At 37.3% G+C, this 144,179-nt stretch overlaps 10 protein-coding genes, 1 non-coding gene and 1 pseudogene across 18 annotated transcripts in view; 3 read left to right on the forward strand and 9 right to left on the reverse strand.

The window, feature by feature from the left end:
- The window catches only part of LOC126788521 (nuclear transcription factor Y subunit A-1), a 5,459-nt gene extending 1,850 nt beyond the window's left edge, over positions 1–3,609 (reverse strand). The window contains exons 1-4 of one of the 2 annotated variants that reach the window (XM_050514520.1): positions 3,478–3,609; positions 2,640–2,923; positions 2,457–2,512; positions 2,251–2,322 (exon numbers count right to left, since the gene is read on the reverse strand). In XM_050514520.1, the coding sequence (XP_050370477.1) occupies positions 2,251–2,322; positions 2,457–2,512; positions 2,640–2,904 (393 nt within the window). In that variant the 5' untranslated portion in view covers positions 2,905–2,923; positions 3,478–3,609. Of the gene's footprint in view, positions 1–2,250; positions 2,323–2,456; positions 2,564–2,639; positions 2,924–3,477 lie in introns of both variants that reach the window. The other variant, XM_050514519.1, reaches the window with a different exon arrangement.
- An 18,890-nt stretch (positions 3,610–22,499) lies between these two features.
- Positions 22,500–22,904, reverse strand: LOC126787261 (cyclin-dependent protein kinase inhibitor SMR9). Its single transcript, XM_050513174.1, has one exon. The coding sequence runs from the start codon at positions 22,902–22,904 to the stop codon at positions 22,500–22,502; it is 405 nt and encodes a 134-aa protein (XP_050369131.1).
- A 3,435-nt stretch (positions 22,905–26,339) lies between these two features.
- On the reverse strand, positions 26,340–31,979 carry LOC126786191 (elongation factor Ts, mitochondrial-like). Its single transcript, XM_050511943.1, is given in 9 exon segments — positions 26,340–26,899; positions 27,135–27,223; positions 27,683–27,808; positions 29,730–29,914; positions 30,104–30,278; positions 30,828–30,917; positions 31,121–31,293; positions 31,380–31,662; positions 31,864–31,979. Coding segments are annotated over 8 exon segments (1,167 nt in total). The 5' UTR covers positions 31,864–31,979; the 3' UTR covers positions 26,340–26,853.
- A 17,420-nt stretch (positions 31,980–49,399) lies between these two features.
- Positions 49,400–51,714, forward strand: LOC126785972 (uncharacterized). Of its 2 annotated transcripts, none has more exons than XM_050511666.1 (2): positions 49,400–49,498; positions 50,720–51,714. In XM_050511666.1, exons 1-2 carry the CDS (start codon positions 49,485–49,487, stop codon positions 51,483–51,485), a joined length of 780 nt encoding a protein of 259 aa, XP_050367623.1. In that variant the 5' UTR covers positions 49,400–49,484; the 3' UTR covers positions 51,486–51,714. The 2 variants fall into 2 exon arrangements, with proteins under 2 accessions (XP_050367623.1, XP_050367622.1); XM_050511665.1 differs by lacking the exon at positions 49,400–49,498 and adding an exon at positions 49,680–49,720.
- Positions 51,715–52,002: 288 nt separating this feature from the next.
- LOC126785973 (DNA-directed RNA polymerases II and V subunit 8A-like) lies at positions 52,003–55,562 on the reverse strand. Of its 2 annotated transcripts, XM_050511668.1 has the most exons (5): positions 55,457–55,562; positions 53,990–54,091; positions 53,737–53,894; positions 52,776–52,867; positions 52,003–52,390 (listed from the first exon to the last, which is right to left on the reverse strand). In XM_050511668.1, the coding sequence occupies exons 2-5, from the start codon at positions 54,060–54,062 to the stop codon at positions 52,279–52,281; spliced, it is 435 nt and encodes a 144-aa protein (XP_050367625.1). In that variant the 5' UTR covers positions 54,063–54,091; positions 55,457–55,562; the 3' UTR covers positions 52,003–52,278. The 2 variants fall into 2 exon arrangements, with proteins under 2 accessions (XP_050367625.1, XP_050367626.1); XM_050511669.1 differs by lacking the exon at positions 55,457–55,562 and having other exon boundaries at positions 53,990–54,136.
- Positions 55,563–61,330: 5,768 nt separating this feature from the next.
- On the reverse strand, positions 61,331–66,692 carry LOC126787262 (uncharacterized). The gene is made up of 8 exons (XM_050513175.1): positions 65,894–66,692; positions 64,943–65,299; positions 64,509–64,579; positions 64,194–64,439; positions 63,174–63,989; positions 62,193–63,071; positions 61,632–62,057; positions 61,331–61,438 (listed from the first exon to the last, which is right to left on the reverse strand). Exons 1-8 carry the CDS (start codon positions 66,690–66,692, stop codon positions 61,331–61,333), a joined length of 3,702 nt encoding a protein of 1,233 aa, XP_050369132.1.
- A 4,418-nt stretch (positions 66,693–71,110) lies between these two features.
- Positions 71,111–74,993, forward strand: LOC126788438 (chaperonin-like RbcX protein 2, chloroplastic). Its single transcript, XM_050514431.1, has 5 exons — positions 71,111–71,662; positions 72,747–72,838; positions 74,131–74,188; positions 74,497–74,562; positions 74,682–74,993. Exons 1-5 carry the CDS (start codon positions 71,342–71,344, stop codon positions 74,802–74,804), a joined length of 660 nt encoding a protein of 219 aa, XP_050370388.1. The 5' UTR covers positions 71,111–71,341; the 3' UTR covers positions 74,805–74,993.
- A 7,555-nt stretch (positions 74,994–82,548) lies between these two features.
- LOC126785881 (elongator complex protein 4-like) lies at positions 82,549–87,649 on the forward strand. Of its 4 annotated transcripts, none has more exons than XM_050511550.1 (10): positions 82,557–82,668; positions 83,213–83,227; positions 84,897–85,106; positions 85,201–85,427; positions 85,512–85,584; positions 85,681–85,837; positions 86,365–86,440; positions 86,605–86,764; positions 86,846–86,937; positions 87,272–87,649. In XM_050511550.1, the coding sequence occupies exons 3-10, from the start codon at positions 84,974–84,976 to the stop codon at positions 87,437–87,439; spliced, it is 1,086 nt and encodes a 361-aa protein (XP_050367507.1). In that variant the 5' UTR covers positions 82,557–82,668; positions 83,213–83,227; positions 84,897–84,973; the 3' UTR covers positions 87,440–87,649. The 4 variants fall into 4 exon arrangements, with proteins under 4 accessions (XP_050367505.1, XP_050367507.1, XP_050367504.1 ...); XM_050511547.1 differs by having other exon boundaries at positions 86,362–86,440; positions 87,272–87,648; XM_050511548.1 differs by lacking the exon at positions 83,213–83,227 and having other exon boundaries at positions 82,549–82,668; positions 86,362–86,440; positions 87,272–87,648.
- Positions 87,650–87,837: 188 nt separating this feature from the next.
- Positions 87,838–89,491, reverse strand: LOC126787263 (probable mannitol dehydrogenase; annotated as a pseudogene).
- Positions 89,492–113,172: 23,681 nt separating this feature from the next.
- On the reverse strand, positions 113,173–122,941 carry LOC126786084 (uncharacterized). The gene is made up of 9 exons (XM_050511795.1): positions 122,524–122,941; positions 121,415–122,134; positions 120,528–120,623; positions 120,359–120,442; positions 118,721–118,955; positions 118,445–118,605; positions 114,477–114,755; positions 114,264–114,392; positions 113,173–113,879 (listed from the first exon to the last, which is right to left on the reverse strand). The coding sequence occupies exons 1-8, from the start codon at positions 122,911–122,913 to the stop codon at positions 114,336–114,338; spliced, it is 2,022 nt and encodes a 673-aa protein (XP_050367752.1). The 5' UTR covers positions 122,914–122,941; the 3' UTR covers positions 113,173–113,879; positions 114,264–114,335.
- Positions 122,942–126,354: 3,413 nt separating this feature from the next.
- On the reverse strand, positions 126,355–131,983 carry LOC126786623 (protein DETOXIFICATION 42). Of its 2 annotated transcripts, none has more exons than XM_050512500.1 (14): positions 131,835–131,983; positions 131,252–131,429; positions 130,471–130,592; positions 129,079–129,288; positions 128,765–128,955; positions 128,495–128,630; positions 128,294–128,390; positions 128,085–128,185; positions 127,765–127,928; positions 127,317–127,388; positions 127,113–127,229; positions 126,919–127,014; positions 126,549–126,670; positions 126,355–126,467 (listed from the first exon to the last, which is right to left on the reverse strand). In XM_050512500.1, the coding sequence occupies exons 2-14, from the start codon at positions 131,323–131,325 to the stop codon at positions 126,422–126,424; spliced, it is 1,548 nt and encodes a 515-aa protein (XP_050368457.1). In that variant the 5' UTR covers positions 131,326–131,429; positions 131,835–131,983; the 3' UTR covers positions 126,355–126,421. The 2 variants fall into 2 exon arrangements, with proteins under 2 accessions (XP_050368457.1, XP_050368456.1); XM_050512499.1 differs by lacking the exon at positions 131,835–131,983 and adding an exon at positions 131,594–131,714.
- A 5,461-nt stretch (positions 131,984–137,444) lies between these two features.
- Positions 137,445–137,551, reverse strand: LOC126789694 (small nucleolar RNA R71). Its single transcript, XR_007671607.1, has one exon. It is a non-coding gene; the product is annotated as a small nucleolar RNA R71 (small nucleolar RNA).
- Between the last annotated feature and the right edge of the window lie 6,628 nt (positions 137,552–144,179).

Genomic DNA, 144,179 nt, shown 5'->3' on the forward strand with positions numbered 1-144,179 from the left:
ATCATTACTAATTACTGCTACTATTACTATACCCACCACAAAATGATCTAGCACAAGGGAATAGTATCGCCCAAGACTTCTGATAGTGGAACCTTACGTTTTTTACAAAGGTAGAGAAAATGAAAAGAAAAGTAAAAGCAAAGAACACTCACGGTTCTAGCAAGGACGGCACAGAACATCAAACAGAAAAAGATATAAAAGGGGCCAAGCTTATCGACAACAATAATGTCATTCATATATGTTCTGATTTGATTGGTAACAGGGTGGCTTCAATGCTTTATTCATATGCTTCACTAAAAATTACTACAGATATCAAGTTTCTCATTAAAACACACAAAAGGACTTCTCTATTCATTAATTTCCATGAAACTCCTTGAAAATAGACATAGATTGCAAGACCCACCGGTGTCCTTCCCCTCTTTTTTTTTTTTTTTGTTTTGTTCTTGAGATGTCAGATCTCTCACTCAATGTGTTCTTGATAACTCTAAATGAAGTGTTCCAAGTTTTTATACTTATATTGGCCATGCTTCCCCTTTCATGGGATCTCTTTAGGCCCAAACGATCTCATTTTTTACATTCGGGGAGACAATGATATATTGCCGCACCACCTCCTCCATCATTATAATTGATTAATAAGACATAACTACTCAATATGTTGTATTATTAACAATAATAATAGAACTTCAACTCTGAAAAGCAAGGAGAAGACATCTAGGATGGGAAATACGGACTCTATAATGGTATTTACGCACCATATGGACTTCCTGGATTAATAATGATCTTGAATGGTAGATGTCTGAGGGAATAAAATGATTAGATACCAGGTTCAGCAAACTCAAGTTTTAAAGGACGAACACACACATAACACTTCGGTTTAGGAATCACTCCCACGTTTCTCACCTTAACCTAGGCTTCTCACCTTAGTCTAGGCTTCACACCCAGAACACTTTGTTTTAGGAATCTCTCCTAGATTTCTCACCTTAATCTAGGCTTCTCGCTGATCCCATCACAGGACAACTCAGAAAATCAAAATTAATTCTTATTCAACAAAACATGCTTTAGCCATTCTGCTCTTACATATATTCATACCAGAGTTTATAGCCAACATTAACTAGCACCAACTGAAACAACAATTTGAAACGACACAACACAGAAACTTGAAAGGACACAAAGGTTATAGAGTTCTAGAATCAGGCTCAGTTTTCCCTCCAAAGAAATTAATCCCTTTGGAAAGGGAAAGACTAGGAGCTTTCTTACATCCAATTCCTTTGTTGAAAAACCTTAACAGGTTTAGCCATGTTATCATCATAAAACTAAAACCTACAAATTTATATATATTTTTTAATCAAAATAAATCCCGCAAAGTTGTCATTGCAGATTCTGTGTTTATCAATGCAAGGAAAAATACTGTGAGTAACCACTCCTGCAGAAAATAAGATAATCTATAATACCATTTCACAATAAAGATTGCAACCAAAAGAATATTCCCATGAAGTCCTAACTCTCCCTCAGTATGGAATTTTCCAAAGGGTAGAGAGCTATGCGTCTGCAAAGATCCAGAAATCCAAAGAAAAAAGACTCCGAACCATACAATAAGAAAGCTATGAAGTTATAATTGATAGGCAAAATAACGTCTACCATCAACAACAACAAAAAAATTGACGAAGATAAAAGTGAGAAATAACTAAGAAGTACTGAGATAAATGGATCTAAAACATGTATTGAAAAATCCATCAGATAATCAGTCGGATCAAAAACACGTCAATGACTTCTTAAAGAAAAACTATGAGGAATAGCATATCTAATAAATGCTCAGCTATTTTTTAAAGTTGGTAAACACAGAACTTACAAACAGCCCATATACACAGACTGTTTCATATATTATGAAACAAACAAACTACTAACATCTATCAACCGGCTCTAAATTAGATCATTCCTCCCATCTACCCATTCTGAATATATCGTCCCAAAAAACGATGACAGAATTTCTATCAACCAAAAGAATCCATATAAAGCTCAATTGCCACTCCAACCATTCCCCACCATAAGACAACTGTGTGACAGAACAATGAAACTAATTCAAATCCAAATCTTTGTCTTCCATTAGATGGTGAATTGAGAGATGTATAAAACAATACAAATTGATGCATATATATCAGTTTCAAAAACTAGTTCATTACTTGTGGATACATACATTCCCATATTGCAAATGAGAATCTACCATAAATAAAGATGATATCGATTACATACCAAGGGCTGATGTCCATAAGCCGCCATCATTCCTGCATAATATGGATCCTGGTAAGGATTTGAGGCACAAGCCTGAAAAAGAAATGCAAGAAAATTAGAACTACAAAAATATATGTGCATACATTCTAAACATACAAGCATATACTATGAGCCATCAGTACACTAGGTAGGAGGCAAATCAGAGTTAATACATCTAGGAGACTTACGATAGAGTGACCAATAAGTTCAAGCTGTGGTGGCTGAGCAACGCCGTCATCATGCACTGTAGGAACAGAGGACGAACCAAGATGCAAATCCTGGTTTTTATTTCCATCTGGAATTGAAAACAAGATTGTTGTAACTAAATCCTTCTAAATGCAAGGTGAACCAACAGACAATGAAATTGCTACCTGACTGAGATGTCATTTGTGACTCTTTCGTGTTATCATCATCCTCATTTGATCCATCATCAGAAACAGATTTATATTCACTGGATTCTGAATGACTTTTTTGGCGCTCAAAAGAAGATGAATTGGAAACATTTCTCCCTGTCACAGTTGGGGAGGTGGGGTTATACCCAACTGTGCGCCACCAAGGTTCCGAAGAAACAGTGGGTGGTGGAATGGTATGATGATCAGCAGGTATTCGGTTTTCAGATTCAACATTTGGCTGCATGCCTCAAATTTCCAAGGTTCTGTACACAAGAAACATTATTACGGACTCAGTAAATACAAATAGGGGAAACATAAAATCCCTCTAGGTAATTTACAAGTACATAAAAACAGTATTCCAAGTCATTACAAGTACATTCAGCCACAGAGACAACCATAGAGGGTAAGGAGATAACCAAAGTACCAAAATATGGAAAAAGAAGTTTAAAAGAAAAAACAAAATTTTAATACATCATCAAGGACACTTGGTTAATAATTTAGCTTCAAGCAATCAACCAATCAATCAATTAAGCTAAATCAATATGGCCAACCTCTCTAATATGGTTAATCCCTCAATCAAGTATAGAACTCAAGAATCAAACAATGACACAACCCAAACATAAAGCTCAACTGGGTGTGAAGAATTCTCAATATCGAAACCAACAAAACCCAAATCAAGCACAAACAATCCAAAACACACCCTAATCGACAGCATGCAATAACCCAATTCGAACCAAATCAAACCCCCCCCCCCCAATTCTCAAAAACCCTAGACAAAATTAACCAACCGAATATAAATTCAAATTATAAAACTCACCGAGCTAGAGGAGAAGAAAAAGAAAGCCAATTAGAAAGCAGAGAACCCTAGAATTTGGGGAAGATTCTCTCTATTCCTTCACAACAATCTCGTCTGCAATTCCATACAATCTCTCAGTGTAGCTAACTGTACTGTACTGTACTATTAATCCGCAAAGGGCCTTCTGCTTTCGTCACCCACCGCGGGCCCCACTCGATTGTTCTGGAGAGTTTCTAATCCGCCACGTGGGGATGCTGCGAACCGGGAACCGGTTGGGCCGGGCTGGGGATTCGGGGAGGTGGAACTGGTTAGAGCAGGTTCCCGGTTGTAAAGTGACGCGGCATAGAGGAGGTTGGGGTCCACATGGGGTGAGGTTAGCCACGTGATTGGCACGCTTGATGGGGGAACGCGTGGCGAGGCTAGTAGGGCCCAGATTGCAGATGCAGTGCGGTAAGAGTAGCCACGTTTGCTAGTTAAAATGGATTAATTGACGTTTTCTCGTAGGAGTGTGAAACAAACCAAGTAGGTGTCTCTCCGAATTGCGATGGAGTAGTAGGTCAAAAGCCAACAAGCAATAAAAATAAAAAATAAAAAATATTAATGTTCACACCAAAAATGAAAATTTGGCTGTAACAAAAAAAAATGAAAATTTGGCGGTACTGTGTGCGATAAAATATTTCTCAAAACACAAAAAGTGAAAATTTATAAGTATTTTCAACTTTATAAGAGTAAAACCACCTTACTAAATTAGAGTAAAACCCTTTTTAAAAAATAAGTACAAATTAAAACAACTTATATTCAAGGAGATTTTATTAAAATTAAAAAGTAAAAATAACCTACGACTCAAAAACGAAAGAACATGACTCAAAACTAACTAAAAAAAAGCAGCATACGAGCGAACGCACCTCACGCGCTTCTCTCAAAATTCTCGTTCCTGATCTTTCTTCGTGTTTAGCCATCGTTGAATTTCACGTTTTCCGGCTCCGATTGCTTTCTGATCTTCTCTGGTGGCACCTCCAGTCTTCACCTTCTCCGCCCTCCTAATGGGAAGTGGCGGAGACTCAGATCCTTCTTTACTTCATCACAAGCGCACTAAATCTGGTGGGGATATTAGTTCTAACCTTCAAGCTCTACAAATGGAGGAGGCAGACCTCGTAATTCTGGCAGTGTCAACCCTCAGTTGTCATATGCTAGCACTCTCAAAAACCCTGTTGATCGCTATCGGCAAACTATGACAGAGGATTTTGAATTTACTTATACGGATTGCTCTTACTCTCAAGGTAAGCATGACCTCAATGTCTCTTTCTTTGATAAGGTTCATAATAAGCTAGATTTTGACTGGCGTTGTGTTGTGAATGTCAAACTTATGGGGAAACTTAATTCAACCAATTCCTATGACTTTATGTTGTGTGAGCTTCGAAGAAAATGGCAAGTTAAGGGAGGTTTGCAACTTATTGATCTTCCTAATGATTTATATATTGTGAAATTTAACTTGGAAGAAGATATGAATTATGCTTTGTGTGAAGGGCCATGGATTTTAGCTGGACAAACTCTTGTGGTTAGGAAGTGGAAACCTGAATTTGATCCTTATGGGTTAGGATATTTGGGTTACCTATGAAATTTTTCAAAAAGTTCACTCTGAAGAAAATTGAAAAAATTTCTTGGTAATGTGATCAAGGTTGATAAGGTAACTGTGGGACAATCTAGAGGCCAGTTTGCTAGAATCTGTGTTGAAGTTGATCTAAATAAACTATTTCACCATTTTGTTGAAGTTGAATCTATTGCTTATAATGTCATTTATGAGGGGATTTCTCTTATTTGCTACTAATTCTAATAATGTTCAGTCTGTGAATGTTATGCATGGTGTGGATGATGTTGTCATGGTTTCAAATAATGATTTAAAAAGGACTAGTGTTGTTGTTAAGGATGATATGGGTCCATGGATGCATGTGTCTTATAGAAACATGAAGAAAAGTGGTGATGACAAGTGGTACATGGACTAGTGTTGTTGCAACAAAAAAGTCTAGTGTTGTTGTTAAGGATGATATGGGTCCATGGATGCATGTGTCTTATAGAAACAAGAAGAAAAGTGGTGATGACAAGTGGTCCATGGACTTGTGTTGTTGCAAGATGAACATCTGAATGATTCTGAAACTCTTGAAAGGACCATTGTGAATAATATTAATCATACTCCTCTTGTAGTGAAGTTTTGGAAAAAAAATTCAAGAGAAACAAAACAAGACTATTAGCCATGTGAAGACCAATAAGAATGCTATGCACACCTCAACTCCTAGTAACCATTTTTCCGTTGTGAATATTCATGCTGCAAAAGGCAATGCCTCAGTATTTGCTAAGACTTCTAGAATCCCAATGAGAGATGTTTCAGATTCCAAAAGCAATAATGGGTCTAGATTTGACTTATCTTATAACAGGAAATCCAAGGGCTCCAATGCTATGCCTAAACAACATAATCATGTTTCTAAAATGTTGTCTTTTGAAAATGTGAATTCAAATATGCTTGGAGATGGTATTTTTGCTATATTTGGTTTCACTCCTCCTGATGAGTCTCAATCTACTTCTGGTATGAATTCTCTGACCAACCTTGACAGTGATTCTTATGTTGATCAAGTTTTTGATGATGATGGCAAATTGCATGTTGAGGATAATTCAACCTCTCCATTTGGTGACAATATGAATGATGATTAATTAGTTTTCCAGCCTCTCTCCCTCTTTATTTTTCTAATGATTAAAGTCATCTTTTGGAATGCTAAAGGTGCAGGAAGTGAGAACTTTAGAAATGTTGTTGCAGATTTAGTGAAACTTAATTCTGTTGATATTTTGGCTATCTGTGAGCCTAGTGTCCCTTTTAATAAGGCTTGGAAGGCTTTGCAGAACATTGGTTTTAATGATTAAGAATAGTTGAGGCTAGGGGTTTTTCTGGTGACCTTTGGTTAGTTTGGAATAAAGATAAAGTTCAGGTTGATTACATAGATGATAATTTTCAATATATTTTTGTTAAAATTACTTTGCCTAGAAAGAAACCATGGATGCTCGATGTGGTTTATGCTAGTCCGAACCACACTTCTAAAGCTTCTCTATGGAGATATTTTGATCATCTTATCTCCAAATATGGTTTTCCTTGGATTTTGATCGATGATTTAAATGAATTAATTGATGATGCCAATAAAATGGAGGGCCTCTCACTAGTAGGTTCGGTGGATTAAGAGACTGGAGAAATCGAAATGCTATGATTGATATGGGCTTTCAATTGTTTCACTTGGAGCAACAACATGGTTAAATAGAGACTGGATAAAGCCTTTTGTAATTGTTCTTGGAGGGAATTATTCAGTGAAGCTTTCATTAAGCATCTTCCTAAAACTAGATCAGACCATTGTTCTATTCTGTTGCAACTTTACTCTAACAATTTTGTTAACAAAGATGCTTTTCCTTTTCGATTTCAGGCGATGTGGCTATACCATGAGAAATATTCTGATTTTGTCTCTAGCACATGGAATAATTTGAATGGTGATTTTCCTTCTAAGATTAAAGGTATGTCTAATGCTCTCTCTGCTTGGAAGAAGGATAGTTTTGGACATTTTTTTCAGAAAAAAAGGAAAATTCTTGCAAGGATTAGTGGTATCCCAAAAGCTTGTGATATAGGCAATAACCATTTTCTCATCAATCTAGAAGCTGAGCTTATTCATGAATATGAGTAGATATTGAATCAAGAGTGTCTTTTTTAGAAACAGAAATATAGAGATAAATGGATTGAAGGAGGGGCAGAAACACTAAACTTTTCCCTATGACTACTTTGGTTAGAAGGAGAAGAAACAAGATTGAAGGAGAAGAAACACTAATATTATAGACATGAAGATGATTGCTATTCATTTTTTCACTCAGCTCTTCTCTGTGTAGAAATATGTTGATAACATGTTTATCATTCCTTGGTTATTCCCCGTGATTGATCAGTCCACTATGGCTAACCTGTGCAAACCTGTTACTCTTCTTGATGTTAAAGTTGCCTTATTTGCTATTGGTGGTCTCAAAGCTCCTAGATTTGATGGTTTTCCTGCCATTTTCTTTCAACTTCACTGGCAGTTGTACTCTTGTGAAATTTTCAATGTGGTTAAGGAGGCTTTCTCTTCATTCTCTATTCCTCCTGGCCTAAACCACACCATCATTGCTCTTCTTCCAAAAATTGAGGGTCCTCAACACATGGTGAATTTAAGACCAATCAGTTTATGTACAACCATCTATAAGATCATTTCGAAGATAATTGTGGCCAAGATCAAACCTCTCATGCAGAAGCTCATACGTCCCAATCACATTAGCTATGTTCCTGGTCATATTTCTGATAACATTATGATTGCTCAAGAGACGCTCTTCAAATTTAAAAAATATGGTGGCAAAAGGTTTCTTTGCCTGGAAAGTGGATCTTTCTACGACCTATGATAGGATGATCTGGTCTTTTATTGAGCAGTTGTTGTATGAGATCAAAATTTCAACTGAGTTAGTGAGATTGATTATGAGTTGCATCTCTTATACTAGCTTTCAAATTTCTTTCAATGGTGAACTTACTAATTCTTTCAAAGCTCATAGAGGCATAAGACATGATGACCCTCTTTCTCCATATATTTTTGTCTTATGTATGGAAAACCTTTCTCAAATGATCAATGCAGTGGAAATGGGGGATTGGAGGGTAGTGGGTGCCTCTCAATCTAGTCCTAAGGTTTCTCATTTGTTTTTTTTTTTTTGCGGATGATCTTATGTTTTTTGCTAAAGCTTCTGTTCAACAGGCTACCATGTGGAAATGGTGCATGAATGCCTTTTGTTCTCTCTTAGGCCAAGCTGTAAGTTTTGAAAAATCTCTGATTTTCTGCTCTTCCAATACTTGTAAGAGTTTAGCTTCTATAATCAGTAGAGTTTATGGTTCCCCTAATGATTTAGGCAAGTATTTCAATATACTTCTCATTCACACCAGAGTGAACAAGCATACTTATAATACCATTTTTGATAGAATTCAAAATACATTATCTAGTTGGAAGATTCAGATGATAATAATGGCTGGTAAATTAACTTTAGTGCAATCCGTCACTTCTTCCATTCCTATTTATCCTATGCAGACTACAAAATTTCTTGTAAGCTTGTGTGAAAAAATTGATCAATTAACGGGAATTTTCATTTGGGTTGATTCTAATGAGAGGAAGAAGGTTCCCTTGGTTAATTGTGATACTGTATGCCAACCCAAAGCTAATAGGGGATTGGGATTAAGAAAACTGATGAAATGAATCAGTCCATGCTAGCCAAAGCCAGTTGGAGATTGTTTCGGAATGATTCTGGTTTGTGGGCTTTCATTTATTCTGAGAAGTATGTGAAAAAGAGTTATATCACTGATAATGTGTATTCTATTCCCTCTAACTGTTCTAATACTTGGAGAGACATTGTTCATGGTGTTGATTTAATGAGGAAAAATATGATATGGAGAGTTGGAAATGGTAGGAAAATTAAGTTTTAGTATGAATATTGGGTTTTGCCTTCTGCTCTTATTGATCTTGCTCTCCCTGCTGCTGTAATTAATGAGAATCCTGTCATTTGTGATTTTTAGTGTGATTTTGGATGGAATTTGGAGTTACTCAATTATGTGGTGCCTATGGAGATTGTCATCAGATTATTAATGTTCCTACATGGTTTGATGAAAATAGCAGTGATTAATTGATTTGGAATGCTACTTCTAATAGGTATTTTACTATCAAATCAGCTTATAATTCTTTGTATGATGTTGCTGAAAATCTGAATCATTTATGGAAGTGTAAATGGAAGCTGAATTGCCCTCCCAAACTTAAGATTTTCATATGGAGTGCCCTCCATAAAAAAATCCTTACCAATGAGCAAAGAGTGAGAAGAAAGATGACTACTAATGCTTATTGTCCTATCTGCAATTGCAATGATGAGACCCTCCTGCACTTGTTGAGAGATTGCCCCAGGTCTAGAAACATATGGAATTTAATCACTCAGTGAGGATCCATTCTCAATTCCTTCACTCTTGACTGGAATGGTTGGGTTCATGTTCAGTTGTACTACCACACTATGGTAAAAAACAATATTCAATGGTGCAACCTATTTGTCTTTGTTTGCTGGTACATTTGGAAATAGAGGAATAAGTCCATTTTTTATCCAAATTTTATCATGCATGCTGCCCTTGATTCTATCATTTAGAGTTATGATGAGGAGTGGATTGCTGCTCAAAATAAAGCTAAGATTGATAATATGTTTAGTTACAACATGCTTTTTCAGTCTACACCCCCTGCATATTGCTTTAAGTTGAATATTGATGACACTCGTAGTTGTTGCTCATGGAAAATTGGTGTTGGAGGTGTCTTGAGATATCAGTTTGGGAATTGGGTTCAGGGCTTTCAAATGAATCTTGGCATGGTAAAATCGTGGATGCAGAGGCTTGGGGTTTGTTCTATGGTCTCAAACTTATATCCAAACATTATAATGGTAATGTGGAAATTGAATCAGATTTTCCTGTCTTAATTTAACTCATGCAGAAAGACAATTCTTGTATGCACCCTTTTGGTTCTCTTCTTGCTAGTTGTGCCTATATGATCTCCAAAATGCAGAACAACAAGCTTACTCATACCTTCAGGGAGTGCAACATGGTTGGAGATGCCTTGGGTTTAATTGTCTTTGAATACCCTCATGTTCATGCTACTCAGGCCTATCTTGATAACATAGCTGGTGTTACGAGAGTTATAAGGAATGGTGTTTGCGCCAACCATAGGTTTGCTTGTTCTTTTTGTTTGGACCTTTTAGGTCCCAGTTATAACAAAAAAAAAGAACGTTAAAAACTCGATATGAGAGTTAAAGACACAATCGTATACCCACCGTGTTAACACCTCCCCCAAAACGGGATGATTCCCGGTCAAATATCCTATGATTCTTGTTGCCGGACCAGTGACCGACAACCTGATGACGATGGGTGCCATGCCAGCTAGCGAGGTAGCTACATCTTTGATTTGAACCTGGCCATTAACACCGCCTAAGGCGGCTCACTTGAACAGTAAATGCATCTTGTGTTGGTCCACATTCCCACATTGAAGGGAGAGTCCATCACTTCTCCCAATACGCCTATAAAAGGCCCACATAAATCACTTAAAAAGGGTAACGTATTCCTAAGTCCTTAATCTCTGAGTTTGAATTATCTCCAAGATTACTAACTTAAGCTTCAGAGAGTCAAAGGTCGGCGCACCGCTGGTCCTTTGACTCTACAGGTGTTGTGTGCAGGTCTCACTAAGCTGACACATTGGAATACAAAGCTACGAGAAGTTGGGTCCCCCGAATTCAGCTCCCGTAACATTTGGTGCTAGAAGGAGGTTCCTGGTCAGCACGATTTCTTCCAAGCTGAACGACAGATGGTCATCCTTAACAAAAATCTGTCTCCCCGCCGATCCCCTCCCCCAAAGGCAGACACCTTGCTTTCGCTAAGGCTGTTCCTTGATTCAGAACCCATAACTGGAAGTCCGTCATGAGTCCAATTCACTGACCCTAGGGCGACACTGGAGATGGCACTCTAGGATGTTGCGAGGCTCAATGCGGAAAAAGAAGAGGAACGTCGGGCCACCCAGACCACTCTGGCACGGGTGGCCGAACTTGAGAAGGAACAACAACTCCTCCAGGCTGCTCTGGAAAGCCGAATTGGGACTGGCAAAGCTGTGGAAACAGTGCGACAATGGTTTCTCACCCTGACGTCGCGGATTCCGCTCGCAATGAAAACCCTTGAGGCGCCACTACGGTTGGGGCCACAATGCAGGATGAAGCAGTTCACCAAACCATTGCTCTCGACATTTTTGGACAGGTCGCCGCCACCTACCCAGTATGTGATGGACTTGGACCCGGAGGATCCCTGGGTAAATCAGAACCACCAGGAGGCCCTGGTGGAGCCTCAACCAAAGCAGGAACTCCAAACTAGACTCTTGCTGCAAATGAACGACACCTTGGAGTGTTTGACTACTAGGACCCGAAACGTGTCTCGTCTGTTCCATGGGGGGGGGTATGGAGGCAGTGTCGGCCCGTTCACTCCGCAAGTACAGGTGGAACGACGCTTGTTAGGGGACAAGTCGCTTAAGGTCACCAAGTATAACGGGCGTTCCGACCTGTACACTCACCTGGAAAATTTCTAGTCGATACAGGAAAGTACACACTACACAGACGTCCAATCGTGACATGCCTTCCAAGAGACACTCACAGACGAGGCCCTGAGCTGGTTTCTCAGCCTACCCCCAGGTTTAGTAGACTGTTTCACTCAGCTTACGGAGAAGTTTTTTAGCCGTTTTATCCTACAAGTCAATGTGCAGCATGACACTAACTCCCTGTTCAGAATACAACAACGGAGAGATGAAAGTCTCTGGGACTTCTTGTCTTGATGGCATATGTTAGATCATAATTCTCATATATGATCATGCCCTAAAATATGGAATTTACTTATTCTGTGTGCTTAATTTAATTTATAGTAATTCATTTCCATGTTTTGTAGAATATCAATAAGAGAAAATGTGAAATTCTGTCAATTTTTCGAGCACCACTACTTTTAGCGGCACTATTATGGCGAAGCACCACCACTTTTAGTGGTGCCATGCATTTTCTGGCTAATTTTATGGAGGAGCAAGGAAAGACCAACACATTGTTCTAACAACTAGATCTCATTTTTTTAGTTGAGATTTAACTATACAACTTTTCTCTCTTTCTCACAAAATCATAGCTCCCTATTGTCCAAAAATCTACACCTATATTATGTAAAAATCTGATTTGATTTTGGGTGTAATCATCACCTCTAGGTCCATTACCTAGTCATCCATTCAATTCCTCCTTTATCACTCACTTCTTCCATAACCACCTACTTTCTCATTTATTACTCACTTCTTCCATAACCAACCACCCCACTCACTACACCATTATCTCTCACTTTTCTCTACTTTTTTCACCAACATTCTTCTCTACAAAAATCTCTATTACCACCACCACAAATGAAGAAAAGGAAGGAAGAGATGAAGAGAACATTTCCATCTACCTATCTCATTTTAAAAACACCAAGTTTCATCAGCTCATCATCCACTATTTTTCATACACCATCATCAAGCAGGAGGAAGAAGAGGAGTCTATCATCATTTGAGGATCTCTATCATCCCCACCTTCATCACCACCATGTCAAGACCTCCATGAATTCATCTGAGATTTACTAGTCACATCTCTACTCTCTTTTTACTTTGATGTTCATAACATGTTGAAGCTTGTGTATTTGGTTATGAGTGAGTAGTTAGTTTGTTGGGGCTAGGGTGAAAGCCCTAACCAATCTTGTATGACATTGATATAAATATTTTGTTTGATGCACTTTTCATTAGCATTCTAATATGCTAGTTTAAAAGTTGAACATTCATGCTTAAACTTAATCAATTTGGGTATGATTGTTTACCATGACATGATGAATGATTAAGGCTTGATTAACCATAGTTGTTTGAAGCATGATAGCATATCATATGTGCATGTTAGAGTTGTGAACTACAATCACTTAGAGATAAACATGGTTGGTTTGCATGATTTCTTCATCTCCAAACTTTATGCACTTAGAGTAATGCATTTGATACTTAACTGGATTCATATGCATGACTTAAGTAGTTAAGTACTACACCCGAGAGAGGTTGCTTGATACCAACAAAAGAGATTGTCCCTTGTCATATTTGAGAGGGATACAAGGAGAGAAATTGGCTAGTTAGAGTGGCATCATTCAATTTAATAGCATCATTATTTATAAGAGAAGCTAGAGGTGGAAACATTAAGTCTTAACTCTCATCCATTTCATCACATCTAGTTTAGCATAGCCTAGTTTATATTTTAAGTGGTCATTAAGTTTTTAGAAGTAACTCCACATTTGAAACAAAAGCAACGAACTCTAGAAGCTAGGGCTTTGGACACGAATACTATTCCGTTCTCCGCGGAAACCCGCCTTACTATCTTGCATATATCCACAATGAATTTGGGTTCACTTGTGAGCCTTGATTTGTGACTTTTACATTTGCATATTCTTCTAGCATCCCTTAGGTTCTCCTAGCTAGAGAGGGTTTTTCCAGTCCCTTGGGTATGACATCCCCTACTCACAATCCCACTACACTATAGCTTGACCCTTATACTTGAGAGTGACCTTTGAGTCGACAGCAAATTGCACAGTGCGGTGCCATGATCTAGATTATGTTATTGCCGATGCAGTATTTCGATAGGCAATCAAGCCAGAGACATTTCTCCATCAACGAACACACTCCGGGGACGTATGAGGAGTTGATTAAAGTAGCAACGCGGTGGGCACAGGCTGAGTACCGTACTTATGGAACGGGTACGTCAACGCAGGCTGTAAATCAGTCTGCTTGGGACAGGTTAGACCCACACTAAGGTACAAATGGACAAAGCTCCTAGGATGGGAACAAGCACGACAAGCGCTGAGACCGCCGAGATAACCGAAGTCGTACTGACCTGTATCCGACCAAGAATTACAAGTCCCCGGCAGGGTACATGCAGGCGGACCCCCCTCGTAAAGGTGGCAAATGGGTCTAAAAGCCCGAGCATGTTATTGTAATGGGCTGGGCTGAGATTTTGGCCCATGGGCCTGGCCCGAGCCCGTTATAACCCAGTACGGCCCGGGCACCATAAATTTATGGGTCGGCCCGTTAACCACATAATTTTATATTATTTATATAAATATTTGAACTATTATCATTATTAGACTTGAATAAGAGACCTTTTAAATTAAAATATCTTGATTATTTCATTATTTTTACTACAATATTTCACAAATATTATCAAAGTAGTAAAAAAAACGTCATTGTTTTGAGATACGTAACGTTTTAGAAATAAGATTATGAAAAATGTTGTAATATTTTATTTATTTTACTATTCTCAATAGTTATATAAAATAAATATTCTAAATACATAATAATTTTTATTTTAATTATGTCATATAACGCTAATGGGTCGGGACGAGTTTAATATTTAAGCAAATGGGCATGCTCGATCTCGGCACGATAAATAAATGGACTGGCTCGATCACGGCAGTGACACGGTTTTGGCCCGCTTAAAATGAGCCGAGCCAGGCTGGGCCAGCCCGTTTTCCACCTCTATCCCTCCCCCCCCCCCCCCCCCCCGACACGAGGTTTCCACAAATCTCACCATGTCCTATGTTGAGATATATGAGCGCTACAAGGACCTCATACCGCAGCCTTAGAGGCGGAAGTATGATAAGAGGCCAATCCGGACCAACACCGAGAAGCATTGTGCTTACCACGCCAACTCGGGGCAGAACACATATGTTTGTTACATGCTGAGGTCCGCCATTGAAGAGTTGATCCGAGCGGGGAAGTTGAACTAGTACCATACTCCGAGGACTGATGAAAATGTCATACAAGTTTATGGAGAGATTGCAACTTTGGGTGAGGCGGGGGGGGGGGGGGGGGGGGGGGGCGATGTGGCCACCGCCTCACGAGCCTGCGAAGTGCCAACATACCTTTGAACTCTTTGATCTCCGCCAGGGTATCAAGACCACACTGGCCCCTGGGACATGATCCAATTTTCCAACCAAGAGACGGTCGTCCGGGTCTCTTAAAATGACATTTTGTTGATAATCGTGCAGGTGGATCACTATTCGTGCCGAATGACCCTGGTTGATGCAGGGGCGACCATAAGTGTCATGTTTCCCAAAAGGCCCTGGTGGATCACTTCTCCCAATGCGCCTATAAAATGCCCACATAGATCACTTAAAAAAGGTAACGTATTCCTAAGTCCTCAATCTTTGAGTTTAAGTTATCCCCCGGATTACTAACTTAATTAAGCTTCGGAGAGTCAAACGTCAGCGCACCGCTTGTCCTTTGACTTCACACGTGTTGTGATCAGATCCCACTGAGCTGACATATCGGAATACAAAGCTACGAAAAGTTGGGTCCCCCGGATTCAGCTCCTGTAACACACCAAGATGTAGGGATGTCACCTTCCAATAGGGTCCTCTTGCAAGCACTAGGAGACTACCCTCAACGTGCCTCGGAATTAGGTGGTTTTCATCATCACTTCACTCACCACCTAAGAGCTCAGGGTCATTGGTGTCGAGGCCTCACCACTAGCTAGAGCCGCGCCTCTAGATGCACTACCCCATAGGATTTCGGCTATCATAAGGGCGAACCCTCCTCTTCAGAGGCGTCATTGTCTTCTTCACTACCTAAGCCACCATCAACAGTAATAAAAGTGTATAACTCGTTAAGGTTGAGGATTAAAGGTACCATGGCTAGCCTTGGAGATTTACAATCATCATGCTTATCCTCATCCCTTCCCGTCTGGACACCAAATCTTTGTCAGCAATGACAAGTGTCGAAATTTCTCTAAGCTACACCATTTTTATTCTCTTCAGGAAAAAAAAGGCTATTGAGGGTACCGACGCCAAATAGAGGGTGACGCATTGCCTATGAACAACATCACAGGGGAAGCCAACACTAATGACTCTAAGGGTGCCGCCATAAGGTAGCTTCCAATTTAGGGTGTTAAACCACCATGTGTTTATCTTTCCACAATCTCTGTAGTGACTTAGGACCCTTTTGAACCTAGAGTCCACCTTGATCACGTCTACGAGAGAAATCCTAATCCTTTGATCAAACCGAACTGGGTCATTCAGAGTTAACACTTGATAAACTCGCCCCACACCTCAATTAAAACTCAACATGGTGAACATATCTTAGCGAAGTCCAATGTAACAACCATGATGTCGGAGAACCCTCTATGGTCATCGGTCTTTGAAGCTCAATGGTCCTTCATTCTTCACCCTCTACACATCCCCATTAGCTGCTACCTCCACTAGCACCAATACTCTCCGCATGTTTCGCATAACATAGTTTGCCCACAGGATAGTGATGAGAGGCCACATATCCCTTCTCAGGACTAGGTGTCTCCCAAGTTCATTGGTTCTTCTTGCATCCTTAAAGATAACTCGGATGCAAGAAGCAACAAAGGTCATAGACATTGCCATCAAAAACATTGCACACTTTTTTTTTTCTTCTCAAACCGTAGAAATAATGTTAGGGTTCTAAACCCTAAACAGGAGAAACTACTAATAAACTAAAGAAATGTAGATTATCAATTCTTCATTGATAGCCTCTCAAGGGCAACAATTACATTACTTAAAGCAAAATAGAGAGTTGATACTACCATGTGGTCTAGAATAGGTGTGGGTTTCTTAACAAAACTAAGGGTGTTTGCTAATAAATGACTTGTTACAGAGAAAGAGAGAGAGTCGTGGTTAGCATCTAGACATGATTATAATCAAGGAGCAAACGGTATGGAAATCTATTGGGACTTTTAATAAATGAGATATTAGTTATATTTGTAAAACTTCGGGGATATGACTCATGAGAGAGAATATTTTATTTAAAAATATTAATTTATTTGCTAATTACCACAGATTGAAAATGTAGATTTGAGAATAAGAGAATAAGTTGTACGGTACCACCCGTGCTAATTGGGCACTTTTGCCTTGGATCGATCAGACCCACCCTACTAGTTACCAATTAAGTGGCCTCATTATCCCTCTCATTCAAAGCCCAACCAAAATAGTAAAATGAGCACATCGTCAGACACGACCATGAGGAGGCTATTGCTACATTTAGCAATCACGGTCAACTGGTTGGAGGCTATTGCTAAATGGTGAAAGGACCTGCAAATCAAAGAGGAGATAGGCATAGTGTCAAGGGTTTTAGGGCAGCAAACGATTTTTATATCACGACCAAGTATTGACGAATTAAGTTTCTATTTTACTAATTTCCTTTTTCGTTCAAGATCACACATGCGCTTAGACTAATGTTCGTATTGACGAATCTTGTGAAAACGCTACATCCTCTCAGGTTGGAGGAATACATTAGGATTTTACTATAATCAGTGTCGGCGGAATTCAAACCTGCATAGAGGTTTTACACACAGAGATTCTTACAAATTCAATCACTAATGGTGGTTTTCATTTTAATCAAATTATTATTGTAATATTGTCATTTCACAAATGATATCAAAAAGAATCTCTAGATCATACAAGGCTCTTGAATTGTTTAATTTAGCATTATTGCTTTTAAGCCCGCTGAATGGCTGGTCGTCCCGGCAATGTTTGTAGCCTTTTAATATGTATCTCTTTGAACTCAAAAGCATGGGATCCTCTTTAATCAATAGAACAAACAAGAAATTTAACAGACAAAGGTGATATCAGTGACCTCCATCAAAAGAAAATCATGTCTAGTTCTTTTACATTTTTCCCAGAATTCGTTGTACCTGCATATCTAGATATTAAAAAAAGAGAGGAGAAAATTAGAAATAAACCCGATTTTGAAGTCCCCTTTTAAAACTAAACACATACCCTATTTTTCTTTTGATTTAGATCCAATTCATATGTATAATAAGCATTAATTATTGTTATTTTTATTCTCTTTTTTTGTCTTCACTTTTGCCCTTCAAATTGACTAAATCAAAATTTGGTATTTTCTCAATTTCAACATAAGTTTGAATTTTGAATACTAAACCAAAATTTAGCTCAATTTAAATGCATCATAATCAATTACATTATGAATTTCTTGATTTTGTACCTTAAGTGTGTGTGTGTAGGTAATTTGATTACAGATAAAATTTCAGATTGTACCTAAAATTTAAAGTCTCATTTTATCTGAATCATGAGAAGAAACTTTTACTTGCTTCAAATAAATTAGGGGAAGAAGACAAGCATCGATAATTTTTCTTACATGTGACTCAACGACTGATTGATAATCTGAGAACTACTCTGAAAGAAAAGAAAAGGTTGGAGAAGTGAAATAAATGACTCAAATGAGAGTAAGAGTTTTGCATATTCACTTTTAAACTCATATTTGATGTTTTTTTACATGCACGAATGATATCTGATTATAAAGTACAAAGTGATCTTATTTTTTGTTAATTTTTCTCTTCTTTTTAGGTATATCATTATGATCGAGTGAGTGTTTTACTCATAGTTATTTGCATTTCTAATTTACCTATTATGTAGGTCTTGAGTAATATAGCCTTCAAATTAAAAGCATATGTATAATGTAGTGACAAACTCTAATGAAGAGGTATAATAAAATATTGAAGTCTAATACATAGGATCCAAACGAAAAGAAATATAAAAATAAATTTCCTACACACCAAATGATTTTCAAAACTTCAAGTTAACTACAAAAAGTATCTAATTAGATATCTTATGTATATAGCCAAAAACTACATATATATATATATATATATATCTTCTATAAATCGAAATTCATTTTCACCTAACTCTTTCATAAGTTTTATTAAAAAGTTCCATGTTTTTCTCAATAATTATGAAATTGATTGAAATAAAATGGTTAGTATTATAGAATAATTCATAATTAAGGTAATTAAGACATAAAGTCAAGTAAGAACAACATAAATTAAGACTAGGGATTACAAATTTGTAATCAAAATATTAATGTAGTGAGCTTAATTTATGAAATTTGGCACATAATTTGCAACAAGGAGTGGACAAAAAGCTATAATTAAGCGATTTAGAAATATTTGATTGTTATTTGTGTCAGTGGTAAGGAAAGTAAATTTGATCAAAAAAGCAGGTTTGGTTTCTTATATCAAATAATTTCTTTTGGGTGTGGTTATTGTCATCCTACAGTCTATTTTGTTCACCTCATATTCTCTTTACACCCTAATTTTATTTTTTTCCTTCCCATTTACTTTGTTCACCCCGTTTCAATACATAATATACCATTTTTCAATGATACTTTGTTGACCCCCTACATAATTTTTTTAAACTTTGAACTTACTTTGTTCACCCATTTGCCATTTTTTTTTAATTTCATATTTATTTTAATAATCATTCCTAAGAAAAGATCATAAGCTATTGACTTCGGTCTTGGTGTCTTATACCAGACGAATGAAGCTAACCCGTAAAGTACCCATTCATTATCGGTTAATCATTCAATTAAATCGTAAAACAACAAAACAATTTAAAGCTCTAAACAAGACCTCACAACAAAAAGAGACATGTGACATATTACACATGTATAAGTTGAACTTAATGTCAGACCTGCTAAGTAGACGTATTGGTGATATTGGTAGAACATTATTATTATTATGGAGAAGAATGAGAATTGTAGAAGATGAATCAATCCTCACGGGAGTTATAACGGTTAAAAAGAAATTTAATTTAATTTAATCTTTAGCTTTATGCAAAATAAAAGATAGTGTAAAAAAAGAAATTGTAATTTTTAACAACTTATTATCCTTTAGGATAATTTTATATCAGGTAATTTTGATATTTCAATAATTCAAACATTTATGGGATAAACAGAATAGATTATCGGGTGGAAATAGCCGCACTCTTTCTTTTTTTATTTTTTATTCAATCTAAATTGAAAGAGTTGTGGAGGTTGGTTTATTTTTAAATGGGTGTTGATTTTTTGGTGTATAATGTATTACAAAAAAACCCAAAAACAAGAAGCTAAAAGAAGCATTGCATATATATCTCCTCTTTGTGAAACAAGAGTGGCAACCTCGGATTCTAGAAAAGTTGGGCAAGAACAAATTCACTTTTGCTTATAAAAGCCTTAAGTCAGTGTTTAATTGGATTTGATTTGAAAAAGAAGTTCTTCAATCACTTTAACTTAATCTCCATGAGAGGAGAGAGTACATCAATCCATATGCTGCAGTAGTTTCCCCATATAAATATGCACTAAATCACACTCTTTGGGGCCATATCTATAATTTTGTTTCCTCATTCCAATGCCCCGCCTTTGGATCTCTGTCACACCCACACGTCCTACTATATAGTTCCATTTTTTACTGTTTAGATGTGAGGTAAAATACAAAAATACATGCATTAGTTAATTTGATCACACCAGAGGGGCCTCGTGATCTCTATCTCAAACAGATCACATATAATAATACTCGCATATATCACATTATTTTAGTTTCTGTTAGGATATACACAAAATGGTTCGCGGATTAACTAACCTCCAAATTGATCATATATCTGTCTCTTGTTCGGTTAGTCAATTAGTGAAAGAGGGCACACCGTTTATTGTGACATTTTGGTAAACAGTTTGATCCCTTCAAAAATCCAAATGAGTGAGAGAAGTGAACGCAAATTGAAATTCTTATCATATAAGTTCTCATGAAAATAAATGATGTCAAACTCAGGACCTCTCAAATTATTCAGGGTGCGTGGCATAATATTATTGATACAAGGACGTCACATATTGTGTCGAAAGTAATAAAAGAACCAAACGATCGCGAATACGAGTTTGTCAAGCAATCGAGTGTTCATCATGATGTGCAATGTGGAAGAGAGAACAAGTCCTTCCTTACAATTGACCATAAGGATAAATGTACAATCTCATTGAAGTAGAGACTTGAAAGAAAGTGACCAAGTCTGAAATGATGAGGAATTCTTTAGATTATGTAAATGTGGAAAAGAAAAAGATCAGCGCGCAGAACCTGCACGAGTCGCTTCATTGGATTCTCTGTTCTAAAAGGAAAATGCCTGGCTCAACTCAGACACTCAAACACACTCATTATATATATCTGACAACATGATCTCACCCAATATTCAATATTGTACGTTCTTCGTTCGATCATATCGATCATAAATTATAAGAACAATATAAACACCCCACTGCAACTACTACAGACTCTTTTGTGTTCTTATTAGGAAATAATATATGGATATGCAGAAGCTTAGTAACTTAGAAACGGTGAAAAGTGAAAGATGAAAGGACCAGGAAAGGTGAATATATATTGAAAGAACTAGGGAACTCTAAGTCTCTAACTGTGTCCGGCCTTCTATGCTGGCCAACAATATTAGCAGCCAGTGTACACTGGTATTCTACTATAGCCATGGCATGCATCTCAGCTTTATTGCAGTTCAGTACAGACCGAAGAGAATATATTGGACGGAATTGATGAAGATGCAGTTGCTTGGGTCTTTTAATGGGTCTGGTTTCCATCATCGTACTAATTTGAAGGTGGAACCCCCAACAAAATAATGTAGTTGTACAACATCTAGCTTGCTTAATTAATTTCATGCAGTGTTCTTTCTCTCATTTGCTTAGAGATAGAAAACTACTTTAGTACTGTATGGATTGTGCTAAATTTTTCATATGATTAAGTACTAAGTAGTTAGTGATGTCTTATGTTATGTGGATATAGTCCCACACATGTCCAAGATGTCGATCTTATGGTCATTTTAGCGCTGTCCCGAGAACAAATGAGTACAGAGTTATTCAAAGACTGTACCATTTTGTTGCATTGAATTCACTATTATGTGATGAGTAGAGAGATACCGACATATAAAATTTGAAAATCTAACTGATCAATCCATTTTTTGGAACTACTAAATGATTAGTGGTCGATAATTTGTTCCCGTAATCATCAATTTGCATCTATAATCTTATATCATGGAAATTTGTTCTCAAATTCGAAAATATAAAATCTGAAAATCTTACATAAACATGTAAGTCATAAACTTGCAACATATAATCATTGAGAGGAAGAGTTTACACACAAGAGAAGTCCTTTCTTCTCTCAAGTTGACTTAAAATTACCAAAGCTGATGACTGATTGATTCCAAGATAGCTAAAAACAACACTAAACAAAAACCCACCCAAATATTACACTGCACTCACTAAACCCCAAAGGTCAGTAATACATATTTTAAAAGGCTAAGTCTTAATTAGTTGGACAGCCCCAGCTAATTTGATTACTAATTAGTATACTATACCCTAGCTAGAAATTCAAAATGCAACTAACATAATTGGCCAATGAAAAAAGCAAACCCAATAATTGCTTTCTTCTGCTGAGGCCATCCCCACTCAAAATCTCATCCCACACTATCTTCAAAGGTGAAGAAGATACATATATGAAAGAAAAAAGGACAGACTAAACTAAACTAAAAGATTCTAATTGATCATCATACATATATCCAGCTCTTAAGTTTAAACTGAAATACCGCGATTTGCGTAGTAGAAGAAGAGCTCCAGGTCCGGTGGAGCAAAGAACGCGATCGGAGATCTCCGAAACAAGCAATTTGAACTCACTCTTTGCTTCTTGGGTGCTGGTGGACATGACACAATCTGGGGTATTCGAAATCTCTGAGCTTTAGGTGTGGAGCAAGGGCTAGAAGTTGCAGAGGCATCAGCAGAGTCGAACTCTATGCTTTCGGTCTTCGAAAACCCACCAGAGATCAAGGAGGAGGACTTGGAAGGTGAGCTCGGAGGAGGAGGGGGCTTCTTCTGAATCTTTTGCTTTGGCTTGACAGCTACTGGCTTCTTGAGAATAGTTCTTCTTGCCCTTTTAGCTGTTTTAAGCATGCTTGCTCTTGTTCTTGCAGAGGGAGGCATGGATTTATTTATGTTTGGATAGTTGGAATTTGTGGAAGTGGAGATGAAGATGAGAGGAAATTTACAAGAGAATTGGGGGTGGAGGAATGGAACTTTACCAAAGAAGAAAAACTAATTTAAACCGATATTGGATGCTTTCTAAAGCTGAGAGTAGATATGACTGAAAAGTAAGTAGGAAAAAAGCTAAATGATCGAATCAACATTAAACAACCCTTTGGAAACAAAGCCCTTTTCAAACTTACACAACTACAGTACTAATTAAGAAACCACACTACACCGGGAGAGAGAGAGAGAGAGAGAGAGAGAGAGAGAGAGAGAGAGAGCAAGAAACATCAAAATTATCAAGAAACTTGAAGAACGCAGGCAATTTTGCTCAACAAAGAACAGAGTGATTCAGTACGTGAAAAAACAAGAGGAAGGATCGGACTAAGAAAACCAATGGAAGGGGAAAGAGGTAAAATCCACTTGAACCTGAAAAGCCCTATATAAACCCTAAAGAAGTGAAGAGAAGAGAAGAGAAGAGAGAGTAGAGAGAGGAGAAGAGGCGGGATGTAATTATTATGTGGCTCGTAGGGTTTATAATGATCATCAAAGGTAATTCGGGGAGGCTGACCGCTGCCCGAAGCAATATGGCCAAAGTGAATAAGAGGAGCCCGCTGCCCTTAATTAAAATAGCTAAATTAAAGTACGTGATTATGATCTTTAAATGACATCATTTGAGGTATTAGTCTGTGTGAAGACTAATTTTAGAACTTCGTTACGAGAAATTTTTCAGTGTTATTGTAGATTTGTAGTACTACATGATAATAACTAGTAGTTTATCATTTCAATCACAATTTGACATGGGAGATTTAATTAAAAAATTTATATTTAAACTATTTTGTCAAATGCTATTTTAAGTTTTTTTTAGAACCCTACACCATATATTCTAATACCCTAAATCCTAAACTCTAAAACCTACACTTTAAACCCTAAACCTTAAACCCTAAACTTTAAACTCTAAACCCGAAATCTTAGTTTAAAATCATCAATACTCATGAAGGTTATTTAACAAATAATAAAAATATGTTAAATTATAATTTTAGTGTAATAAATTCACGTGTCGAAATATAATAGATAATGATGATCACTAAGCATTGCAATGTAATATTACGGTAGCATATAAAAATTTCTCCTTAATTACCTCTAATTATCTAAAGATTAATGAATCGAGCTCTATCGTAACATTGAAAACTAAAGATATCTCTTAATTGATCGTATTTGACATCTTCATATAGTTGCTAAGACACACACATGTGACTAGTTCATGAAAATACAATAATTAGACTAAGATGTGTGAAGAAGTTGTGGTAAATATATGAACATGATACAAATTTGTATGACACTGCACGTTGTTTCAAAATTGATATATAGAATCAAAACTGAATTTGTGTCGAAATTGATAGAATTAAATTTTCAGACATCCATAGTGTACTTTGCTCATCAAGGCCAAACTAACGCATTACTCACACCATAATTACATATGACCAATATTTGTGCGTCTTGAATGAATTCTTAACTTATTTTGAAAGGTTTCTTCTCATAGCGATAAAACTCGAAGAAATTACTACTCACTTTGTCACCCAAATATTCCTCGAGGAGATTTCTACTTACTGTATCTAGAATTTTTCCTTTTCGCAATGTTCCATTCGTTTCCATCTCGATGGCATTTGTCAATTAATTAGGCTGGTGCAATGCAATGCATCACACTTTGCACCTCACGTTTTACCTCATCTTGTGCAATGATAAAGATTTAGTATCATTAAAAGAAGGTTGAGTTATGAGCCCCTGAAACAGAGAAATACATCAAAGAGATTCAAAAATACCATAAATTACATAGATTAAAATAACATGGGCAGAATGGCCATCTACCCGAGGAACAGTTAATTGTTAAGATTCTATCCATTATAATAGTTGTATGTAAATTATCATCTTTTCATAGTTATCTAAGTTGGTGAATTAGAGAGCAAGAGGATTGGAAAGGGTCACTCACTGCGACTTCTCTGCAACCACATTTCTTTAATCACTAGGGACATAGTTTTGAGATTTGATTCATGCATGGTTGATTCCCTTCATGTTCCCTTCCTCTTCTTTTATTTACAGTTTTTCTGGAGACAAGTTCAGTGCTTCTCAGGGTATCCTATTGAACCGAGGAATTCTTTACTTCAACACGTGTCCCAGGTACCAGGCAGCACCCATTATTCGACACAAATCATTAAAAGTACAATCAGATTGTTTTCTTTGGGATACGCCTGTGAACATTAGTCGATGGAATTTCATCATCTCAAGTCATTGTAACTTCAGTTTGAAGTGATTGATTTTGTGAACAAAGGTCTTACCTGTGTTTGCTATGTTTGTTTCGATGAAGTCGGACTATACACGTTCGATGATTCTACGATTTAACAAGTATACACTTCAATCTTCGGATTAGAAACACAAGATATGTTTGGATTGCCATTAGGACTTGATCCTTGTGTAATGGGTGTGGAGGGTTGATGTAAAGCCTACAATGCTTTGTTATTTGTTAAATGGGATTAGATCTAGCTCTGTTTATGGCAATCAAGAGGGTTGACTTGGGTAAAAAGTAACAAAGCAAAAGCTTAGAAAAAGCTACTGATTAAACAAAACAAGGTTTTCACCAAAATTAGCATTCCAAAGTAATATATCTAATGTCAACGAGTTTCACCATGCACATGAGATCGCTCAAAGAGGATAAAAAAATTTCACTTCACCTCTTGGCGTAATTGTGGCGGGTTGCACATGAATGCCGTACAGAGACTTGAAAGATGGTGACTAGAGTATGGAAATCACCATAGTCGATCTCGAGGTTCCCAATCACTCATTATATAACTAACTGCATCTCAGGTTTAGTGTTTCAAAACCCTGAACCCTACACCAATTGGATTAAATCATAATAGTTCTAGTAAGGAAAAAGCATGCGAGACCAACCAAGAAGGCTACGAATTAACCTACTAGCAGAAGAGAATTCAGCAAGCCATTTTACTCTAGATAAGCATATCATATTTCATGTACTGTAATAAACTAATTCTGTAACATGTGTAAACCATTTTAGAAAGAAAGCATAAGAAAACTACTATGTGCGTGCCCAACTCATATATGGCTGAAGTATGAGTCAGTACAGGGTAAGCATTCCCAGCAAGGTTAACTTAAGTTTCAAATGTGTAACTGTGTAAGACTTGGCTTTGATAAGGGGCAAATTTGTAGTCTTACAGTTACTCAAAACTCATATATGGCATATTAACGTCTTGAATTACTAGTAAGATGGCATGCCACAAATTCATGTTTGGCGAAAGTGACCAGTTTCTTGCAAAAGTAGAATCTAGTTCTGAGGAAAGCAAGATAATTTGTTCGTACACATTTGAAAGATAACCTGAAACAAAAACTTCATCGATCACTAAACTGTAACATTTATGCTATGCCTCACTCAACAAATAAGCCTTCATTGATTTTCAACTATGTGTAAGATGCCCAAAATTGTTACAAATATAGCGAAAAGTATCCAATGATGAACAAAGCATCTAGCAGTTAGCTTTGAAATATATAAATGAGGCACTTGACACTTGATACCCAAGCTTACAAACCATACCTATGAAATGGCACTGGCTTCACACATAGGAAACAGGTGATACTGATGGTCTGATGCCGAAGAACATGGACATTACTACTCCATGTTTGTTGACAGAAATCCCTGTGATAACAATACTGTTCATAGTCTCAAAACATGAAGACATGAAAATTCCAGCAACAAAATGGTAACAACCATCGAACAGTAAGCGAGCAGTGAGCATAAAGGGAAATTCATGATGACTATCAACGGACCCTCGCTCGCCACTTCCAGCAAATTCTGCATATAGTAGATTCATTCTGTAGATTCAGGGGCACAAATTCTTCACACAGCCTTGGCCAAATTTTCAGATGTACCAGATGCTTCTAGCCTGCCAAATTTTCACTTGGTCATTATCATACCATCAGAAACAAGAACCTTGAAAAGAGATTTATAGTCGTAGAACATCAACCTTTAGTATAGTTGAACAAGAATGAAAACCAACTAAAATTTCAAGACAATCAGAATTACCTATATTTGTGTGTGTGTGTGAATTTAGTACCTAGTATATAGCATTGTTAAATCACACAAACACAGGAAAACATTAACAAGTAAGGAATTTCTACCTTTGAATTCCTTCTCCAACTTGCATCCTGAAAAAGCTCTTAATCTTCACTGTTGATCCAACTTCCTTAGATAACTTATCTAAAAGTGTCTGTAAGATACATTTGTAACACAATAGTCAACAAGTACACCACAGTCTTAAATGGTACCATCTTTTCTAGAGCAAGCCAACTTATAAACAATGTCAAGCAAATTAAGGTACTTGTACAAAGTACTAGTAGTACTTTTTTTTTATTGAAGTACTAGTAGTACTTTATACTAAAAAGAACAAAATATTTACATATACAACATTATTATAACCGTTTGGAAAATTGTATGGTATAATTGTATGAATATGAATCCCACTTACTGAACAGGAAGTTGTTATTCAGATTTATGTCACATGAAAACGGACACCTAGTGAGGTATTGGGGAAATCATTCTTCTAACTTTTGCAAATCAAGTATTACATTGGTGCTGTTAGTAGAATACTCTTTTTCCTTATTCTGTGTGTTGAAACACGTTAGCTTCATTTGTTATTTTATCTATTCTATATGATAAAGAATTTTACCTTTACATTTACAGAATCGTCCACAATAAACATCTGCTCCATCAGAACAACTTCTTCATAGTATTTACGCAAGCGACCTTCTACTATTTTGTCTATGGCCATCTGAGATTTTCCCGTACTTTCAGCCTGAGATCAACAGGAAACAAAAGGAGAAGGTGTTATCACTGGCATGTAGGTTTTTATTTTTATTTTTTATAAGAAGTGGGTACACACGATTGCAAGCAGCCACTATATTTCAATTTTGTAAACAAATAAAAGACCTTAACTTTATCATTGGCATCACCTCATCAATGACACATGATAAAAAATTTAGCTGAAAGTGAAGTAAACCAAAAGAAAAACATGCACATTCTGTCCTCAAATCAATTTTGTCATTCAATCCAGCACATCAATTGTCCCATTAAATTATCATCTTTAATGATTTGAAATTCATTTTTCTTTTCTAGATTTTATCCTGTTTCATGTGATGAACTGCGCCTCTTCACTTTTGGTTCTTTTACAATAAGGGCTTCTGCTTGAGTTGGTAGGTATCACCTAGTATACATCAAATCCAGGGGGGAAAAATCAAGATCCTTCCAGGTAAGATATGTGGAAGTGTATAGCAGGAGAGTTGAGACATGTGAGTTAGAAGGGAGTTTCAGATTGTGGCCAGATGGGTTTGGTAGTGTTCCATCACTTCCATGTCTTTAGATATGTCTGTAGAAATCAGATCACAAATGTTATCACAATTAAGAGTTACATTTCCCTCCTTCCAATGAAGATTAGGTCTTGGAATGTTGGAGACTGCAGGCCTATAAGCTTGGTGCCAGCCTTTGAAAAACTTTGGCTGTAAAGTGGAGCTTTTGGTGTTTAAGATCGTTTTTGAAAAGGCATATGACCGTGTGAGTGAAACTATCTTTTTGGTGTTTAAGGAGGGTTTGGCGCAAGGTGGCAAGATGTTCTGGGGGTTTCTTCAGGTCTGCCAATTTACCATCATCAGTGGTGACCTAGACAAAAATTTGTACTCGTGTCAAGGTTATCATTTGTCAATTTTCATGTTCAGTACAAGTTGTACTTCTGAGTAGGTTGGTATTGTGTGCAAGGGAGGCAACTAATCAAAGTGATGATAAAATTGGGAGTGAAGGGGTGGAAGTAGCACATTACCAATTTGAGACTAACACTACCCTTTTGTATGCCATGACGACAAGAGATAATGGAAGCTATTAGGTGTGTGTCATGAGTAAGCTTGGGAGTACTGAGGCTTGTCAAAATCAATTGTAAATTTGCAGTTATGGTTTACAAAGTATTTGGGGTTTTCATTCGAAAGCAATCCAAGGCTACCAGTTTCTTGAACCTGGTGGTAGGAATGGTTAACGAGAGGCTAAAAGGCCGGAAGGACATGTAGTTCTGAAGAGGCTGACTTACCTTGATTTTAGGTTGTATTGAAAGCATGTATTCTATCAAGAACAGTTATGTAGTTATGTTTACCATGTATTATCATTCGATCTGATGAAGCCTTCACAGTTTCCTTGTTTGTTCTTCTTTAGCCAAGTGGATAATACTCAGGGAGGCAAGAGGTTGACTGGACAACTCCATTAGAGAGGACTCATAAAAGTTACTTGCTGAAAAAAAAAAAAAGAAGGCCAGAACCCTTTGGAATTGTGGTCTGGATGGTTTGGATAAAAAAGAATCAAAAGATTATTTGACACCTATGGTGGGGCAAAGAGGGAAGACCTGTGGGAGAGTCAAGTTCTGGGCATCCTTATGTCTACTACTTCTAGGGATTTTAAGGACACCATTCTTGGGGCTTAAGCAGAAATTTACAAAAAAAAATGTATATGTTGTGTCTATATTTACATATGCATATTAGCAAGCTGTGCAATCTCCTAATGACTCCTACAAACTAATCAGCAGTTTCACTGCAAAGAGGCTCATTAAACTTAAGTCCTGGAAAATAATAAAACATGTAATTAGGTGAAATTATACTAGTTTTACCAATCACAGTCATTTCATGTTTAAAATAGAGTTGACAGCTGAGTGTGGTAGAACACATGATAATACCAAGTACCTGAGACTTGAGAATTTCGCGTTCACTCTCTAAAGCATCAGAAGAAACAAGTTCCTTTGTTAAGAATAAAGGCTTTGCTGCCACCACATGCATTGCCATTTCTGATCCGATCTGCTGTATGGCATCCAACTGAGCATTCTTGTCCTCCACTTCAAGTGCTACAATTCCAGCAATGCGACCCAAACCTGTAGTTAGATTAAACAGATGATGAAGACCGATTTAAAAAAATTGTTTCAACTCAGATATTTTCATCCAGTATCTGTGACTTTGCAACATATGATCAAGATGGCATCTGAATACATTGCACGGTGCACCTCTTTTGAATTCAAGGGCACTATCTTCCATGAAAGGAATAGGTGGGTTAAGTCATGTACCTGGTTGGGGACTTGCATGAAGGTATGTGGAAACAACACAGTGTGAAGCAGTAGACATCACAAATCCCCTTCTGAGCTTAATATATTCACCCATTACTGCAGCCACTTCTGTAATTGCATTCTGAACAGTTGTTTCTCAACTAATCTTTGGATGTTCAAGATTAAACTTCAAGTCCTGATAATGATTTAATAGCTGAATATTAACTCTGCAGCAAACCAAATTCTGATTCAGGTTTTAAAAGGCCTTGGCAATCTAATGAGATCAATATATAGGCTTACTACTCAATTTACCAATATATTTTACCATGGTAGAATCACCAAGGTCTCATATTTCAGTTATTCCATTTATTTGCAACAATAGAGTGTGATTGCTACAGATATCTTTATATATATAGAATTGGGAGTAGAGCTAGCCCATTATTATCAACTTCTGATACAACCTGCAGTTAAATTACTTATATATTCATTTATCGTGATACTTTACCAGCATGCCAAATTCACCAAGCAGAAACATTGTATATCTGATTCATGCCAAAAGTATCAAGAGGGATAATATGCTCTCAGTTCGCGTGTTAATCATTACAAGTCTTACTATTAAGGACTTAGTGCCGTAAGGTTCTTGAAAAACATATATCATGTTGGTGCATAATGCAATCATAAGTAGACTAGGATATCTGGAGAACAAAATTAATACAAAATTAGGGAAAACTTCAGACTGTCTTACCTCTAAATATTCAGAGGCAATGGGACAGATTCCAGAAACGTCTTGAGAAGAGCCTTCAACCAGCAAAGCTTGCTTTGCCAAAGCTAAGGCCTAGAAGAAGAAACAAAATAAAAAAAAAGTCTGATCTTCAATACCTTCAAAAAGAAAATCACAAGGCATTAACCTAAGATACTAATCTGAAAAACATTAATGGGTAAACAAAAATTAATTGCTTCTACAAAACCCGCTAAGAATAAAAACTAACAAATTTGAACTCCAAAATATTGGGAGAAACTGTTATCAATTTCACTAACCAAGAATTGGAAGATTTCATTTCTAGCAACAAAATCAGTCTCACAGTTGAGTTCAATAAGAGCAGCCTTGCTCTCATTCTGAGCTAGCGCAAGCAATCCCTCAGAAGCCAATCTTGACGACTTCTTTGATGCCAAAACCACCCCTCTTCTCCTCAATTCCTTAAGTGCATCCTCTGCATTTCACGAAACAAATCAAGCTTTCAAGATTCAACAAAAACTTCACTTAAATCAAAAAAGGAATTAGAGAAGATACACACACCAATATCCCAGTTGCAATCAACGAGAGCCGCCTTGACATCTTTGATAGGAGCGCTTGTTCTCTGCCTCAGTTGCTTTATGAGACTCATAGGATCACAAGCTTCCAAACTGAACCTCCTAAGAAACACAGCAGACCCAAATTGGGTACTGGGAACTCTTTTACTCGAAACACAGCTAGAAAAGCCACGCCCATTAGCAGCATTAGCTGTAGCTGAGCATCTATGAACCACCCTGCACCTCAGTATCGAACCAAGACAATGTTTGGCACCTCCTCCAAAACCCATCTCAACCCACAATTATTTTGTTTCATAGGAGTTAAAATATGTCAGAACAACAAAGATGGGTGTACAAATGAAGTGCTTATCAAAACAGCAAAACCATAACACAACGTTTTTATAAGGAATAAGGATTCATATGAACGAAGCAGAGACTATAATATGAATCGAATCAAACAAGAACATGATCAGATAGGCTGACTTGAAAACCTTAAATTGATTATCCGAGTCTGGTTCCCCGGAATTGACCCCTACCACCAATCTCTTCCCTGTATTCAGTTTGTCACTCTGCTTACGTCTGACTCTTTACTCTTCGGTGTTTTACTGGTTTTTCTATCACTAATACGGCGTCGTCACGTTATCTTTCCACTGTCTTTTACGTTTTCACCCTTCTAGGGGATCAACCCTAGGTGTTTTTTTTTTTTTTTGCTTTGAAAAGAAAATGGCACCTGGATCTCTATAATTTCAACAACAACAAAATTCATTTTTTTTAAAAAATTGAAATTATAGAGATTCAAGAGCCATTTTGAGAGATAAAAAAAAAACGGTTTTAAAATCATGTAAATTCAGATCAAATGCCAATATGCCAAAGACCAATCACACCACCGAAAAAGCAATCTAGTAGATGAACAATTAGAGACTCAAAACAATCATTCTTGCTCATTACATACGAACTCATCAATTGACATATTGCAAACCTAATACAAGCTGAGATAACTTACTCCCTAAGCCGCAATACCTTTATATTCTCATCTATCGAAAACAATATGGACAACTTAGAATGATACTACCCCAATTCATACTTGACTTGGAAGACAAACAAAAACCAAATTAAAATAGCTAACTCCAATCCTTCTTACAATGTTACCTTGTTTGCTTCCATTTTGTGTTTCCATGGACTTATCCGATGCCCAAGAGGCTAGGGGAACCCTGTTTCTTCATAGCTCTCCCTTCCAAGACTGGGACCTCCACCAACTTGCTCGGCTCAAACTCTTTGGGGATGTATGTCAAACTAGGTTGCTTTCCATCCTTACAACGTCTCCATATATGTCGCGGATCCCTCCACAAGCATCCGTACAAGTGACATGAACCTATCAATCTAAGGTGCAACAAGCTGCCCACATCCTATCTTAGCAAACGGCTAAAAGAACCCACAAAGTTTACAGCTTAGGGTCAGCAACCTATTCACCTAGGGCCACATCAGTCAAATCCACACTCGATTGACCAACCTAGAAGCCCTATTTTTATAATATTTGTTTTCCCCCAGCCGACCCATTTACCAACCAGTCCAGTCGCGTGCGCTTCAACTTCCACTAGCTTATAGATGGTCAGACCATCAGACGATCCAACTTTAATCTCGTCCGCCTCTAACGATGGGACATTTTTCCAGGCCCCAAAGTCTTATATTAGGAACAAACTGACTGTAGACCCACGAACCTAGTCGCACCCTATGATTGTTTCTCCACGTCGACCACTAGCATCTCCAACTCGAGGTTGTCCAACCAATCAACCTCTAGTACTAAAAGCTCCACAACCTACTCATTATCCACCATTGACGAAACCCCTCATTCAACTCCATCAAAGCTTTGTCACAACCATCAGCCCCACGACCAAGGAACTAACAAGCCTGAGATAGTTAACTCCTTGATCTTCTCAAAAGTGTAACACAGTTTCACCAATAAATCTGAATGCAATGGCAGATTATAGTGATTTAAATAAGTCCACTGCCTTACATCATGAACCTTTGATTTTCAGCACCACCTCATTCCGTTGAAAAGCAATGAAAACAGATTTGATGAACTACCCCCAACATGTTTCGTTTGATTCAAAACCTTCAAAATTTAAATTCTTCATTAGGCCCTGGAGGCATCGGATCACTAACCACAATTCTAGAAAATTTAGCGAGTTGTTGCCAAATCTCAACTATATTATATATGCCTAAAGCAGTGTTGCGCTGTTAAAGAACCAGAAACTAAGATGATGAAAATTTGTACTCCTACCTAAGAATCAGAAGACAAAAACCTCAGCATCGTCCTCATAATTGAACCTGTATTATGCTCTTCAATGACAACACACTCAGCACCACAACCACAAAGTACGTACGCCATCAACATCTACTTCACTGATAGCCACACAAGAAAGCATCATCAATTTAAACTTCTCCTCAGTCGTCATTGAGTGATTAAACAAGGTGACAAAAGATGAATTTTTTTTCTTGCTCTTAAGTCTTAATAATAGTATTGAAGTACAAAATTAATTTGATTTTAAAAGCCATAAACTACTTACAGGACCATAGTTCGGCTAATTAATCCTACAATTTTTGAATTAATTAGAACCTGTGGATATTTTTAGGGAAGATATATATAGAACACAATTTAAATATTTAGGTGGAAATATCTTTGCATTTATTCAAGTTCTTCATTTGAATAACAATTTGTGGAAGTTAATAAGAATACAATTCAAGTTTGTTGTGCTTGATGCTTTCCTTTTGTGTGGCAGTTTGTCCTTAAGATGTTGTTATTAAACTCATGAGACTTCGGTTGTCATTTGACAAGTGAAAGACAACATCAGAGTAGCTGTGCAGATTTTGAGATATTTACCTTTCATACCTTGGGATTCTCATTGGAAATTTTCGATATGTTGCAAATATTTTCATATATAATGAGTAATTTTAATTCGACTAAAAACTCGAGAAAAATATGACCATATGGAGATTTGAACCTTATTTTGATATACAAAAACAAAACACCTAAGTCATTCCTGTTGGAAAACAACTTGATAATTAAATACTTATTTTTCTAAAAAATCAGTATCTTTTAGTCAATCTTTATTAATATCTTGTTAAGGGAAAACACATTATGTGCATTCGTCAATGTAATATCTTGAGATGTGATTAAGTGATTAGTATTCAATAGTTATTGTATAATGTTTAGTCATTATTGTCATCATAATGTATGATGTAATTACCATTGTAATACGTTCCCTATATGAAGGGATTATGCAATTAAATGGGTAGACCAATTCCATATTTTCTACAACATATTTGATACTATTTGAAATATCCGTCGAAATATCAATTTTTCTATCCTAATAACTTCTCGATACTCGATATTTTAGTGATTGCTTCATATGTATTCATCTTTCTTTTTTTGGCCCAACATTATATATTTCTTATGGGAGGTTCTATATTTGAACGCCCATTTTATCTTAGTATTAGATTTCAATCATTAAACTCATATGGATTAGCTCAGTTCTCGTTTAACTGTATAACATTTTAATAGTTGTGAAGTAATTTCTTTCCACACAAATCATCAATCTATTAACGGATATGGCCGATGAAAAAAATGAATACAGTTGGCCAACTTTGTTAGTTGATCTTTGTATTTTCTGGAAATTAACATACTTTGCATTAGGTCTCATAGACTCATATGCACAAACACTCATTGACATCACATCCATATAGTATTAAATCACACGAACGAATCTCCTCATGCGTTCACCTTCATGTGAATACGTTTTTAAATAACTTTTTATATTCTTATAGCAACTTATTCAAACTTGCAGATGACACGGTGGAAACAAAAGTCTCATGTATTTGCTACAAAATAGACACCTATGATTGTGTCTTTCAATATGATATTTACCAGATGAACCCTAAAGATATGTTTGTTGATTTCTAAAAATCCAAATATCAGACCCAATGCATTTTTCGAGCCCGATTCATATTTATACGTTAAATACACTCGTAATCATCAAGCCATGCACATGGACCCAAGCCACATTCATGCAGTTGGGGCTTACCATAATGGGTGTGGTGTGGAAGGTAACGAAAATGTATGAGGCTTGTTATTAGGTTTAGACACGTCGGTAATTTTACGCTTGGGACCATAATTCATGCTCGATGGTCTAAATCTTATTACGGGTAAAGAAGAAGAGAAAAGCCCAGACCCAAATCCTTCATAACCAATTAAAAAGCAAAGCCCACATAAAATCTCATATATAAAGCATATTCCCAGCATCAAAATCAGATATTCTTACAAATCTGTCCCAGCAGCAGATTTTAACTCAAACATGTCTCAGCAGCAGATTTTCTGCCATGAAATCTGCAAAGATGTTTCATAACCTCTAGATAAAATCTAATAGACAAAGATTCATTATCAAGTCTGATACATGCTTTTTAACCAAGTCATGCCTTTATCCAATAGTCTAAGCACCAAACCAAGATTCTTTTAGCTGCTGAGACAGTTTATAAATACCTTATGATATTCTAAATTGAAAGGGGAGCCAGACAGAGGGGAGAGACAGAGGATGGGTGAGCTAGGAAGCTCTCTAGCATACTTATTCTTTCCATGCTCCGTCTCCCTTAGCTTTCCATCATTTCCAAATCACCTCAGTCCCAAATCCCCTCTTTCACAAGCCAAAACCTCCTTAGCACCATTGTTATGATATATTCTTCTGAAACTCATGTTTTTTTCAGCTCCCACGCCACACACTTTTTGTCAAGCCCTTTATTGACATCAATATGGTTCCTATACTAACTGCAATACAAGCCATGCCAGGCCACTGCCATGAATAATGAATAGAGGAGCTGCTAAGACGGACACAACAACAAGCTTCCTAGGACTTCTGTGAGGCTTGCTGGGCCTAGTCTTCGCTAACTCAGACAAGGGGTGATTATTTTTAGGGTCGGCCATGCTAATATCACTGTCATACAACCTCGACAAAACCCCTCTCATATTTGGCAACTTCATTGGGGACTAGGCTATGTTTCTGTCAGCTTTCTTACCAGCAGCATTGTTTTCTCCAAAAAAAATTTCATGCTCACCTTTATACTACTCATGCTTCACCACTCATGCTTGACCTCTAAAAATATGAAGCTACCTCATCTAGAGGCTTCAACAAAACCAAGCATGCTGCCACAAATAACCTCATCTCCGGTAGATGCATTTCTTAAAGCTTTGAACCTTATACATGGGCAGGCCAAGATCCCAGCAGCTATGTTCTTCGTTAGTTAACCTATGTCAAGCTGTTCTCTCATCTTTACAATCACTACTGAGAGAAGTTTATATACCACCTGCAAGCATAACAACTATTAGCATCACAAAATTCTCTTGCTTTTGCTCAACCACTTTTCAAGCATTTCAGCCATTTTTCATTAACCTTACCAGCAACATGGAAGACATAATATCAGTTTTTATTTGTGCTTATAGCAGGCCTAAATAAGCTCATATACTAGATCGCAAAGCTTCACTCTTCTATAAAAGTGATTTCAAGCACATGCAACAATACTTGGGGGCTTTGTTATGATGCAATTTAATTTTATAGCAGTGATCTGTGCTTCCAAAAAAAAAATGCTCTAGCTTCATAGAAGAATTTTCTTGTACCATCCATGTTTTTTTTTCTGTCACCAGATTAATCAATGTGTGCAGTGAGGTAAGACAACAACAAATCTAGCTCAAAAAGATGCACAAGCTTAGTATTCTTCACTTTTGAGACTCAGATTTAGTTTTATGCCCTTTACCCTCTTGTGAGCCACTTATTCACTATAGACAAGCATATATGTGAAATGATGCTTTGTTTTTCTCTTCATAAGCCAAGATCTAGCTGTTGAAAATTAAAGAAGCCACATTTTCCACTTTCTCTCATAATTTGAGACTTCTTATTTCCTAAACCTTATATCCCTTTACTCAAATCATATTCTTACTAGCTTGAACCTTTTTACCTAAATATTATTACTTGATTATAGCAGCAAGCTTCTCCTTGCTGAAACAATCACTATTAAGACCTATTTATTAATACCCCTGCCCTGCAAACATTTCAACATCGACTCAGCATATTATCTTATTGTTGTCCCACTTTTAAGTATTTCAAACCTATTTGATATACCCTTCCACTAAATCTTACCAAGCAGCCAACTCAAGCATTTTCACATCAATTATCATAAGTGCAAGCTCAGCACACTTTTCAAGTGATATTCATTGCCAGAAACATGCTAATCAAGGTACTGCACTTGGGGCTAACAATTTGATTTATGTCATTACCTTTACCACCAGCTCATCCATCCCAATTTTTTTAATCTCATACTCATGCATCAAGCTGATCCACCTGAGAACTAAAAAATAAAAGATCCACATCAGGCAAGGCAATTGGTCTTACATACCGTAACCAGTAGCAAATTTTACCAATGCAAAATCTAAATTTCCATAACACCACAATCGATTCCTTTCTCGAAAATCAGTTCAGGCTACCATTCCATATCCAACACCAAAGCCAATCAGCAACAAGAGACTTTTTGAAGAACCATTATTTAGATCACTAATAGATCTCAATGCAAGCATATTCATATCAGGCTCACACATGCTAAGATTACAATCTTAATTTGACAATTAGCCTTTCAAGCATACAAAAGAACAACTTCAAGCACAATTCATGCATGAAGACGGAAGCAACCAAGTAAATTCAACTAAGCATCATGCCACTCAAGCAATGCCCCAAGCAATTTAAGCATTCAAAAAGAGAAGAAAAAAAATTCACTACTGGAACCAAGCCAAGACTATACATGCCTATTCATGATTAAGTTGCTAGTCTTGCAAGTCATCACTCATCCCATGCTAAAACGAGACACAAGAATACAAGCCCTCGTATCCCAAGTATTCAAAAGTTCCAAGCTACACCGAAATTTTAATAACATGCAAAGGAAAGATAGGATAAACTCATATACTAGAGGTTCTGACATGCTTGATAAGACGTTACAAAGTCTCTTAAAATACTAAGCCTAACCCTCAATTCAAGTCTATGCATCATATGTGATCATGGAATTCATTTCATGTTTACTGCTGTTACTGTTTGTATCAGTATATCAACTTCTTTGCGGCTGCAACATCAGTAGTTAGACCCATTTTACTGTCCGGAATAAAGGTGATGTTCAAATATCTCCACAAAGGAAGTGAAATTGAGCTTAATCTTATTTATGCAATGGATAGGGTCCATCAAGTTCAGATAAATGGAGCAAGCAAAGTATTACTCAATCAAGAAGCATTTATTCAAGTTCCAAGCCTTTATGTGCTACTGATTAGTTTCAGACAATCAAGTATATGATCCTCATACCCAAATTTTATACCATCATGCCTTCAATACCTAACCTCATCACCAAATACTTTAAAACCAAGCATCAAGTGACATCCCTATATTCCTCCCATTATTGTTTATCCAAACAAAATCCCAATCATTTTTCATGATTCTTTGTTTTATTCACTCAATATTACCAACTAAATAGCCAAGCAAATCATTGAGCTTATACTAAAACAAAATCAGTATCAATTCATGTAGTAACTAGTAGCTACAAATCCAATGCAAATCTAACAATTCCTACCCGTGCCAAGCTAGGGGTTAGCCGACAAGTAATTCAATTAGATCCAAGCTTCTCTATTATGTAACCAAGCAAAAAATCATGACGTCGTGAGCACATTACATCAATGTTCATGCATATCTACAATATTGTTTTGTTGCCGTGCTACATGCAAATTATTGGTTTTACTTGAATGAATGTGAACTTGAGGGCTTGGTGAAGGACAATTCATCATGAGAAGCACATGCCTACGATCCATTGATTCATTGGAAAATACAAGCTATTAGTTCAAGCTACCGAGCAAACTACTGTTGGGACAGTTCTAATCATTATAGGTTGAGTTAGCCTATACAGTCATTATTACTGTATGACCTATCATTACCACTGCATGTTAAGTAATCTTTGTAAGGCACTACAAAACTCATGCTCATCCCACGATACGCTCAAGCCAAGCTCATGCTCATGCCATGCTCTCTTGTTCAAGCTAAGCTCAATCTTAAATCTCTCAAAACAATACCAAGCACATGCTCATGCCATGCTCTCTTGTTCAAGCTAAGCTCAAGCTCAAATCTCTCTAAACAATGCTAAGCTCGTGCTCATGCCATGCTCTCATGCTCAGGCCAAGCGGATCACGACCATGAGTAATATGCAGATGTTTAAACAAGCTTATGCCAAGCAAAAACATACACTTGAACGAGCTTATGTCAAGCAAAAATATATATACTAAAAATAAATTCATGCCAAGCAAAAATATTTTTAAGCATTAAACATACAAGTATCAATCATGCCAGCTCTCTTTGAGGTCGTGTGTCTAACAAAAATACAAAGGTTATTTGCTTCAATCCCTTATAATGCAAAATTTCATATGCATCGGGAACTAAGTAAGAACCATGCCAATCTAATATTTATGAGTCCACGCTTTATAATACAAATGTACTCCTAGTTGGCCATTAGTGGTACCGTGAGGACGTTACAAGTTGAAATTATCACAATAAATGCCTAAGCAAGACATTAGTATTCAAATCCAAGCAAGCAAACATCATGCAAACTTATTCCCTTACCAAGTGAATTTTCTTATGCACAATACACTAATCAAGATATATACGCATGGAAGGTCAAAGATAATTTAAACAGCTAGATTGTCAATACTGCTGTGAAAGTACTACAAGCTACTGCCGTGCCGTCGGATTGGTACCAAGGGTGTTCCCCTTACCATTATCATTATATGACAACCACATTTTGTTAAACCAACATGTTAGCCCTATTTTCAACCTTATCCATTCCAAGGTTTCTCTAAACAATCACTTGCTTTTGTGACAACTATTATGCTAGCCAGACCAAATTTTGCTTATCTTAAGAACTAAAATAAATTCCAATAACCAAATAAATCTCCCTATCAAGCAACAAATACTTTGTCCCGGTAAACAACCATCATGTCAAGCTAAGGTTAGAAAACCTGACTCATAGGCCAAGTAGATTGTAACCGATAGAGCTATGCCACGCATCTCTCTTTAGAACCTCATGTTTTAGAACATGCCCAAACAAAGCCAAGCCAAGCCAAGCAAAGATATTTCTTACAATATCAAAGTTAATCAAGCAAGATTAAGCCACACAAACCAACCAAAATCCAAGCCAAGCGGAAGAGATTAAGCAAAATTCAAATCTCAGCAGTAACATGTTCAAGCAAAGCTAAGTTTCTAAATACTACATATAACAAGCCAACCAATATCATGCTATAATATTCTTCATCATAATGGAATTCAATTGACAAAGCAATGAAAATGCAATATCCATAGTCATATATTATCAATCAATCGCTGTGATTGTTGAGTAAAATTCAAATCCTAGCAGCAAGCATAGTTTCAACCAGAAGAAAAGACTAACCCGATGCCTCAGTTCGTATTTATGATCACAAATTGAAGAATAAGGAGCAAGCATATTTAGCAAGAGGGATTCTTAGATTGATGCTCACCTAAATATTACGATAAACTACGATGTTGATTCCCATCGACCGATCAATGTCGCCCGAGCAGTAACCACTCACAGCAGCTAACTAACAATACAAGAAACCAATATTTTCTACAACACAGCAAGGTGCCAAGGATGATCCAGGCTATTATCACATCTAAAAGAGAAGAAGGAGGAAGATATAGATAACTAGTGAAAGAAATGTCTACCAAGCAGCAGAGAGGCCAACTCATTCCAACCCGAGGGAGATTCATTCCAGTTGGTCCCAACCCAGAAACTTCAAGCAAGAGAGGAAGCTATATCTCTCTTATCCAAACCATTACACACATTATACCTTAATCATCATCTCAATCATGCGATCTCATCTCTACCAAACTCACAAGCATTCAGCTCCCTTATCACGCCCCTTTTGTAAGTTTCGTTACTCATGTTAAGCATAGAAAAGAATTGTTGTTATAGTCAAGCAAATCATTGTTGTTAAAGCCAAACGAATCACCGATGTTACAGTCAAAGCGAATCATTGTTGTTACGGTCAAGTGAATTGCTGGTGTTATGGTCAAGCGAATCGTCCATGTTACGATCAAGCAAATTGTTGTTGTTACTGTCAAATTAATCATAGCAAAGTCGTTCTTGGATCATTTTCTTAATCGATTTACATTTGGCGACTCATGCTAGTGTGCTACACTCATCAAAGTTATGGGCCTAATATTTAGTATTGATTATCTGGCCCATTCTCACGTTTTCATGGCCCAAATAATCAAGGGGGCTAATGTTAATGCCTAAAAATCCAGATATTAGGCCCAATGCATTTTTCGAGCCCGATTCATATTTATACGTTAACTACGCTCGTAATCATCAAGCCATGCACGTGGACCCAAGCCACATTCATGCACTTGGGGCTTACAATAATGGGTGTGGTGTGGAAGGTAACGAAAATGTATGAGGCCCGTTATTAGGTTTAGACTCGTCGGTAATTTTGGGCTTGGGACCATAATTCATGCCCGACGGTCTAAATCTTATTACGGGTAAAGAATAAGAGAAAATCCCAGGTACAAATCCTTCATAACCAATTAAAAAGCAAAGCCCACATAAAATCTCATATATAAGCATATTCCCAACATCAAAATCAGATATTCTTACAAATCTGTTCCAGCAGCAGATTTTCTGCCATGAAATTTGCAAAGATGTTTCATAACCTCTAGACAAAATTTGATAGACAAAGATTCATTATCAAGTCTGATACTTGCTTTTTAACCAAGTCATGCCTTTACCCCATAGTCTAAGCACCAAACCAAGATTCCTTTAGCTGTTGGGACAATTTATAAATACCTTATGCTATACTAAACGAAAAGGGGAGCCAGACAGAGGGGAGAGACAGAGGATGGGTGAGCTAGGAAGCTCTCTAGGACACTTCTTCTTTCCATGCTCCATCTCCCTTAGCTTTCCATTCTTTCCAAATCAGCACAGTCCCAAATCCCTTCTTTCACAAGCCAAAACCTCCTTAGCACCATTGTTATGATATATTCTTCCGAAACTCATGCTTTTTCAGCTCCCACGCCACGCACTTCTTGTCAAGCCCTTTATTGACAATAATATGGGTCATATACTAACTGCAATACAAGCCATGCCAGGCCACTGCCGTGAATAATGGATAGAGGAGCTGCTGGGACGGACACAACAACAAGCTTCCTAAGACTTCTTTGTCTTTCGAGGCTTGTTGGGCCTAGTCTTCACTAACTGAGACAAGGGGTGATTATTTTTAGGGTCGGCCATGCAACCTAATATCATTGTCATACAACCTCGACAAAACCCCATCTTACAATGTCTATCATCAAAAGTATTGTTCTGCTCTCTAATTTAAGAAGAAGAATATCATGCTTGTAAAACGGGAGTAGATTTCATGGGGTCAATAATGTATTTCTCAATGTATCCATTTATATGAACATAATGTACATAGATTGGTTCTACATTGTACTTGTCAAAAACAATTGCCAAAAATAACAATCTTAACACTAAATCACCTGCATCTTCAACAATCATGATTTCAATAAACTTAACACGACTTCCGACTACTGTTACATAATACTTGTGCTTATGGACTGACTTGCCCAATTAGTCAACTTTATATATTTCAATAACCTTTGATTTTTCATTTCATAGATGATGGTTGCAACACCTACAACTTTATAATATTACTGACACTCTACTCCATGCATATTTAAATGTTCAAGAACTTTTTTTTGGGCGAATAACTCTTCGTATGCCCATTAACATGACACTCTTCGATCTTGATATTTTCTTGGACATTTAGGTACAATTTGTAAAAGACCATATTGGAATAGGAAGATAAACTATGAATCAATACTCTGTATCCAAGACTATACAATCAAACAAGTAATTAGTGACTAAGAATTCAACACCAAGAATGACGCCATGTTTGAATGTCAACCGAATAATAGTAGCTCATTTTTCATAGCTTTAACTTAGAAACATATTTAGAGTGTAAATAGAGTTATAGTTCTTCAACTTCTTGAAGTTCTTGTACCCTTGGTGGGAGAGTATCGGTCAAATATGAGAAAAAAATTAATAAAAGTGATCAGAGTAAAATCTACTACTATTTAATTTTCTTTTTTAATATGTAATGATAAAAGTAACAAATAATGTTAATTACCAAAACATAATTATCATTTAAACGTCTCCATTTATGCAGAGTCTTACTCTTACCCCTAGCTAACTAAGAATATACATAAGGAAAAGAGACCCAGTACTTAAAAATTATAAATAAAAACCAACTTTCATAGACTTGACACCCACTTTTACCTCATATGTTACTTAAAATCCAGCGCCCATATACCTTCTCCTTGACGATCGATCTTCATCATCTCCTGATATGTAGTCTGGGTCGTGCGAGTTCTCTTCTGAGTCAGTTTCCTTCGGGTTCACCGCCAGCGATTCTTCTTCTTCGGGGATCTCCGCCTCTTCTTCTGGAGCTGAGTCAGTATCCTTAGGGTTTGCCACTGGCGCCATTTCTTTCAGAGCTTAGAGGCGCGATGGAGACACCAACCTATCTCTTGATCACCTATAACTACCTTCCTAACAAAGTATCAGTTGCTTACCCTAATATATGTAACCTCATCCATCGTGACGCGATTCTCTTCTCCAAGCTAAAGTGGGTTATGTTTTTGTTGGACGGATATATTCTCATTTTCTAGGAGATTATTGTATCAACAACAGTTAGGTTCAGAGAGGGTGGATTGTGGTTTTATTGGATAGGGGGAATTTTATTTTTCAAGATGTTTTGGTGGTTTTGGTTGTCTGTCAACTACAACAACAGTTTTAGCATAATCATCAGGTTCTCAGATTTCCATAAGTACTTTTGCATATCATTCACAAGCTCAAACAATTCAGGATTGATTCTTGAAGCTTGCATCATAGGTGCATACTTACCTTCAACACAGAAGAAACCAACCGCATTCAAATACACCTTATTTCCCAATACACACCTATCTGTGCAGCCAATCCAAGACTTATTTCCTAATACATGCCCTTTATTCGAGTAGCCAATCAAACACCCTCGTCTTGATAGCTCAAGAAGCCCCCCAAGATAATGTTGCAGATATGTTGTTTTCCTGATTCTCAACCTAGAAATAAATTACAAAGGGGGTGTGAGGTTTTGGTTACCAACAACAACGAGGGGTTTGCTCAACTAGGTTGGGGTTTTCTAGATCCACCACAAAACGTAGTGTTCGAGGCTTTCTGAGGACTCCATCAAAAATTTACATGCTTATTTAAGAATATGACTAAGTGAGACTTGAAGTGATGGAGGTGATTGGCCACTAGAAAAGATGGATGTATGTGTTTGTTTGGGTTGGTGCATAGTGTAGGAGAGAGGGATCACAAGGAACCCACCAAGACTTAACTCCCGCTGTAACTTTTCTCATCCAAGCTAACGACTACCACAATCTCCCATATCCATACTCTATTGAGAAAATCACAATAATCGCCATGAAGAAGGCGACAAGGCATGTTCGATGACAGAGGCCGGGCCCGCTGTTAGATCCACCACAACGACAAGGCATGTTCGACCCACCACCTTTTCCCCCTGCAAAGCCATGAAAATAGGGTTTAATAAATTATCCCAATATGTTTCTAACTTGAGTCGAAACCTTCAAATTCTACATCACAACCTAGAGGCATCACATCGCTAACCACAATTCTAAAAAATTTAGTGAGTCGCTGCCAAATCCCAACTATATTATATCTATCAAAAGTATAATTACGTTTTTAAAGAACCATGAACTATTGAACTAGGATGATGAATATTCGTACTCCTTGTCTAAGAATTAGAAGACAAAGATCTCAACATCTTCCTCATAATTGAACCTCTATTATGCCCTTCAACGACAACACACTTAGCACCAGCCACAACCACAAAGTTCATACGCCCCATGGAAATCTACTTTTCTGATAGCCACACAAGCAAGTATCATTAATTATAACTTCCCCTTAGTCCTCATTGGGTGGTTAGACAGGGTGACAAACCCTATGATGCAAAATATTTTTTTTCTTGCTCTTAAGTCTTACTAATAGTATTGAAGTACAAAATTAGTTTGATTTTAAAAGGGATAAATTAATTTACCTAACCATTAATTGACATATTGTTCCAAAAATTATTAAATTAGTTTGATTCTTCATTCCATCCATAGATGATGGTCGCAACAATTATATCTTTATAATACTACTCGCACTTTATTCCATGCATATTTAAATGTTTAAGAACTTTTTTAGGCGAATAAATCTTCGTACGCCCATTAACATGACGCTCTTCGATCTTGATCTTTTCTTGGACATTTAGGCACAATTTGTACCATATCATATCACCTTTGCTAATGTGCGGTAGATATTGGAAAAGGAAGATACTCTTAAAAATAATACTCAGTATCCAAGACTATACAATAGAACAAGTAATTAGTGCCTGCAATTGAACACCATTATAATAATTTGATGATTCAACCCGATAGTACTAATTAAACGCTAAACATTTTAAACCGAACAATAGAGTGTAAAACCCTAAAATGCATCTCTGATAGTATCACAAAGAAGAAATCAGATCTCACTGTGCTATTGAAGCTCATGCTCCTTGCTGCTCATCATGGCCTGCCCAGTTTTCCAGGTTCCTGCTCCCAAATCCCATTACGATAAGGTATCCAAGAAGGTCGTCAGTTTTCGACAGAGGAATGACCTAATTTGTTTATGCTGTCTCTTGAACGTCATCCCAAGATCGTTGACAACTGAGGATCCATGAGTAAATGAGTGTGTGATCAGAGTAGAACCTACTACTATTTAAGTTTTTTTTAATGATAAAAGTAACGAATAATGGTAATTACTATTTATACACAGTCAAACTGTGCATAAGGAAAACAAAGATAATTACCCTTATAATGTCTCCATTTATGCACATTTTCACTATTATCCCTAGCTAACCGAGAATATACATCAGTCAAAATGAAATTCACCGTGACGAGATTCTCTTCTCCAAGCTGAAGTGGGTTATGATTTTATTGGACTAGTTTGGTTCGTGTTTTTTAGATCCACCACAAAACGTGGTATCTGAGGCCTTTTGGGGACTCTATAAAAATAACAAGCTTGTTTGAGAATATGACTAAGTAAGACTTGAAGTGATGGGCAGAATAAAGAAAATGACTACCTAGGTTTGTTTGGGTTGGTGCACAGTGTGGGAAAGAGAGACCGAATGAACCCACCAAAACCCAACTCATGATGTGACTTTCCACATCCTAACGACTGCCACGATCTCCCCTATCTAGACTCTATTGAGATAACCACAACAACCACCTAGAAGAAGGTGAAAAGGCATGGAAACGTGAACATTGATTCTTCCTTAGGTGCCCTGACCCAAGTTTGTTTTGGTTACCCAAGTGGTATACTTATATCTAGATTGCAGGAGGATGGAGGTAGAGATAGTTGGAGGGTATTTTTGATAAACCTCTGTACTTATTTTTTTTTAAAGATAAAAGGTCATATCATTAGATGATTGATCAAAATTAGTTGAAAACTAACAACATTGTGTAGAGAAGAAAATGTTGAAAAATTACTCTTCCCCTATACAAGCATCGTAGTGACGTAGTCCATTATAACTCATGCTGCTCACATTTGACCAAGTCTAGCACAAACTATGAAAATCTCATCTGATATGGCACATTACATCTAAATCCTCACTTGTCAAAAATATGCAATTGTGGCATAAGAAAAAATTTAGAAGGAAATAAGAAGCCTACTGCTACCTAGTTTGTACTAGACTTATAAATTAAAAAACATATTTAGAAAATAAAAACTAACTTTCGACCCTCTCGGGTTGGAGCTAGTAGCTACCTCTACTTCTTTGTCCATCTCACCAGATAAGTGAGTTTATTTTTACTTTTGTATGGACATCCTCTCTTCCTCTTACTAGGGCTAGCTTTATGTATGATCAAGCCACAAATTCCACATCTCCCTAACACCTTATCATACTTGAATTGTATGATCTTTGCCACCTCATCATCAAAAGAGAAATAGTCAAGGACGGCTTCAGCCTTGTGCAGCTAAGCTATCTGTAATTATTTTAGGCATGGAATGTGTTTTGCAGCAAGGTTGTGTTGTGGAAAGTGATTGCCTAGGTGTTGTGAGTATGTTGAATGGAGGTGGGGACTGTTTAGCTAAGGAGGGAGTTTTGGGGGAGAGGGTTCGATCTTTGCTGGCATAACATGACATTGCTACGTTAGCCCACGTGCCTAACTAGAAGTGCCAATGTAGTGGCTTATATATTAAGAGGTTTGTAACCGTTAGGGGTTGGCCCAATTTGGCTCAGGGATGTTATTAATAATGACGACCCATAATTGTATCTAGTACTCTAGTAGGAGGGAATCTGTTTTCACGATATTTCTCATGCGGTCATGCCTTATAATTCTATTTATTCTAACTCTTGACCCGCACGATGCATGTGATTTCATAACACGAGTTCAGATAAAACAATTTTCTAAAAATGTAATCCTTTTATGTGATTTTGTTTACCACGAAGAATGGTTTTAGAAATACACATTGGTTAACACATTTGTATTTTTATAAAATTATCCGTCTGTCTAGGACTCTAGGGTAAGATAACATAATGACAGATTTGTTAGTTTTTTTTATCAAAAATTTGTCAGTTCTTAATCTTGTAGTATTTAAGGCTGCTATTATTATAATAAATTGATGATTCCTGATAAAAATAATAAAGAGAATAAAAGCCTTGTAGGGTCAATTTTTTTAAATGTAAGAAACAGTGAGATATATACAGGAAATATACATAAAAAGAACCCTTCTCATATTTACTACTTATTACTAGACTCTTACCCGTGCAATGCACGTGTTAATTTATTGCACGGATTATTGTATAGATGAAAAAAAACATACTTTATTTATGTGTCATGTTCGCTTTTTTTGAATGCTTATTTGAATTTTTAAAGATATAATCTTTTTTGTGTAATTGTGTTTAATTACCAAATGTATTTTAGGCAAATACTCTTTGGTGATTTTATTGGGTGTTGGCTTTATACGGTATAACAGTAAAAATTTGGGAGTAAATTCCTTATATGGTACCTGATGTTTGGCTACTTGGACAATTTGGTACCTGATGTATGAAAACGGACAATTTGGTACCTAAAGTCCTCAAATTTAGGCCATTTTGGTACTTATGTCAATTTTGACCATATTTTCAGGGTTATTTCCGTTATCTTATCTCTACTTTACTTCATTTTTTCATAATACCTTCAAATTGCATCTAAATTATCACTAAAATTTTGATAACTCATCCACTTAGTATATGTGATGATTTACATATATAATTTTTCATAATGTAGCTATCAATCTAAATTAATTTTAATTATAAGTAATTTAAAAATATATTTTAATAAATTGCATAAAGACAATTTATTTCCTTTGCAAAAAATAATTAGGATATAATAAGTATATTAAGAAAAAAAATTATTTTTGATATGTGCGAAGTAGATGCTAAGTGGAGTAGATATATCAATTTAATTATCTCTAAATAGGCCACAATTATAAGAAGAAATGAAGAAAATGTGAATTTAATGAGTTTAGGGCTAAAATGACGAAAATAACTCTAAAAATATGATCAAAATTGATAGATGTATCAAAATAGCTTACAAATGAGAACTTCAGGTACCAAATTGTCCGTTTTCATACATCAGGTATCAAATTGTCCAAGTAGTCATACTTTAGATACCAAAAGAAGAATTAACCCAAAAATTTAGTGATGTACTGTTTATCGGCTTCTCAACTGTGCTGGCGCTGGCTCTAGGGGCTCGGCTTTGTTTATGCCTAGTCTTAGTTAATTGAGATTTACATAGGTCATAAATATATAAATAAGAAAAAAGTCGCACAGCCCAAGTTGAGACTCGGCTGTTCTTCTTCTTCACTAACCCTCGCGACAGAGAAGGCGATCCCAATATCAACCAACATGTTCTACAGAGGGTAACTCACTTTCCCTCTTTCTTTTATTTCAGATTTCCCTTCTCTATGTTATTTTGATTGACTCGTTTTGCGTTCAATCAGTCTCTCCGAATCGTTCTATTTAAATTAGATAATACCCAATAGGTGAATCTGCTCATTTGGATTGAGATTGAACAAGAGGGCTATTTTTGCAAGTGTTAGGAAACTGGAGTGCGATATGAAATTGGGGAGAGGAGTAAGATGGTAAGAGTGGAACTAGTTTAATCTGTTAACAATAAAATCATTAACATATGCCTAGTTAGTAAGGTGCTAAACTTAGGTTATTCGTGGTACGAGGTTGTATCATTATGGGTAGTCCCTATCCAGTATATATTGAATCTGACCAACAACTTCCTGTTGATTTCAAGTTGTGTTTGGAACCTCCATCCACTAACCCGCCGTTCATCAGAAGTTGTGTGGCATATTTTCACCATTTTTCTGATGCTGCTGCATTATTTTCTTGCAACCTCCCTCATAGAATATCTTGTCTTGCATAGGAGATATGGTACAAAGCTACTTGATAAATCTGTGATGGCAGAACATTGTTTTGTGAATGTTGTAAATTTTTTTTTTTTGGAGAATTTATATGCCTGAATGATGCTGATTAGATGTCTGTATCTAGAATATGATTTTTGATCAACTAATTCTTTGACAAATACACAGATGGTGGGAATCTACCAGGGAAATCTATTAGCCTGTTAAGATACAAATTTAGGATACAGAAAAGACTGTTAATATCCAAAAAATGGTGCGTCCTAGATTTTTTATCATATGAAACAGTGTTTTCATTGATACACTTGCGATATCTTAATTGATCAGAGATAAATCTGGACATATGGCTCGCCTTGATCAAGTTACTGATTGCTATCATGATTTTACAACCATATTCATGTATATTTTTGCCATTGTGTATTTGTATAACGTGTTCTTGGTTCTGTTTTAGATCATGCTTGTAACAATTAAGTGGATTATAGAAAATTTGTCATTTTATGAAAACTGAGCTGCTTTGAATTTCTGCCCGCTAGTTGCCTAGTAGAAGACGCATAGATTTCCTTGTTTGAAAAGATATATTTTTGTAGTTACTGCAAATGTAGCTGAAAATGATTATGATTTGCTAGAGTTTTTTTAAAGAGTATGGATAAGTTTCCTTCTCTTTTTCGCTCTTTCTTTGTCACTAACTGTAAGTGCATTTGCTGATGGTAGTGATGGCCGTGAAATGGGAGCAAAGCGTCAGCGGCTTGACCACCGTCTTGATCACCGAATTGACCAGGGATCTTCATTCTATGCAAATTCCCCTGGTTCAAGTTATCTGTTCAATCCAACTCCCTCTGCATTTGTTGGACAACCGCCACCTTTTCCTGTTGTCAAACTTCGTGGTCTACCATTTGATTGCACAGAAGCTGATGTTGTTGAGTTCTTCCATGGTCTTGACATTGTTGATATTCTCTTCGTGCACAAGAATAGCAAGGTCACAGGGGAAGCCTTTTGTGTTTTAGGATATCCTCTTCAGGTTGATTTTGCCCTTCAAAGGAATAGGCAGAACATGGGCAGGAGATATGTTGAGGTGTTCAGAAGTAAGAGACAGGAATATTACAGGGCAATAGCAAATGAAGTTGCCGATTCTCGTAGTGCTTCTCCTCGCAGAAACGCCCCAAGGGCTAAATCATACGATGAAGGGAAGGACTCAGCAGAACATTCAGGGGTATTGCGGTTAAGGGGATTGCCATTTTCAGCTGGCAAGGATGATATAATAGATTTTTTCAAGGATTTTGTGTTGTCAGAGGACAATATTCATTTCACAATGAATTCAGAAGGCAGGCCAACTGGGGAAGCATTTGTGGAGTTTGCAAATGCAGAAGATTCCAAAGCTTCCATGGCCAAGGATAGGATGACTCTTGGAAGTCGATATATAGAGTTGTTCCCGTCATCGCATGAGGAGTTGGATGAAGCAGTCTCAAAAGGACGGTGATTCCTTATTGAATAATTGCCTTCATTGCTCTGCTGTACTTTTTATGATGTTCTACTTAAAATATCTGGAACTTTGATGTTCTACTTAAAATATCTGGAACTTTGCTCAACTATTGTCTGTAAGGTTTTCTAGTTCCTTGAAATAGTTTCCCCTATTTTGCTTGCTCGCTTTGCTTATGTTGCTCTAAATATTGGTTGAAACATAGCGTTTTACTGACGAGTAGTCCTCCGACTTCTGTGTCTTGGTGATTCCACCTCAGTTTGCTGCTAGGTCATCTAATTATCGCCATAAAAACCAAAACCATTAGCAAAAGGACCAGTAAATGCTTTTTCCTGCCAAGTGCCCTAGGTCATGAAAGCTTCCAGTCCATATCTTGCATCCATTTTTTTAAATAAATCTTGTATCCATTTTACACAACGTAAATAGTTGTCTCATGTTCAAATATTCTCTCCTGAAACAAAGCTGATAGTATTAACTGTGCTCTGCTACCAGTTTGTATAGGAATTTTCTTGTGGAAAAACTGAGGGATCACTATCCAAAAAAATAAAATAGGAAGCGGCTGACATAACAGTGCTCATACAATACTAGAGAGCAGCTGACCTGCTTCAGAGTTTCATACAGCTGTGAATTGTCCTAGCACTGATGCATAAACAATACGACTTAAAAAAGCGAATACAGTATCCAAGCAGTAATTCAAACTCAAGGTGCAGACATGTTTATACAACACAAGGACAAGCAATGGTCATATTAGGGCAACGCTGCAGGAAAGGGGCGCATTGGACGCCATAGAGTTTTACAGCTTCCTGATGAGGAGAAACAGTCTTTGATCAAGTTCAAAGTTCTTAAATTGAGAGGCTTCCCCCTTGAGCATCATCAACAGCCCAGCAAATGAAGCATTCACCTCCCTGGAGACAGAAGAAATCAGATAAGAAAAACCATTCAGGTTTAAATCATATAAAATTTGTTTGCTGTTCATATTCATTTGGAGAAGTAATAGGAGAAAATGAATGTTGTATGGGCATTGCAAGTCCTGCAGATGGTCCACTTGTCTATGAGATTAAAAAGCTGTTTTTTTTCATTATGCTGAAGGTTAATTTTTTCATTCATATTTCTTTGGTAAAACCAACATTGAGCAATTCAAATACTAACCACATTAACCCAAATGCAGACGCTACCATTTTTGTGTCTTTATTATTAAAAAAGAAAAAAGAACGAAACATGATTAGCAAGCAAACAAGGCAAACAAATAGCAAATTGCACAATTCCAAGGGAATAATTTTTCACACTTACGCTTTAGGATCACGTTTAGAACCTTCTGAAATCTTAAAAAGCTTCCCTTGCATCACGTATTCATATTCATCAGCCAAGGTCTTGCGATTTCCCTGTCATAACAGTAAACTTTAACAGTTAGGCAGAACCTAAATCTTGATGGTCTTAGAAACTGAAAATGAAAAAAACAGCTATAAATCAGAGCAAACATCATGGAAACCCGGACAACAGACATCTTTATAATCATCTTTTTCTAATGATAGTTCAATTATGAAAGATATGACTTATAGGCATAAGATCAACAGAAAAGAGAGTTTGATATAATCAGATTATTTGATCAGTAGGAAACAGTTTTATCCTTTGTCTTCTGTAGTTATGTTCCCCCAGGATATAAACATTAGCCACAATATACAAATAGTTTAATCCCTTCATGGTACTCGTTGCTCCTCCATTTTAATAAAGCATTATATATACAGTCACTGGAGGTAAACCATCCAACAAGTAAGAAAAGGGAAAGGAGCTGAACTCAAGTGTAAAGCCACTTAATAAGACATGAAAAATAAAAAGAAGGAAGTATTGGAACAGATGAAGTATCAACATTAAATACCATGTTAAAACAGCATAAAAATCTATTTGTCCTTTCCACAATCTGAACTGAAAGATCAGGTATACCAAGTATCAACCAAGGGAGTTAATCATGTTCAAGCAAGTTTCAACAAAGCCACCGTTTTGCGGCTTTTTGCAAAAGGATGTGGTGCCAACAGAGTAATTGCTTATTAATCTAAAAGCAAAAAAGCACAAAAATAGCAATTACTTCTTAACTGTTATATCACAAGTTTCCTGAAATTAGGGTCTTAACACTCCACTCTTAATTCATACACACTCCTTTTTTTCCAATAGAGATGGAGAGGAATTCAAAGCAGTAAAAAGAAAAGGGAAGCTATATGAGCTACAATAATTTGAAGATAAATTGTAAGTTTACCGGGGTAAAATAGCCAGTATCAGGTGTTCCATCCAAATTGATTGTAGAAGTTAAAGCCATTGAGAACTTTTCACCTTCCTTCATGGGATACACCTCTGTATTCACATCTAGGTGCATGAACATCTCACATGTCTCACTCTTCGCTTCAATTCGAGTAACTACCAGAATGCAAGATATAAGCAAAACGCTGACTATGAAACAAATTTTGTATCAATTTGACCAAGAATTTGATGTGAAAAAAACAGAAGGATACCTTTATCAAACTTCTTTCCATCTGGGTTTAATTGCAGTATCTGAAATATATCCTCAAAAAGACGATCAACCATCCTTTAATCAGAAATGAAGGCCTTGTCACCTGGATGAAATATAGAGTATGGCATCGAAGACAAGACAACATGAGTTATATACTTCAATTCAAACTATGTCCCAAATAAGGTTCCAACTTTTAAATGATCAGGGCATGATCAAGATTGCAGAATAGAATGAGGAAAATCACCAAAATAAAATTATTATTGTCTGTAACTAGATACACTGTGCAAGCTTAACTTTGCTAATTCTAGGAAGCTGATGCAGTTAATTACTTAAAGTTAACTGATTGTTGATCACTTGAGTTTACAGTTCTGCAAAACAATGGTACCGGATTTAAGTTGTCTAGTAAAATGAAAGAAGGTTTTTTGAAGAAGACAATTTTATATATAAAAAAAAAGCTTCTATGGCAACCCAAGTTTACAATTTCAGAAAGTAAGGCTCTAGAAGCCTCAGGAAACGAAAGAGAAGGTTGGGCAAAACACATTTAAATATAATATCAACGTATGTATGTAGGTATTTGAAAGTGTGTGTGTGTGTGTCATGTATCTATCAATGTGTGCATTCTCTAATTCAACTGTATCCTCTTTGAATAAACGTGCCACGTAACCGCAACACAGAGAAAAAAATACTGCTGACAAAAGAATTAGAAGCTTAATAAGTAGAAGAATGCCTAAATGGAAAGTGGTGTGAGTAGCTTGTGCAAGTGAGATAAATAGCCACTGATACAAGACCAGAAAACAAAAGATCATGCTCTACCAGGAACCCCGGAACCGATCTCTTTTTGCATCAGACTGAGAGCTACTGCTAAAACTTTAAGTTGTTCAGTCTACCAGCATTATCGGAGACTAAACAAAGAAATAAGTCTAAACACACTATCAACTTTGAACCAACCTCTTTGGTTCCTCAATCTACAAAAAATCGTTGAATACAATGGTACTGAAAAGAACAAACCAGCTATTAAAGAATAGTCAGTTCACGACTGACAGTACCATCTACACATACACAGGCCAGAACTACTTCGACATGTATGATGGCCAATTGGTGGTCAAATACTTTCCCATCTTCTCAAAAAGCAAAAGGAGATGATACATTTCATGAACATGGAAACCCACAACAAGAATTTCAATAATGCAATCTGTGAAGTAACATTTACAACATGAAAATTGAGAAACCAACAAAGACAAACATAGGACAACTGAAGAAGTATCAACAGCAGTTGTGGGTTGGCAGGCACGTCAAAGAACAAGGTCATATCAGATATGTGTGTGAAACAGAAAGAAGTGAAATCGATGGAAATTAGAGTGTGGAAGAGATAAGAGTTCATGTTGAACCAAACAAAATCTACACAAACAGAAAACAGCGTAAAATCTATGGGGAGGGGAAGATGAGAAAGAAAGGGAGGGTTACTTACCGGGTGACTGAGCGAGTGTTCGGAAGATGAAATCGATTGCGACTTGCGCGAGAGAGAGAGAGAGAGAGAGAGAGAGAGAGAGAGGGGTCGTAGTAATCAAGCCTGGTGCTTCTTTTATAAAGGGAACATCGCTTCTTTTTTTTCTTTTTCTTTTTTTTTGCGTCGAATATGGCTTTAGTGCAATTGTGCTTCTTGCATATATTATTCTTGGATTTGGTTGGATTTACTAATAATAATCGGATTTCGTAAGGAGAAATTTTTCAATCTTCTTAAAGAACCACGTGCTAATGTCCAATACTACTCCTCACATGTTATATTTTGACACGTGAATTTATTATTCCAGAATTATAATTTTACATATTTTTATCATTTATAAAATGACTATTATAGGTATTGATGATTTTGAACTAGAATTTTAAGTTTAGAGTTTAGAGTTTATGGTAGTAGAGTGTAGGATTTTAGGGTTTTAGAGTTTAGGGTATTAAATGACAGGGTGTAGGGTTTTAGAAATAAACTCAAAATAGTATTTGATAAAATAGCTTAAATATGAATTTTCTTTTTAAATCATATGTGTCAAATTGTAATTGGAATGGAGAACCACATGGCAATATCTAGTGGTTCTTTGGAATGACTGAAAAATTCCTCGTAAGTGGGGATGATGCAAATACGCAGCTTGCAAATAACTATTAACCCTCATTAAATTCAACATTGCAAGTAGAGGTGGCAAACGGGCCGGGCCGGGCTAGCCCGGTCTATTTTAAACAGGCCAAAATCGTGCTCGTGTCGTGCTCGGGCCGGCTCATTTATTTATCGTGTCGGCTCAGGCCGGGCCATGTGCTTAAATATTAAGCCCAGCTCGGCCCACGGCCCAAACCCATTTCGGACTGGGCCCGGGCCCGTGTCGGGCCAAGAAGCGGGTCGGCCCTGCCCGGCCCATTAGCATTATATGACACAATTAAAATTAAAAATATTATGTACTTTGAATATTTGTTTTATATAACTATTTAGAGTAGTAAAATAAATAAAATATTACAACACATTTCATAATCTTATTTTTAAAATGTTACGTATCTCAAAATAATGACGTTTTATTCAGTATTTTGATAATATTTATGAAATATTGTAGTTAAAATCATGAAATAATCAATAGATTTTAATTTAAAAAGTATAATATTCAAGCTTAATAATGATAATTGTTTAAATATTGATATAAATAATATAAAATTATGTGTTTAACGGGCCGGCCCATGAATTAATCGTGCTCGGGTCGTGCCGGGCTAAAAACGGGTTCGGGCCGTGCCGGGCCCATGAGCCAAAATATCTCGGCCCGGCCCATTACAATAACGGGCTCGGGCCGGGCCGGGCTGCTAACGGACTCGGGCGGTGCTGGGCCGATTTTTAACGTGCCGGGCTCGGGCTTTTGGGCCCATTTTTCACCTCTAATTGTAAGCATGCCGAATCATACTATGTCTTGTTTTAAATTTGAAAGAAAATAAGTGACAAGTCAATTAAGTAGGACGAACCTTTTTTTATGGGGAGATGATATGAAATGCCTCCTATTAGTTGGGAACAAGTATGTAGACCTAAAAGCCTCGAAGGGTTTTGTATTCCCACGGCTTACTTCAACTGTGGAGTAATTGCCAAACTAGATTGGAAGATGTTACATAATATAGACAACATGAAAGCAAACTAATGTAACAAAAAAAAAAGAAAAAGAAGAAGAAGAAGCAAGTCAACTCTTTAGCATGGAAGGGAGTACTCGGTGCTAGAGAGCTGATCATGAAAGGTATGAGACATTGAGATGGATGCTTGAAATTGGTAAAATTACAAGTTTCTAAACTTTTAATTGGCCTTTTGATTTCCGTTTAGCTAATTTGGTGAGTAGTGATATGCTACATCTCATGGGATGATAATTTGGAACACTTTTTCATTGACAAGAGTACATTAGAATAGAGATAAACTGGCTATTTTTTAAGTCTACCTTGGTTTAGCAAATGATTGGAATTCCAATCCCAAAATCCCATATTTTGATCAAGAAGACATATATGTTTGGAGTCTTTTCTCTGCAGGTAACTTTCCTATTAAATCTACTTTCAGATTACCTCACTAGATAGATATTGAAACTAAATCTACAACCAAAGATCAAATTCTTTGCTTGCTCCCCCTTCTCCTTGACTCAAATTCTATTACTTGCTTCAATCTTTGACTCAATTTCTTTCAAACACGATTTTAGGAAGCAAAACTTTGTAGTTGATGTTGTAGCCAATCTTGTATAGAATTTTAATAGGTAAATTCCTATTGTGGTACCAGAGTGATAGAGCGTTTTGTTAAAACGTCTATAATAAACCCTGTAAAACATCATCGTTAGTATAGAATAAGCAGGGATCGTTCTTTCCGGGGAATTGAAGGGAACTCTAAACTTTTAGTGTTAACAAATAATGGGGGGTTTGAGATTGATTATTAACTACTAAAATAAAACCTAAATTATTATTTACATGATCGACTTCTCTTTAACAAACTTAAACCAAATTTACCATTACACCACATAATTACAAGTTCGAACCTATCATGCATTCTAATTCAACCAATTACATACTTTTTAGACACCAATACAATTAGAGCCTTAGGGGATCATCTAATCATGCAAGATTTCAATTAACATTTAGATTGACTTATGGCCTAATCTAAATTTGCATGCAATCAAATTCAATAACACTTAGAGTATAAATCAAATTCAATTACATTTAAGCACCAAATCTTTGTTGGAGACATGTTTCATGTATGGCGTCACCCACCATGGTTTTACATGCAAATTTCCAGAATTTTTACCACTTTTAATCAACACAAACCGAACCTACTTAGGGCATGATTCGATTTGTGTCAATATGGTTGATGAATCTAGTACTCAAACACAATCTTAGGGACTACATCCAAGCACTAAATTCATATGCACATATCTGAAAATTATCTAAAAGTATGAGAAAGATGATTGGAACACAACAATAGAAATACAAACTCATTAATTATAGGAAACCATTAATTTGGTAAAGAACCAAAAATCCAATACAACAATATGAAAATTTCGATTCTTAATACAAAACAATAATCCCACACAAACATCATACTACAATCTTCATAGACAAAGTATTGTAAAAAATCAAAAACGAACAAACCCGTGGGGAAAAGTTGCGAAAATCACACGTTGTAGGAACCTTGGAGGTGTGTCTTCAATGGTGATTTCGGTGGAGATGGAATTTGTATATGGGGAGAATGGCTTGCTGTTTTGGTAAAGGATGTTTGAGGTAGTATTTTGGTAGAGGTTTGGCTCTTGAATGCAAATGAGAAGTGATGATATTTGAGAGGTGAAACCATGTATATATAGAGGAAAGATGGAGGGTTTAAAATTGCTTCTTTCTTCCTATAATAATGTCATGCTTTAATCCCTAAAACATGGAAAGTTGTATTCCCTAAAACATGGCATGCTTTAATCCCTAAAACATGCCATGTTTTATTCCCTAAAACATGCCATGTTTTATGCCTTTAATGATCATCTTCTATTTAATTGTTGCATGACTTGGCTCCATCTTTTTTTTTTAATTATCTCTTCAATCCAATCTGAAAATAAGAAAATAAAATCATAAGTAAGAGATAATTAGTTTCAAAACCTAACAAGGATTCCTAGTCAAACTAGGACTCTAGACCAATTATGCGTTTTTAACTCATGTAAGCACAAAAATACATCCAATACCGCCCAAGACTCTTACTACGACTCAATGACTCAATAGTACAATAATAAGGGCTAAGCAAAGTACAAATTGAGGTAAAAACATGTTAAAAACGTCGCACAAAATGCTCCTATCAACTACCCCACACTTGTCTTTTGCTAGTCCCTTAGCAAAATAAAACTAAATGATACACTATTGCCCCTAAATGATTGTCTCAGAATCTTAAAACACATAGTTTTCAAGTTTAAGCATTTGAATGTAAACACATAAATTCCAAGTTTCATAAACATGCTTCATAGTATGAATAAGTCAGATACGAGACAATAAACATTTAACATGTTTAGTCAATTCAATCCTCCTCACAAGGCATACTCTCTTCTTTTCACTCAGATTCATGGTTATCATTCACACATAAGTATATGCAAGAGAAAGGATATTAAGGCATCAAATAACTTGCATATTTCAACAAATGAAAGCACTTTGTGAATAACATAGGAAAACCTCATTTAACAACTAAGTGCACAAATGGACCAAAACCATATGCTCAACTCTTGTGATCATCTCCACAAACCAAGATTTGCTCATTTTAAGAATCATTAGGATCATTAGATAAGGTAAATGTTTAGGTGTAGCTAAAGGCATGGAATATCAAGGAATCACAAAGGTAATCCTATAGACTTAGCAGAGTAAACATCATCCTTATGACACCACACACCATCAGGGGCCGAATATAACAAGTTGAGCACAATCATCATTCTAACCACAAAGTGAACATGGACAAAGGTCAAGTAAAAATTTTTAGACCTTCAATTACAACTCAACTCCAAATCACAAATGAAAGACAACATAACATTTTTTTTTCTTTTCTTGCCGAGTTCATCATTATCTTTTTTTCTTTCTTTTTCTTGTTTTTTTTTTTCGGCAATGCTTGCTTAAAAGCTTGTTGATTTTTTTTTTCAAATGTTTTCCACCCCACACTTATTTCATGTATCATCACAACATCATCTCAATAAGAATTCTGCCAAATCTATAGGACAAGGTAGAGGTAACTATACTAAGCATGGTGATAACATAGGTGATGAAGAAAAGGCTCAATGTAGGCTCAAATGTGGTTCAACTAAGGGGTCCCAAACAGGGCACATATAGGGATACATGGTTGTTTGGCTAAAGTGGTGGTATTCCTAGAAATGATCCATAAATCATTTTCAAAATCAGAGCATTTTATGACTTAAATGTTTCAACAATCACAAAAGTGAGTTCTAGTAAATTCTAGAGTCCATTAAAAGCTATGACACATAGTTATTGAATATGCAAAGAATAATGAGGTTCATGAATAATCAGGAAATTTCAAATTACATCTCATGAAAAAAAAAAGTACATATAAGCTCAAAAACTCACAGGTTGTTATGGACTTTAAACTAACCAAAACATGTATGTCATAATCAATCAATCCAAATCTCACATGTTCATACCAAATCCACATCATCAATGAAACTTACAATTCAATTCGTATGAAATGCAAAACCATCATCTATGTATTTTAGAGACATAATCATCCTAGACTTTAGGGGCATCCTAAGACTCAATAAAGCAATATTTTTTTTTTTTTGGATTTTTTTTATCATGACACAAACAATCAATGAACTTGCAACCCTACCCCACACTTAGAAAATTACATTGTCCTCAATGTAAGCTCAATAGTAAGAATGTAATTCACAAGCATAGAATAAGATCACATATCAACACATATACAATTCAACCATAAGAGTGAAGGGATTAGAAAATTCAAACTCCCGTAGACGACTCCTCCACAGATATGGTTGAAATGAGTTGCCTCCCATGCAGCGCTTGAGTTTTATAGTCTCTCAGCCTAGACTCTCTCATGTTCATTCTCCGTTAGGCGCATCTCTCACAATTGTCTCCTCATACGTGTGCTCCTCAAATGGCTCATAGTAGGGCTTAAGTCGATGCCCATTCACCTTGAATGTCTTCCCTGTTGTATCACTTTTAATCTCAACTGCACCATGAGCAAACACGTTAGTAACAACAAATGGGCCAACCCAACGCGAACGAAGTTTCCCTGGAAATAACATAAGTCTCGAATGGAATAACAGAACTTTCTGGCCCACTTGGAACTTCTTTCCTCTAATCATTTTGTCATGGTAAGCACTGGTTTTCTCCTTGTAAATCCACGAAGCATCGTAAGCCTCATTCCTAATCTCCTCAAGCTCATTAAGCTGCAACTTTCGATGTAGACCTGCTTCATCCAAGTTCATGTTGAACTTCTTCACCGCCCACCATGCTCTGTGCTCTAACTCCACTGGAAGGTGACATGCCTTCCCATACACCAATCTGAATGGTGACATCCCAATAGGTGTCTTGTACGCGGTCCTGTAGGCCCATAATGCATCATCCAACCGATCACTCCAATCCTTCCTTGTTGGACCTACAGTTTTCTCCAGAATTCTCTTGATTTCTCTGTTAGACACTTCTGCCATGCCACTTATCTGAGGATGATATGGTGTCGAAACTTTGTGGGTTACTCCATACTTCTTGAGCAATGCCTCAATTGTTCGGTTGCAGAAATGAGAACCTCCATCACTTATCAAAACACGTGGTACTCCAAACCTGCAAAATATGTTAGTTCTCAAGAAACCTGCAACCACTTTTGAATCATTAAACTTGGTAGACTTTGCCTCCACCCACTTTGACACATAATCAACAGCCAATAAGATATACACGAATCCTCTAGATGAAGGAAATGGACCCATGAAATCTATACCCCACACATCAAAAATTTCGACAGTAATAATAGGAGTAAGGGGCATTTGATCTCTTGGACCAATCTTACCTGTCCGTTGACACCTATCACAAGAAACACAAAACATGTATGCATCTTTAAAAATAGTAGGCCAATAAAATCCACATTCAAACACCTTCAAAGCTGTTCTACGAGGCCCAAAATGACCTCCACATGCCTCATTATGACAAAAGTTAAGAATTGACCTATGCTCATTTTCTGGGACACATCTCCTAATGACTTGATCACTACATTGTTTCCATAAATACGGTTCATCCCACATATAATGTCTAGCCATTTTCTTCAATTTAGCCTTATTAGCATGCGAAAGTGTACTAGGAAAAGTCTTAGTAACTAAATAATTGACAATGTCTGCATCCCAAGGCACACTTACCTCCATCCCAAAGAGTTGCTCATCTGGGAAAGTCTCACGTAGTGGCTCTCTTTCCTCATCTCGCACGATCCTACTCAAATGATCAGCCACCACATTCTCACTTCCCTTCTTATCTCGAATCTCAAGGTCAAATTCTTGAATCAACAGTATCCACCGGATCAACCTGGGCTTAGCATTTTTTTTAGTCATCAAATATCTTAATGCGGCATGGTCAGAATACACAATAACTTTAGAATGCAAAAGATATGATTGAAATTTTTCTAAAGCAAAGATTACAGCCAGAAGCTCCTTTTCAGTAGTCGAATAATTTATCTGGGCCTCATTAAGAGTCCTAGACGCATAGTAAATTACTGTAGGCTTCTTTTCTCTTCTTTGTCCCAACACTGCCCCAATTGCATAGTCTGAAGCATCGCACATCAATTCGAAGGGCAGGTTCCAATCCGGAGGACAAATGATGGGTGCACTAGTCAACAACTCTTTAAATTTCACAAACGCTTTCTCACATGCATCATCCCATATGAACGACACCTCCTTTTGCAATAGGGTACACATAGGTCTCGCCACCATGGAAAAATCCTTGATGAATCTCCTATAAAATCCTGCATGACCAAGGAAAGAACGAACCTCTCTCACAGTTGTGGGAGAGGGTAAGTGATGCACAATATCAACCTTAGCCTTGTCTACCTCAATACCCTTAGCAGATATAATATGTCCCAAAACTATCCCTTGATTCACCATGAAATGACATTTTTCCCAATTAAGAACAAGGTTAGTTTCTACACACCTTCTCAAGATTAACTCTAAGTTCTCTAAACATGCATCAAAGTTTTTTCCATAAACACTAAAATCATCCATAAAGACCTCAATGATATTTTCGATAAAGTCAGAGAAAATAGCAAGCATACATCGTTGAAATGTACCTGGTGCGTTGCACAAACCAAAAGGCATGCGTCGATAGGCAAAAGTGCCAAATGGACATGTAAATGTCGTCTTCTCTTGATCCTCCGGATGAATGCATATCTGGTTGTACCCACTGTACCCATCTAGAAAACAATAGAACTCGTGTCCAGCTAATCTCTCCAACATCTGGTCCATGAACGGCAAAGGCATGTGATCCTTGCGTGTTGTAGCATTCAACTTCCTATAATCAATGCACATCCTATGACCGGTCACCAACCTCTGGGGTACCAACTCATTCGCCTCATTTTTCACAACAGTCACCCCACTCTTCTTAGGCACAATTTGCACTGGTGAAATCCACCGACTGTCCGAGATAGGATAGATCACTCCACAATCAAGCAGCTTGATCACCTCATCTTTCACGATTTTCATCATTGGTGGGTGCAATCTCCTCTGAGCATCACGTGTAGGCTTGGCGCCATCCTCCAAAAGTATCCTATGAACACAAGTTGTAGGGCTGATCCCCTTGATATCCGCCAAAGTCCATCCAATAGCGATCTTGTTCCTCTTAAGCACGTCAATCAATCTAGCTTCTTGCTGCTTACTCAGTGTTGATGACACAATAACTGGTAGAGTATCATTCTTTCCAAGGTACACATACTTCAAATGATCTGGAAGCTCCTTCAAATCTAACTTTGGGGCTTGTACCACAGATGGTAACAATTTATTAGTGGAAATGGGAATTGACAAGAAAGAGGGATACCTTTTGTATGGTTGAGCTTCAAGTTCATTCACTATTTCAAAAATTTTGGGCTCAAAGTTAGCCCACTCCTCTCTTGGGACACGGTCCCCATGCTTGTCAAATCCGGCCCCTTGCTCCATAGCTAATTGCTATGCTTCCAACGTCTCTGACATAACCTGTGCAATAGAATCATCCACAGAATAACACGAGTCAATGTCAGAAACTGGGTACTTCATTACCTCAAAAATGTTGAAGCTGATAACATTTCCATTAAACTCCATCGTCAAACTCCCATTTGCAACATCGATGCATGTCCTTGCAGTTCTCATGAACGGTCTCCCCAAAAGTAGTGGAGTTGTCTCTAATGGTGATACCTCCATGTCTAGCACATAGAAATCTGCAGGAAAAATCAAGTGACTGACCTGCACAAGGACATCCTCAACATACCCCTTAGGGTACTTGTTAGATCGATCTGCTAATTGGATAATCACATTATCATTCTTCAAAGGTCCTAATCCTAGTGATTGATAAACATTATATGGCATGACATTTATCGAAGCACCTAGATCAAGCATAACATTATCAAATAATGTGTTACCAATTTTACATGGGACAGAGAAACTTCCCGGATCCTTCATCTTAGGGGGTAGCTTCCTTTGTATGACAGCTGAAACTGTCTCATTCATCTTCACTACCTTTTCTTCCCTAATTTGTCTTCTTGAAGTGCAAAGCTCCTTAAGAAATTTCGCATATTTAGGGATCTGCTTGATACACTCTAACAATGGAAGGTTAACTTGCACCTTCCTAAAGACCTCTAACACCTCCTCATCAGATTTATCCTTCTTGCTCTTTGCAAACCTAGAAGGGAAAGGTACATACGAAATAGGATTAGTTTTAACTAATTCATTTGAGTTAGCATTTGTACCTTTGTGTGCTTCATGGATCGGCACACTCTCCTTCTTGGAGGTAGATGGATCTTTCTCCAAGACATTCATCATAGTCATCTCGTCACCCTCCTCAAGAACATGGGTTGTTTGGGCCTTCCTAGAAATACTAGGCCGCTCCTTTAGCTCGAGTCCACTCCTTGTCATGATAGCTTGGGCTTGCTCATTCTTTGGGTTAGGTATGACCCCACTTGGCAACTTTCCTTGCTCAGAAAAACGGCCCATGAAGTCTACTACCTGACCCATATGCGTTTTTAGCTCCGCAATGTCTTTGCTATTCGCTTGTTGACCCACCACCAAAGTTTGAGTCACGGTATTCAATTGACTTTGTCCAGCAACTAAAGATTTCAACATCTCATCATAATTAGGAGTACTGGCCACGTTGGGAGGTGGAACATTGAGTAGTGGAGCTTGTGGTCTAAACAAACCAGCCGGACGAGGCCCAAATTGCATAGCATTCTGATGTGGCCTTAGTACATTCTCATTATTGGACCACCGAAAGTTTGGATGATCACGTAGGCCAGGGTTGTATGTATTCGAAAATGGATTGTACCTTTGACCTCCTTGATAACCAAGGGCATTGACTTCCTCATACCCTCCACTAGAAGCAACTTGAGGACACTGATCAGTAGGGTGCCCATCCGTACAGATTCCACAAACTTGAGCTCCACTAATCTTCATGAAATGATTCATCATCTTGGACAACTTATCAACCTTGTCCTCTAGAGCAGAGCTTGAACTCGAGTTAGTCTCATGTACTTGCCGTGTAGAACTAGCAGATGTTCCAAATTGTTGGTTGTTCATAGCTCTCTTCTCCAAAAGATCTTTTGCTACTACATTGCTCTTGTCCAAAAACGATCCACCAGCAGCTGAATCAAGGAACTCTCTTTCCATTTGTAGCAATCCTTCATAGAAATATTGAAGCAACATACCTTCTCTAATCCCATGGGCTGGGCATGATGCTACAAGAGATTTGAACCTCTCATAGTAATTGTAGAATGACTCATCTGGTCCTTGCTTGATTCCTGTTATCTGCTTCCTGATGTGTGTCACCCTTGATGAGGGAAAATACTTCGACAAAAACTCATTGACCATTGTTGTCCATGAAGTAATCCTACCAGCAGGTACCTCAAACAACCACTTTTGAGCACGATCCTCCAATGAATAAGGAAACGCTCTCATCTTTACAATCTGAATGTCTGCTCCTCTAGGGCACATAGTCTCACAGTTGAACTGGAACAGAGTGAGATGTTGATTGGGGTCATCTCCTGAGAGTCCATGGAACTTAGGCAAATGATGCAGGAACCCACTCTTCAACTCAAAATCACTCGTCTTGCCCTCCTCTGGAACAGGGTACGCTATGTTAGAGGATGATGTCCCCCCAACTGCTCCTTCTACTTGGCCATTTTGCTCTCTGATCGATGCCATTTCTGGTTTTGGAACTAAGTTTTCCTTTGTTCGGCTTTGAACTGTGGGCACTGGATCAAGTAAATCGAAATTCAATTGGCCCAAAGGACATGGACTTGTCAACAATTCTAACTCTGGATCCTCAAAGAACAATGGATTGAGCCTACCACAGCTTGATGAACCTGGAAATGGCGAAATGAACCCAAAGTCTCTTTCTTCTTGAAATGAATCTGACTCAATGGAAATGTTATCAAACTGATCTTGAGGCTGAATTCTTTTCAAGCGTGCACTAAACTCTTCGGACCAACCACTAATCTTGGACATTCATGAGCCTGAAAAGAACAATTATTAGTAACTTTACAAAGTATGAAATACAAGTATAAGTAAATACAAACTTTTTTTCACTTTCATTTTCTTTTCTTTGTTTGTTACTGATTGATTGTTTTTTTTTTGTTACAAAATCTACAAGTGTAAAGTATTACTAAGTCTAATTGATTTTATTCACACACAATCCTAATATTTAAGGTACGTGGAGCAGAGGAGCTAACTGTGCAATGGACTGAAATAGTCCCAGGTAAGGGTCTTGCTTTATCCGATATACCTTAAAAGTTACAATATCATTTTCTTTTGAAACTATATACATCTATTTATACAAAGTTATTTTCTAAGTTATAAAGTGAGGTGGACGTGCGGCCTAAGTACGTCGTCTAGACACAAATTCATTCCTTTGTTTCAGAAGGCTGGATAGCTAGAATCAGAGATAGTCACAAGGCAGGACTCATTTGTTGGACACCACGGGGGCCACATCCTTGAAAGGATGCTTTCCCAATCGACTCCATCACCGAGATGTATGTCAGTCTATGGGCCTCTGAGATCCAATTTTGTAAACCTTGAACCAGGGTAATGAAAATAGCATGCCCCTTACTCAGCTTGGAATAAATTTGTGTGTTAGACTGCTCGCAAAGTGTTAATAAAAGCCGCCCTCAACCCCAAGTGACCTTAGCAAGGTACAAATGGAGGGTTAAGGCTAATATTAACAAAATGGACTTTACCTATTCCGTTCACTTTATAACTTACAATAAACTAAGCATAAATAAACATTTAGTTTCCTTAAAAATTATCTAAGTGTAACAAGTATCCTATATGCATACTACAACAAAATTAAAACATTTATCACAAATTTTTTTTTTTAAGTTTAATTTTTACTGTGCGTATTTTACTGTTACCTAGTACTGTTCACATACATTTATTTTTTATTTTTTTTAATTTACTATTTACTGTACACAAAATTTATTTTTACAAAGATAAATTTTTTTTTACTTTTTATTTTTACAATTTATAAGTATTTTTACAATTTTACACTTACAAAAAAAAATAAAAAAAAAATTTACAGAGATTTACTTTTTTTTTAGATGTAAAAAAAACTTGTAATTATTTTTACTGAATGTTACTATTCACCGTACTATTCACATGAATTTATTTTCACAAATATACAATATAATACAAAATTAACACTTCAAAGAATTGAGATTTTCTCAATTCCCCGGCAACGGCGCCAAAATGATAGAGCGTTTTGTTAAAACGTCTATAATAAACCCTGTAAAACATCATCGTTAGTATAGAATAAGCAGGGATCGTTCTTTCCGGGGAATTGAAGGGAACTCTAAACTTTTAGTGTTAACAAATAATGGGGGGTTTGAGATTGATTATTAACTACTAAAATAAAACCTAAATTATTATTTACATGATCGACTTCTCTTTAACAAACTTAAACCAAATTTACCATTACACCACATAATTACAAGTTCGAACCTATCATGCATTCTAATTCAACCAATTACATACTTTTTAGACACCAATACAATTAGAGCCTTAGGGGATCATCTAATCATGCAAGATTTCAATTAACATTTAGATTGACTTAGGGCCTAATCTAAATTTGCATGCAATCAAATTCAATAACACTTAGAGTATAAATCAAATTCAATTACATTTAAGCACCAAATCTTTGTTGGAGACATGTTTCATGTATGGCGTCACCCACCATGGTTTTACATGCAAATTTCCAGAATTTTTACCACTTTTAATCAACACAAACCGAACCTACTTAGGGCATGATTCGATTTGTGTCAATATGGTTGATGAATCTAGCACTCAAACACAATCTTAGGGACTACATCCAAGCACTAAATTCATATGCACATATCTGAAAATTATCTAAAAGTATGAGAAAGATGATTGGAACACAACAATAGAAATACAAACTCATTAATTATAGGAAACCATTAATTTGGTAAAGAACCAAAAATCCAATACAACAATCTGAAAATTTCGATTCTTAATACAAAACAATAATCCCACACAAACATCATACTACAATCTTCATAGACAAAGTATTGTAAAAAATCAAAAACGAACAAACCCGTGGGGAAGAGTTGCGAAAATCACACGTTGTAGGAACCTTGGAGGTGTGTCTTCAATGGTGATTTCGGTGGAGATGGAATTTGTATATGGGGAGAATGGCTTGCTGTTTTGGTAAAGGATGTTTGAGGTAGTATTTTGGTAGAGGTTTGGCTCTTGAATGCAAATGAGAAGTGATGATATTTGAGAGGTGAAACCATGTATATATAGAGGAAAGATGGAGGGTTTAAAATTGCTTCTTTCTTCCTATAATAATGTCATGCTTTAATCCCTAAAACATGGAAAGTTGTATTCCCTAAAACATGGCATGCTTTAATCCCTAAAACATGCCATGTTTTATTCCCTAAAACATGCCATGTTTTATGCCTTTAATGATCATCTTCTATTTAATTGTTGCATGACTTGGCTCCATCTTTTTTTTTTAATTATCTCTTCAATCCAATCTGAAAATAAGAAAATAAAATCATAAGTAAGAGATAATTAGTTTCAAAACCTAACAAGGATTCCTAGTCAAACTAGGACTCTAGACCAATTATGCGTTTTTAACTCATGTAAGCACAAAAATACATCCAATACCGCCCAAGACTCTTACTACGACTCAATGACTCAATAGTACAATAATAAGGGCTAAGCAAAGTACAAATTGAGGTAAAAACATGTTAAGAACGTCGCACAAAATGCTTCTATCACAGAGGTACGGTCAATTGGACAATTTAGTACCTAATGTTTCAAAGAGGACACCTTGGTACATGAAGTTAGACTTTATGAGACACTTTAGTACTTATGTTGATTTCTTTGTTAAATATAGAAGGTAAAATTGATATTTATATATTATTTATCAAAATAAAAATACAAATAGAATTTTATGGGTTCAAGGCTAATTTCTATCACCTTGGTATTAATTATTTTTGTATCATTTGCTAGAAAATAAATATGAATTAATTTTAAGCTTTAATTGAAAGTGAAAAATTAAATTTTTGTTTAGAAAATCTAGATTTTTTTTTTATACTCATGAGAATGTTTTTGGTTAATTAAATATAGCCTCAAAAATATTAACTTAAACGCAGAAAACCATTAATATTTGAGAATAATGAACACACAAAACTCATGTGTTTTATTATATTTTTATAAATATATACTTAAATGTCTATTTTACCCTTCTATTATTCAACAAAAGTACCAAAGTGTCATATAAAACCTAACTTCAGGTATCAAACTGTCATATTTGAAACATTAGGTACCAAAGTGTCCAATTGGTTATACCACAAGTACCATAAAAGAAATTTACCCACATTTAATTAAGAGTCTAATTGATTTGATGTTGTGCGAAGTGCAGCAATTAGTGTTTTTGTGCAGGGGTGGATCCTTATAGGGGCAGGAGGGGCCATGGACCCTGGTAAGTCAAACTGTCTCCCTTAATTATTGTATAATTGCACCTAATTATGATATAATTGTTACAGTTTCTATCCAGAGTGAAGCTTCACTCTGAAATTACAGAGTGAAGTTTCAATTTTGGCACACTTTTCGGTCAATTATTTTTATCTTAAGTGATTCAATATTTAGATATGTTATTCAAGATCATCTCTACAAAATTTCATCTAATTTGACAATGGTTTGAGCTTTTAAAATTTAGATTTACATGAACGGTTCATGTTGAACAGTTTTAATTCATTCATTGATTTAATCTAATTTCAATACCTTAACGATGTCCAAATTGGATGAAATTTTGCAGAGATGATCTTGAATAACATACCTAAATATTGAATTACTTACGGTGAAAAGATTTGACCGAAAGTTGTATCAAAATTGGAACTTCATTTTTTAATTTCAGAGTGAAGGTTCACTCTAGATAGAGACTGCTATTTGTTAATAATTATGGTGTAATGCATAAAATTATGATATGATTGGGCGTTATGATATAATTATATATATTTAATATTTGTATTTAGTCAAAATTTTATACCAAATTGGCCCGTCCAGAATTTAGTTCTAAGATCTGCCCCCGTTTTTGTGTTTGACATAGTACAACGTGGGTACCCCGATCTAACCCGATAGAGGACATCGTGGTCGAGGGGGCTATATAGTTAGGTGTATTAGATTTATACACCGTGTATATATACAATTATAGATTTATAGGAACCTTCCCACGTGAAGTGTACAATTTTTTCTTTTTATTATGTGTGAGATTTTCTAAATTGTCAGCGTCCACAGCCTTTTTAGAATATTGAAAATCAGAACTGAAAGAAAAAAAATGAGAGACTAAAATTTGATTCTTAAGCTTGTGTGGAGTGTTTTGGTCCTCAAGTTTTTGTCTGGTTAACGTTCACACACCTTGAAAACTCGTCCAGATTCTCTCACCCACCTTCCCTTACTTGCACCGAAACACCTTCTCTTCCTTTGTTGCTCAAAAAGGCTGAATCTTTGACTGCCCATTTATTGTCATACCCATCTCTAGAATCTTGGCATTCATCCCTGAAACACAGCTACAAACAAAATCTCTGATCATAGTACAAGTGCTTGTTGGCTTTGAGCTTTTAACTTGTGAGAGAAGCATGGTGGGGGCTTTTTCTGTGATGGGTTCATCTGTGGTGGACTCACACACATGTCCGTGCTTGTGTTTGGATGCACTGCCCACAACTGCCATGAGTCTCAGGAGTGGAGGAGAAGTGGGTTTGCAGAGGGGGAAGAAACACTTGGTGAAGCCAGGACGAGGGTCTTTGGAGTTGAGCAGCTCTTTCATTGATTCAGGGCATGACAGGTGGCTCTCTATGAAGGCTGTTCCTGGTGTGAGGAGGAAACGGAAGAATCGGAATGTTGGGATTGTTAATGAGCTTGCTGGCCAATATGAGGACAGCTTTGAGGATGTTAAGACGGTGAGAAAGCTTAGATATTTTATATGCTCAACTCTGATTGCTTGTATTTGGTGTTAGCTGTGCTTCTGAAGGACAATTGGTTACTTGTTTTATCTGTTTGTTTATCTGGTTCAAAACTTGAAATAGGCACAAGTATATTTACCTGTGATGGGTAAATATACGTGTTTAAATACACGCCTTACCTTGTTGAGTTACACAATTGGTTCTGTTGGAAGCTTACCATAATGTGTTAGCATGTCTTTGCTGATTGATATGATTGAATGAAACGTGCTTTCGTAGCTTGCCTGTTCTCTATCTTTTTAATCTATGCAGTAACATTTAATTATGTTTAAGTTGTGCAGATGCAAATCAGAGAAGTTGCAGTTTGTATATAAAACGACAAAAAACTTAGTGAAACCTACCAATCATGTGTATATATTGTTATTTCCACAATAGCATCGTTTGCTAGTTTTTATAGGTAGTAGCTAGATTATGTCATTCTCAGTAGTACTCATGTTCTCAATGCAAAAATTGTAAGGAGTAGACTACATCTTTCTCTTATCAAGATTTATGCCTCATAGAAGAAATGGACTATAAGAAGCCTTGTGGAGGGGCAAATAATAAAGAGATTTCATTTGGAGATGTTTTTAGCTCTTTGTGGTATAGGCCGATCTTTTGATGGAGAGGAGAAAGGGTAGAGGTCGAGTTCATAATTAAATTCTTATTTTCATTTGCATGTGTTCCTTTTCTTTCCAAAACTTAAAAAAACCTCTTTGGTCTGATATTCTTGAATCAGGTCGTCTATTCTCTAGGATACTGGAATAATTTTTAGTACTTCTTACGTCAGGGTAATTCATTTCTCCTGGTTCTGTATTTTTTCCCTATCTTGCAAATTTTGGTATCCTGTTTTCTAGATGAAAGTAGGTTCTTTGTTTGACTGTTTGTCCAATAATGTGTGCATTTTTCCTCTTCTAATAAAAATATATTCTGTAGATGTTAGAATCGTAAAATTCTTCCATGTCTCTTCTACTAATGAGGAAGCTTATGCCAACCTGACACATGAAGCTCACAGATACAATTTGTATTCTTTATATTTTGCTTGCAGCAACTACTCAACTATTTTACATACAAGGCTGTGAGGACTGTCATGAACCAGCTCTATGAGATGAATCCAACACAATATAGGTGGTTTTATGAGTAAGTTACTGCACCATCGGGTCATATTTTTAGTTTTTGTGAAACCCAACCTGCATACATTATTTAAACTTGGCAAAATTGTCAAAATACACCTAAAATTTGGCTGAAATTGTCAATTTACACCCTGAACTTGCATTTGAGTCAATTTACCTCTTGAACTTGGTAAAAATTACCGATTTGCATCATATTCGTTAAATTTAACTGTTTCTATCCAATTTTGCGTCACATGTCATGCACATGAGGAGTAATGTTTTCATTTTCAATTTATATTTTTCTTAAAAACAAATAAAAATATTCTTTAAAAGGAGGATTATTTTTTTAATCAAATTATTTATTTACATATTTTTTCTACATACTTAACTCTATTTCGAATTATTTATTCAACATATCCAACCATTCAAATATAGTGTGTTGTGTATATATATATATATATTTTATATGTATTTATTTTTAATTTTGTAGGTATTTATTTATATTTTTCTAATATCTTTTAACATACTATATCATGTAAAATAATAAATATATAAATTAATAACATGTTTCAAAAAATAAAAAAACAGTAGCAAATGTTCCTCTTAAATAATTTTATTAATTTATTTCATTATTAAATATGAATAAATATATAATGATAATATTGTCCCTCAAATGCATGACATGTGACTTAAAATTGGATGAAAAACATTAAATTTAACGAATTTGGTGCAAATCGGTAATTTTTACCAAGTTTAAAAAGTAAATTGACTCAAATGCAAGTTCAGAGTACAACTGACAATTATGGCCAAATTTGGGGTACAAATTTGCATTTTTGCCTTTAAACTTTGTTATTATCAAATGTCACTATTGCTCAAGCAATGTTGTTATTCCAACTGGCTGAGATGCGATTGGGCTTCGTGTTAGATAGGCTTGAAAGAGCAGCGAGCTTCTCATATTAAAGTGAGCTTGTGGGTTGTATAGGCAGAAAGTTTTCCAAATCCTGAACATACATGATAACAAAACTGTGATGCAAACTCTTTTGCAGTACACACGTTGGATCAGTTTACTAATGCACGAATTTGGAAATAAATCTAGCCCATCCCTATAAAGAATATATGTAGTACGAGTGTAGGACATCTTGACAGGAGCACTGCCTTTCAGCCCTTGGTTTCGGCTTTCAACAATGATTTTTTTAAATCATTAAATAAGATTATTTGGAGGCATTTTCTTTAGTGAACTAAGTTGCAGCTTCACCATATCATAATTCATAACTGTGAGATATGTCTGATCTGAAACTTAATTCATTTCTGTTGCAACAGCTTTGTTGTAAACAACAAGCCTGGAGATGGCAAGCGGTTCCTCCGTGCACTTGGGAAGGTAGTTTTTGAAACAACTTATTATTTACTTGCTTGAAGCCTTGAAGGCATCATATAACCTTTTCATGAGTTGTTTAAGATATATCAGGCAGAAAAAAGAACATAAATTTCACTGAACTATTCTTTCTGTTACTTGCCTTCATAATTGAAATAATAGGAAATGTGACAATACATACTCAACTCTTTTGATATCTTGGTACATAGAACAACTGTGAAAATAATAACTTGGCTGCTACGACTATTATGTTTTCATGGTTACATACAGATTGATATGAATGACATGAAATATAATCCTTTCCTAACTGACAGGAGAGACATGAACTTGCTGAGAGAGTAATGGTCACACGGCTTCACCTCTATGGTAAATGGGTCAAGGTAAGAAAGTTTCAAGTTTCTCTTTTCAACTATTTTTCTTCATCTTCCCAAGCACATATATAACATGTAAATCTTCAACGGTTTGAGAACATATTTTTCTTGGATGGACATTGATGCAGAAATGTAATCATGCTGAAATGTATCAAGAAATCTCTAATGAGAACTTGGAGTTGATGCGTGAACGTCTTATTGAGACTGTGATATGGCCCTCAGATGACTCAAACACAGAGAAGATTGGCTAATAGATTATAATGTCATCATATGATTGAGGATTCCTTATTATTCCTAGTCTAGGTATTTCTTGTTGTATACCAATCGGTTCCCCAGGTTGATTAGTATTATTTTCTACCAATTAATAACTTGCTCAATATGTATTCTGTAAATTGTATATAGAACATCCACCATTTTATATATCTTCCAGAGATTAGTCAGATTTCTTTTTCGAATGAAAACATTTGTGATCAGGTTCAGAAGGATGAATGTTGAGCTGGCTATATGCACGCACCAATAAAGTACATTTACTATCATTATAGGTAAACTGGGACTGAGCTGATGACTGCAATTAGCAAGGTGTGCAAGTATATTAGTAGCACCATTTGTTTTGTGATGCACAATCCGGAATTGAAAAGGTTTAAAAAGGAATCTCATGTATGCAGAAGCGGACCCATGATTCTATTTCTTTGAAGACGTAGTAAAATTAAAATCAAAACTAAAATTAAAAATAATAAAATAAAAACTATCTTATTTAACACAACTTGTAAATATTTCCATATCATAGTAATTCAAATAACATAAAAGTACATTGAAATTTAGATTACATTCTCTTATTTCCCCAACATTGAAATTTGTTTCTCTAGGGTTCAGCAATTCGGATATTCTCTTAAAACATATTTCTATGTATGTTTAAAAACAAATTTAGATTATATGAGTATATATATGACATGGTTATTTTTTTATTTAATCATATGAATTTCGTTTATTCAATGAACCAAAAATATATAAAACGAAATCAAATAAACAAGAAAAGAAAAATTTGTCAATCAACAACTCCTAAAAATGCAGTAGTTTACAAGAAATTCAGGTGAAATAGTCTAAGAGAGAATAGAAGAATTTGACATTTGTTATACTTTAGTCAACCAAAGAGAAAATATAGAGATAAAAGGTTTTGTCTTCTAGTGTACAACTCATTTCGGACTCTTGGGTAATCTAAAAAAGAGAAAATATACAGTAAAAATGATTTGTTTTCTATTGCTAAGTTCAAATTGGCTAGGACCGCTGGGCAATATGAAGCTTTTACTTCTGTCGTTGTGGAAGAAATTCATAGCAAAACCACAAATCTAGCATATGGACTCTTTGGGCATGTTTGGTACACAGAACTATCATTGTCCTCCTTATTTTTTATCATAGCCTACTCTCTTCAACCCCAGCTTATTTTATATTATGCCAAACCCATGTTTGGCAAAATTGGGTGCTCATTTTAGCTTGGACTAAAATAATAGTCTCTGTGAATTTTTCAAAAAATAGTAGTACATCAAAACGTTTAGAACCAATCAATCTTGATTACTCAATTAAGCATGCACTATGAACTGAACCTAGTCAAGCATGATTACCCATTATCAACATTTAAATTTGACCACCAAGAGCATCGATTGTGCAGCTTTACCTTCCTCCCATCATACCCAACTTCATGTTTATCAAATAGATCGAACCAAATTAAGCACAAGATTGTCAGGAAACTCATGCCAACACCATGTTCATCTCCATTCCTTCATATGATAGAACAAATTGATGAAGATGAAAACCCAGAATTGAATCAAAAGAAAAATCAATTGGAGTAAACACCTTGAACCAAATACTAGCCAAAATTGAACCCAGAAACACTACTCAACCACTTCTTTAAACCCTAATTTTGAACTAAATGTTAAAACCCAGATTTTGAGCCAAGTTTCAAACCCAGATTTTGAAAGTTTAATTGGATGGATTGGATGGATGGGGTGTTGTTGTACTGCGACAACGAGAAGCTTGAGATTGGCAGGTGGTGGTGACATGGACGAGTTGGTGGAGGTGATGATGACTGGTTGAAGGTGCCGACGGGCTTGAGGGCAGCGAAGAAGGTTGAAGACGACGAGTCAACGACGAACACTGGTTGAAGTCAACGAATCGGGGTAGTGTGAGAACAAGGCTACAATAGTCACATGAAATTTGGTGTCTTTATGGAATAAGGTGTTTTGGGGTTTTTAGGATTCCTCACACCCAGCTACGGTAGTCCCTAGTGGTGCCAAACATGGGTTATATTACTTTGGACTACTCAAGCATGTGTTATGCAGTCATAACCGTGTACCAAACGTACCCTTTGTCTTTTGTGGTTATCCCCTTATTAAATAACTTTTTGAAACTACAGTATCATTCATGTTTTTTCTCTTTTTCATTTAACAAACACTTGCCCCAATAAAGAAGAGGCTTGTTGTTCCAATCCTCCGACGGGTTTAGTTTTAACAAATAGACATATGATTATAATATTAGATTGAAATATTGAGTGAGGCTTATTTTGTCTACACCTACTTAATCAAATCACAAAACACATGCGGCACAAAAATTCAGTTAGGTCCGCCATTGCATGTATGCTACAATCTTCCAAGAGAGCCAATCTATGTATGATATATCCTTGATGTAAAGCTAGAAACCATAACAGAGTAGTCTGACTCGACTTCAATAGCATCCCAACCTTGATGCACAGCCTGCACTGAGGGCATGCACTTCGGTGTATAGAGCTGACTGCACATGAGGGATGAGGTAGCTTGTAATTTCACGTGAATATACATTTTATCTAAGGTTATGATTACTACAATTCGAATGTTTAACCAATCAATTTCTACACTAGGCAACTTGATGTGCAGGTTTGAATGGCATAATTGATTGCTATTGTGAGCTACTTTGCATTGTTCCAAAACTTGGATCCTTATCATAACAAGGAATGAAACTATAAGCTATAATTGGTAATTTTTGCAATACGTACGTAACAAACATGCTTCTAAAGAGACTACTTAACTGAAATGTTACACATTTTCGAAACATCCAACTAGGAAGCATTAGATTTTTGTGGAGATATTGGAATGCCAATTCAAAATTTCTATATAAAAATTCTTCACTCGATAAATTTGGTGTAGTGTGCAATTCTAAGTGTCTCGAACCCAAAACTTGTTGCAAAATACATATTCAGTTAGATGGTTTAGATACATATATGAAGTATAGAAAAAAGGACCTTTACCAATTGAACCGTTTAAGTACCGCAAAATTCGTTTGACAATACTCAAAGGGCACGTTTGTTACAAGGGATTGTGGTAGCTTGGCTTAATTCCTTCTATTGTGCTTCACTCCTCATGCCTGGCTTGTGCTATAGAAGTCATAACCCATGTTTGGAGCAAGCACGAATAAATACAGTATCTTATCAGAGAGTTGAAATTGTTCTACATGATTTCTTATGTGACCACAAAACCAGAGTGGGTCTTCTTCTGAAATCAATGAACATTGAAGATTGAAAGTTTGCACCCTTACTTGGTTTTCTTCAATCCAAGTTTTACAGATCCATGTTGGGTTCTTCTTAGCAATCAAGCATTGAAGAAATGACTTTTCATCTAGCAAAGTTTACCTTCCCCGAATTATATATTCCTAGAAAACTCAAACTTTGCATGCATGGTTAAATCAGATTGTGTCTATATAAAAATGGGGTTAGGTGAATCATTAGTGGTTTCTTTTGTCTATGATCAGAGATAAACAAAAATCCAACTTGAGCTTTTTACCAATTGTTGAATCAATCAACTAATTAAAAAATATATAATTCGAACCAAAGCCACCAAATACAAACCCAGTTAGCATTAATTTGCTCCCACATGAATTCGTTGGTTTTTTCTTCAACCTCCATGTAGCAGACATCAACCTGATGAAATCAAATGCAAGCGAGCTGCCCAAAAATATGGGTAATTTACAAAAAATCCAACTACATTCCAACTCGATTTCATTTGGGTTTTGAATGAAAGCAATTGAAATTGATGAAAGTAATTGAAATTTTCGAATAGTATTGGGAGTCAAAGGGCTGTTGCAAGCGCAAGAACAAGAACGACGACTAAACCCAACCCAAAATATGATTTTGAAAGGAATTGAAGGTAGCAACCATGATGAGCGAAGAAGCTAACGTCTTAAGGAAATCGTCTTGAGTCCGTTGTTTATTCATCGCATCTTTTGTTCTTCCATTTAGATTATCGCACTCATGTTTCACTTATGTCATTTTATTCTTTCCGAAGTATAAATGTGTATTTGCCACCTTTGTTTGTAAATTGGGTTGTCTGTCTTGTTTAGCATTTGGGCCAGTGGCATCAACGCTACTTTCCGTATTTTAATTTCGTAATCTCTGAAAATTTGTAGGATTCGTGGAAACGTTTTATAGTTGTTTTGTGTTGTTATAAACTCGATGGAAAAATTCTTTCGCAGATTTGGTATGGTGAATGAACAAGTGGAACCATGTCGTTTGTTCGTTCGTCATTTATCCTCTTTTAAGTATGTTTAGTTTCAAAATCCCTCAATATATTGTTCATGTTCCTTTCCGGGATGTGACAGATTGTGTGCGATGATCATATGCAAAAGAACTTAAGACTAAACATTGAATCCGACAATACATCATTCAATCAGTATATAGTGATATATCTATGTTTTTTTTCGTGATATATATATATATAATTTTTTAAATTGGGCTCTCATAAATTTGGGGCTCTAGGCCCATGCCTCTTGGGTCAGTATCCTCGTTTTTTAGGGAGCATGAGCCATGGAGTTTGAGACAAGAGGGTTTGTAAATGAGGCTTGAGATATAATACTTTGTAGCGGCATTTCAGGATAAAAAAATGAGCTTGAACTGAGCGATGTCAACAAGATCAAGTATTTTTAAGATCAACTCTAATAGTTTTGGTTGCAGGCTAGACTAATTCCTTGTTGCATTCTTTGAAATACTACTGATGATCATTGTGCTACAGCCACAATTTACTGACCACTTTGTCTTCTGAATTTTCATTGTTGCTTGATTTGTTGGGTTTAGGCTAGAGAAGGATTTCTTCGCAGGGAAACTCATATATGATCCATAACATTCACCAAACGTACATTTAAACACATACACGTACATAATCAATCAAAATTAAAAGTGGAAATTTTATGAACTGTACATGACAAATTTCTCACTCTAAAATATGGTGAATTTACTTTCTAATACATCAAAACCGTACATGACTTTTCAATCTCGACCCAATTTAAGTGCACACTGTTACAAACTCTGTTAATTATTGTGTTTTCTGTCAAATATTTTAGGGCAAATTCGTATATTCCTGAATAGATGCAAAAAGAACATCGGCGACTCCATATCACTCTGCATTTCCTCTCTTTGATTGAATCTACATACATGCTTCAATTTAGCTGGTTGCAAATTGATGAGTTGTTCTTTCTGGAGCAATTACCTTCGATTTGCTTCTGCTTGTAGACCAAAAAGAGGAAAAAGCTTGAAAATGATACATATACAAATGAGGTGAATGACAAACCCACATTAGTACAATCATCCTAATGATTAAAATACTAGAAGAAATAATTATATGCTTGCAGTCAATCAAAGTTTAATAGAGAAACACAAAGAAAGTTAAGATCCATTATTAAACATCAAACAAGCAAATATTCAAATACACTCTTACTGTTTTTTAGAAAGCAATCTTTTAGAAATCAGGGGTTAAACCACAAACATTCAAATGCTAAAAACCAAGATACATAAGTAAAACACACCAAGCAACTCACATGACTAGTCAATAGTGAAGAGAAAGGATTAGATATTTCAAAGTGTTGGCACCCAAATCTTTCTCCTAACACCGAAATCTGATTTAGTGCTCGATCGTTTTGTTGATTTAACGATAATCATGTTTGAAGTTGGGTTTGGGAGATTAATCAAGAAGGGATGACGATGCGGTGAGTTATTTGAATTATGGGTTTGACATGGTGAGTTGGATATGATGGGTAATGATTCGGAAGGGGAAGGAGATCGCGGTTGTCGCGATGTAGGATGAGAGAGAGAGAGAGAGAGAGAGAGAGAGAGAGAGAGAGAGAGAGAGAGAGAGAGAGAGAGAGAGAGAGAGAGAGAGAGAGAGAGAGAGAGAGAGAGAGAGAGAGAGAGAGAGAGAGAGTGTGTGTGAAATACTATGTTACCCTTTAACAAATAAATAACTATACAAAGTGTAGGTATAGTTATTAGGTCGTGTACCGTTTTAAAGTTAATAACACTAAATTACCTTTAATTTAGAGTGACACATCTATCATGTATGATTCTTATTGGATTCTTATAAAAAAGTCATATTTTCTACATACAATTAGAAATAAATCAAGTAAGATTTGAAAATTAAAAAAACTCATCCAATTAAATTCCTTAAACCGTTGCCCCTATTTTTCTTCAAAATTACGACTCGTGCCATTCATCTTTTCTCCTCCAAAACTTGCTCCGGCCTTGTTGACGTCGGTGGCCACGACGCCGATCTCCGACGGCCGAAACCTAGACCACTGCCTGCAAGCTCATTAGTCATTCTCTTCTCCAACGCCAACCCCGCCGCCGTCAAATCCTTCCTCACCTCCGTCATCGACAAGATCCATAAAGCCTCGACCTCTATCAAAGTCTCTGATCTCCGCTCCTTAATACCCAAAATCAATGCGCCGTTCAGCTCTATAACCAAATCGATGTCCCCATTCCTTTTCCTTACCTTCGAATCGCGTCTCTCTCTCTCTCTCTAAATGCTCGACGTCGCCGATCTCTCCCTCTGAACTCTCAAGCCTCACTGAGATTGGAGGTAGTGATGGTCTGGAGGCGGTGAAGGCGGCGACTGTGCAGCTGGCAGCTGCTGATGCATGGGTGTGCTGGAAGGAGAGGACGATGGTGGTTGTGCTACTACTACTACTGCTGCTGCTACTACTGCTGCTGCTACTGCTACTGCTACTGCTACTGCTACTGCTACTGCTACTGCTACTGCTACTGCTACTACTACTACTAGCGGTTGTGACAGGTAGTGTGACAACGAGTGTGATAGGGGTTGTGACAGGTAGTGTGACAACGGTTGTGACAAGTAGTGTGACAACCGTTTTTACAGGTAGTGTGATAGAGGTTGTGACAGGTAGTGTGACATCGGGTTTGATAGGTAGTGTGATAGTGGGTGTGATAGGTAGTGTGATAACTAGTGTGATAGATAGTGTGATAGTGAGGGTGATAGGTTGTGTGACAGCAAGTGTGACAGGTAGTGTGATATGTAGTGTGACATCGGGTGTGACAACGGTATGACATGCCGAGACCAAATGTCTAAATATGCGAAATGATATTAAAATTCAAAGGAGATTGGTATAATTATGCTCAGAGTGAAGAGAATAACTAGAATTAAGGAAGCTTGAGCTCTGATTTCGCCAGAATTGCTTGGAGCACTACCATGGATGACGATAGCACCTTGGTGGGTTGCTGCGCCTTATATGGTGGTCGGTTCGGAGTGGGTAGAGTATCAAATGAAAGATGGGAGAAAGATCTTTCTAACGGTACCAACCATTCTCAAATCCATTGCCGGATGACAAAGTTATGAGCATAATTAGAGAAAGAAGGAAAAAGAAGAAGAAAAATAGTGAGAAATGATAAAATAGTTCGGAAAATATTTAAAAGTGATTTTTTCTATTTTTTCTTAAGTTTGTTGACTATTTTTAATTTTTAATCAATTAAAATAATTTTTTATAATTAAAAAATAAATAATGACTTTTTTTAATTGAAAACGGGAGATGGTACATTTTTCTCATTTGCCCTCAAATTTTCACAAATCAAAATCTGAAAAGAAAACCGAACCGAAAAAAAACATGAAACTCCTTTAAACTGTAAAACGTCGTCGTATGGCTTATAGTACAAATCGGTATTCACAACGACGGCTATCGTCATTTCACTCATTCGTCGCAGCCTCGCTCCGTCGCAGTCGCTGCCAGGTCCCAGCCTCTGACTCCTCTCAGCTCTCTTAATCGGAGTATCTCCCTCCTGCGATTCACTCTTCCATCTCAGATTCTCAGGTACCTTTCTCTTTCACCTTGATTCTGCCAATTTCGTATTTGTAAGCTCTCAATTTGAGAGGCTTTGTACCAATTTCGTGGTGTTCGTATTGCTCTCGCTGATAGGATTATTCAATGTGGGTCTCTTGTCTTCGACATGCTTATTCTTCTTCATCAGTTTAATACATGTTTGGATTTCTGTATGTCCTCAAAGTGCATTACAAAGTTTATACTGTATATGTTATAGTACTTATGTCATCATTCTATCTAAAGACTGTTGTTGAGCTTAAGAATATTATGCTTGCTTGATAGCTAAACTACTTTAAGTTTTACTGATTGATTCTCCACTGCCAACTCATATTTATGATACTTATAGTGAATTAGTGATTGCCTGATTACTGTAATTGATAAATCAGAATCTTGGTCCTGTTGATGATGAATATCAAGTCTTCTACTTGCATGCTCTTATTACTGTCATCTCATTCCAATGTCAATACCTATACACTACCTATGAAATCTTCTACTCGCATGCTCTTAATAATGGCATCTCATTATACATGTGCAGATGGGAAAGTCAAGAGTGAGTGAAATTCCTTGGATATAAACTCCTCTTTGTCAAGATTGAAAAGTATTCCCATTTTTCGACTTCTTAAGAACACAGTTCCTTGTTTATTAGTCTTGCCACGTGCTGTAACTTCATTTAAGTTTGAACAAGCAGCTTTAGGCCTCTCCTTTCTTTTTATATGAAAACCAATTACCAAATAGTATTAACTCTCTCATCTTTGAATTTACTGAGAACAAAGTTTCACTCTGGAAATACTTTACTAATGGTTCATGTATTATTCTAGTACTAATATCCTTTCAAAAATTTCCCAAATTTCATATGTATATATACTGTCTTGTTACACTGAATAGAAAGAGTTGCTCTCCAAATAGTTACTTCCTGGCAGTATGCCATATCACAATAACAAAGGACTTTTCAAGTTCTTTATCGGAAATCATTGACTGTTCAGTTCGTTTGGAGAATACAAAAAGGTTTTTTGACATGGAAAGACCCATTTTGGTTTTAAATTGTTTTTTATTTGGTTAAGTGTCCAAGGATAATTTAAGTAGGAATTGTGGCTCCCTAGGGTGAAAGGCCCAAAACCTGATCAGGATCCGCTTGGGGGGGGGGGGGGGGGGGGGGCTTTGTGGCCTTTATGCCAGCAATGTGCTGTAACCGGAGACAAAAGGATTTTTGAGAATTTTGCTTGGATTTTTATTTGAAGGTTTTGAATCATGTTACTGAACTTTACAGCAGAGAAAGGATAGGGTCTTTCTGAACTCAGTATCTAAGCCAAAAGACGTGAGATATGATTGCTATTCTTCCTGTACAGCTCTTTAAGCGCATTTATTCAGCATTTTGATTTAAGCCTGAGCTTTATGTCATGTTCTTATATAAATTTGTACTGAATCCATTCACTGATATTCTTTCACATTATTTCAAGTACTTTGTAAATTAGGATCATAGCTTTATTGATTAATTACTGTACCCTCTGAGCTTGTAAGGCTCATTTCCTAATTATCATAAGCAATTGGGGTATTGTTTTGCTGTGAAATATGTGCTACTGTGTTCGAGAATTTTTGTGCTGCCAATGGCTGATAACTACTCCAGGATTATTGGCTTTTGTGTTGTATTGTATATAGTTGTATAGGAATAAAGTGTTAACATGGAGCCTCCTTTGTTGCTCTTTCTTGTATTGTAGAACTTTTCAAGAAAGTTTCTCTTTTGAGTTTGTAAAGTGTTATACACAACTCTTCAGTCAGAATTTAGTTTGGTTCTCTCTAGATGGTGTCTTGGAAAGTGTTTGTTCAGTGAAAGAAAAAAAATTGAATCCAAACTAAAGTTTGTAGACATCAGTTTTACCTTTTTTCACTCTGATAAGAACAAATATTTGTCACTACTGGTGAGAAAAAATTGATTTACTCTAATTTCAGTTATAAACTATTACACTTGGTCATAACACAAGGTTGGGTTGTGACAATTATAATTACAATGGATTGTATTACTAATAGGGTTAAAGTTGTGAGTTGCCAGAGTTAAAGTTGGCTGCTTTCGTATTGCAATGTTGTCTGTATGTGGCTTTGAGGTTGAAATATATGCTTCTTTGGATGTTGCTTTACAACCTTACGTCATTGGGTTGAGGGCAATAGCATATTTTTGTAAATTGTGAATCGGAATAAGCTTAAATTTTCACGCTTGGCTGCAGGGTAGCTGTTAATCAGCAAAAAGGTGCAACCTTTGTTCCTCTTTAATTCGAAGAAGTGAGGCTGTGTTTTGTCAGCTATGGCTGCAACCAAGACTCGGACTAGTAGCTTCTCTCGCAATTTATCGGGGGCAAACTCACCTCAAATTACTGGACTCAAGCATGGACCCAATGGCACAATGTTCGTTTCATCCGGGATTCCAGATCTTGACAGTAATCTTTTTAACTAATAAATTATATGAAATTTTGTTTTTGTTTTTTTATTATGTATAGAACTTTCATTTGATTTATTTTTGTTTTTTTGCAGAAATATTAGGTGGTGGTTTTTCTCTAGGGAGCTTAGTCATGGTGATGGAAGATGCAGAAGCACCTCATCATATGCTTTTGCTAAGGAATTTCATGTCTCAAGGACTTGTTCACAACCAACCCTTACTCTATGCTAGCCCAGCCAAGGACCCAAGACAGTTTCTTGGTACTTTGCCAAGTCCAGCGGTAGCCAAAGATGAAAAGTCTAGTCATCGAGACCCTGATCAGGTTTTCTTCTTCTTCCAGTTCAGTAAGTGGGTTCATAGGGTTAGAAAATGGTGGTTAATTCATTGTTGTCATCATACTTTTCAGGAGAAAGGGTTGAGAATAGCTTGGCAATATAAAAAGTATTTTGGTGAAAATCAGCAGGGTTTTGGTAGTCAAAGTATGTTTTTAGTGATCTTGATTGCTTAAAAATAATCTCATTGGCACATAGTTGATTTGGATTTTGAGAGAAATTTGTTATGCTATTGTTGTCCAGATAGCAAATATGAGTTCTGCAACAACTTTGACTTGCGGAAGCCCTTGGAGAGGCAGTTTCTAACGGGAAATCGAATAGATTGTGCTAGCATTCTTGATTCTCCAAACCTTGCCACACTTCAGGCTCGTTGTACTACTTTTTTATCACAATTTCCAAGGTACAATATTCTAGTCTTGTTTAGTATCTGCCTTGTCTTGTTGGGTTTGTTAATATATATGCTATTTTCATATCGTTGGTTTATCTCAATGTAGAGCAAACTTCTTTAGTTTTCACTATAAAATTTACAGCTGCCTTGTCTTGTTGGGTTTGTTAATATATATGCTATTTTCATATCGTTGGTTTATCTCAATGTAGAGCAAACTTCTTTAGTTTTCACTATAAAATTTACAGCTGGTGTTTGAATTTGAAATGGTTAATTTTGTTTTGAAACTATGCTTATAATATCTTTGATATTTACAAGTGGGATTGATGCTTATAATGGTTCTTGTCTAATAGTTCTTGATTCATTTCTGAATTTGAAATGTCAAAATTCCTTTGAAATACATGGATGATGAGATACTCAGATTTAAGAATTTGAGAGGCCACATTTTGGTGGATAGTTTTTTTTTTTTTGGGTTTAGTCTTCACTGCTAACTTTGCAGTTCTTATCATGGTTTTCACATGCTTCTGACTATTATACAGAAGTGATGGGAACATTTCTTGTGTTGGTCGAATTGCCATTCAATCATTCTGTGCTCCACAGTGCAGATATTCCAACATGGTGAGTGACAATTTTTATTTGGTCTTCAACTGCTATTAAGATTCTCTGTTTTGTAGCTGCCTCTTTTTTCTTTTTTCCGCAGGTTTAGTGAGTTTTTCATTGTTCTGTGTCTTATGCATACTCAAATCCATAGCTAACTCGAGTGTAATATTGTTGCATTGCAGGAATGGGATATGCTTTCCTTACTTAGATCTCTAAAAAGTATGCTACAAGTTTCAAATGCAGTTGCTGTTGTGACATTTCCGCCTAGTCTTCTATCATCCTCCTCCTCTACAAGATGGCAACACATGGCAGACACCTTGCTATCAGTTAAAGCCATTCCTGGTATACATCAGCTTTCACAATGGTCCCGGCAACTTTTTGTTTTGTTTTGTACTACTAACCTGCCATGAATGATTTATTCAGATGAGGATAAGGAATTGGCAACACTCCTTACTAGTTACCAGGACATGGTTGGCCTCCTTAATGTGCAAAAAGTAGCACAAATTAACACACAGGTAATGGCTTCCCCAAATCTAACACTGACTGATTCACATGAAGTTAGTACATATTTACTAATTCTGCTAACTACAATTTGTAAATATCAACTACATACACAACCGACCAATCCACTCGGTCATCCTTAGAGACCCACTAATCTGTCAGTATGATTAATGTTATACCACTGCTTCTGCTAACTATTGAGTAGTTGCTGCTATAAACATTTCATTATTTATAGAAGTTGGTCAAGTTGAAAAAACTCTCAATTGGCATAATGCAATGAGTTGTGATACACTTTTGTGCTTCAATTTAATTTCTTTGTTTTACTGCAATATAATTTCTCCTGCACAGGTTCCTGTCATCCTTGATGCAACAACCTTTTCAATAAAGCTCCAAAAGCGGAGGTTTTTGGCGCTAGAATGTCTAAACCAAGCCCCTGTCGATGGTCCTAGTGGGATTTCATATGGCTCTTCTGGTAGTTGTTCTGGGTCCTCTAAAATTGGATCTCTTGATTTTTAAATTGTGACATTGTGATAGAGGAAGAAATCAGCCTTTGGAGTTAAATCTTAGTCATGCATGTACTCGATATTAGTTTTCAGTTCTTGCTTTTTTGTTTTTAGCAATAGGGACTAGAGATATAGAGAAAAATTTGTAGTGATTTATGTGATTATATAGCAAACATTTCAAAAGAAGGCAGTAAGGTTATTCATGTATTGATCAGTAACATTATTCGTGATTTCATGTAATCATCTAATTTGAAAACATCACATCACGTTCTGCTTATAAAGTGATGAGCTTAAGACAGATTAAAAGGAACGAAAGAATGTAGGGAGAGAATGTAAAATCGACACTGATTACGAAACCAAATCCGTCTCAACTTCAGTTATTTATTCATCGATCCAGCCTGGACTGAAGTTTTAAGAGCTAGCCTTCAGTGTGTTTCCATTGTCAAGTAGGGGCTCCATTGCAGTGTTCAAGTAGTCGATTGAAATAACCTCAATGTCTGCCGTTATGTTGTGCTTGGCTGCAAAATTAAGCATCTCTCGTGTCTCCCAACTCTCCTTCATACCTCCAATGCCGCTACCAGCTACCATCTTTCTTCCTGTTAAGACGAATATCTAAGCCTATTAGAAAACCCTGTAATGCAAAAGCTAAGGTAAAGCCGACTACTATAGTTACATCACTTGCATGCTTACCCGACAGTCGAGGAAAAACAGGAAGCTCAAGAGGTTTCTCTGGTGCACCAATCATAACGAGTTTTCCATTGGTCTTCAACAAACCAATCAAATGCTGAAGAGTGAAGAGGATGTTGTGCAGAAACTGTCTATGATCCCATCCATTGTACCAACGGCAGCCTATGCAATTAATCAATGAAACAAACATTAAGTAACTTGTTCATTGTTTAAGCCACTTACGAGTAAAGGGTGTAACTTGTTGGCCGGAATGATTACCTGCATTTGATCTTGGTCACGACTAATCAAAAAAGAGTCAGCTCCTAGGTGTTCAATAGTTACCTCCACTTTCTTAGGGGACCTGGGGACGTACTGATCATGTACTGTAACCTTCACCCCCGTAGCCGTTGCAAACTTTAACGCGACGTGGCCCAAACAGCTTATGCATCCCGGGCTTGTCAAGTCCAAAATATCTCAAGTGGCGCGGTTGTAGGTTGTAATCTCTGCACATAAGAGTGGAATGCCGATGACAAAGTGCTCATCCGCCTCATCATCCACCAGAATGTCGGAGTAACCGCCATAGCCCATAGGTGGTGGTTCCGCGTGGTACTTGGCGCCATAAGTGATCGAGTATCTGTTTGGGGCAGTAGTTCTCAAGGTGGTGGGTACAATTATCACAAGATCGGCAAGATCCACAATGCAGCTAGCAGACACCAACTCTGTCTCCAACTTTGAGCTTACACAGCTCCCGACTTCCGTTACTTCACCAACAATCTCATGCCTGCATGCATTCCCAATGTTCATATTGGGTTACGTACGTAAGATCTTAGAACTTAAAAGGGTGGTACCAATATACCATTATTCAGGCGATAAAAGTGTACGTGATTACTTAAACACTGCTCAAGTCTGATTTGTATGATCAAGTCGATCATACGTAGTTACGTACCAATGGAGCAATACTGGGTAAGTAGAGAAGTCCCATTCGTTCTTGACCATGTGAATGTCGCAATGGCAAATCCCACAGTACGACACTTTGAACGTCACGTCTTTCTCTCCGGTTTCCCTGAAATGAATTAAATTGTTGTTCAACTTCAGAAATACAAAACATATTAACATGTTCTATGGTGTAATATGAAGATAGATCGATGAAGAACAGAAAAGTATTTACCTTCTGGAGAAACTGAAGGAAGAGAGAACACGAGACGAATCGATATTGAAGTACGTGTACGTGAGTGCTCTTTAATGGAGCCAAATGATATATTTAGAAATCCAAACAAACAATCTAAAAGATTAAAGATTAAACTGACATCACAGGTCACCAGAATGGTTAGAGACTTGGAGCTTAATAAGAAAATTTTGGTGCTTGTGGGTGTCGTATGGAGCTGTGGTCTTACTCCATGAGGAATTCTACGTGTTTTATACACAAGCTTACAGTCCGACAAGATTACCCAAGAAAGTTAAACATTCGTTAGCCTAGCTAATGCCATTCATTCAGCATATTTGATTTTTGGTCTTACACTCAGAATGGTCTTGGTCTTGGTCTTGATAATAGTCGTATCCAATCTCTGAAATTTATTTCTTTCAGTTTCCGCAATTGTATTTTATAAATTTCATGTCAACTTGCAAGTTGCAAACAAACTAGTTCAAAGTAGTCCCTTCTCTTGACTAAGGGTTGAGAAGGTGGTGGCGAATTTTATAGTCCTTCCCGACTGATTTTCTCAAGCTTATGCAGTGGTGGCTCAACAAGATAAGGTGGGGGTGGCTCATCTTAACGACTTGGTTGTATAAGATGGAGGAGGTTATAGCGGATTTGTCCAAACGGTTGGCGATTGTTGACCAGGAAGAGCTCAATATTGTTCAGATTGAGGACCCGAAGGAGATTGTTTCAGGGAAATTCTGGCTGGTGGGAAGATTGCTTTCTAATAAGCCATTCTGTTTTGAGGCTCTGCGTAGCACCTTCAAACGAATTTGGAAGACTAGAAAGGAAGTAGTTATCTTCAAATGGGAGGACTCAGATAGAATTGTGTTCTCTTTTGGGTCTGAAGCGGATAGAGGATCGGTACTGCGTGGAAGCCCTTGGAACTTCGATAATGCCCTGGTAGGTATATCAGCTTTTGATGGAGTGGGGGATCCGTTGAAGGTGTCTCTAGATACCCAAGCGTTCTGGCTGAGAGTGAGAGGGGTGAATCCGGAATTTATGAATTCGAAGTTGGCAGAGAAATTGGCCGGCATCTTGGAGTTTATTATCCTATTGGTAGTGGTTTCAGCGAAGGATGTGTTCTCGATTGATCCAGAGTTTCATCTTCAGGGAAGAAGATTTGGTCTATTTCCTAAGTCCAAGGCTTGGTCTATGCAAGTAAGAGACATGAATGTGTCTGGGCTTGTGCGATCAAGAGAAGATTTTGAGCAAAATGCATGTGATCCCATGGCGGACATGGAGATTGATAATTATGAAGCAGGTGCGGAACCGTCGATGAAGCGCCGCCGTGAATTTCGAGAGATGCAGCCTGTGTTGGATCGTGGTGGTAAGGCGCGGATCTCAAGTTCAGCCTTTGATTTGTTTAAGGAGAAATTTGGGGAACGCGAATCATGGATGGCAGCTAGTCTCGAAAGTTCTCAAATCTCTACATTTACTTCGAAAGTCGTAGTGAGCGGGAATTCTGTTCCTTTGTCTAGTACGGAGGGTTCCAAGCCGACTATGGTTGGGTCTGCTAATAAGAAGGGTAAGACCATCTCTATGACCCATAACTTATTAGAATATCTGGAAGGCTCAGCCTAAGTCACTTCTAATAATCTTAAAGGTGAAACCACTATTAGTGAGAGTGATCATGAGGTGGCTGAACACACAAAGCAAAAGAAGAAGGGGGGACGTGGTGGATCTAAAGGTGGTCGGGGTGCAGATAGATAAAGGAATAAAGGAAGTGAGCTTATAGAAGGAGAGGTCTTGTCTGATTCAACGATGGCAGCCTTGTCGTCAGAGAACAAGACTGGGAACTGGGAAGTTTCAGGGAAAGGAAGAGGACAGAGAGGGAGACGTGGTTTTCCAATGGCTGGCCGCGGCCGAGGTCGCAGCTATTCCGGTCATCATGCTTCCCCGCTAAAATCAGGTACCAGTCTCTTTTCAGCTGATAATTCAACCGTGATGGGTTCCAGTTCTAAGGCCCATCATGAGCAATTATAGGTGTTGGTTGGAATGTGCGGGGATTGGGGAACCCGCACACTTTCAGAGCCCTGAAGAGGTTTCTTCGGGCAAAAGACCCCGACTTGGTTTTCCTTATGGAAACCAAAAAGAGGAAGCAGGAGATGACCGATATTTGCTTTGATTTGGGTTTTGGAGGCTGTAGTGTGGTAACTAAGGTAGGTCGAAATAGTGGAGGTCTGGCTTTGTGTTGGAAGAATCACTTACAGGTGAGGCCCTTGGGTTCTTCTCAAGGTCATATTGATGTTAAAGTTCATCTTAAGGGTTAAACCATCAGAATTACTGGCTTTTACGGGAATCCGGAGACTCAACGCCGACAATTCTCGTGGGAGTTATTACGAAGGATTGCCTCTATGGTTTCTGGACCATGGATTGTTTTTGGTGACTTTAATGAATTACTGAGCATTACTGAGAAGGTGGGTGGAAGTGAGAGATCAGAATCACAAATTCAGAAATTCAGAGATGCTGTCAGTGATTGTGGCTTACAAGATGTTGATTTTTCGGGGCCTTTGTTCACATGGAAGCGAGGCTCTCTAATTGAAAGATTAGATAGGTGCTTGATTAATCAAGAAGCCGCTGATCTTTTCCCTTCCTTCTATGAGGCTCTTGTGGATGTTGGAGCCTCAGATCACATTACTTTATTATTGTATTCAGATGGTTTGAAGGAAAGTGGGGGGATGAAACAAATGTTCAGACGAAGATTCCATTTTGAGGCAATTTGGACAAAGAAGGAAGATTGTGCTAAAGTAGTGAAAGATAATTGGGTGAGCCGTTTAGGTGTGTCTTCAATGCAGACCAATCTAGCAATTGTTTCCAAGGCTTTAAAGAGGTGGAATGAAGTTACTATTGGTCATATTCCAAGGAAAATTTTGCAGCTTAATGATGAGCTAAGGAAGTGGCCTATTGATAACTTGGAGGAATCTGTGCAGTCCAAGAGGAAAGAAATTGTGGCCGATTTGAATAGGTATATAGAGCTAGAAGAAATCTTATGGAAGCAGCGCTTAAGAGTTACATGGCTTGAGGAAGGAGATCGTAATACAAAATTTTTCCATGGCTAAGCGAAAGCAAGAGGTAGAAGAAATCGAGTACAAGGTATCACCAATAATGATGGTGTTTGGCTGGATACAGAGCAGGGGATAAAGTGTGCTTTTTTGGACTACTTCTCTAGCTTATTTACATCTGAGGGATGCAATCACTTGGAGCTGGTCTTAAACGCAGTTCCCCATAAGGTCACTAATAGTATGAATCTTAAACTTGAGCAGCCGTTCACCAGGAATGATATTGAAGTCGCTCTAAAGCAAATGGCTCCGGATAAAGCTCCTGGTATAGATGGTTTTTCGGCGCGCTTCTACCAAACCTATTGGGATGTTGTTGGAGAAGACATTAGTAAGGTATGTTTAGAGGTGTTGAATGATGGAGCAGAGGTGGAGGGGTTAAATCATACTTTGCTGGCTTTAATTCCGAAGGTTGATAATCCAATGATGGTGACTGATTTTCGACCGATTAGTCTGTGTAATGTTATCTACAAGTTGATCTCGAAGTGTTTGGTGAATAGAATGAAAGCAATATTGTCGGAGGTGATTTCCAGCTTTCAAAGTACTTTTGTGTCGGGCCGATGTATTCATGATAATGTGATTACTGCTTTTGAGATTGTTCACTCCATTCGCAATAATCAGATAGGTAGTGATCCTTATTGCGTCTTGAAGCTAGACATTAGTAAGGCATATGATCGGGTGGAATGAAATTTTCTCAAGAACATCATGCTAAGATTGAGTTTTAGTGAGAATTGGGTTTCGCTAATATGAGATGTGTGCAATCTGTTTATTTCAGCGTTTTATGGAATGGGGAGGCTGTAGGAATGATCAGACCTACTAGGGGTTTACGGCAAGGAGACCCACTGTCCCCATATCTATTCTTATTATGCTCTGAAGGCCTCAATGGTCTTTTTCAAAAGGCAGAGATGGATGATTTGATCCATGGTGCTAAAGTGACCGTGAATGCGGCTGCTATCTCACACCTTCTATTTGCTGATGATAGTCTTTTATTTGGGAGAGCTGAGATTCAGGAGCTTCAGTACCTGAAACAATGTTTATTATTGTATGAATGTGCAGCAGGCCAAAAAATCAATTTTCAAAAGTCTGCAATTGCTTTTGGGCCAGGCGTTTCTAATGACCAAGTGTTACCACTCAGTGATATGATTGGGGTGTCAATAGTTCCGTTTCATGAACGCTATCTGGGTTTGCCAACTGTGGCAGGGAGAAACCGAAAAGACATGTTTAGAAGGATCCATGAGCAGTTGGACTACCATTTGCAAGGCTGGCAATCAAAACTTCTGTCGAAAGCGGGCAAAATGGTGTTTATAAAGGCAGTAGCACATGCAATTCCATCCTATACTATGTCTGTTTTCAAGCTAACAAAAGGAATTTGTCGGACCTATCAGTCAAAGGTTGCTAAGTATTGGTGGGGAAATGGGGGAAAGAAAAAAAGAATTCATTGGTGCAAATGGGAGGTTTTGTGCAAGAAGAACTTGGCTGGTGGGTTGGGTTTTAGAAACATCGAAGTGTTCAATCAGGCTTTGCTTGCGAAAACGGTGTGGCGTATTGTCCTTCAAAATGATTCCTTAGTTAATCATATTTTGCAATTGAAATATAATGTTGGTGGTCGGTGGGCAGACGCGGTGTTGGGGTCGAAGCCTTCTTTGATTTGGCGTAGCCTAATTTAGGGGAAGGATTTGCTGTGTTCTTGTATTAGATGGAGAATTGGAAACGGGGAAACAACAAGAATTTAGGGAGATAAGTGGCTTGCGACGCCTGTAACCTTTCGGGTGGCCACTCATAGGTTTTTGAATGAAACTTCCACTGTTAACTGTCTAATGGAAAGCGTAGGTAAGTGGAACTTTAATTTCATCAGAGAGAATTTTTTGCCTACTGATGTGGAGAGAATCTTGGCCATTCCATTATGCGAGAATAATGGAGGAGATGTGTCTATTTGGCACTATACGGAGAATGGTTACTACTCTGTTAAATCAGGGTACTGGTTAGGTATGGAGCTAAAAGAAGTGGGTGTAAGAGCTGAGTATAGTGGTGGGAATGATGCATCAAACTCCAAAAATGTATGGAGCATCATTTGGAGCCTCACGGTTCCTAACAAAGTCAAGCTATTCGTGTGGAGAGCTTGTCATGCATTCCTTCCTTGTGTTGAGCGTTTGTTTAAACGCAAAATTAGCTCTCATGATGTCTGTGAAAGATGTGGAAAGGCTAGTGAGACAGTTCTTCATTCGATGTGGGAGTGTCCGAAATCTCAACAAATCTGGAAGTGCTCTTGGCTAAGAGGTTATGTGAAATATTGGAAGGAGGATTCATTCTCAATTTGGTGATTAATGTAGCTTCTGTCGGGAGTCAAGGCGAACTTGAGCTGTTTAATTAATCTACTGGTGGATATGGAAGAACCGAAATAATATCAGACATAGTAAATTGGGTATGGAACCTGATCGATTGGTCTAAAACTGCATTGATTGGCAAATCGATATCTTGAGGCTAAGTGAAAAAACAGGCAATGTTATGAAAAGGAATCAACATGAGGAGAATGACTCTTGTCAGGAAGGACATGATGATGTTGATCCAAAAATGTTTTTTGATGGAGCTGTGGATGCGAAGAGGGGCTGTGTTGGGTTAGGTGCTGTCATTGTGGATGGTTCGGGTCAAATGATGGGTGCATTATCTATTCCCTTACAGGCTCCTCTAAAACTAGCTGCCATGGAAGCTTTAGCTTTATGGCATGACCTTCGCTATTGCAAGGATTTGAACTTAAACAAAGTTGTAGTCATTGGTGATGCTCTCAATGTTCTGAATGGCTTGAGGTGTACCGGATGGGATTTTAGTGAAATAGGTGGAGTCCTGGATGCAGTCAGAGGATTGATGAGAGAGTTTGAGATGATTAGTTGGAAACATGTTAAGAAGAGGGGGAATGACAAAGCTCATAGCTAGGTTGGCTAGATCAGCTTTATCTCTTGGTCAAGCTGTGTATTGCAGAGAGAGTGGTCCTCCTTGGATTCATGAAGTAGTTGATGAAGTTTAGTTGAAGGCTGTGGGGTTCTCGTTTGGAGAATTTTACCCACTTAGTTGTTTGAAGTCTTAATAATTTTTCTTTTTTGATCAAAAAAGAAAAACTTGCAAGTTGCAACTGAGGGGAATAGAACCATGTTCCCTCTATTAGAACCTAACACTGTTCGGTAACATTTTCAAAAATAAGTTTTAAAAATGAAAATGAGAAAATGAAAATGTGAATATGTCAAATTAATATTCACTTTTCTTCTGTAAAAATTGAAAAAAAATTTCATTTCTTATTTTCAGCGTTTTGAGAACAATTTTAACGAACACATTTTCATCCTAATATGGGTATGAAAATTTTACCGAACGCCAACAAGTGAGCTTTCTAGTATGTATTCCCATTGTAGTGGATTAATGCACTACTGTATTATTAAAGCAGTTATTTTCTTACTGTAGTTTAGTTATTCTTTTGATTAATTATAATTATTGTTTTCATTTGTACATTCTTTTCAATACACTCCTATATCATATAGAAGATTAATAAATGAAGTTATGGATTAACCCTGCAGATTTGTTACCTCTAGGCACAAACTTAGGATCGACTTTTAAGGAATAAAATGTATTTATTTATTTATAGTGTATCTAAAGCTTTAACATTATTCAACATTTTTGAAGGAGTCTATCTGAGGTGGTATAATGAGTAGTGGCGAAAGTAGACCTGATCCTGCATGCAAGCACATAGAGCAAATCTCCAAGTAGCGAAATTGTAGCATATGCAATTATTGTCATCTTACCTGAGAATTGGTTGATATGCAACTATTGTCATCTTACCTGAGAATTGGTAGAGTGACAAGCTTTTAATATCACCTAAGGGGCATAAATCCTGGAAATAATGTGTAAAAGTGTGAATCAGCTCTAGTAGATGTATTGAAATTCATCAAAACCTTATTCATGAATGAAAAGGTAAATCACCAACACACAATGAAAGGGTTTTGAACAGAGTTTCGTGGAAAATTAACTGGCTAGCAAGATGAAAGGTGTGATGATAATGACGACATGGGTCATGAGGAACGTGCAATAGTGCGATAAGCAATTCACAACTTCAAACAATCACAATGGAAAAAAAACATATCCACAAAGTTCCTAATATAAAAGAATCTAGTAGTTGCACACACGTGCAACGAGCAACAAATATGAGTGGATCACAACCAACACAACTACGTGCATCAACTCTTTTGAAGCCTTTCAAATGAGCATTACAAATGTCTTCTCAAAAGGTCTAATCAAGGAGATGAGGGTCATTAGGTCAGTATGTGGTTCATCTATGAGAATGTCCCCATTGAGAATGCAACATCTCTTCATTATGACAATATGATGATTGAGATCCAGAGAGCAGAAGAATGTGTACAACCCCTCATGCATTTGAATCTTAATCACTATATTGTCATAATGAAGAGATGTTGTTCTCTTAGCAGAATATTCTCATAGATAATCTATTGACCCAACGACTCATCATGTCCTTAACTAAACCTTTTGAGAAGAGATTTTTATTAATGCTCCTTTCATAGGCTAGAAAAGAGTTTTTAAGAGTTGATGCTTGCAATTGTGTTAGTTTTGATCCTATCATATTTGTTGTTCATTGTATGTGTGTTCCACTACTAGATCTTTCTCAATTAGGAACTTTGTGGATGTCCTCTTTTTCCCGTTGTGATTGTTTGGAGTTGTGAAATGCTTATTGCACTACTACACGTTCCTCATGACCCATGTTATTATCATAATCATACCTTTCATCTTGTTAGCCAGTTAATTCTTCATGGAACTTTGCTCGAATCCCTTCCATTGTGTATTGTCTCTTTACCTTTTCTTTTTGTTTATTCATCAATAAGGTTTTGATGAAATTCATCACATCTACTAGAATTGATTTACATATACTTTTGCACATTATTTCTAAGATTTATGCCGCTGAGGTGATATTTAAAGCATGTCACTCCATCAATTCTCATTGTAAGATGACAATAGTTGCATATGCTGCAATTTTGCTACTCGAATATTTGCTTTATTCGCTCGCATGTAGGATGACGTCTACTTTCACCACTACTCATTGTTGTGCCTCAGGTGGATAATCAACGATCATTGGTCTATGTTTTTAATGTCTAATTCCCTATATTTTGCTATGCTATTATCCTTAGTATCATAGTTTTGACTTAGTTTTGTTATTTAGGAACAAAAAAGATCGAGAAACACAAGTGGAGCCAAAGAAGGATAGATGGATTAATGCAAATGCTGAAAGAAGTAGGATTCCTGTTGTGACAAGGAGAACCATGAAGATTTTCAATCATCAAAGGAAAAAAAGAGTCCTATTTAGGCTAGAAAACCTCATCATATGTCGAATTCTAGAAAGAAAATATCAAGGAGAAAGAAGATCTACAAGGAAAGTCAAATCTTACAAGAATTAGGAAATCTGCCTATGCATGTCATCCAACTTCTACAGACTCTTTAGGATAACTCACATTGAACCAAAAAGCGTGTCATATATGGATAGAAAATGTGACTCTAGTTTCCGTAGGATTTAGAATCCTATTAATCTACAATTTATGGAGGAAGTTATGATGAAATCATTGCACGAAGGTAAGTTCTACTGATTTCAGAAATCCTAAGGGAAAGAGACTTTGTGTGCAATTGAAGATCCTTTGGATATTCCTTAGCATTTATCTTCGAAATATGCATGATAAGGGAGGAAAACATGAGGAGATATTATCGGAATCAAAATTCTAAAGAAGAGGAGACGCAAGGTGATCACAAAGAGATCTAGGTGCATTCAGGGTTTTGTTAACTTATTCTCCACATAAAGGGAAGCTTTCTCATTAGTTGGAGGATATTTTGAATATCCAATTCATGTCATCTACTGCCCTTGCCATTCTCTATATATAGAGGGGACTTCTGCATTCAAAAATCATCGATCAGACCCTTAGACAAGAACACAACTTCGCTGCCACCTTAGCTTCTTGTAGTGTGACTATAGCATTTGTGCAATCTTGAAGTTCACAAGCAAGATACTCACTCTTCCTCACCTTCATCGAAAGTTCCTCCATCCTTATTGAATATATGACAATCCTTCAGTATTGTGATCGTTTCACCCTCCATCTATATATTTCAGTTTTCTTGATTGTATGACACTTAGATTGTTGGACTATGCGATACGTCATAGGATGAGAATCTTCTTTGTGTTGTAATTATATTTTTATAATTCCTCTTGTACAGTTGAATTCATATATGTTTTTTATAGTAATTTATGATCATGAAGCATGAACAAGAGTAGCTTTATAATTCGATCTTAGTATGTGATTAGATTTCAGGCTGATAGTTTTGCATTCACCCTAGCTCATTCAAGGATGAGTTAGCATCTTTCATCTTTCATGTATGCAATTATTAGTGAGACTAGTGAGCAATCTGAAGATGATGATACTTACTAGGTTAGTGATGACACTGAAGAGCCTAGTGATGATGAACAAATTGATGTTTATCTAGACAATCAATGGGTTTTGGACGGTGATAATCAAGTAGAAATTACAAATATCCCGATTATTGGTATTATTTTTAAGAGGGGTCAAGATGCATATGACTATTATAATTCATATGCTAGAGTTGTTAGATTTAATGTGCGAAATAAAAGAAGTAATGGATATAAGGACACCAATGGATTCAATGCTGCTCATGTGAAGTATTATACCAAAATAACAATACTCTGGATAAGAAAAGAGAAGAAATAAGATTTGGATGTCTGGCAATGCTTTAAATCAAACTCAATAAGGATGGGAAATTTGTCTTGTTCCGCCATCAAGTTCACATGTTATTAAATCATAAAGAATCAAAGAGGATTCTCAAGATGGTATCATGAATCAAATGCGCTTGACAAGGTTTACAACATCACAGATCTTTACATACATGATCGTCGAAGAAGGAGGACCAGAAAGCTAAATTTCATTCAGAGCAATTGCAATAATTTCATTCAAAGAAGGCGAGTAAAGCTTATGAAAAAAGGGTGTTGTGAAATGTTTACTTGATTACTTTAAGGAAAAACAATTTGAGGATAAGTCATTCTTCTATGCAGTAGAACAAATCTTGAGAATGAAATATGTGGCCGTTTTTTTTGTTTTTGTGATGGAAAATCAAGGGCTGATTATGTTATATTTGGTGATATGGTTGTGTTTGAAACTACCTTGAAAACCAATAAGTATGGCAGGGTATGTGATCCAATTGTTGAGGTGAATCATCACGGGCAAACAATCTTAGTTGGTTGTGGATTATTAGATGGGGTGACCACAGAGGCGTATATATGGTTTTTTGATGTTTTCCTAGAAGCTATGAACAAGAAAAGTCCTAAGACTATATTTACAGATCAAATTGCATCAATTGCTAGTTTAATTAGGGATGTGCTACCTAGGTCTCACCATCATCTTTGTTTGTGGCACATATATCAAAATGCTGCAAAACACTTGAATGCAGTATTTCACGAGTTATCGACATTTTCACAAGCTTTCAAAAAGTGTGTATCCGGTTTAGAAAGTATTGAAGAGTTTTAATCATGTTGGAAAGATCACTTTTTTATTATGGTTTAGAAGACAATGAGTGACTAACATACTTGTATGGATTGCGAGAGAAATGAGCATAAATCTATGGTCGATCTAATTTTTATGCAGGTATATGCCAACTTTTGTTTGTTATTTTTTTTGTTCTATTTTATATTATTCTCATGAGCATGAGCTAGATCAAGCATTATGGGATTTTTGCTTCTATATATATGTTGTTTACACAATTATGTTTATTAAGCATGACAAGCCTAACTCACATTTGATATGGACCACATCAATTTTGTTATAGTCCAGTGTTGCCTTACACATTGATGACATTAGAATTTGATCTTGCTTGGCCTATGTAATTGAACATTTTGTCATTTATTGGATTCTAATTACTATTTGCACTCAATTTTGAATTTAAATTTAACCATATATTGTTTTATATATAGGTATGACAACAACATAGAGAAGTGAAAGCATAAATAAGACTTCGAAAAAGTTTTTTCAAAAGAACCTTAATATCTACAATTGGGTCTTACACTATGAGCGCAGCTTAGCTAATTGAAGAGAAAAAGTAATTAAAATGGGCATTGCCCACCGTGCTCGATTCTAATTACTATTTGCACTCAATTTTGAATCTAAACTTAACCATACATTGTTTTATATATAGGTATGACAACAACACAGAGAAGTGAAAGCATAAATAAGACTTCGAAAAAGTATTTCAAAAGAACCTTAATATCTACAATTGGGTCTTACACTATGAGCGCAACTTAGCTAGTTGAAGAGAAAAGAGAAACTTGTAGACTTGACATAACACAAAGGAAGCAAAAACTTCTGTCTAATTGGAAGGTGATGAGTGAAGATTATCGAAAATATTTGGACTTGATATTAGAAAGAGAGAGCAATGATGGGATAATGCAACTGTAGACACATGAAATTTAATGAAGTAAATTATCTTCGTTAAATAATTAAATCGACTAAGAGCCCGACAAAATTGCACACGTGGCCAAAAAGTCAACAAAGTTGGTGCGGATCTGAATAAAACTCATGTCAGCATTCTTATTTATTTGTACACGTGTCTGCATTCTTATTTGTACACGTGTCTGCATTCTATTTATTTTCAGATTATCGTTCTACAGCAACATATGTGGTTCAAAGACCAAGGAATCCAAACTTAAGAAGGTTAGTCATGTATCCCTTTCATTTCAATCAATTAAGTGTAGTTATATGAGATTTGAGTTTGAGGGGATTCTTTGTGCACATGCATTGAAACTATTCTGTGACTTAGGCATGTCAAAATTACCATCTAATGAAGTACTACTTGAAAATTAAGTTGAAGATGGGATGCTAGCAAGGGAATTCAATTAGAATGTTTTGGTAAAGAAAATTGTGGTGATCAAAGTACGTCTTGTGCTGATATGACCTACTCCATATATTATCCTAATATCTAGAGTAAGTCGTGCATGAACCACTATGTTAAGAGGTATACCAAACTTTTAGCATAGTTTTATATCTAGAGTAACTCAACCTGCACAAAACAACACTTCTAAAAACTTAAGTCTAATCTCAACACTTGGAGCTACATGCTCCCCATAAAATCCTAAGCTCCACAACCACAACTAATATCTAGAATTTAATATACAACATAGAATATTGAGACAACATATATCAAGGTTCTCAAAGTAGTCTAGCGGAAGAAAGCCGAATAAAGTACAAGAGGTTGACTATTAACCTTCTATAGAACTGTGGCAACAAAAGTAGCCTTGTCTCAACTCCTACAACGCGGAACTGAATGATCTGCGGACTGGGCATTAGAAATCGAAAGGCTTAGGAAAAAGCATTTAGAAGAAAACACGTTAGAGTGAGTGAACCTTATTTTTAAATATAAATGCACGCGGTTCTATTTTTATAAACATTTGATTGTTCATTTTGCATTGACTTTGATGATGTGTTTGAGTTATGTTTGTTGGAAATGATATGAGTGTTGTGTGCATGTTAATTACAGTTAATTGAATTTGGCATTTATATAGAGTTAATACTTTTCTTGGTTATATAATATATATATATATATTGCTCGATCAACTAATTTCTATTTATTTGATTTGGAAATAAAAATAATGATTTATATCGCCTTATTTGATATTTTGGAGTTTGATAACTATTTATCCTGAAATGGGATTTCCTAGAAATTATATCTTATTTTATTAGTTATCCAAAAAGGGAATTTCCAGAAAACTATGATGTTATTGAGTAATTACCGGAAATGGGATTTCTGGGAAATAATTTAAATATAATTACTTTATTATTTATTTTGGTTGGTTATGGCGATTTGTCATTGAGATTGAAATGAGCGTTAGTCATATATTTTTGAGTGAGACTCGGAGTTATTGTCGGGGTGTGCGTCTGAGACTGTACGTGATATGTTGGGTCACTAGAAGAAAAGGGATGAACTAATGGTCTCATAGGATTATGAAGCTAGAATAGAAGGGATGAACTAGTAGATTTCTTCTATTTATTTTCATACGGTTGGGAACCGTACTCGTCTAATCAGTCTCCCTCTATGTCCTCATTTACCCTTCGAACTAATTCAGGCCTGCATACAACCTAGAATAAATCGAATGAGGCGATTGACGACCCCTCCTCTACAATTCCGAATGAATCTTCGATCTCCAGCGACACCTCGACCTTTATGTGATAATTTTCTCTTCTCTAATCTATTATTAGTTTATCATGGGGTGGCACAAATGCTAAATGTATTTTGTCCAAACCAGTGTTATATAATGTTTTGTTGTTTGCATGTTTCCAATTAAATTCACCATGTGCTTGAATTACTTTCTAGTAATTTGGATGTGGGGTGTCTCATGTGCACTTAAATATAGTCGCTCGTCTCATATAGCACATAGAATTGTAGCAAAATGTGCAAAGGATAAACAATTATCGACTTTAGTGGAGTCTAAATTGTTGGAGTTTGAGGCAGAATTGGATGGCAATTCAGAGAAGGAACAAGAACATGAAACAAATGGTGATGTAGATTCAAACGATGAAGTAAATGAAAATAATGCAAATCTAGTTTTGCGTGATCCAAAAGTAAAGAAGTGTAGAAGGAACATAAAAGGTAAGAAGAATAATAATTTGGGATCTAAGAAGCAATCTTAAAAGAGATCTTCATCAATATGGCGGGAATATTTGGGTAAGGTCAATGTAGAGGTGACAAATGGGCCGAAGAGCCCGAGCCCGGCACGGGTTCGGTCCGTAAAAAGTCGGCTCGACACAAGCCCATTATTGTAATGGGTCGGGCCGGGCCGAGATATTTGAGCCCATAACCCTGGCCCGAGCCCATTTTGAGCCCGGCACGGCCCGGACACGATAAATTCATTAAACATATAATTTTATATTATTTATATATATTTAAACAATTATCATTATTATACTTGAATATTAGAACTTTTAAATTAAAATGTCTTAATTATTTCATTATTTGAAATACAATATTTCACAAATATTATCAAAGTAGTAAAGAAAACGTCATTGTTTTGAAAATAAAATTATATAAAATGTTGTAGTATTTTATTTATTTTATTATTCTAAATAGCTATATACAACAAATATTCTAATTACATAATATTTTTTTATTATAATTGTGACTTAATGCTAATGGGCCGGGTCGGCCAACTTCTTGGCCCGACACGGGCCCGGCCTGAGTACGGTACGCGCACGGTTTTGACTTGCATAAAATGGACAGGACCGGCCCGGCCCGTTTGCCACCTCTATGTCAATGTAGTACCTAAACTCAGATTTCGCTATCAACGTGACACATGAGACTATTTCCCGTCATGGCGCCATCATGTTAGTCACGTGTCACCCACGTGTCTTAAAAAAAGGTAATTTCAGAAATTACCTTATCAAAAAATTTCAGTATCAGTCCCCAAACGTTTATGGCACGGTCAAAGTAATACCCAGACTTAGAAAATTACTATTATAGTACCTTAACTCAAAATCCTTGTCAACGTTTCATCGAAGACCATTTTCCATCACGATGCTGCCTCATCCTCGGATCTTTCATTTTCCGTCAAGACTAGTTTGTGCCAATCTTAAGTTCGAGCTCTTCTAGGGGAGACGATTTGACGCCGATCTCTCTCGCTCTTCAAGTAGTACATGATCATCACCAACAACGAGGTCGAACAACAACGGAGTTTGGTGGCAGAAACGGTGTTGTTGGCGATCAGTGAGGCATACGGGAAGAAGAGAAAGGAGAAGATCAATGCAGGCAAAGAAGAGGAAAATGTAGAGTGTCGGGGTCGATTCCCAAACGGAGGTCTTAATCACCACTACCATTGATTCTAGTTCTGATTTCTAAATAATCAAAACCAGAGCTTCTAAAAGCTTTCTCTCAAAGATTGGGAGCCACCATTTGGCTTCGAATCTCAAAATTTGAATGGAATAAAGATTTTTGATATGTCAAAAAGCCTCATTTCAGTTGCAACGGAACTGCCGCTATCATCAACATTAAAGTCATTTCAGTTAGGGTTCGTCAATGGGCCGGGCCTTACGGGCTTTCACTGGCCGGGCCTTGGGGGCTTGTATGAGAAAAAAACAACATAATATTCTTATTTAAGGGTTTGTAACAATAAAAGAATTTTTGGAACCAGAAATGAGGGTACGGCAACCCGAAGTCACTCGAAAAAAAATATATTCTTATTTAAAGGTTTGACTATACCTGAGGTTACGGCAACCCGAAGTCACTCCTCAGAATAGTCAACACAAGACTCACACACAACTCTACTCCTCAGGTTACGGCAACCCAAAGTCACTCCTCAGAATAGTCATCACAAGACTCGCACACACAACTGTACTCCTGAGGTTACGGCAACCCGAAGTCACTCCTCAGAATAGTCATCACAAGACTCGCACACACAACTGTACTCTTGAGGTTACGGCAACCCGAAGTCACTCCTCAGAATAGTCATCACAAGACTCGCACACACAACGCCAACCCACAACACACTCACACCAGAAATAACATACAATAAAACAAATAGTGAATCATGCATGAAAGTGTAGTTCAGGAATTAACGTCATAAGAAATAAGAAAAGAAAACTGTAATCCCTGCAGTAATTTTAGTTCAGGAGATTACATAGCACACAAGAACAAGTAGTGATTCCTGCAGAATAGCGTAGTTCATGAAATCACTTAACATACAGAGAAGTCTAAGAAATAAGAAACCAGAATCATACATCACTGTATTTAACATAGTTCTTAACCATTAACCTTTTTAAAAACCATATCAATAAAATCATGTTTTACTTACCCATGGGCCGCAGTTAATCAACTTCATATATTTTGAAAACAAAACATATTTATCAAAATTTAGTACGTTAATGGCCATGAGACTATGTCAACACCCTCACTACCACAAATAACAAATTATATAAAATAACTCACCTTTAACATGGCCCTCCTATCCATTAACCTTTCAAACCATTTTACTAAAATTCCATTTTTACTAACCTATGGACCGTTGACGATCAAGTCCATATATTTTCAAAACAAATATATTTTTAGAACGATTTTAAGGTTGATGGATCAAGAACCACGCTAATAGGAACATCATCACAAAATCTCACAACAATGTCAAACATCCACAAACCATTCCATTTTTGCCCATTGGGCCGCCTCTAAGCAAAACACACACACTCTCAAACATTTTGCCAATAAGACCTCCACCAATGAACATCAAATTCTCATATTGATTTGCCGAAAAGGCCGCCACTCAAGGCAAAAAACACACTCACACTTCTCATATGCCAAGACGGCCGCCACTAAAGCAAACAACTGCAATCCAATTGATCGGTTCGATTACTCGACATCAATATTAACCCTGTAAGCATCATTAGTAGTATAAAACAAGAGGGTATCGTTCACAAACTGGGGATCCATCCAGGGTAAGAATCACAAATATTTAACAACGAATTCATAAGAGTTTGAGGATTTTGGGATATATTTCGGATCAAACATAAAATAAACCTAAACTAATATATACATGTGATCAACCAACCAACACATAAGCAATTACCAAACAAATAACATAAGAACAAAGGTAACAAAATTTACTCTCAATCATGTTCATGCCGTAAGTATCATAGTTCATCTTAAATTCGATCATGCATCAAGTTCCTACTTGGTTCCTAATACATGGATATTATTGAGCTCAACTACTTGTCTTGCTACGAAATCTAACATACCAATTCATCATGCAATTACGTATCACAAAGAGAAATCAACATGTTTAAAGCACCTATCCAATGTCGAACTTAAGTTCATAATCGGTGGAGGAACAAAGGGGACAAACAATTAATCAACTACTTGTATCAAAATTATTTTTAACTTTGAATGATTAACATATGCAACATCAACTACTTGTCTTAATCACACATGCAATATAAGAACACACCGAAAATTAATTAAGAACATAAATTGAAACTCATGGCATAAAACCTAAAATCATTGAATAAAAATCGAAAACCTTAATTCATCATGTCATTCGAAAATTACAAATATCTCATAGACAAGAATAAAAATAACTTTAACAAAACCTAAACATAAATCATCCAAGAAAAAGAACATAAACACCCGAAAACTAAACATGAAGATCATAGAGTTACACTTTATAATTCTCCTCTCAAGGTTCCTTACAGATGTAGCAAGAGATCTTCAAGAGTATGGTATCCTAGGCTCCCAAGCTTTGGACAGAAAATATGGTGAAGGGTGGTGAATTCGGATTCAATGATGCTTGTTGAATGAAAGTGTTTGGGCAGAGCTTTGGCAAGTCTTGTGAGCAAGGTTGATGATCATTTTATGTGGAAATAAGGTGTTATATATAGAGGAATAAACCCAAGGGAGGATGGCCACAAAGTCCACAAAGTTGAAACCAAATTGGTTGAGGTTTCCTAGATTCGGCAGATCTGACCTTTGTCCCTTGTTGTGGCCATAACTTTCTCTAGAAAATAGATATTGAGATGATTCCAACTGGAAATTTCAACTAGACTTATGTGGCTTTTCATCCATATATCATGAATTTTCTCAATCATTTTGAGCTGTCCAAGAGAGCCCGTCAAAGTTGGATGATCTGCACTGCAAGAATTCTGATTTCTATAAGGTTTGCATATCTTTTGCATTAATTGCATATATTCTTCCTCATTTAATGCTGATTTCTTTTGCACAAATTTCTTCCTTTGAATTAGGGAGGCAGCAAAAGTCTTAATTGTTGCAGCCATGTTTGATTTTCTTACCTCTCCTCATTAAATTTGCTGCATGCCTTCTTTGACTTTCTTGCCTCTTCTCATGTAATTTTCTGCATGCCTTCTTTGACATTGTTTGGTGCAGGGATTTATGGATATTCTGATACATATATGTGCTCTATACGTAGGAGAAACAAGGTCCCAAGTTTCCCTCGTAGCCCTTGGATCAAAAGCAAATCAATGGCTGAGATAATTCCGCCGAGCTCACTGGACCTCCGAGCAATGATTCAGTCATATCTCCCTGTACGGAATAAGATATTAATTTGATTCCAAATCTTACAGAAAGTAGACTCACACATATTTCTATCCATATAAGATACGTCTTCTAACTCAATCGGAGATATACAGGGGAACCCGTCGAAGTTGGACTACGAATCTTGACAGCATTTTGATTTCTTGCATGGATTGGGCTTTTAAGTGTATTTTCTTCTCTTTCCTTGTGGAACCAGGATTGCTTTCCTTCTCCAACATGGATTTGTATTTCCTAATAAGAATAAGTATGTTAGAAATAAAGAAATACGAAAGGATGAATCCTACTCGAACAATGAATCATATCTCAACAAGGATTATTAACACTTAGCACGATTTCATCATCAATTCATTCATAATTGATATAAGCTCTACCTAGACACTTATTCATACAAAAGAAACTAAAATATACTATATAAGAGGTAACAAAGACTAAGAATAGGGCATAAACGCATTAAGAACGTCACACTTTGTGCTCCTATCACCAATCACATCACATCAATCATACTGGAAGGTACATTTTATTCCCTTCCAGCCAAACAAAGTAACCAACACTTCAACTATACAATTATCCTCCACAAACCTCCAATTTACCGAGAGGTACATTTTATTCCCTCTCGGTCTCATCCACCACAATCGATATGAACTAACAAAACACGCACAATATCTCAAAGCGTAAATAAAATATAACAACATATAAACAATGAAATTATATGCACGTTCTAATTATCACTTAGAGGTGTGTGTGTGTGTGTGTGTATCACCATACATATATAAATATATACCAATATCACAACATACAAATAATCAACGCATACTAAATACGCCTAGTTATCGTCATGGGTAACTAGCTTAACGTGAGATTTACTCACATTTTCGCTCCCGCTAGCAACTTTGCAACCTTAAGTGAGATTCACTCACTTGGTTCCACTACCACATAAGTGACAAGAAAGAAGCACACTTAGTAACCAAACAAACCAAATAATAAGCACTTCATAATTTTCAGCATGAATGCTAAAATTACTAAGGTCACCCATGCCACACACTAGTGGCATCTACTCCAACCTCTTCACACTCTTCTTCTCTTACTTCCCAAAAGCAACCTTTCCTAAATGCCACAACTTACCTAAACAACTTCCCCAAACAATACCATGACACTCTCAAACAGTCACTACTCCCTCAAACCTCACTTGCTTTCCAAAAGAACCCCTTTACTACCCAAAACAGCGGCCTAACTACTTCCACTGTATCAAAATCTCTCACATGAATTCCATCAAACACCTTTCGTGCATTCTCTTAAACCCTTCCACTTCTCACAACCAAGACCCCAAAACTTACAACACCTCTTGACCTTCAAATAACTCACCATAACCATTAAGAACACCACCAAATAGCAAGATAATATAACCATCAAGGAAAACGAAATGTACCAAGATTGAGCTCCTTAAGTCACCGCCCAAAATCAGCAGCAACCAACCAAGCCATTAGTGCACACAACCAGCAGCTTTACTAGTGCCTCAAGGCCTCCTCCAGCCGGCTTCAGCTACAACATCACTCCCCAGGGGCAGCAGCAGCAGCAATAGCAGCTTTTTCTGGAGAAGAAGAATAGAAACTCAGGAGAGAGAGAGAGAGAGAGAGAGAGAGAATACAACTTCTGCTGAAAAAAGAAGAAGAAGAAGAAGAAGAAGAAGAAGAAGAAGAAGAAGAAGAAGGAGAAAAGAGAGAAAAAGAGTTAATTGGGGAAAAAGATAGCTCCCCAAATAGATTCCAATTTTCACCCCTCCTCTTCAATTATAAAAACTCTCTCATATGACCTCAGATTAAATCATGTTACGTGTCTACAAACTCGTATTGACGATCTCTACAACTTTCGTGAAAGAAGTTTTCTGGAAAGAGCGACGGATTTAAAAGTCAACTCTTGAGTCAATCGAATTTAATCGAATAACGACTTATTGGTTCTCGAACCAATTTCTACTTGAATGAAATATATTTAAAGACGTAGACAAGATTATAACCACTTTATTCATTCCATTAAACTCTGAGAATTATAAGAAATGTAAACGAATATTCGGGTTATTACAAAATATGGTCGATCGACACCAGTAGATGTGATCGGTATATATATTTAGGGATCCCGTAAAAATTTCATCCGTTTAGACATAGTTTGACCGTTCGTACCTCCGGTCAACTAAAAAAAAGGCGTTTTGACATATTAAAACCATCATTGACCGGGGCTTTACCAAATGGGTTTCCTTAGTACAACTGCGTACTATCGGTGATAAAAATTAGGTGATTTTAGATATGCAAACGGCATTCGGCGTTCGCATCTTGGTAATGGGTCCTCCCTTAGGGCATATTAGTGTATTTTCGGTTTACCGGAAATTTCGACAGTCAGACGAGGTCCGAATTAGATCAAATTTTTACATGGTCACTAAATATATATACTGATCATATCAGCTGATATCGATCGATCCCGAGAAGTTTCATTCATATAGTTGCTTCATAATGCGACAGTTTTATTCTAAACCTAATAAAATATTTATGTATAATATTTTATTATTATAAGTTTGGGTACTACATTGGTAGTTTTCTTAGTCTGTGTACTATATTGATCTTGCCACAATAGTTTGCGACCTGATGCTGAATTTTTTTTAGTTTTGTTGGGTCGTTTTAAGCAAAAGAAAAGGTCATACAAGAAGATCAATTGCTGGAGAGTGGAGAAGATGATGACAAAGATAAAGACAAAATATTCGTTACTCCTTAAACTTTATCCCTAAAATCAGTTTTATCCCCTGTCTTTTAGATTATACTGGTTAGTGTCTAATCTCTTAATTCACAATAATAAGGTATATTTCGTTGAAGTGACAAATGTAAATATATTAAAATAACCAAAACACCCTCATTTTAATTCAAGTTTTCTTTTCTCCTTTCTTTTCTTAGTTCTCTCCTTTCATATCTCTCACACAAACTCACAAACGAGTGACTAGTCTCAAGAAACACGTAGCTACCGCTTTATCTTCCTTCCTAGGTTTTATTTTACATTCTCTCGTCCCTTTTATTTCATGTGCGGATTTTTCAAGAGAGTTAAATAATATTAAGAATTGAGTTTCATTTCGAATGGCGAAGGCGTTGTAGATCTGGTGGGATACTTTTAGATACATGTTCGTCTATGACAACTCCCGGAACGAGAAAAACAGAGAGAAAGAAATGTAAGGGGAGAAAAAACAAAAAAGAAAAAGACAATAAATGTTATCTGGGGCCTTTTAGTCATTTTATTAATTTAATTGACAATTTTGTGATGAAATTGATCTTATTGTTGAGAATTAAGAGATTATGGACTAACCAGTTTAATTTGAAAGGCGGGAGAAAACTATTTTTATGGATAAAGTTGAGTAGCAAATATTTTTCCTTGATAATATTCGAATTTAAAAGAAATGTGATGTTTTTTTTAATCATAAGGTCAGAAAATATTATTCAACAAGCAAAATCAAGATAACACACATCTAAGGGCTGGCAGAAATAGCTATCTCTTGACCCTAAAGACTAGACAAAACTAGCCAACAAGGCCATGACTCACTTACCTTTTAAGAACCATTTACAACACTTTAGATAACAAACTCAAACCAATGTCGAAGAAATATTAAAATGTACCAACCACACCAACTTGAGCTTGCCATTAGATTCAAGAAATCTACTCCGCATGAACAGAGATAGGAGTACCTATCCCTGCATCATGCACCTCCTCGATAGGAATCACTTGATCAATATAATTGCTACTAGAAACAGCAACCAAAGTAGCCCCAAATTCCACCGGCACTACAGACTTATGGACCGACTTAGAGGCTGGGGCCACGGTATTCTTCTTCTTTGCCGCCCTCTTTCGAGTATAAGCTTGCTTCCTGGTACTTTCAGGAACCCCCAGCTCCAACCCCCTTACAGCTTTGGGCTTGTTCGTACTACCCTCAGGACAACCATGCTTACGAGTATAAACTTGCTTCCCAGTACTTTTAGGAACCCCCAGCTCCAACTCCCTTACAGCTTTGGGCTTGTTCGTACTACCCTCAGGACAACAATGCTTACGCTTAGCCTTAGGAGAAACCCACAATTTGCCCTCCTTATGTTGCACAAAAATTGCCATATTATCTTCGACCGAAAGGAGATTGCATGCAATGTATTTCTTCCTTAGGCATAGCACGATATTGTTCGCTTTAGGCATAGCCCTCACGGTTTTGTTTTTTGGAGCTTACGAGAAACTTCCCAATAGGTCACACATCCTGAGATTGCTCTAACCCGAGCAATCTTAACTTCGGAGTTCTCATCCCCTCCGAAGTCATTGAGCCCCCAAAAAAGCTCGTGTTAGATGGAAGTAGGCATGTACATATAAAACACATCACCCCCTCTTTGTTGGCCGATGTGAGATATTACAATCTACCCCCCTTGGGAGTTCGAAGTCCTCGTTGGCACACTCGCACCACACGGCAGAGTGGCTCTGATACCAAATTGTCACATCCCGGGACCGTTCCGTCATAACACGATATTGTCCGCTTTGGGCATAACCCTCGCAGTTTTGTTTTTGGGAGCTCACGAAAAACTTTCCAGTAGGTCACCCATCATGTGATTGCTCTAACCCGAGCAAGGTTAACTTTGGAGTTCTCATTCCCTCCGAAGCCATTGAGCCCCCAAAAATCCTCATGTTAGATGGAGGTGGACATGCACATATAAGGCCGATGTGGGATATTACATTAGTAGTGGCTAACCTTTTCATATGGTTAACCAAAGCAGGAATTGGAGCCACCGATTTGATAGTAGTGGGACCAACACAATCCAATTTGAACTGAGAATCACCAAAAGGGTTTGTTTCCACCAACTTACCACTCAGCTCCGCCGACGGCTTAGTATTGTATCCCCCCAACACGGCCAGAGACTTGCTCGGCACGGCATCACACGAACCAATAGCAGTCGGCCCCGCACCCATAGAGACCAGCAGTTGTGCCATCTCTGGCTCCGTCACCGAGACCCTAGCCACATCCTCCACCAGATTAGACTGACGGAGGAGATCCGGAAGCAATAGAGAGCCATATCATATCAAGAGACAAACTCTGCATCAGATCTGCTCGTTCATGCACAAGGAATGCATCACAACCCGACGCGTCATGTTGAAAAAGGCCACAAGCTCTGCAAAAACCCTTAATCTTCTCAAACACTAGCAATAATTCAATCTTTAGAGTCAGAAGCTTCGGACCCAACATTGTCTGACCATATAAGAAAACATGTTATTTGCCGCAGTCTAACCTCGCTACCCAAGGACCGCCCGTGCCAAACTTGACGAACGAGTGGAGTAAGAGCCACCGCCAAGGACAGACGCACTGCCACATGAAGGAGATTGGATTTGACCTGCCATTGCAGAGGAGATCTGAGATTTGGTCGAGGTTCTCGCGCATAAACCCTAGCGGCTAGGGCTTGGGAGAGAAGACGATAAAAAAAATGCTAGACAATACAAACATGCATTCTTTAATAAAGAACCATTTTTTCTCTATTGGATTAACCATGTTTTAGTAGTTTTGTTCCGACACGTGTCATCTCTATTGAGTGGTGCTAGCAGCTAGGGGCTCTTGGTGAGCATAATCGAATGCCCAAGGTAGAGATTAAATCAAATTATGACGTTGGCTCTCCTACCATGAGACCATAGAAAACAGAAACAGTGCATTTTGCAGTTAGCGAGTACTGTGACCCAGACAATCTAGGAACAACAAAATCAGTCCACTGCAAAACGCTAGCGAGCACTGTGAGTCTGACAGACAATCCGAAAACATCAATTAGAGAACTGGTACTCTGGTCAAGTTCCCTGGAAAACTTGTTCACTTATAACATCCCAATTAATACACATTTGGTAATTGGTATAAATTCCCAGACGATATCAGTACTTCCTAACGGGAAATGTACTGGGTTGCATATACAGTATATACTTCAAGACAAGTTGGTTATTCTTTCCCACAGGGCTGTACAAAGTTTCATCTTTTCGGGAGAGCAAGGGAGTTGCGAACTTTGAAGAAGCGTAACCAAGCTTTGGAATAAAGCTACACTGCATCAATCACAGTAACATAAGCTCATCCTTGCTCATCAAACCTCCGGGGACATCGATATAATAGCACTCCACCTATTGGTCTCTTTATACACTTGGAACCAAGAAAAATGCACCTCTGTACATCATGGAAACAGTATTTGACAGATAGGTTTTAAAAACCCATAACTACCAAGTTGATATACCTACATCGATACATGGCACGTGTTCAAAAAGAAATACATAAAAGTGGAACAGATTACAAAGGTAACCTGGTCAGGAGTATCCACAAATTTAGAAAGCTTCCACACTGCTCTAACTGGGAAAATTATAAAAGCAATGTGGTACACCTGCAATGGGAAACATACCAACGTAAACAGAAGTTTAGCCAAAGTGAACTCCAATCCATATTTTCATGTGGACGTCTATTTATACTCAGACAACAGCATCACAACAGATTACTGATGAATATATACTAATAGAATCTCAGGACAGAACCAAAACGATTGATCATATGGAGCTCACTAACCTATAACCCTCTGTACAAGTCATACAACTTAGCTTTCAAATGAAATAATACAAACATTTTAATTAACTGCAAAAAATACTCATTATGAAAGGACATACGATCTTTTAGAAATGTTTGAAAAGAATGATGTGGTGCGCGCGCTGCGCTTTTATGTTAAAACTAGTGACTCTGTAACCAGAATAAATTCATCATAAATGAAGCTTACCGTAACATCAAAACTAGTACAATTGCATCAGTGTAATCCTTTTCTGGCCACTGATTCAAGGGTAAAAAAGTATCATGTTAAGCCATCACTGAAGGTCGTAAATTGCCCGAGTGCTGATCTTACCCGAAGCTGTGCCACACGATGAATCAGATATGATCTAATAGATAATCAAAACTATTAAATGATAAAAAAATCGAGGTAGAAGATGAGAACCTTAACATCCAGGCAAGGATCATTGGTCATGCTCTTCACTTGAGAAACAATGCCAGCAATGTTAAGTCTTAGGAAACGACTCAATGCATCAGGACTCGATGGAAAAGTAAGATTAACAATGGTCCAGACTGCAGCTATACGTAACTGGCTTTCATTACTCTGCAAAAACTTCAGAATAAGAGACTGGGCGCCATTGTCTACTTCTGGTACTAATTGATGCATAACAGCTTCCTTGTGAACTTCATTTCCACTTGCAATATTGCTAAGCACATACAATCCCTGTCAGAAAAAGATTTTCAGAATCCATCATCAAGTATTTCAGTATTTGTAAATATGTAGGATGTTGAACAACCTAGAAATTGTAGTGTACATCAGAGAGGATAAATTGATGTTACATTGTGGGAATAAGATTATAGTCCGGACTGACTCCAGCAAGGGTTCTTAATGTCACAACAAGAATTATCACCAATGAGTCAACATATATTTTTTGAAGCTACAAGCAATCTCATTTGACTGATTTTCACCAATATATGATGATCCTTAGCAAGAGAAGATACCAGAACCCTACAGAAGTTCCCTATTATGGATGACTTGTAGGTGTTGATAAGTTTATTACTATTGAGTAACAGAAATTGCCTTATAGTTTGAAGGTGATAGACTGTCAGGGGACGGAGACATTATATTTAGGAGGTGGACTGGTAGACAACTAGACATTGGTGGTGGGGTGGACAGGTCGACTTTGGTGGTTTTGGTAGATTTGGGGGTCACAGGGTTTCTACATTTTTTTGCTAGGTGGATGGGTAGACATTGGTAGTTCTACATTGTACAGATTGAACTGATTCCCAGGTTTGAAGGAATTTTCAAAGCATAGGTACCGCTAACCATCTTCTTGGTCGCCTTAAAAGTACCCATACTCTTGACATAAAGCTCGTTATACTCCTAATGTGCCCCAACACATACCTCATTACATTTGCATGTGCCATTTTGGCTCTCTGTCTTTCTTCACAAGCAGCATACTTTCCAACACGTAGCTCTGTCAAAATTTTGAATTCGCAGAACCTCCTTCAATTGATAAAACTTACGAGACCACAGGCATCTCTCATCAGTGGCAGCGAAAATCAGAAGGCCCGGAATTTATTTGTACCAAAGTAAGGTTTTCGAGAAGTGACTGGTCCAACTTGATATTGCAGTATATCCTTCAGTTACACTTAATTCTGTCTTTAAGTTCTTAAGCACATGAGCCCTCTTCAAGCTGTTCATCAGGAATTCAGGACCTGGTTTTGTATCCAACGCCCCTAATCAAAACGTCAAGCTACAAATATACTTCTACTGCACGAGTTTCCCAGTTAGAACCTCTAGCTTTTCAGTGAGTTGCAACAATAACTTCTCTCGTTGTGGATCGGTCATCGAACCCCTAAAAGGTAGTCCGTTAAGGGATGACATGGTTAAACCTAAACCTCTGATGCCAAATATGATATAGGAATACCTAAAAGGTCACTGTATTTAGGTCTTAGAAGCATGAAGTTTAGAATTATAATCCTTGGGGACGGCTGGTGATTAATGATCTTTGAAGGAAGGAAAAGAAAGGTTTCTTGAAATTGAACCAAGATTTCTAATGAATCACTCCAGAGATATTGTTTGACAAGTAATTCTACACTGATTCCCAGATATGTGCTTAGCAAGCCTGTCAGTACGCCCACATCGGCTAAACATGACCTCACTTCCATTGATGGTGCCCTTTTGATAACCTGACAGAGTTTCGAGCACTTGTAGATGCTCTCCAGTATCTCACTATTACTCGTCCGGATATAACCTTTGCAGTCAATTCGATTTCTCAGTAGTCAGTACTGATACCTCGGCATCCTCATCTTGTTGCAGTGAAGCGCATACTCTACTATGTGAAAGGTAATCTTGGTCATAGTTTATCCTTTTTCCCTGGCGTCAGCCTGTGCAGATAGGGCAGGTTGCCCCAACTAGCAAGGGTCCACATCTGGTTACCTTGTGTATCTTGGGGTCCAACCTGATTTCCTGGTGCTCCAAGAAGCAACCATCAATTGCCTTTTCAAGCGCTGAGTTAGAGTGATATATGCTTACCCATGCTTGTGCCGAAACTGCTTAGCTTGGTTATCTGCTCTATGTGCTTGGAGCTCATATGTAGTTTCCGATCCTACTCCATTGTGATAACCTCAGTACTTACATGGCCTGCAATCCGGCGTTCCGTGCTCGTACAAAACAAATTGTGCTCGACTATCATTATGTTCGTGAGAAAGTCGCTCTTGGAAGTCACTGTGTCTGACTCATGAAGAATGACCACCGGCTGATTTACTCACGAAATCCCTTCACAAGTCACGCCATCACCTCCTTTCCAGAAAACTTGAGCATCCAGCATTGCCGAGTTTGGAGGGGGGGGGGGGGGGGGGGGGGGGGGGTTGTTAGTGAGCCTCAATCTCCTCCTCCAAATTTGACTCTCCTTCATTACAGCATTCCTAACCGATTTAGGTTTTATGTTTGATTGCGTGTCAGTTACATACTTACATATTAGGTGTAAATGTAGATTGTATTTTAGCTTAATCTTAGCATTGTAAGAAGCAGCAGATCTGCTATATATTTGTAAACTTTTAGACACAGACTCAATGAAAATCACTTTCTACACTCGTACCAGAATCCATAGCAAAGGACCCTCTATAACGACCTCTAGGAACCCTAAAAGTCTAACCCATGACCAAACACAAAGAACGTCCATCTTGAATGTTACACAGAACATAAGACATAAGACACAGTTTAAAACATGTCAGCAATTTAACACTTGTGCACACATTTGGTACTCTGATGTATAAATAATTAACAAATTGAACGTACACTTTTCCAAGTTTCTACATTAAAAGAGAAGCCATAAGTTGGCTGGAAAAGATTTGAAGAGATAAGCTCAACCCTTGTTACTCCATGGTAGTTTACTAGATTTAAGGCTGGCAGGTTAATTTTCAGTTTTATTAAGAATAATTACCAGCCTAGTGCTTGAGGAGTCTGTCATTAAGATATGTAGTAAGGGTTTTTGAGTGCATCTTTATGTCTATTAAAGTCTCCAAGTACTTAAAAGTCTTCTCATAATAAGTTTGCATAAAACAATAGAAGATTCTTTTTTTTTTATTAGGAGTCTACGGTTGTGTTTGAAGCCCTATAAATATGGCTACCTATTATAAACCCAAATCAGATTGGAATGAATTAAACTAATATCTTATTGATGGCTTGGTGCTTGGTTACTCTACCCTGATTTCTTTCCTTCTGTATCTCCCGTCAACAGGCTAATAACCCTCTGTTTCTTCTGAATTCTGACAGCTTTTCTGATCTCTCAACACTCCCAAATCCACCCAGATCATACTCTCACCAATTGTTGTTTCCTGCTGCATCAAACATGCAGCATTGAACTAATCTGGGCATCATTAAAAAAAAAAAATCACCTACACTGTATCAGTTCTACCACCATCATTTTCAAGAATACCATATCTTGATTACATGTTTATGGATCTTCCTTAATTTATACTATTATAAAAAGAACTTCAGAGGAATTGCAAAAAAGGTGGTTTTAATCCACCTTTAAATCTATAATATACAGTTTATAATACCGAACAGCGGATAAGAAAATTATGACCAAATGATGCAAGAACAGAAAATAAGGCTGAAAAAAAAATACAAATACCAGCCGGAACAGACCAACAGAAAATCATCATAGTAGATACTAAAGAACAACTGCACTTCAGTTTCAGAAGATAGCTGAAGGAGCTGATGACCTTCAACAAGTATGTTTATGAGAGGCACCAGGTGCATGTTTTCAGAAATTGCAAAATAAGGATCTTACAAACAAACTTGCAATTCAAAATCAAATAACACGATATAGATTTAAATATCACTAAAGATCAGGATGTAATTATAGCTAGTGCATGTTATCATTTAATAGAAAGTCTTCTAACCTGTACCAAAATTTCATCTTGTGAAGCACCCTGCAACTGCCTTCCAACAGCATTTAATAGTAAACCATCTTCAGCAAATACAAGCTCAACTGACTTCATACATCCATCAACAAGATTGCGGACAAGAGCTAGAGTCTGCTCTTGGACAATAGGCTCAGGGTCTGCAGGTGCAAATAAATGTAAACGGCATTTATGTTCAGTACTTAACCATTAGATTAAGTAGAAAAAAGTTGAAAACAAACTACTTTGAACTGCTACAGTAAAATTTCACATCACCAGATATAAGGCTTGCTAATGACGAAGCTGTGAGCTCCATAAATATCTCTTGTTTACACATGTAGTCTGCTAGGCACATCAAGTTCCGTAAAGCCCATAAAGCATTTAATCTCAAATTTGAATCCATTGATCTTGATAACTGAACAAGCTGTTTCACCCCTCCAGACTGTAAAAATAATGACCTATGCGTAGTAAAATCAATAACTATGTTTCCAACAGCACTAAGAGCTGCAACCTGAAAAACAAGCATGGAAGATAGATTAGAATGAATTTCCTGTCTTTGTCTTAATAAATTATAACGTAACATATTCAATCCTGATGGATTACCACAATTATCGATTTTCAGATACGTTTTGTGTTCAATATTATTACTTTTTGTGTTTTCCGTGCATCCAGAATTGCTGACATTAACGAAAAAAGGCCTATGTATATCATAGTTTGCAGACGTGCTTAGTTATATAAATTTCCCAAATAAGGACACTTATCCTTTGTGAACATGAAGTATATATTACAGCATAAAATAAAATGTTTCAAAATGCATTAATTTTGCAGAATCTATAGCAACGTGACCATCTGACCAAATTCAGTCCGGAAGGAAGAAAGAAAAAGAGTTCATCAATGTTCCAGAAAATAAAGAACTCACAGCTCGCAGACCTGAGCATCATTTTGGTGTATTATTTTAGTGTACTAACCTAATAGTCATCCTTCATAACGTCATGAAATCAGGTTACGTGTTCCACACAACAGTTCAATTCACACTGGACAACCTAATCTGAGGTTCTTTTGAATGATAAAAAAGTGGCATCTTACTTGAATGAAGTAATGGATTCTTCATATTGATGGCTTTTCCCTAATCTTCAATGACTAAGCAGATGCAAAGACAAACTCAACTCTGCTAGGCATCTAGTGCAGTTGTCCAGATTGATCTTAACTGCGAATTTTGGCATTAGGGCGGTTATGGTACTGAGTATTATCTTTCTGTTTCATGTTAAATCCCAGAAACCCTAAAATCTCCACTACTATTGACAGTCCATGGACAGCCCAAATTGTATCTTAACCCAAACCCTAATTACTCCCTTTTAAAATGTTAATTCTACAACCTTGAGTTTTAAACCCACACAACTGTCTTTTCAAATGTTGTTGACAAAATTTAGGTGTAAACCATTTAAGACCATAATTCCCTCAAAGCTTCTCATAACTATGTTCTTATATACTTTTTCTCATGTATGCCAGCCCTTTTACCCCTTTCAGAGGAATGAAATCATTCTTTTAACACCAAGACGAAAGCAGGTGGAATTACAACATTATCTAACTAGTTCTATTCAATGAAACTAGCATACAAAGTTTTCTAACAACAGACAAATCCAAATTAAAAGTTTTTGTAACTCCTGAAGAAGTATGATTGTTAAGAAGTATCATTTTATCAGCTGTATTGTGTCAACATGAAGAGCTCCAGATAAAAGTATAATGTTTGAGAAAGGTATTTCACTCAAGTCTTTAATAACCATCTACATAGTTGAACAAAAAGGATAATCTATTTCATTCAAAGTAAAAACTAAAAGTCGCAGAAACAGCATGGGACTAGGTAGTTGACAGCTGAGATGGAAAATATGATACTTAGTGATAACAAGCAGATACCTGGACTGAAGTAGAAGGGTCATCTAACAGCCGAACCAAGGGAGGGACAATCATTTCGTTCATAAAATTACCTGCACACAAATTCTGAACTGACATTTTCTTAGGAAACATCTAATAAAAACTATAGATATAATTAAGCTAGGAAATTATTATATTGCATAAGGCATACCTTGATAGAGCGAGAAACGCATCTTAAACAAATGCAAGCTGCAGTACGTACATCAGAACTATCATGGATCAGAGCTTCAGATACCAAGTTCAATGCCTATATTCAGAAGCATATAAGTTATAAACCAGTTGGTCTTCACACATAAAAAATTACTCATGCAAGCACTAAATTATCTATGGCCTAAGCCAAATTACCCTTATTCGTCTGTTGCAAAGCTTCTTATCAAGGTCTGACGTTATTTTGAATAACCTCATGATTTGTATTTCATTTTTCATAAAACAAAAACAATACATTAATTTTATTAATCTTCATAACTAGTGAAATTCGTGGGAAGAGTCCCCCATAATTTAGAAAACGAAAAGCAATTTCCAATTGTTTTAGAAAAATATAAAGGAATAATATATACGTGTACAGTCTTCTAAAAGTACCTACTCATTTTAACAATTAAACATATACCTTCACCTTTGTGTACACTTCCGAAACAAAGAAAAGAAGAAAGAAAACAGGTTCAAGTTCTAGTTATAAACCGTGTGGAACTGGAAAAAAAATAGAAATCTACAGACTAGTGAGACTACAGAGAAGCAACTACCACCACTAAAACAGAAAACAATTACATGCTCAAGTGATAAAGTGATCTAGGGTTCACATCCAAAACCAAATGGCAATGGATGGAGTGGCCCAAACCCTTATTAACCCACATGCTAGGTCCCAATTCTCAATGTGGGATGTATATTCTCAACATCAAGTCTAACCAACTAGCAGAATGAGTACCCTTTGTCGTGATGACAAAAATGAATGAATGAATGAAGGAATAGCAAAGAAAGTATTATTGGCAGGAAAAGTGATACATATGGCCATAAGTAAATGTATTTCTGGAAGCAACAGACCTGCAACGACAGGAATCTAGACCTACAGCTCTCCAACTTTGAGCATAAATCAGCTAGTGCCAATAATAGTCCTTCGAAACGTTTAGGATGTAAATGATTCTTTTGCAAGTGGTTGTACAGTTTATCAATAGCATTCGCCTCAAGTGCTAGTCTCTGTAGATCGACTTTTTGAGAAATCAAACTAGAAAATGCAAACGGAGCTTCGTCTCCAACTTGACCGGGGTCATCATGAAGTTCAAGTAAGAGATGAACCAGCTTGGTTTTGATACCTATATCTTGCAGATAGCTTGAAGAAGTGTTTCTTATAGCAATCAAGCAGGTCGAAGCCAAAAATCTTGTGCGAGGATATCTATCTTTTGTTAATTCTATAACAGAACTCAAGGCTCTTCCACATTCACATCCCACAAACTCAGAAACAGCTTCATCATTGTTCTTCATAATCGTGGCTAGAGATTCTAAGCTATTATCTCTCTGACTTGGAGAACCTCCGAGAAGGCTAACAAGCTTTTTGAGAACACCAGCATTGCATACTGCCTTCTTTTCTTCCATAGTCTCGCACGAGTGTATAATTATACTTGCACCAAGTCCAGTAACATTCTCATTTTCACTATTCAATAACGAAAGAAGAAATTCCATGTTTTTGTCCTGAAGAAAATCACACTTTGGAGCCAGGTTCGATTGATAAATCATTCTCAAAGAACGTGCACCAGCGTCCACAACCTGCAGAACATAGAAACCCATCCAAATACAGTTAATATAAGCACGAACAAAGCTTTGATGGTTGCTCAACAGTCCTGGATCACTCAATAGTCAATAGCTAAGAAAATGACCGCTAATATATTCCGACTACCGCAGATAGAATACATATACAAGGAAAGTCACAGCAGCAATGTTTCTATTTCGCCTTAAACTAATAGCTCAACCAAAAGTTGAAGAATAATCAACAAAGTAATGCATCAATTTATCTATCATCTAACAGAAATTAAAATTTCGAAACTCGAATCAATAATGAAGCAACAAAGTGAGCAAGTAATCTAACAAAGCAACAGTGGACCATGATCAAATGAATCAAATGCTTTAATTAACAAACAGCATGAATCGAATTCAACCTTGTCATCAGAATGAGAGAGAAGCAATAGGAGGGTAGAACAGGCGCCGGCATCGAGAACGGCTCTGACGCCGGCATCAAAGCCGCAGGCGAAGCTACCGAGGGTGGCGGCGGACTGAACAAGGAGATTAGAATCGTGATCGGCCTGGGCATGGGCATTAGAGGCGAGGATGGCAGCGACGGCGGGGACGAGGCCGAGCTTGACGAAGGCGAGCTTCTTGGTGCGATTGCCGATGATGCGGTTCTTGAGCTCGCGGAGAGCTTTGAGCTGGACTAGGGAGTCGGGGGAGCTGAGGCGGATGAGGAGATCGGAATTGGGGGCGGCGGAGGTTGTCGAAGAGGCGGATGCGGAGAGAGAGAGGGAGGCGGAGGCGGAGGCTGAGGCGGGCATGGTGTCATGCAATAATGGAGGAGATAGGTCCGGAGAAGAGAGAGAGAGAGAAATGAGAACCTGCAAACTGCAGTGTATGAGAATGAGAAGGAAAAGTCCATTTTCTTAATTTAAAAAAGGGTGCTGCTAAAATGTATCTACATCTTGCATTTTCTCATAACACCCTTTCTTCTATCAAACTCAGTAAAACTGATTCTCTTCTATCGAAACCCTTAATTGTGGAGCGTGAAAAATAAAGCCAGAATAGTATTGCAATAAACACATAAAACAGAGAAGATAGGCATATGTAGAAGGGACAAACCCAAAAGCACAACAGTACAAACTTTGATGTAAAAACAAAAGTCCAAAACTCATTAGAGATCAAAAAAAGTGGTAAGTTAGGAGATTGAGCGTACCATAAACAGTGGAGCGAAAAGGGTTCACTAATATTTTTCAAACAGAGCAAAACAAAGTGTGTTGAGAAAAATTTGGAGGAAGACGAAGAAGGAAAAGAGTTAGACTTTGATTTTGAATCACTCTACCTCTTCTCGGAAAAACTTTTCACCAAAAACCTCTTTGATTTTCCTTTTTATTTCGGTTTGGAAAATCTGGAGGAAGATTTAATGCCAGAATTGGGTGGGTCATTTGGAGGAACAAGGAGGACTTGCCTGAGGAGCTCATCTTCCATATCAAATGATACTCGGGTTATATTCAATTATCATGACTCTTAAGGTCATTTTCACATTAGGCTGATTTTGTCTTTTCATTTTACTAGGTTTACTGAGAAGTTTACTGAGTACATTTAGCAGTACCCTTTTAAAAAACTGAAAATAGAAAAATTAGGCAAAGAAAAGAAACTTTATTTTTGGTCAATGAAAAGCATGGTTTAAACATTAAACTTTCCCATTTGATTTTTAATATTGTAGTATCAAGTATCAACCAATATTAGAAGTACAATTTTTTTTTCTGATGAAAAAGTACAAATTACTTTATTTACTTTTATCATTGGTTACTTATATCAACTTAACTGCGATACTAGCTTAACTTATGCCTTTTAAAAGGATTATAGATCGAATTACAACAAGCGAATTTAATTATTCGTTTTACCTGTTTTGGATACTCGATCATGAACTATTAGTTTCTCCGGAGATGTAGGTGATTTGTAGACTTGTAGTGGTAGCTGGTAGGTACAGTAGAATGTGGATGATGAAAATTGAGTTCATACATTTGCAGTGGGTATGGTATATTCATCTCTTGAGTTGAGGACTTGAGGTTCATACATCAACTGCTATATTACATGCGTGTAACTGTGTATAACCAAAAAATAATCTAAAACAATGCATAATGTACTCGCCTCCGCCATTGTAAAACATAGAGATGACAAAAATACCCAGCTGGTAGGGTACTCACGGGTATTCAACCCTAATGCGGGAGTGTTTCGAGTAAAATCGGGTAAGGGGCGGGGGATGGTATTTCGATCCCCATCCCCATACTCACTAATTAATATATTATATATTTAATATAATTAATAAATATATATTCACTCAAATAAATTAATAGAAAAATTAAATAAATAGAAAAATATTAAAATATATTTTGTGATTATTTGCACGTACAACAATTTTTGACATAAGGAGATAATTTTATCATGATATTTGATTTTTATTTCAGTCTTTTATATTTCGTGTACTTTATTAGAATTTTTAATAATAAAATAAATTACTATTAACGGCTATTGGAGCGGGTATGAGAACTTAATCACTTAAGGATATGGGTACGGGGAATACCCAGTATCTTATTACGGGATCGGGACGGGTACGGGGATATAAACGGACTTGGATATGGGTATGGTTTTTCAATCCCCTAACCCTACGTATCCTCCCCATTGCCATTCCTAGTAAGACATGAACACTAGGCCAAAAATTAATCAGATAATACATAGGGTTGCTCCTAAGCGATTCGAGGCCTTGTGCGGAAAAAAAAAGGGCCTTATACAAATGATTTTATTAAAATAAATTCATATACCAATTTCATATTTTCATATTATCATATATCAATTTCATATTATCTTATCTAATATGCATAGTTTCATAAAAGAAAAAAAAGTAAAATAAAAAGATTTGAAACAAACATTCTTTAAGGCAAAACCAGAAAAAAAGAATATGAGATTATATAAAGTTCCAACTCCGAAGCCGTCAAATTCAGAATATCAGAGTAACTTTCTTTAGAAATTGAGAGTGCGAAATTGAGAGAGGATGAAGAATTGTGAAAAATCACTAACAAGTCCATCAATTTATGGAGGTAGTAGAGAAAGAAATTTAGTTTAGGAAAACATCAATTGATAACCGAACTCCTTAATTCTTGCAATGGGTTTTATTCATAATAAAGGGAGAAAATCAAGAATTTAAGAGTGAGGTTTTCTTGAAACAATGTAATTGTGGAGGCCAAAGAAAAAGAAAAAAAGAAGTAGATTGATTGTCAAAGGTCCAAGAAACTTTTTTTGTATAGTTTTACTTTTTATAATATATTAAATTTAATTATTAATAAATAAGCACACAGACAAAAAAAATTAGAGTTTTGGTGCGAGCTCATTGCCTGCCCTCCCTCAGGGCCAGCCCTAACAATACATTTCTAACAACATCAATAAAAATTTAATTGTTGTACGTTACATTCAGACAACAACACGAATTTAACCATTTTTGTTAGTCATCTTTAGACAACGTAAATGAATTTCTCAATCACACTGGCGGAACTCAATGGAAGCAAGAAGGGGCTGTGGCTCCCGCAGCAGGTGAATACAACCATTTTGATATTATAATTATTATAATATAATTATTACGATTATTGTATAATTATAATAGAATTATACTCTAATTATGATATATTTGTGTATAAATCAACATTTAATTCTAAAATTTGGTATTTTTTCGCCTCTTTAGACATTTTGGCTCCTCCGGAAATTTATTTCAAGATCCACCACTGAATCACACTGTCCGTGTTGTTGTCTCACCTATCCTATCAAACGAGGCTAACTTGCTCTTGTATCTGCCTAAAGTACTTGCCATTACAAAAACAGTTCCAATGGCCATACCGTGGTGCCGTTGCGTGACTGAAATTGCTGCCACTTAAGATCAGCGGCGAGGACGACCGTGCCGATGATGTTGTTAGGCGTGTCGCCATTGGTATTGGTGAGACAGGTGAGTAGTTACACTGGTCTCACAAGCTCGATTGACCATTGCCATGGGTGACTATGCTTAGGAACCTTCAATGATCCAATGCTCAACAAATCTGACTGCTTTAACCGGACCAGCAGTCTTTTTTTTTTTTTCCTTTTTGAATAAAGCGTTAGTCCTTTTATGCTAATTAAGATGAATTTCGCAGTAATTGATTGCTGTGTTGTTTTTTGGTAATGAAGTACTCTAATTGCACTTTCTATAATAATTTCAAGAAACAAATTTGAAGTCTAAATATGATGCTGCAACTACTGAAATCAAACAAGATCTTAAGCTCCCGATTGATTTAAGCGTCACTAATTATTCCTCAGGAATTGCCAAGGTCCTGTACCTGTCCCTATCCTGCATTTGGACAGAAAATCAAGTTAGGCTAAAGCTCAGTATTTCCAGTAGGACACAAACAAATTCTTGTTTAAAATGTACCTCCAGAATCCGGCAAGTGCACGAAGACTCATATAGATGGTCAAAGCAACCCAGATGCCGATGAATCCACTTGTGTAGGAGAGAATAAACAGTACGATGATGCTTACAATAGCCACCAGAACCTAGAGAGAAGAATGATCACCTTAAATGTTACTTTCGAATGAACTGCAGTAGTATCTTCTAGCTTGAAAAACAAACATATTGGCGACAGTGTACGTGACACCAACACATTTAGTTTCAAACTACGAATCCATCAATGCCTCACCTCAATTTTAGTATTTATAAACAATTATGCTAGAAAAATTGAGACTTATATAATTGATGACTGCAAATCATAATTTGTAGTGAAAGAAAGTAGCAGAAGACTTGCCATAGAACATGCTGCATAGGCAAAATCAGAGGCACCAAAGTTGACGCCGTCGAAAACAAATGCCAAGGCATTGATCGGTTGAGTGGCAGCAACAAACTGGTTTTAATTCGAAGCCAGTTAACTCATAATGTCATTTTGAATCGATGAAGTATAAACAGAGATATTGTTCTGTGTTCCGATACAAGAAGACTTACTGGTATGCCTATGCCAATAAGATGGAGGACATTGACATCTTTTGTAAATAACCTAGCTCCATACTGCAACCCAGTTCCGAGAATTAATGCGAGTATCAACCCCAAAGCCAAGCCTAACTACAGTTAAAATGTGTCCAGGATATTTTAGAAATATGATTTCATCATATGGTTAACTTACAATGTATCTGTAGTATTATAAGAAACCTGTAATACTCGGGATGCAGTTACTGCAGCTTTGTCATAGTCATTCTTTGCAAATGCACTTGCAAGTATTGCCTGAAATATCAATTAGTGATGAGTCAGTCCATAAAATAAGATATTGAAACATTGAGATAGTTCATAAACAAACACTTGTCAACTATGGATGTTAAGTAAAATCATATTCAGCATTAGAGCTCTTTAAGTTTGCAATTATGTCTATTGTGAATCATGTCACTACCTGCAGTAGAGATTTTGTACTGCACTACTCTGTTTTCAATTTTTTTTTGAAGTGATTCCGTATTCAAAGTACAGATTAGCAGTGACAAGGTTAAATTGGATTTATGAGCAAACTAACGGGAATTAACTCATTCACAATGCACACTGTTGATTTTACTTAAAACTAAAAAGAAAGTGTCATCCCAGTTCCGGAAATAAGATTATAAATTATAACCTGTCCTGCAACAGCCAGTCCATCAGCTAGAAGAGATGTTGCCAACCAAACTTGCAAGCAGACCTGAAATGCAGCCATGGCTGTCGGTCCTTGGCGCGCAGACAATGATGCAGCCAAAGTCACGCAGAATGTAACCGCAATGACCCTCATTAATAATAGAAAGCCTGAAGTCATGAACAAAGGACTAATGGAGTATCAATTTCGTAATGCTAACTGTCTTCTAATGATATCAACCACTGAAATGTTTTTGAAGAAAGAGAGACATAAGAAAGTCTAATATTAAATTCAAACCTTGCTGTACTTGAGAATTGAATCCTCACCATTTTTAAGAAATCGACTGAATTGGAGATGTTTAGCACTTGGGGGTATGAGATCAACTTGAGCTGCTAATCTCCAAAAGAGGATGATTGACATTAAGTACCTATAAACCATTTAGCAATTAGAGGAAAGGTGACACACAATATACATATTAATTAGTCAAGAAACAGTACAGACGTTAGTAATGGAGCAAAATTTTATTGAAACTTACTGAGATAAAACATGAGCAATAGCTGCACCATTCACACCGAGACGAAGGACAAATATAAAAATTGGATCTAAAATTATATTTGTTGCATCTCCTGCCACTATATTTTAAACAGACTGTTCGTGAATACCGGCAGGAGCATGTAATAAAATAAAGCACAACAGATAATGTAATGAGCTAAAGTGCAATTATACTATGGCATACCAGTGGCATACAAAGGAGTTTTTGTATCTTTGAACCCACGGAAGACTCCTTGCATAGCCAGTGAAAGAAGTACTGCTGGAGCACCGAGCGACCTCAACATCAAGTACTGCTGTGCTGGCTTTAACATAGGGGAATCCTGATAAACAACAGATCCTTTATGATATTATCTATACAAAAACATATTTAGGACTTTGTGAAAAAGAAAAAACACTAAGTAAACCATTACGTTTAACTATAAGAGATTCTAGTATCTTGGCTAGAAAAACTTACAGAACCGACTCCCATAAAGTTCAATAAAGGTTTAGCTCCCGATATGAGGAATATGGCTTGAATAAATCCAAGAGTGCCACCAATAACCATTGCGGATGATGCTGATGGGATATACCTTTTTTTATGACCATTTTTAGCTATATCGAAGCTTACATCAACCGATTTTATGTTGTATGTATTCTTACCAGTATCTGACCAAGAAACAGGCACAAACGGAAACACTATCATGTAATAGGTACTTAGAGGAGTAAAAAAATATAGTATGAAATCGATTGCATACAAATTATATATATAGAAAAGGAGGATGCATCTACCAGTTTCTGGTATCAACTGTTTAGTTTCCGCATTCGTTGGTGAATCTGACTCCAGGTTATCATTCTCATTTGCTCCAGGTCTTGCTGCTTCAATGGTGTCTTCTTCAGCAACAAAAGAGGTTGTGACACTAACAAGTGGAAATATTGCTATTCTTGATACTTGATTGAACAAAGCAATTGACACTCCTACTGCAGCAAGCTCCACTGAACCTTTAAACATTAACACAACCTGGTTGATAATTTATATATTTCAGTCTAAACTAACTGCCTGGAAGAACAAACTTACGTTGAGAGGTTAACATAGATACATATAGGCTTCAATTTGTCATATCATTACAGTATATATGAGCTAAAATCAAGGGCGATCTGGTGTTGAATTATCTACAAATATAAACTAGGCTCTAGTGATACTTACTGTTATCTATGCTTGTGGCCAAATGAAAGGATTGCTCATTCCCAGATTGAGATTGTCGCGGAGACGGAAACGTATGGGATGTTTAGGAACATTCACTCTGGATAGGACTGTTATATATATATATATATATATATATATATTAAATAAAAAAATAAAGGGCTATGTCCAATTTTTTGTACTAATACAAAGCCCAATTTTTAATACTCATGTAAATTGCTTTTAGGTTCTGATCCAAGTGTGAAGTTCTGATGAAATATAGTATCTCGAATCTTCAATTATGCAATTGAATATGAAGCATGCAGTTCAATCACCCTTTAATCATCCTTTGATTTTTATTCTTTTATATTAAGCTACGGTAACTGAAACTAAGATCAGGTCTATAACTGAGCGTCTGAGCCATAACAATGTATTCTCCACCACCTTCCAAGTTATTCCATCATTTCAGCTCATGATCATTGGCTGAATCATCATCTGATCAACAGGCTTCCACTTCTATGAATCGCCATATATTATCAATTCACATTTCAACCGAGTTTTCTTCAGCTAAAACTAGAATTAGCCCTAATAAAGTTTCGATAAACTTATAGAGTTATAACCATGATGTTATGGTGGCCATGTTCAATAATGGCTTCTCCAGCAGAAACCATGTTCCTTGGATTTAATCGATTTATACCAAGTTTATAATTTTTTCTGAGAGTCCATACATTTAGCAGCAAATCCTTTACAGCAACCTTAACTAGCTTGTGTACAGATATCATGACATGCACTAGATATTTCCAGCACAAATGATATACCAGAACAACTATCTGGTAGTGGCAGGACTTAGATGTGATATTTGGTTGAATTCTGGATTGATAAATAAGACCTATTCTATGTATGGCAATCAAATTGGGCATTTGTCACCAAGCACTGGAACAGTAAAAATCAGATTTATAACTTGTTCAAGATGAAAGTGAAGGCATATAAAAAATAAGTACCTAGTTGTCCAATGAATGCTGTATCGATTAAGGATGCAATTGGATCAGCTGTCAAAGCCAGTGCTGCAGGCAATGCAATCGTCGCTATTTCTAATCCCAGTTGGTCCAACTTAAAAACATGTCTGCACATCATAGCACAAAATATTCAAGCATTAAATCCTAAACATATTCATTTTTTAATCAGCAAGCTATCAATGGTAAATTGGAAATAGTGAGGGCAGAGGTAGTGTAAGTAAAGGCCATGTTAGTTATAAGGAATTACTTTTCATCTATGTAGCACCGACACCGACACCGATACCGCGACACTGACACGGTGCGACACGGCAAATCTAAAAAATCTAGATTCCGACACTGCGTCGACACGGCTATTTATATATAATTTAATATATTTATTAATGCATAAAATAAATATATAACACATGAAATAATGCATAAAAATTCAAGTTCATTCCATTGCATAACAATTCCAAATAAATAAATCTAAGGAAAGAAGAAAGGGAAAACGATGGGGCTAAAACAAAACTTGGGTTAATTTTGTATTGTTTTTATGTTTTTTTAATCTAAAATGATGATGTGGCGTGTCGGTCAAAATATCGGAGAAGTGTCGGAAAAGTCAATATTATTGACACGCCACGTGGCGTGTCGGGGAGTGTCGGAGTGTCTGACACTCCGGCCTTAGAAGTGTCGGTGCTACATAGCTTTTCATTGTATTGTAGCAAATTACATGGAACCCTTTCACAGGAGGAAAGAAAAGGAAATTGCATAAAGTCAGACGCTTTACCTGATATCCTTGAAGAAAATGAAGATAGTCTTTTTGTTTTCACACATATATCCTTCATTTTCTTCAGCCATCATCTTGAGACCGGGATGATTACCAAATTCCTTTACACACAGGGATAATTACGAAACATGTTGCATTGTGGGCAGAATGATGAATTCACCAAACTCCGCTCCAGACCCTTTTAAGCACATTACATTGTCATTAGCTTCATTGCTTGCAAACCCAATAGTTACGAATTAAGTTACATAATAAACTTTGCTAATTTAACGAAACAGAATGCATGAATTGAAAACTAATATGCTACTGGGGATCAAGATAAAGTCTTTCGAATAAGAGTCTCACAGATATTGGGAATGCCTGAATTTGTTCTTGGTTTACGAGGTTGATCATACACAGAATATATAACCACCAGTTTAGAAACCTCAATACCAATCAAAGCTAGGCCACTACTAGAAAAACTAAACCTCAGCCAAAGATATATCTCAGAAGTCAAAACTTCAAACTCAGACATTCCAGGTCTGCAAAATCAGAAACCATTCATGAAAGCCAAAGTAGAGAAGAGGAAAGGCAAAGAATTCCTCACCTTGATCACTCACAACCATGAAAGCATCTGTATATATGTCAATTGAAGAAGAATACCCAGTATGGAATTCGGCTTTGATGAAACTTCAAATTTAAAGAGCCAAACTTTATTCTCTCCAGCGTTTAAACCTTGGAAGAAAGACTTCTTTCTCTCTTGTTTTCACCCTGACAAAGACATTCACAGCAGAAAGATACCAACCATTCACAACCTCAGACAAACATGTAGTATACAAGAGACAGCAACCATTAATTCTTACCAACCTCATGTCTACAAACAGACGTATTCGTTGAAATTTGCTATAAATAACAGTACGAAAATTTACTCATATATTTCAATCGTACAAGTAACAAGTTTTGCTGCAGTAAGATTTATAATCTTGTCATCATCGAGTAGTGGGTGTTTTGATCTGGCCAAGATTTGGGCACGTGTAACCGATTATTGAGGGTCTCTGCAAAGCTGCTTTTTGTGAGGAAGGTGATATCTCCCAAAACGGCACAACCGAATAAGGCGATCGGATATTTCGTCATTGCTGCAATTATCTGCAGGGAAAGACCGAAAGGTGATTCGTTGTGGCTATATAATAGAGAGCCAAGTGTTGATGATCAGTGTCCATCGTTTTCATGCACAACAGATTGATATGACCATTGGAGGTTAAAGATCACCGTTTTTTTTTCCTGTAATCTGTTACGTAAGCTTGCATTTGCAAATTCACGGACATTCTTCCATACTTTGACTAATCAGTGTTTATAGAACCTAGTAGCGAAGGAGATGTACGTAGGTTTTTTCTTTTTATATATCTGTGTTTGAAGTATATATATCATCCATTCATCCCTACAATAATATTTACAGTTGTGATTATTGACCTATTCCATCAAAAACACCTAGCCGTTGTGAGACATGGTGTCACGAGCTGCACAAATGGTTGTGCCATCGTGATACTTCCTGGGAGCTATGCCGAAGAGAGAGTGTCAAGCGGCAAGCATGCAAGCTGATTGCGGGCTGATTGGGTGTTCAGTGGTATGTCCAGGTGGCAGTTTCGTAATTAAGACGAACTTCTAGGTTCGAGGCAATTAAGCTTGGAATTTGGGAAAAGTCTGAACACGAAAAATGTCTGGGACGTCGAAACGAGTTCAATGCACTTGACGACATATTTTTATGAGATTGTATGAATAAATTATGGAAGTTGCCCCTTCTCGGATATTTGATGTTTCCTCCTCCAAAGTCCAGTTTTCTCCAATATGCTCTATAGGGGGGTACATGGTGTCTGACTCTCCACCACCCTCAGTGCCGGCCTTATGGGGAACTAAGCGAGTGACTCTTGGGGGACCTTAGGGAACCTAGGAGCCGGGCGGATGTCACCAAAGAGTGGTGGCATGCGTTTCCATGAGTCAGGAAGTCTCATGGACGGTATTGGCCGGTAGGCCGATATTGTGGGTCCATGCGGGTGGCGAGGTTCGTACGTGGGCGATCCTTATGCCAACGACATGGACGAACTTGTGGGCTGAAGGAATACATGTTGGAACCCCGTGGTGCGCAATGACCACGGAGTAAAGCGACGTGGGCATAGGTTAGGGGTTCGACCTTGCCCAAAGGAAAGAGTTGTCAGCAAGCATGGACGGGCGACACCGTGCTAGAAAGAAGGAAGCCTATAGTGGGCAGATGCGGGCATGTGGCCTATGAAAGAGTATGCTGACAAGTCGGATGCGATGTCGGGATGATATGTGGGAGGCAAGCCGTGGAGGCAAGCCTCGCCCAACAAAGATAACACCCTGGGGCCGAGTTGCCCATATGATTATCCCCATGGGTGATGTGTGGACAATAGATGCCTATATGCCGAGTGAGCACGATGATGGATGCTCAGGAGGCAAGTAACGTGCGCATGCTTCCAAGGGACGGTCAGATAGAAATAAGCGAGGACCATCAATGTCTCGACCTACTGTCATACCGCCTGCTACGAGGTGCAAGGTGCACGCGGTTGACATGGAAGCCTATCGGTTGGGCGAGTGTCATGGGAGCACCATGACACGAGGAAGCGATCGGTAAGGGGTTGGCATTGAAGCCTATCGGTTGGGCGAGTATCGTGGGAGTACCATGACACAAGGAAGCGATGGTAAGCGGATGGCATGGAAGCCTATCGGTTGGGCGAGTGGCATGGGAGTACCATGACACGAGGAAGCGATCGATAAGTCACAAGTTGTGAGACTCATGTGTGAGTGGCTTTCGTTGGTGGAACCTTACAAGCAAGGAATGTAAGAGAGAAAGATCGGAATGACACGGGAGGCGCACAAGTAAGAAAAAAAAGTTGCCATCAGGAATGCATGTTGAGTTAGGCTGGCCTTGGTTAAGAGTAACCTTGGCGCCGAACGGGTCATATTCCGCTGCGTAGTAAGTCGGCCCGTGACACATGGCATGGCTTGCAAACCCCTTGATCAAGCATCAATTTGTAGCAATTAAGAAGAGTTTATTGGGGGTATATGTTCTAGAATTAGACTATGCTGAGCTGCTTTGACTCCCACTCACCGTTTAAATGGTGTAGTACTTCTGATGACATAGGGATACTGTAAATGGAGTCGATGACAGCATAAGAGATCGAACATGCGTGTTTTACCCATGAGCAACCTTAACTGAATTTAGCTGAAAGTTATGGTGTCTTACGTACGTACATACCATTATGGAGTTTGTCGGGTGATAGGAGCACAAAGTGTGACGTTCTTAATGTATATATGCCATATTCTTATGCTTTGTTACTTCGCATTTAGTTGTTTTAGGTTCATATTTGATATATGTATGTTCTAGGTAGAGCTATTTCGAATTGAGATGATTTGATGATGAAATTGTGCTAAGTGTTAGAACTCCTGATTGAACTAGGATTCCTTATTCGACTAGGACTCTACTTTCCTATTTTCATTCTTTCCTATTTCTTAATCGACGATTTCTTTTCAGGAAAGACAAATCATATTTGGAAAGAAATGAGAGTTGCCGAGTTGCATTCCTAGTTGAACAAGGAAATCATATTCGAGTTGAACAAGGAGAAGAGGAGGCCGGCCTAGCTACTCCTAGTTGGACCAAGAGATTGCCGTGCAGCCCTTAAAGTGATCTCCCTATTGGACTTGGTTTCCTACATCAAGTTGGATATGGAGTACATAAACCAAATCCATAACAAAGAGGATTTCAGTTTCCCAATTGGATTCTATCTCCTTTTGGCACGGCAAGAAGGCTTCCTAGACCTCTATATATAGAGGCCGGCCTCTCCATTCAGCAGGATGATCAGCCCTATACACAAACACAGCCATAGCTCTGCCGAATTCATCCTTTATCCTTCCAAGAAATCCTAAAACCGATTCTATCATTCCCCACCAATCAATAGCCTTCAAACACGCTTGTGAAGAAGGTTTCATCCATAGAAGTCTCGGCTACGCTTGTGGATTGCTTGATTTATAAAGTGTAACCATGATTCACTCTTGTTTAATTTCGGTTTTGGTTTTATTCTTGTTCTTGGATGAAGCTTGCGATTTGTGTAGTGTAGTCTTGTATCAATTTTGTCTATGAAATAGCTACTTGATTCAATTTATATAGAGGATTCGAAAATTGTTTTGGTTTTATGGATTTCTGTTTTTGGTTTCTGCCGAACCTAGCCCTTGAACAATTTCGATTTCTATGTGTTATGACTATGCTTGTAGCATGATATTTAGGTTGTTGGATTAAAGACTTATGCTAAGAACATGTTTATTCTTGTTTATGTGATTTTCGAATTGCATGGTTGTTGGTTAAGTAAGTGACATACTTGATGAATTCAATGTGCATGGCTTTGGGATTACATGATTAAGATGAGCATGTTAGAATTCGATTATGGCTGCTTGGTTTTGATCGAATGTGTTAAGTGTCTATGTGTTTAGGTTACTGCTTAGAACCCTAAATGCATGATCCATCCTTGGTTGTTCATTACATAGTCTCGGCACGATTCTAAGAATGGACATAGAACTTGTTCGATTCCCTCTATGTGAGTTGTTTTGGTGATTGTTTATGTGTTGGTTGGTTGATCACATGTATATATTAGTTTAGGTTTTATTTACTGTTTTTATGACTCAATCCAAAATCTATATCAAACCTTAAACCCTTTATGAATTCGTGTTAATTGATGTGATCCTAAGCCCTGGCTGGATCCCCGGTTTGTGAACGATACCCTCTTGCTTTATATTACTATGATGTGTTCAGGGTTAAATATTGATGTCGAGTAATCGAGCATTCATCAAATAGCGCCGTTGCCGGGGATCCATTAGAGATGGATCCCTAACTTTTACTACGAATTCATTGTTAATATTGTACATTTGTATATTCTCATTCTTATTTCGTGTAACATATAGTAATGTATCTTAGGTTGTTGTTTTGGTGCTTGAGTGAATGATTGTTGTAGGTTGTAAATCGAACGGAATAGGTAAAGTCCCTTTTGCTAATATTAGCCTTAACCCTTCATGCTAGCTCTCGAGCTTGCATGAGGTCGAGGGCGGCTTTTATTAACACTTGGAGATTTGTCTAACACATGAGGTTAAGTCCAGCTGAGTAAGGGGCACGCTCTCTTATTACTCTGGTGCATGGGACCAAAATTGGATCTCAGAGAACTACTGACTGACATACATCTCGGTGATGGAGTCGATAGGGAGTTCGCTCTCCGTAGTTCAACAAATGAGTCCTACCATGTTCACTATCTCTGATTGAGCTACAAGGCCTTCTGAAACAAAGACTTGATCTTGTGTCTAGGCATCCATACTTAGGCCGCACGTCCACCTTGATTTACAACTTAGAATCAATCGATCGTTCAAGCATTGAAATGGCAAAAAGAACTTGTGAATTGTATGAACTTTTGTAAAACGTAAAGAACTAACTCCTTGTAACTTGACATAGATGCCGTGCCCTTCCCCATAAGTGTGCGTGTGTGTGACTATGGGAAGGCACGAATTACATGTGTTCATTATGTATTCTTCAATGCTAACTCGTTACCTTTCATATAAACAGGTACTATGCATGTCCGAATTTTCTAAGAAGACACAAGAGCTCAAGGATCGAATTCAAGCACTTAGAGATTTAAACAACTCTTTCATAAGTAGACCTTTAAATTTCGAAGCATCTCCAAGCAATTCAATCTTAAACTCTTCACCTAGATCAGAAGAAGAGGAAGATCTGTCCTTTCCCTTCGTCTTCAATTCAAACTTAGACACAATTGCGGACCGTGACATAATTCCTGTTGGTGCTCCAATGGCACTCAAGAATGCATTCATTCCTACCACCCCGGAATCACCTTCATGCATTGCTTTCACTCCACCTGATGAAGCTAACTTCTCCATTCCTGTTCAATTGCTTGGGCAGCTGCCTAAGTACTCTGGCTCTTCAATGGAAGACCCTAATGTTCACCTTAGGGAGTTCTTGGACATTTGCAAGCTCCAATCGATTCATCATCTTTCTCAAGAAGGCCTGAGGTTGCTTTTGTTCCCATTTACCCTTAAGGATGATGCTAAACGTTGGTTGTATTCTTTGCCTGCAGGAATCATCACTACATGGGACGAAATGACTAGGAGGTTCTTGAAGCAATTCTTCCCTGCTCAACTCACGAAAAGACTAAGGAGGGAGATTCAGAACTTCACTCAAAAATATGGTGATTCACTCTATGAGGCTTGGGAGGAATTTCAAGAACTACAAAGGAAGTGCCCTCACCATGGTATTTCGTTGGATGACTTGGTGCAATTCTTCTATGAAGGACTCGACACCACCAATAAGAGCATGGTGGACTCGGCATGTGGCTGCACCTTTATGAACAAGACCGGTCAAGAAGCTTACACCTTGATTGATGACTTGGCTGACAACAATCGCCAATTTAGTTCCAAGGAGAAGAGAGGAAGCGAGAGCCGTGGGGTGTATGATGTTGATGCAAGGAATCAGATGGTCAAGGCATTCAATGGTTCGAGCATCAACCCTCAAGCATGTGGCATTTGTTCTTTCAAGGATCACACGACAGACAATTGTCCAAATGGTGCAATGACTGAAGAAGAGTTGAACTTCATGGGGCAACAAAGGCCTAGGTACGATCCATATTCGAACACATACAACCCTGGACTTAGAGATCATCCAAATTTTCGTTGGAGCAACAATGCTCAACCATCCAATGCTCAAGGTCAAGGACCTCGTCCTTCAGGTTTGTTTGTGAGGCCTCAGGTACCTCAAGGTTCTGCTCCCTTTAACTCTAATGTTCATGGTTCGAATAATACATCTTCACCTAATTATGATGAACTTTTGAAGTCTCTTACTCAAGGGCAACAAAATCTAAACTCTGCTACTCAAGCTTTAGTTACAGGTCAACAAGCTCATTCTAAGGACATAACCGAGCTTAAGAAGCAGATGGGACAAGTGATCGATTTTATGGGCAAGATCCATGAAGGAGGGAAGTTGCCGAGCCAAACTGAGCCTAATCCGAACGTGAAGGCCATGGTGACACGAAGTGGGAGGACCTTGGATGCTCCATTGCAGCAACACAAGAAGGCCGTGCCTTCTAAAGGTAAGGAGGCCGAGAATTACAATGCCAAAGACTTAGAGAAGGATCCTGCATCCTCTAAAGCCAATGATGCCGTGCCTCTACCAAAAGAAGATCATGCCGTGCATGACAAAGGTAAGGATCTTAACTCTAGTGGTTTGGTTTCAACTAATGATCTTCCTCGTGTTCCCTTCCCTAGTAGATTTGCAAAGCAAAAGAAGGATGACTCTGATCAAGCCATGCTCGACATTTTCAAGAAGGTGGAAGTGAACATGCCTCTTATTGAATGCATACAACAAAATCCTAAGTATGCTAAGTTTTTGAAAGAATTGTGCACCAACAAGAGGATGACTCGAGAGACGGAGGTTGTCACAATGAGTGAGACGGTTTCTGCCGTGCTCCAAAGGAAGCTACCACCAAAGCTTAAGGATCCAGGGAGTTTTTCTATCCCTTGTACAATCGGAAACATGACATTTGAAAAGATAATGTTAGACTTAGGTGCATCTATCAATGTAATGCCGCACTATATCTATGAGAACCTAGGTCTAGGTGATTTGAAACGTGATAATATTGTGATTCGATTGGCTGATTGTTCCAACAAAGTCCCTTTGGGCTATGTTGAAGATGTTCTTGTGCAGGTTTCGAGCTTGATCTTTCCTGCCGACTTCTATGTCATAGACATGGAGCCAACTGAGGCAGATGACAAGGAGGTCCCTATCTTGTTGGGCCGCCCCTTCATGAGGACTGCACGAACGAAAATAGATGTGTTTAGTGGATCACTCACCTTTGAGTTCGATGGTGAAGTGATTAGCTTCAACATTTTTGAAGCTATGAGGTATCCTCTTTCGGAGTTAAGTGATTGTTTTTCAGTTGACATACTTGATTCCCTTGCAGATAACTATCTAGATACCTTGACAAATGACGAGTTGGCACTCACCATTGCCCAAGGGGCCGGATGTACAAGTGATAGCTCAAACATTTCGGTGCTAGAAGCTAAGGAGGCCGTGCCATCCTTCATTCATGAAACCGTGACCTCCCTTGAGGTTGCACGTGAGGTAAGCTTTGTCTCTCCTAGTCCAATTCTTTTAACTACTAACAAGAATCTTCCTTCTGTGGTGCAAGCTCCGAAGCTTGATCTTAAGGTTCTTCCGGACCACTTGAAGTATGCGTTTTTAGGAGAAGAGGATACATTGCCCGTGATCATTTCATCTGCACTAAATGAGGAGCAAGAAGAGAGATTGATTGAAGTGTTGAAGAGACACAAGACGGCAATAGGATGGACCTTAGCCGACATCAAGGGGATCAGTCCTACCATGTGTGTGCATCGAATATTGCTAGAAGATGGTGCCAAACCAACCAAGGAAGGTCAGAGACGCCTTCATCCACCAATGATGCAAGTTGTAAAGGATGAAATCACCAAGTTGCACGATTGTGGTGTGATCTACCCCATCTCGGATAGTAGGTGGATCTCTCCCATTCAAGTTGTGCCAAAGAAGTCAGGCATCACGGTGGTGAAGAACAAGGACAACGAGTTGGTGCCTCAAAGGACAGTGACCGGACATAGGGTATGCATTGACTATAGGAAGCTCAATGCGACAACAAGGAAGGATCACATGCCATTACCATTCATTGATCAAATGCTTGAGAGGTTAGCTGGTCACTCTTTCTATTGTTTCCTTGATGGATATAGTGGATACAACCAAATAAGTGTTGCGGAAGAAGATCAAGAGAAGACTACGTTCACATGCCCTTTTGGTACGTTTGCTTATCGTCGCATGCCTTTCGGATTGTGCAACGCCCCAGGTACATTTCAACGTTGCATGTATCACATTTTCTCTGAGTATATTGGTTCTAAAATTGAAGTTTTCATGGATGATTTTTCTGTCTATGGTGAAGATTTCGAAACTTGTTTAGAAAATGTTGAACTTGTGCTCAAACGTTGTGAAGAAACTAACTTGGTTTTGAATTGGGAAAAATGTCACTTTATGGTCACGCAAGGCATTGTCTTAGGTCATATTGTTTCATCTAGAGGAATTGAGGTTGATAAGTCTAAAATAGATCTTGTGCGTCACTTACCCCTCCCCACAAGTGTGAGGGATGTTCGATCATTTCTTGGCCATGCAGGTTTCTATCGTAGGTTTATCAAGGACTTTTCCAAGATTGCGAGACCAATGAGTTCATTGCTTCAAAAAGACGTCCCATTTCACTTTGATGATGATTGCAAGCATGCATTCGAGACTTTGAAGAAGCTCCTAACTTCAGCACCGATCATGGCACCGCCGGATTGGTCCTTGCCATTCGAGTTGATGTGTGATGCCTCCGACTATGCAGTTGGAGCCGTGCTAGGGCAGAGGAAGGACAAGCAGCCCTACGCCATCTACTATGCCTCACGAACACTCAATGATGCTCAACAAAACTACACCACAACTGAAAAAGAACTTCTTGCCGTGATCTTTGCTCTAGATAAGTTTCGTTCTTACTTGCTTCAATCTAAAGTTATTGTTTACACTGACCATGCAGCTTTGAAGTATTTAATGACAAAGAAGGATGCCAAACCGAGATTGATTCGATGGATTCTTCTACTCCAAGAGTTTGATCTCGAAATCAAGGACAAGAAGGGAAGTGACAATGTTGTGGCGGATCATTTGAGTCGTTTGGTGAGAGATGCCGAGCCCTTGGCCATCCAAGAGAGCTTTCCGGACGAGCAACTCTTTCGAGTTGAGGTAAGTGAGCCATGGTATGCAGATATTGTCAATTATCTAGTTTCTAAGCAATTTCCTGATACATTATCGCATGCTCAAAAGAATAGACTCAAGGCATTAGCTAAGTATTATGTTTGGGATGAACCATACTTGTGGAAACATTGTGTTGATCAAATCATTAGGAGGTGTGTCCCTGAACATGAACATCATTCTATACTCACTTTTTGCCATTCTGAATCTTGTGGAGGACATTTTGGTTCACGTAGGACTGCTCTTAAGGTGTTAGAATGTGGTTTCTTTTGGCCTACGATTTTTAAGGATGCATATCATTTTTGCATGACTTGTGATAGGTGCCAACGCATGGGAAACTTATGATCTAGAGATCAAATGCCTATGACACCGATTATATATGTTGAAATTTTTGATTGTTGGGGTATTGATTTCATGGGACCTTTTCCTAGCTCAAATGGTTTCTTATACATACTCGTTTGTGTTGACTATGTTTCGAAATGGGTGGAAGCAAAAGCCACCCGGACTAATGATTCTCGAGTTGTTGCAGATTTCCTTCGTTCTAACATTTTCTCTAGGTTTGGTATGCCGAGAGTTATCATTAGTGATGGAGGATCTCACTTTTGCAACCGGACCATTGAGGCGTTGTTGAAGAAGTATGGAATCAAGCATAAGGTTGCTATGCCTTATCACCCTCAAACAAGTGGACAAGTGGAGTTATCTAATCGTGAGATCAAGAGAATTTTAGAGAAGTCTGTTGGACCATCACGCAAGGATTGGTCTCAACGATTGGATGATGCTCTTTGGGCTTATAGGACGGCATACAAGACTCCCTTAGGCATGTCACCATTTCGACTAGTCTATGGCAAGGCGTGCCATCTTCCTGTGGAGCTTGAACATCGTGCATGGTGGGCTGTGAAAAATTTTAACATGGACATTGATGAGGCCGGATTACATAGGAAGTTGCAATTGCATGAGCTTGAAGAGATTCGAAATGAGGCCTATGATTCGGCAATGGTTTACAAGGAGAAGACTAAGACATTCCATGACCGCATGATTAGGAAGAAACACTTTGTCATTGGGCAGAAAGTTCTTTTGTTTAATTCTCGACTTAGATTGTTTCCGGGCAAGCTCCGTTCTAGGTGGCTTGGACCATTTGTTGTTACTAATATTTTTCCTTCTGGTGCTATTCAGATCAAAAGTATGGTGCATGGAAAGGAATTCACAGTCAATGGACATCGCTTGAAGCCGTACTATGACAATTTCGTGGAACATAATGTGGAGGAGACGTCTCTCCTTGATCCTACGGCAAGCAAGTGATGCTTTGAAGATAGTCTAGGCTATAGACTCTAAACTTAAGCCAATGAAGGAGCCATCAACGAGTGTTTGCATTTTCTTCCCCTTAACTCTTTCTAATTTTCGTTGCTTATCATATTGTACATTGAGGGCAATGTAAGTTTTAAGTGTGGGGTGGGGTATACATCATTCGTTGAATTCTATTGTTTGATGCTTATGTGTTTCAATTTTGTGTTTTGATTTCCGATTTTTAGTGTCATTTTAGTTCTGTTTTTCGAATTTTAAGTTGTTTAGTTGTTTTGTTTTTGTCCTAGGTATGCCTTTAACTGTCTAGGATGAGTGATCTTTGAATTTATGGTTGATAGATGATCATGATATTGAAATGAACTTAATTGTTATTTGATGGTTAATCGATGTGTAGATTTTGTACGAACATGTAGTAGATGAGGATTTTGAAACTTAGGTACAGAATGAGCATGTGCCTTACTTGTTTAAATTCATGTAACCCTATGTGAGATTCGAGCCATATACTTGTGCCTTTCTTTGGAGAGTTTATTCTATCGTTTCTTGGCTTTATAACCTCATTACATCTATTTTGATCAATTCATATGCCATAGAATTGCAATGAACTAGAGAATGCTAGAACTTACTTTGTGAAACTTTCGAAGCTTTATGTCATAATATACTCTGATTTTGAAAAGGATTGTTGGATCTTTTTAGGATTTCCACCACTTTAAGCCAAAAAGCCGTATATCCCTATTTGAGCCCTGCTTGGGACACCTTAGTGTTTACCCCTTTGAGCCTACGTTAAGCCTTTTCTTTCATTACCAACATGTTATATCCTTGCTTAGTATAGTTATATCTCTACCTTGTCTTTGAGGCTTGGCAGAGCCGATTCTTGGATGTAATATGGAGTGATGATTTGATTCAAGTGTGGGGTTATGCTATTGTATGTTATGCCTTGAAAAGAGTATGAAAAAGAGAAAGAAAAATGTGTTGATGCCGTGAGAAACAGAAAAGAAAAAGATATAGGCACGGCAAGAAAAGAAAGAAAAATATTGAATGAATGATGAAAAGATCTCGGCATACATACATGTTTTTGGTGAATTTGGAGTTGTGATGTATTTGTTGAAGGCTCAATAATGTTATACTTAGCCTTTGTTCGTTTTCAAAATGTTTAAAGTGATGAATGGGTCCAACATTATGATATTTGGCCCTTGATTTATGGAGTATGGCGACATAAGGTGGATGTTTTGCTCTGCTAAGTCTTGAGGATGACCTTTGTGATTCTTTTTACCTTGAAAATATGTCCATGCCGAGCCTAACCTATCCTTTTTCTAAAGATCCACATGATTCTTAAAATGAGTAGCTCTTGATCTATGGAGTTTGTTTCATAAGTAAGCATATGGTTTGGGTTCATTTGTGCATATGATTGGTATCTTTCATGAGGTTTTCGATTTTCACTATGTTTATAACTCTTGTGTGTGAAAAGCTTTTAAGCATATGCCATGTTCTTGAGAGAAAAGATTTGGAGTGCATATCCTATGTGAGTTGAATTTGAACTTATTTTGAACATGTTGAGCTTAATATCATCTTTATTTCTGCCATGTCTTACTTGTTAAACGAAATCTCATGTTTGTTAACCATTGAATTCATCTTATCTATTTCGATTGAGTGTTATTATTGATGCTATGAGTTTGAAGATCTCTGAGACAAAATGTTGAAGGCATTAGTGTTGTGTCGTTAGTTTTAGTGTTTTGATTTTCGTTTTCTGTTTTGATTTCCTTTTATAGTGTTTGTTAAGGGACTAGCAAA

Source organism: Argentina anserina, chromosome 3, assembly GCF_933775445.1.
Source record: "Argentina anserina chromosome 3, drPotAnse1.1, whole genome shotgun sequence".
In the NCBI taxonomy this organism is placed as follows: Eukaryota; Viridiplantae; Streptophyta; class Magnoliopsida; order Rosales; family Rosaceae; genus Argentina; species Argentina anserina.

Excerpts from the sequence above, each read along its gene's own strand:
- LOC126787261 (XM_050513174.1), bottom strand. The coding sequence starts at position 22,904 with ATGCCTCCCTCTGCAAGAACAAGAGCAAGCATGCTTAAAACAGCTAAA.
- LOC126785972 (XM_050511665.1), top strand. The coding sequence starts at position 49,695 with ATGAAATTGGGGAGAGGAGTAAGATG. Across the intron at positions 49,721-50,719 it reads TTGGGGAGAGGAGTAAGATG|TGATGGCCGTGAAATGGGAG; the intron begins GTAAGAGTGGAA and ends TGCTGATGGTAG.
- LOC126785973 (XM_050511668.1), bottom strand. The coding sequence starts at position 54,062 with ATGGTTGATCGTCTTTTTGAGGATATATTTCAGATACTGCAATTAAAC. Across the intron at positions 53,895-53,989 it reads TGGAAAGAAGTTTGATAAAG|TTACTCGAATTGAAGCGAAG; the intron begins GTATCCTTCTGT and ends GCATTCTGGTAG. Across the intron at positions 52,391-52,775 it reads TCTAAACGTGATCCTAAAGC|GGAGGTGAATGCTTCATTTG; the intron begins GTAAGTGTGAAA and ends TTCTGTCTCCAG.
- LOC126787262 (XM_050513175.1), bottom strand. The coding sequence starts at position 66,692 with ATGTCCAAGATTAGTGGTTGGTCCGAAGAGTTTAGTGCACGCTTGAAA. Across the intron at positions 64,440-64,508 it reads GACCTTTGAAGAATGATAAT|GTCAGTCACTTGATTTTTCC; the intron begins GTGATTATCCAA and ends GTCCTTGTGCAG. Across the intron at positions 62,058-62,192 it reads GATGTGTCCCAGAAAATGAG|TCTTGTGATAGGTGTCAACG; the intron begins CATAGGTCAATT and ends ATGTTTTGTGTT.
- LOC126788438 (XM_050514431.1), top strand. The coding sequence starts at position 71,342 with ATGGTGGGGGCTTTTTCTGTGATGGGTTCATCTGTGGTGGACTCACAC. Across the intron at positions 71,663-72,746 it reads GCTTTGAGGATGTTAAGACG|CAACTACTCAACTATTTTAC; the intron begins GTGAGAAAGCTT and ends TTTTGCTTGCAG. Across the intron at positions 74,563-74,681 it reads TCTATGGTAAATGGGTCAAG|AAATGTAATCATGCTGAAAT; the intron begins GTAAGAAAGTTT and ends ACATTGATGCAG.
- LOC126785881 (XM_050511548.1), top strand. The coding sequence starts at position 84,974 with ATGGCTGCAACCAAGACTCGGACTAGTAGCTTCTCTCGCAATTTATCG. Across the intron at positions 85,585-85,680 it reads GCAGGGTTTTGGTAGTCAAA|ATAGCAAATATGAGTTCTGC; the intron begins GTATGTTTTTAG and ends ATTGTTGTCCAG. Across the intron at positions 86,765-86,845 it reads ATCAGTTAAAGCCATTCCTG|ATGAGGATAAGGAATTGGCA; the intron begins GTATACATCAGC and ends TGATTTATTCAG.
- LOC126786084 (XM_050511795.1), bottom strand. The coding sequence starts at position 122,913 with ATGCCCGCCTCAGCCTCCGCCTCCGCCTCCCTCTCTCTCTCCGCATCC. Across the intron at positions 118,956-120,358 it reads ACCCTTCTACTTCAGTCCAG|GTTGCAGCTCTTAGTGCTGT; the intron begins GTATCTGCTTGT and ends CTTGTTTTTCAG. Across the intron at positions 114,756-118,444 it reads AAGATGAAATTTTGGTACAG|GGATTGTATGTGCTTAGCAA; the intron begins GTTAGAAGACTT and ends TTTTTCTGACAG.
- LOC126786623 (XM_050512500.1), bottom strand. The coding sequence starts at position 131,325 with ATGATGGCTGAAGAAAATGAAGGATATATGTGTGAAAACAAAAAGACT. Across the intron at positions 130,593-131,251 it reads ATTTTCTTCAAGGATATCAG|ACATGTTTTTAAGTTGGACC; the intron begins GTAAAGCGTCTG and ends TATGATGTGCAG. Across the intron at positions 128,186-128,293 it reads ATTGCTCATGTTTTATCTCA|GTACTTAATGTCAATCATCC; the intron begins GTAAGTTTCAAT and ends AATGGTTTATAG.